We start from the raw sequence: 144,179 nt of genomic DNA, 5'->3' as shown, positions 1-144,179 counted from the left end.
GATGATGGGCTTGGTCACGACGCTAGTGATGAGGAGGAGGAGGATGATATCCAGAGTCAGCTCATACGCAACTTCTTCTCATGATGGTGAGTGACTGGGTATGGGTGTGGAAGCTTGTAGCATTGAGTGGCATGTGTTGCAATGTGTGTGTCCAACTGAATGAATGCAAATTGACTTTGATGTGTGTTCTGATGTGTCACTCGAGTGATGATGTCATGCCACACAGTTTGGCGGAGAGACTGTCTTTCAACTTTACGTGTGTTGAACATTGTTCATGTTTTGTAAATGTCCATGTGTGCGGCGAGAATTGTTTTATGTGACTTCTTGTGTGTCTGTCATTCACAGGGTTTTGCGCCTGTTGTCTGCTCGTGTCATCGTTGTCCTCCTGCTATTCCTCATGAGTATTTCAACGTGTGGTGAATCAGCGTTCCATGCACGGACATGTGGAAATGTCAGTTTGGGTAAGGATTGCAGCAAGGCTATTTGTTGGTGGTACGGGTTGGTAATGTGTGGGCCTGCTCCTGTGCATGTTGTGGTACCATGCATACATGTATTCTCACCATGGACCAAATCACATGTAGCAACACTCCCATTACATGATAGTCACCCTTCTTGACAGTCATCTGTAGTGGAGTGTGGCGTCTGATGAAGGCATCAATGTGTGTAAACCTTGCCTCTGAAACATTGCAGATGCTACGGGTGGACATAGTGTGGGACCTCACAACAACAGGCTCTATGGGGAATTGCATCCTCTCCGTGTGCAGCAGGATATGTTTGGGTCATCCCCTTAACTTGTGTGCCAGTTCATTGGGATTTACATCATCCGTGTTGTGAAGGTAGTGTCCAGCGTATGTCCCACATGTTCTGTCAACTGACCTGTGAGTCTGTTCATATGGCTGCATATCCCTTTGTGTGTGTATGTGGAATAAAGGTGTTCTGCACAATCCAAAGTGCCTCATCTCTGTCACTGCAGCTGTCTTGCCTGTTTGCATGCGTCATCTATGGCATAATTGTCAAAGATTGAGCATCTGTGTGTATGTGTCCTTCGGCAACATGCATGCAGTGCTTCATGGCTAATGATCTCTATTGTGCATGTAGTACCTGGTTGTGTATGTATTTCTGCAGGTTGCTCCCCACAACAGGACGTGAATGCCTGATGATGGTGGGTCTCCTGTGCGCAGCTCCGCATTATGTTGCCTGATCCTGTGGCTTTAATTTTTGGTGATTGTCCATACATTTTCTCGTAGTGACCCATGAGTAACCTGATACTCCTTCCTTTACATACACCTGTTGCACTGTGCCTTTCTGACCTCCTTGTCTTTGTGTGCTACTTTTTGCGTAATTTCTCACACCGTCCACCTGCTGCTGCCTCACCTGCGGCACCGTCCCACCTCGCCAAACAGACCTGGGACTCGCTCCCCGGGCACCTCAACATGACCCATGACCTCTACACCTTCATGATACTCTTCCAAATTGGTCTGTCTCAGCAGTATTGCAAGCCCCCCATCAGCAGCTTGAGGCCATCACGGGTGAGTATTGTGCTCCATGTCTGTATTTGGTGTTACATTGTGAACCATTTGTATCCATCCCAGTGTATGGATGGCTGGAGTTAGTTCCGCACTCATGCATACTTTGACATATGTGTACGTATGTTGTGGACTCATGCTAAATGACGGAATCATAACATTAAAAAAGTTGCATTTTTATTTTTGGCTCTGGGGCGTGATTTGTGCAAAGAAAAAGGTGCTTTTCAGGGACCATAAAATCCAAAGTTCACAGGGGGAGATGGGATCCTTCTCAATTGAAGTCATCGGAGTCCATGCCACAGTGTTTGGCATCATTGTTCAGACTGGGACCAGCAAGTCCATGTGGCAGATGATGTCAGTCAATGAGGTGATGCTGTCGCGCATGAAGGCCAGGTGCCAGGCCAGGTGACCTGGGAGATGTGGATGGGCGGCTGCCTCTCAGGGTCTTTTCCGTGGACGACCCACCTTCCTCGTGGGACCCTCATATGCAGGCCTTGACGATGCATGGGACGCTCCGTCGGACGAATTCTCCTCCTCCTCCCTCCCCGTGGCCGGTGCTGGTCTTCGTCTGGTGGCACAGGGAGGGTTGCCCATGTTGTCGGCGATCCGACGGAGTGAATGGCTAATGTCCCTTTGCACCACCCGGAGCTCAGCCAGTCTTGCCTCCATCCGTCCTTGGTGTTGTTGTTGACTGGCGTGTTGCTCGGCCTGCTGGTTTTTGATGTCTGTGAGGGTCACCACTACCTGGCTCAACTGCCTGGTGTCCCTCCGGTATGCGTCCATGATGTTGTGTATGTGTGACATACCGGTCCCTTCAGCTGGCTGGTCAGGTTCTCGCCTCTGCCGTCCTCCACTCCCACCACCCCTGCCCACACGAGCCTGGGCTGCCGTTGTGGGCACATTGGGTCTACGGGACCCCTGAGGGATGGCAGTGGCGGTGTTGTCTGCCTCCTCCTGGGTGCCCGTTGCACCTTGTTCCTCCTGGTCAGACAGGCTCAGTTGTTCAGTGTGGGCAGGGCTCCTTGGGGTCTCCTGGGATGTGGCAGTCATGGGGGTGATGGTTGGCACAGATGTCCCTGAAACAGATGCTGCAGGGGCTTGGACACCAGAGGGTCCAGGTCGGTCGGTGTCATCCGCGGAGTGTTGAGAGTTGTCGCTGCCGGTGGGGTCAGGTTCCTCCCGAGTCTGTGACTGTGATTCTTCACCCGCATTGTTGGGGGGATATTCATCACGTTGCCCTGTGTGTGAGAGACAGACAATGATAATGCTGTTTCATGCAACATCCATGTTTCATACACATTCAAGTTGGCACTGTTCCTCTAGGTAGTTGTATGTGCCTAGCATTCTCCTCAATGTTCACTTGTGGATGGGTATGTTGCGGGGGACAGATTGATATGTTCTCCTGAGTCTTTGACATGTCGAATTGCGGCTTGGGTGCTTCTTCGGCTATGTATTGGTCTTGTTGTGTTGCATGTCCATTGTGACAGTGGGTGAATCCATTGCCTGTCCTGATGGTGTTTGCTTGTGTAAGGGGTGTGTGTGACAGGGCCTGCTGGTGGGTGTAGTGTGATTTGGCACTGGGGCTCCTAGGTGATGTAGATGTCCCCCCATGGAGCATGCTGCCATGACAGTGAGTGGGAGTTCCTGTCCTAGATATCTGACCTTGTTGTCTTGGTGTTTGTGTTTGCACTGGTCACAGGAGGCCCTTATGCTGCCTACACCAGGGCCGAGTGTGCGCTATCTTGTCAGTACTTTCCCAATCCCTGTGCATTGCGCATGGTGCATGGGTATGTAGCTGGGACATATGGGATGAGGGCAATTGTGTCTGATTTGGAATTCAAACAAGCGTTTGGTGCATCCACCCTCCCTGCATACCGGACATCCATTCTTGGGTTGGTGCTTTGTGTAGCATGGGACATATCATGGCCTTGCTTTCTCAATGGGGCATACACATGTTATTGGCATTAGCGTTGTTTTTGACGGTGGTTTTGGCCGGTGATGGCTTGGGGGTAGTTGCGTGCATTTGGTGTAGTTGGAGTGTGGATGCCATTACCCCCCTGTTACGTAAGTTGTTTGTGTACTCACCAGGCTCTGGAAGTCCTTGGAGTCCATGTACTCCCACCGGCAGAAGCATGCCCATCATCTTCTCCTTGCAGGGATGGTAATGTACTGGTCTGCGGGGCGCCCCACCTCCTGTGATGTTGCACTGGGCGTAGTCCTCAGTCATTTTTCTCTTGACAGCCCTCCGCAGTTCGTACTGTGGTAAATATTTCGTTACCGGTACTATTTTTATGCGGTAAAGTCTATTGAGAATAACTCAGTAAAATGAGAGGCAGAATCCGTGGTATTAGAGGGTTTAAAAAGGCTTTATTCCTATACAAAGGAATACAATTCGAATTGTGGGCCTTCTATTCCATCACCACGAAAGTTCAGGAAGGAAGGAACATATATTATTGACAGGTAAGCAGTTTTATAGAAAATACATTACAATGAAACAGATGCAGGAGGCGTAACAGCAGATAAAAGGTGCATACGTAGCTAATAGAGGGCGTAATTTAATAAACGTCATCATACATGACGTCACAAGTGGGTGGATCCATAAGAGAATCCTGCAATGTCAGCAGAAATAGTTGGCAGAGATGCGCGCACAGCCGCATGACGTGTGATTGACGTGCAACTAGAGGGTGAAGGGGACTTGGCATTTAGCTCTACATGTGGAGACAGAAGTCTGGGGTTATGTCAACCTAATCCCAAATCATATCTAATATCCTATGTTTAAAGAACTGTGTTATCCAAAAAGAGAGGTCTCTTAGGATAGAATCTTATTCTATACTGACTATACTGACTATTAGTGCGTGTACAAGCGTCTAAGTGTCTACACTAGATGCGAGGGGGTAGGAATATTCCATGGTAACGGGGCTATGAATTACTTGCATGAGGGCAGCGAGGCCTGGCCCTGTGCACGGTAGCTGGAGGAATGTTTCCCTAAACTACTAGACAGGAATGCATCGGATGAGGAGCGAAGGAGATAATCTTGAAGGCGAAATACAGTTTTTGGCAGGCGACGGGCTAGATCAGGCACCGTTAGCCGCGCAGGGAGTAAGACAAAGTCATGGTCACAGATGCAGGCTCAGACTGGAGCTTTCAGAGGCAGAAGGCAGGAAAAGGCTTGATGACAGAATTCGGGCCTACTCGCCTGAATCTGTAAAATGTGGAAAGTGAACCACATAAAGTCGGTGGCCTTTCATACTTAGGAAAGGAATATCTGACCCATTCATGGTGGATCTGAAAGAGGACATGTTGGCGGTGGACGCACATATATTTGCGTCTTCAGAACTGGAGCAGGAGGGAACATACATGTACGTATAGCATGTACATGGAGCCGTTGGGGTCTACGATAGGGGACATAACTGATCACAAAATTCATATTTCCTCATTCCCTCCTTGTCCCCTTCGGACCCTTAGGAGATATCGATCTTCATTAATCCATCGATCTGTTCATATAGCATCATTTGTTCTTCTTTCTTCTTCCGGGATCTCGAACGAAAACTTGGATGTGGGATACACGAGGTGGCACACAGACCACAAATCGCTGGCCCACATTGTAGACATAAGCAGCAACTGAATAGTATGAGAAAGCCAATACCTAGGAAGGAGAGGATTCTCCATCCCCAGGCTGACAACACGCCCCAGAACCAACCGGACCAAGTCCAGGTGCCTGGACTCTGGTGTATCTGGCTTACAATCTTATGAAGGCGAGTTATGGCTTTATATACTGACGGCGAATTTTCTGGTATGAAAATGCAGCAACTTGATCCGATGACCCTACAAGCTCCGCCCCTATCGGCCAGGATGACGTCAAGGACAAGACGATTTTGAAGCACAACAATCCGCATAGCAGACTGCTCTTCTGTTAAATTGCCTAAGGCGGAAATAGTTTCATTCACTACTGCTTCAAGGGTTCTGGTTAATCTACGTATCAGTTTACTATTAGTGACTGTACCTATATAGGGAAAGAAACCTTTATTGAAATCTGTGTATTTTTCCCATGCTGTTTCAGTGTAATCGACAATTGGGAGATCTCTCTGCTGTCTATTGTGTACTAAATGGGTATTTCTATGATAGTCAGGAGGAGCTAGGAAAACAGGTGGCAGGAGGAATGCTATGTAGCAGGTACCATCCCAATCTAAAGGTAGACGTATATATGCGGTCTGGCCACATATAAAGTAGGAATGACGAGAAGCTCTAAATGTAGACTTGCCTTGATCACTGAATTTTATTACAGTGGTGCATTTACTATGGCCCATGTGTATGGAGCCATTCTTTCTTATACATAATTCCCCCTTTACTGGGAATACTGACATGGCGGGCAAGATTGGTGTAGCTTCAGATTCAACGTTCAGGATCATGAGGTTAAGTGTAAAATTACCTAATCCATATACTTCATTTTCTAGATCAGTTCCTGTTCTTCTGGGAAGTCCCTCCTTGTTAACTAAGTTCAGGTTTCCCCATACCCAGTTGTCTTGATAAACTGCGGAATTTGAATCTAGGGAATTAATCAAACTAAACCATGCTCCACAGGAGCCATTGTGTGTGAACGGATAGGGAAAGAGGGGCAAAACTCCCTTATAGTTCTGATAGGGAGGGAGTCGGCCACATATCCAACAATTTGTGGCATTGCTGGTTTGATGGGAATGATGTAACATACTAATGAAAGTGTTATTGCGCAGCGCAAATCTATAAGACAATTCATGTGGAGGTAATTCACTAAAAGAATGTTCTGCAGTTATATTATAAGCACGCTTAGGAATAGGGTAATACATGTGCAATAGGATGCTGACAATGATGATCAGAAGACTTAGAAAAAACAAAATTAATAATGTTACTGTACAGTGACTACGAAATGATTTACAATACGCATGCTTTTTGAGCAGCATTTGATTATTTCTTTCTCTATTCCGGTCCAGAGGATACCTGTCAGAGACAAATTCAACCGATTCACCTTGGAGAGGACTTAAACAATCAAATTGTCTGACTTACTGGACCTCAATTTTAGTTTATACAGTTCTGAGTTCGATTGTTCAACCAAAGGGAGCTTTGAGTCTGTCTGTGAGGGAATACAGGGTTGAGTCTCTACGCTGGATGGTAGTCCATAAAATTTCTTGATATGACTCGAGTGCAACCACCCTTTTCTTCCCTCGATTTTCACGGCTGTCCATGTGGTAAGTAGAACTAACTTTGGTGACTTCCACCTAGGATCCAGTTGGGTCTTCCGGTCAAAATTCCTGACCAACACCAAGTCCCCAGGAACCACGTCATGGGGTTTCACCTCAGTATTGTCGGGAAAAACTGCGGATACCTGTGAACGACAAGATTGTAGTGCAGACATCAAGGAAGCCAGGTAATCTGTCAGCATATTACAGTCAACATCAGTGATTTTGCGAGGTATAGGCGTCCCCCACATATTTGGTGGTCTACCGAAGATCACCTCATACGGGGATAGCCCTGTTCGAGAATGTGCTACCATTCTCATGTAAAAGAGCGCAACTGGTAAGGCTACTATCCAATCGACTCCTTTTTCTCTACATATTTTGGACAATCTAATTTTCAAAGTTTGATTATGGCGTTCTACGAGTCCTGCTGCCTCGGGATGTCGGACACAGTGAAACTTCCATTGATAGCCTAATAGAAGGGAAGCGTGTTTCATTAGTTCGGATGAGAACGGCTGGCCGTTATCTGAGTAGACAACACGTGGTAAACCGTACCGTGGGAAGAATTCTCGAACTAACTGTTTGGCAGTAGTCGGGGCAGTGTAATCTGAAACCGGGTATGCTTCTGTCCAACGGGAAAGAGCACAGACAACTACGAGAACATATTTGAATCCTCGACATCGTTCCATCTGGATATAATCCATCTGGAGGACTTCAAAAGCATGATCGGGAGTTTGGAATCCACCCTGTTCTACGGGGATGCTTTTACCTGGATTAAACTGACAACATATCATACAGGTACGAACTTTTTGTTTAGCTGCGGCTCGTAAATGTTTGTTGAACCAAATGTGTTGAATGCTGTCTAGCATTGCTTTTTCTCCTAGGTGCGCTGGACTATGTATTGTGTTAATGATGACTTGGACCATTGAGTCGGGAAGAAACCATATAGATTTTTCCTTCGTCATCCATCCTTGATCTGTTTGGATCCCTCCTAATTCAGTCCATTTCTTTATTTCTTCTGGTGTAGCATGTGTCTGTATGTCAATTACATCAAGGGCGGGATCCTTAACTGTCATGCAATGTGTTGGTGTCGGAACTATTGTCTTTGTCATGTCAGTTGTGTGAGTCTGATTCTGAGCAGTCTGTTTAGCTGTTCTGTCAGCTAGGTCATTACCCTGAGAAATGATATCGGTAACTTTTGTGTGGGCTTTGCATTTCATAATCGATATTGCAGTAGGTAGATGAATCGCGTCTAATAGGGCTTGAATGAGGGGTCCGTGTTGGATGTGGGCACCGTGAGAAGTTAAATAACCTCTCTCTCGCCACAGTACGCCGAAGTCATGGACGACTCCGAATGCATAACGTGAATCTGTGTATATGTTGACTTTTTTATTTGTGGCTTGAATACAGGCTTGTGTCAGAGCGGTGAGCTCTGCTGCTTGAGCTGACAAAGTGTTAATACAATTTGTTTCAATGACTTCAGTGTCTGTTGTGACTGCGTAAGCGGCCACTAACTCTCCTGTACTTGTTCTCATACATGACCCATCTACATATAATGTCAAGTCTGGATCTGTCAAAGGGATATCTGTCAAGTCTTGTCTGGGTTTCGTCGTGATAGTAATGACTTCGACACAATCATGTGCCAATGGATCTGTTCCGCCTACTGGTAACAGTGTGGCAGGATTTAACGTATTACAACGTCTGATTTCTATATGTGGCTGAAACAAGGTTAATTCATAACCGGTGAGTCTTGCTATAGTCAAGTGTTGTGTTTGTGTGCGGTTCAAGAGAACCTCTACTGCGTGTGGTACTTGTACTGTCAATTGATGTCCTAACACTATGGCATCGCTTTGTCTGATTGCTAAAGCTGTTGCTGCCACTGATTTCAGGCACGCTGGAAGTGCCTGCGCTACTGGATCTAATGTACTAGAGAAATAAGCACATGGCTTGTGTGATCCTGCTTGTTCCTGAGTGAGTACTGACAAAGCAGTACCTTCGCGTTCTGTAACAAAGAGTGTAAACTGTTTACTGTAACATGGTGTTGCTGGGACAGGTGCTTGACATAAAGCTTTCTTTAAGCTTTCAAAGGCATATGTATGTTCTGGAGTCCAAGGGAGGACAGTCGATGTGGCTGCCTCCTGTGTTGTCAACTGGATGAGTGGTTTTGCTAGAAATGCATATTGAGGGATCCACTGCCTACAGTATGAAGTGATATGAGAACAGTGGTCCCAGCATACAGAATCACTCAATACAAAACATTTAGACAACAATGTACCAAGAAACCTTATTAGAGGGGTTCAAATGCCTATTTAATCACATTGAACACAAATAATTTGTTATTACTGAGCTCCATAGTACAGACAATATTTGAATATCATAACAGTGCCCAGGAAAGAGGAGTAGGGGTAGGGAAGTGAGTGATAAAGTGTAGGATTTGGAAGGAAGTGAATACAAGAATTAGATGCATTAAGAACACAATCAAATTTGTCGGAAAAATTAACTCTCTGCCGCATTTATATTCCGATCAAATCATGATTCAAATATCGACAATTTTTGAAAAAGCCATATATATGAAGAAAAACACAGTACATCCTGAACTGGTGATAATATTGGCAAAGATGTTGTGTCGACGTTTCGACCCCTTAAGGTATGTAGGTACTCATTGCGACCTTACGGGATGGGGTCTTCATCAGGACTGGGGTGCATGTGGAAGGGGGGGGGGGGTTTTATAGTGGGCACCTAAAAAACAAAATTAAACGTGCGTAAGGCTATTTGATCTATAAAAAGGGAAAAATACCTAATTACATAGTTTAAAAAGAAGGTTACCCTATCTGTCAGAAGACAGGACTCTGAGACGTCAAAGGATCGTCAAAGGTAGAGGGTAGCAGACTCCTCGAGGGTAACGACAGAAGCGGGAAAGACGGAGGTATCCACCTAGAATGAATATGTGAGTTAGTGGATAAGGTGGAGATAAAATTCCAAAAAAGTCCGCTCCATGATTGAGCGCATAACTTACTGAGTCGCAGAAGAGCTTTTCTGTCGAGTTACATCAGGAGGCTCCTATTGATCGGCACTCCCGGAAAGAAATCCATTGTAAAGAAGGCAAATGGGGACTAGTCACCACTGGTTCACCATCAAGGAATTAATCTAACAAAGGGAAGGGAGGGAGGGAGAGGAATTACACAACCAGAAGTCAAACAGGACCTGCATTGATCACAAAACATAAATGAACGCCCTTAATGCGCGCGTTGCCATCAGAATCACGAAGGTATCGTGATCTCAGAAAAAAGACCCCGAGGGTTCTTAAGTGTGTTAAAGAATACCCAAATGGGGGCCGGTCACTGTGGGAGGTAGGACCGTGTCGATCAATGGAATAATCAAAAGTTAAAAAGAGCGGCTTGAGTCTAGGGTTGACACAGCATTACAGGAAAAAATTATACAGTTGTCAGGGAGTTAAATGGACAAACTGTACAAAGCATTGCCAAAGTCAGGTAAAGCGAAGCTACAGCGATGCTCTTACCCTGCTTCTCTGGTCCCGGATGGAGGATGAATGGGGAAGCGAGCCGAGTGATCGTAGGTTTACTTAAGACGCGAGATTGTCACGTGATCTCCGTTATTGTGCTGGCGCTAGATGCCGGTGACTTAGCGTAATGGAAAAAAGACTTTGGTTGGAAGGATTTCCGGGAGCGGTGGACGCAGTTCTGTGGTTGGCAGAATTCTCTACAAGGTAAAAGTTGTCCTAGTATGGTTCCAACAGAGATGAACTAAATGTATATATACATACGTTATAGCAGAAAATAATAAACGTTGTCCATAGGTAGTTTAAATATAACAGTCAATTGTCAAGTAAAGTTTATCATAAAGTCATATCACATAGAACAATAGTTCGTACAGATAGTAAATGAACTAAGTACTCATTAGTATTAGTTGACAACCAATGATTAAAAAAGGGGTGTTTAGTAAACGGTACAGGAAAAATGTTTTTACAAATCCATAAGATGGCCCAAGAAGTTAAATTCTAAGGACTGCTAGCTGGGCATAGCTACCATCAAGTTCATTTAATCCATTGATTACAGTGTCCATTTTAGTCATCCATTTAGATTCTCTTACATTTAGAATAGCTGAGAGATTGCCGCCTCTAGGGCCCACTTTTACCTTTTCTAACACCAACCATTTGAGATCATCAGGCTTGTGATTTTTTAGGACACAGTGTTCAACAAGGGGTGCACCCACTACATTACACCTAATACGGATGTGGTGTTGCAGAATGCGGGATTTGACTTTTTGTTGTGTCTGTCCAATGTAGAGAAGTCCACAGGGACACATGATGCCATAGATTACATGAGTAGAGTTGCAATTGGTAAACGAGCTCAAAGTGATCGAGTGTTCTTTGTAGCAGAAAATCTTAGTGATAACAGTAGATTCACAGGCCTTACAATGACCACACTTAAAATGCCCCATCACTGGTGGCAGGTTCCAAAGATCTTGGATGGTTGGCACTGCAGTGGTTTCAAGGAAAGACCGAACTACATAATCCTTCACACTTCTGGCTTTCTTGAAAGAATGCATAGGTGGGGTGTGTTGGTCGATGTCATCCGCTACCAATTTCCAGTGTTGGTTAATCACTTTCTTGATTGCGTTGCTACGTGTTGAAAATGTAGTAACACAAATCATTCTCTGCAAAGACGAGTCTTGTCTAACCTTGGGTGTTAGGAGAGTTTCTCTCGGGTTGTACCAAGCCCTCTTACGTGCTTTCTTGATCAACCTCCTCGGGTAACCCCTAGTGGTTAGTCGGTTACTGAGGTCTTCAGATTCTTTGAAATAGTCATCCTTTTTGGTACAGTTTCTGCGGATCCTCAAGAACTGACCAAAAGGTAGATTATCCCTTAAGCCACGTGGATGATGGCTGTTGTATCTTAGTAGGGAATTTCGTTCGGCAGGTTTGCGATACAGTGTTGTGTTGAGTTTGTTGTCCTCACTGTAAATCTTAATATCCAGGAAAGGAAGCTCATTGGCATCGGAGTGTATGGTGAACTGAATATTATCATTGCAATGATTAAGCCACTCATGAAAGTTCGTCAGATCCGCCGCATCCCCATTCCAAATCATGAGAATATCATCGATGTAACGTCTCCACAAATCAATCTTGTTAGAGAATGGATTGTTATTGAAGATGAACGACCGTTCAAAGTGATCCATATAGAGTATTGCTAAATCTGGAGCAAAGGCTGCTCCCATGGCTACGCCCTTGGTTTGGACGTAGTATTCTCCTTGGAAAACGAAGAAATTCTTATTCATAGCAATCGTCAAGAGTGAGATTATGAACTCAGTTGGTACTCTCATCGGGGTTGGTCGTGTGTCCAGAACTTCATTAATCACAGCCAAAGCAGGTATCTGTGGAATACTTGTGTAAAGGGACACGATGTCACAGGTCACCAATAGCTGGACGTTGGGATCAAAGGCTAATTGATCAACCAGGTTGATCGTCTGCATCGTATCCCTTAAGTAGGCTTCCGTGTTTTCCGCCAGTGGTTTCAGGAAAACATCCACATATTTGCATAAAGGTTCCAAGATGGAGCCACATCCTGACACGATAGGACGTCCAGGTGGTTTCTGGAGATCTTTATGTATTTTAGGCAAAGTGTATATGGTAGGTAAACGGGGATGTCTCTGGTTGAGGTAGTCAAACTCCAGTTTGCTCAGAATACCTTGCCCATAAGCTTCAGTAGTAACTTTTAGAATTTCCTCTGCTAGGTCATTAGTCGGGTCGGATCGTAGTTTGGAATAACTGACTCCATCTTGAAGCTGTCTCAAAATTTCATCTTTATATGTTGATGTATTCTGGATAACGATGGCTCCACCTTTGTCGGCGGCCTTTATGACAATATCTCTATTGTTCTTCAATTTGGTAAGAGCCGCCCTTTCCAATTTGGTAGTATTTGGGATGGTATATTTGCGAGTGGCTAGTAATTTCATGACATCAGTTAGTACCATGCTCTCGTACGCCAAGATTTTACTGGTCATTGCATTGGCGGGTGGAACAAAGGTGGAAGGGATCCTCAATCCTGTAACTGAGTGTGGTAAAGTAGACAGGGACTGTTTGAAGAAGTATCTTAAACGGATCTTTCTGAAAAAAGCATGCAGTTCGACCCTGATGTCAAAATCATTTGGATGGGCTGTGGGTATGAAAGAAAGCCCCTTGGATAGAATGCGTTCCTCGTCTTCAGACAGTGTGTACGATGAGATATTCACCAATGGGTTCTCCTTCTCTACCATCTGTATACTTTCCTCCTCGTTGATATTTCTCCGTGGTTCTCGGTCTGGAAGCGAACCTGCTTCCCTGCGGATGCTCTGCCCCTCTCCCAGTTCATAGTGTTGGATTGGCGGCCTCTCTGTGGTCCTCTCTGCCAGGTGCCTCGTCCCCTGGGGGGTCTCCATTGGCCTTCCTCTAAAAAAGAAGGAGGGTAGTAGCCTTGTGGAGGATACCAATTGTCGTGGTAGTTCTGGTCAGAGCTGGTGGATGGTTGCTCGTTGTCACTTCCAGAGCTGATGGAAGAATTTGAGAAGGTAGTAAAATTTCTTCTGCCTCGGTACGAGCCTCTACCCCTGCCTGTGAATCTCCCTTGGGTGTCTTGCTTGTAGTAATCCTCGTTAAGATAAGGGTTTACCCGAGGAGGTTGATCAAGAAAGCACGTAAGAGGGCTTGGTACAACCCGAGTGAAACTCTCCTAACACCCAAGGTTAGACAAGACTCGTCTTTGCAGAGAATGATTTGTGTTACTACATTTTCAACACGTAGCAACGCAATCAAGAAAGTGATTAACCAACACTGGAAATTGGTAGCGGATGACATCGACCAACACACCCCACCTATGCATTCTTTCAAGAAAGCCAGAAGTGTGAAGGATTATGTAGTTCGGTCTTTCCTTGAAACCACTGCAGTGCCAACCATCCAAGATCTTTGGAACCTGCCACCAGTGATGGGGCATTTTAAGTGTGGTCATTGTAAGGCCTGTGAATCTACTGTTATCACTAAGATTTTCTGCTACAAAGAACACTCGATCACTTTGAGCTCGTTTACCAATTGCAACTCTACTCATGTAATCTATGGCATCATGTGTCCCTGTGGACTTCTCTACATTGGACAGACACAACAAAAAGTCAAATCCCGCATTCTGCAACACCACAGCCGTATTAGGTGTAATGTAGTGGGTGCACCCCTTGTTGAACACTGTGTCCTAAAAAATCACAAGCCTGATGATCTCAAATGGTTGGTGTTAGAAAAGGTAAAAGTGGGCCCTAGAGGCGGCAATCTCTCAGCTATTCTAAATGTAAGAGAATCTAAATGGATGACTAAAATGGACACTGTAATCAATGGATTAAATGAACTTGATGGTAGCTATGCCCAGCTAGCAGTCCTTAGAATTTAACTTCTTGGGCCATCTTATGGATTTGTAAAAAAAAATTTCCTGTACCGTTTACTAAACACCCCTTTTTTAATCATTGGTTGTCAACTAATACTAATGAGTACTTAGTTCATTTACTATCTGTACGAACTATTGTTCTATGTGATATGACTTTATGATAAACTTTACTTGACAATTGACTGTTATATTTAAACTACCTATGGACAACGTTTATTATTTTCTGCTATAACGTATGTATATATACATTTAGTTCATCTCTGTTGGAACCATACTAGGACAACTTTTACCTTGTAGAGAATTCTGCCAACCACAGAACTGCGTCCACCGCTCCCGGAAATCCTTCCAACCAAAGTCTTTTTTCCATTACGCTAAGTCACCGGCATCTAGCGCCAGCACAATAACGGAGATCACGTGACAATCTCGCGTCTTAAGTAAACCTACGATCACTCGGCTCGCTTCCCCATTCATCCTCCATCCGGGACCAGAGAAGCAGGGTAAGAGCATCGCTGTAGCTTCGCTTTAACTGACTTTGGCAATGCTTTGTACAGTTTGTCCATTTAACTCCCTGACAACTGTATAATTTTTTCCTGTAATGCTGTGTCAACCCTAGACTCAAGCCGCTCTTTTTAACTTTTGATTATTCCATTGATCGACACGGTCCTACCTCCCACAGTGACCGGCCCCCATTTGGGTATTCTTTAACACACTTAAGAACCCTCGGGGTCTTTTTTCTGAGATCACGATACCTTCGTGATTCTGATGGCAACGCGCGCATTAAGGGCGTTCATTTATGTTTTGTGATCTATGCAGGTCCTGTTTGACTTCTGGTTGTGTAATTCCTCTCCCTCCCTCCCTTCCCTTTGTTAGATTAATTCCTTGATGGTGAACCAGTGGTGACTAGTCCCCATTTGCCTTCTTTACAAAGGATTTCTTTCCGGGAGTGCCGATCAATAGGAGCCTCCTGATGTAACTCGACAGAAAAGCTCTTCTGCGACTCAGTAAGTTATGCGCTCAATCATGGAGCGGACTTTTTTGGAATTTTATCTCCACCTTATCCACTAACTCACATATTCATTCTAGGTGGATACCTCCGTCTTTCCCGCTTCTGTCGTTACCCTCGAGGAGTCTGCTACCCTCTACCTTTGACGATCCTTTGACGTCTCAGAGTCCTGTCTTCTGACAGATAGGGTAACCTTCTTTTTAAACTATGTAATTAGGTATTTTTCCCTTTTTATAGATCAAATAGCCTTACGCACGTTTAATTTTGTTTTTTAGGTGCCCACTATAAAACCCCCCCCCCCTTCCACATGCACCCCAGTCCTGATGAAGACCCCATCCCGTAAGGTCGCAATGAGTACCTACATACCTTAAGGGGTCGAAACGTCGACACAACATCTTTGCCAATATTATCACCAGTTCAGGATGTACTGTGTTTTTCTTCATATATATGGCTTTTTCAAAAATTGTCGATATTTGAATCATGATTTGATCGGAATATAAATGCGGCAGAGAGTTAATTTTGCCGACAAATTTGATTGTGTTCTTAATGCATCTAATTCTTGTATTCACTTCCTTCCAAATCCTACACTTTATCACTCACTTCCCTACCCCTACTCCTCTTTCCTGGGCACTGTTATGATATTCAAATATTGTCTGTACTATGGAGCTCAGTAATAACAATTTATTTGTGTTCAATGTGATTAAATAGGCATTTGAACCCCTCTAATAAGGTTTCTTGGTACATTGTTGTCTAAATGTTTTGTATTGAGTGATTCTGTATGCTGGGACCACTGTTCTCATACTGCTCTATACCCAGGTCCCAGTGACTATATATGGGTTTACCCTCTATTTTGACTACAGTATGAAGTGAGGCCTATAAAAGCCCGCACCTCCTTTGGTGTCTTGGGTGCTGGCATGTTAGCAATTAACTGGATGCGGTCGGGTGTAAGCTGCCTTCCCTCCTTGGACAGCGAGTGCCCAAGGTAAACAACTCGCTGGACACAGAATTGCAGCTTAGAAGGGGACACCTTGTGCCCCTTGTCGGCCAGAAATTTCAAAACCGTCAGTGACGCTTTTTCACATTCATGTTCGCTTCGAGCGGTGATCAGCAGATCATCGACATATTGAAGCAAGGCAGTGTTAACTGGCATGTGTATACTGTCAAGTTCTCGTTTCATTGCTTGGCTATAGATGCTGGGGCTTTCTGTAAATCCTTGAGGTGCGCGTGTGAATTTAAAGCTTCGTCCATTTAAACTAAAACCGAACAAATATTGACTTTCTGGATCAATTGGGACACTAAAGAAAGCATTCTTGAGATCAATTACAGTGAAAAACGTTGCTTCTGAGTCAATAGCTGTGAGTAACGAGGAGATATCCGGGACCACAGGGTATTGTGGTACAATACATTTATTTAATTCGCGCAGATCAATAACTAATCGGTATACTGGCGGAGCTTTTGGATCCGTTCTTTTAAGAATCGGAATTATCGGGGAATTACATACATTGGAGTCAGTTTCCACAACCACTCCTTGGGTAATAAGCTCGTCAATGATTTGCAGTAAAGCCACTACAGCATCTGGTGGTAACTTGTATTGTCGCATTCGTGGTAGTACTATTCCTGTTTTCAGTGTGACTCGATATGGTGTAATGTTCATGCAACCAACATCAGTAGGGCCTTGTGCCCACAAATGTGTAGGTAAATTCTGCAGTCGGTGATCCATGTCTCTAGATACGTAGTGACCTTTAAAGTCACGTAAAAATAGTCGTACTCCTTCCGGAGAGCAACATATTATGGCTCCTAGAGCTTTCAATGTTTTTATACCTAACAAGTTTTCTGGACATGATTTAGTAAGCAATAAATCTGTAGTACGTGTTAATGGACCGACTGTAAGTGAAAGAGGTTGTGTTACGTCATTGATTATAGGTTTTCCTGAGAATCCAAGGGAAATATTTTGTGAGCCTGAGAGGGGTGCCCCTGGAACTTCACTGCGTCTTATAGTTGTTCTGCTTGCCCCTGTATCAAGTAAAAACTTTCTGTCTTCCCCTAATAGTTCACTATGTACATAAGGTCCCTCTTGGTCTACAGGAACCTCTATAAGGGGTAAGCCAACTTCCCTCTCTAGGCTATCTCATGAGTATCGCTGATAATCGGGATAATCTGTTTGTGCATACTGATACATTTGTTGTGTTGTTGCTTGAGTTGCAGCAATAGGCTGCACTTGTGGTGGTGCTACGATCTGTTGTGGAGCTGCCTGTTGCGGAGCTAATTATTGCGGAGCTAACCTAGGTTGTGCCTGCTGAGGCGTCTGTTGTTGATTCTGATCCTGTCTAGGTGGACGTGGTCTCTCATGCGTTCTACCTGTGGCAATATTATGTTTCAGGACTGGACAATCGTGTATATAATGACCTGGTTGTTTACAATAATTGCATGTCCCTTTTGCAGGACCTGCGGAATCACCCTTTTGATGACTATCGGCTGGAACTGACTGTGCAACAAGCATTTTCATTTTCGTATCTTTCATACGTCTTTGTTCGTGTTCTTGTTCTTCTCTAATTCTATTGTGGTGATATTGTAACATCTGTAGCATCTGTGATGGGGTATTACCTTGCCAGGTACTTTCGAATTTCAATACTCTATTCTTGACTTGTAGCAGAGAATTTTCAACTAATTTTGTCACAAACAGATGTGGATATGACTCACTACTGGCTTTTATGCCACTATTTATACTAAAACATTTTTCAAATCGGGAATAGAAATCACTAGTGTCTTCATCTGGTTTTTGTTTACAGGCTGAAATTGCACCCCAGTCTTCCTTTTTCGTAGTCAATAAACGTGGCAGTACCTGTATTAGTAATCCTGCTAATGCTGTAGTCTTATCCCCAAGCCCTGCTCCTGCAGCTCGGGCCTTTTCTTCGTTTTCTAATGCTGTCCAATCTATCTTTTTGTCTCCCACCTCCCATTCTTTTTCTTTGAGTTTCTCATAAACACCGGCGGGTAGTAGGACTTTTAATATTTTCATAATGTCGGGGTAGGTATACTCTCCCATGAGTAACATGTCTTTTATCTCACGGTGGAAACCTGCTGGGTCCTTGTCATGGCTGGGTACTACTTTCTTCATTTCTAATAATTCCAGTTTAGTTATAGGCGTGTACACAAACACGCGTGTGAAATTATCACCGGCACCTCTAATTGGGTGTACTTCGCGTAACGGGTTCTGTCTATCTATGTGATACATTTTTCTTCCCATGATGGGAACTGGAACGTGTTCTGGGCATACGAAATTTAAATATTGGTTTCGGGATTCTAGAATTTCCTTAATCAAATCAGTACCTGACCCTCTCCATATATTCGTGAGTAGTTCTGTCAATATGTCAGGTAAGGGTCCTGGATCGGAGTGTTGGGTTTTATATAATATAAGGAGGTGTTGAATCATGTATATACTAGCTAAACGCTGTTCATATGGGTCTAGATTCAGAAACGTGTGTGCAAGTACATCGTCATTGTATTCGCCGGGACTGTCAGCCCATTGTACTGCTGACCTGGCTAATTCTTGTTCGTCCATGGAATCGAGCACGTGGTATCCCCTTCGATCTCGGAGTAATTTATCAGCGGCTTGGAATAAGTGTTCAGGGGATTTTGTATTTAGCATAGGGTTTGGAAGATGTCTATTACATTCTGGACGTATTGGGCGTATTGGGTCGTTAAAACCTCTGGTATTATTATGGGATCTTCCTCTACCTACATAAGCTATCGTATCTACTTGCTCTGATTCTTGCTCCTCCTCCTCTCTGTTTAGGTCAGCGGCGTCTACCTCTAATCTTTCTTCGTGTATTCGTTCTACTTCTTTGCGGATCTTTCGGTACATAGCTACTATACATAACTGTTTATCATGTCTTCCGTCTGATATATTCTGGCCCCAAGTGACAAGTTTTTGCATTTCTTCCGGATTTACCCCAGGCCGGTCTTGATTTCTGATTACACAGTTTATGAGGAAACGTAACAGTTGTCCCTGTACCTCCGCTTTCTGGTATTCCATGGCTCTGCTAATACTTTGAGGACTTCGTCCTGACTGGACAAAGTGATATATATTTTCTAAATGTGTAGCCATTCCTGGTAGCTTCGTTAAATATATTGCAGCTCGTCTGATACGTAATGATGACAGCAGCATTTCGTCCCATTTACCGGGTACAGGATCATATCTACAATCTATTAGAAGTTCCTTAAGCATGTCGGGAGTTGCTAGTTTGGGCGTACGTTGGTGTGCTAATTCTCTAAGGGAAAATTTATTTCCTCTGGGTGGCGTAGAAAAAATGTCTGTTGTACCTCCTGTAGCACCGTCTGGGGTGCTGGACGTGAAAGGATTTGTTGAAGGTGAGACAGCAACCGTCGTTGCGGGAAAAGCTGTAGACACAGATGTGCTTGTCGGAATGTGTGTCGAAGCTTGTTGTTGTGGAGGTACAGACGAATGCTCTTGGCTATGAGCATCATCGGCAAGCGGTCTATGTGGTGCGGTATTAGCATACTCGGGAGCTGCGTCATCTAAATAGCGGGAAAGGAAAAGAAGCATCTTCTGCAGTTCTGGGATGCCCCTTGGGGTGCGCTTTTATCGGAAACAATGGGGGTGGCAAGTCTTTTGGTATTTCCAGAGTAGCCTTAGGTAACCCTTCGGCCAGAAGTGGATACATACCATTCATAAGGGCGTTTCTTTGTCTATCTATTTGTTCTGATTTTACTCGGGTACCTTCCTCAATTAACAGATTTTCTCGGACTTTATTTGAATTCTCCTTACTCTTATCTTCCTGTCTAAGTGCTTTTTCCGTACGTCTATACGATTCTTTACGCCATAATTCAATGGCATCTTTCTGTGACTGTCTGGCTTTCTTTTTCCATAATTCTTCTTCTACTCTCATGATGCAATCTGCATCCCAGGTCCCCGCTGCGGGCCATCTCTGACTCTCTGGTGATTCTTTGGTGTAGTCCACCCATAAATCAAGAAATAATACGGCATCTAGGCCATGCTTATGATACATAAAGTACCCTGGAGTGTCCCTCGGTGGGATGGGAACAGCTTCTTCGAGTACCCCTTTTCTAGTTTTGATCTGTCTTAGTTTCGAAAAGAGCGGCATTTTTAGACCTTATTACTAGAACACACTTTATACAAGAAAACACAAATAATGAACAGTCATTCACACCACAGTATATAGAACGTATTTAAAACATTTAACACTTAACAGTTTTACGAACAATGATAACTAATAGAAAACTAGTTACTGACATAATACTGACACTAGATAATACTTATTTATATGCAAAACATACTATATATACTGCTAAACAGTACAGATACACTGCTAAAACAGTGCAGACCGGATTTGTGTACCCAAACCCGTCTTGACCGGCACAGACTATGTGCACGTACAATGCCTCCCCGGTAATGGTACTCACCGGGTAGCTCGGAACGGAAGGCCTCGGAACGGAACTGAAACTGGACCGGACTGGATTCGACTCGACTGGACTCGGAACTTCGGAACCTGGCGGGTCTCTGTATACCTCGGATCTTGCTCTCTCAGCTAGGCTCTGGTCGGGATACTTCGCACTTCTCACCGCCTCGTCTGGGTGTTGATCGCAGCCTCAGTCGTCCCCGCTTGGCCGGAGGGAGATACAGGAAATCCTGCGGGTACGCGTTTTTGTCCGTTCAGCTGTGGCAGGAGACCGGGCCTGCAACGCACCGCCGGCGCGTGAGATGAGAAAGTGTCCCTATTCGGGCGCCAATTTATGTGGTAAATATTTCGTTACCGGTACTATTTTTTATGCGGTAAAGTCTATTAAGAATAACTCAGTAAAATGAGAGGCAGAATCCGTGGTATTAGAGGGTTTAAAAAGGCTTTATTCCTATACAAAGGAATACAATTCGAATTGTGGGCCTTCTATTCCATCACCACGAAAGTTCAGGAAGGAAGGAACATATATTATTGACAGGTAAGCAGTTTTATAGAAAATACATTACAATGAAACAGATGCAGGAGGCGTAACAGCAGATAAAAGGTGCATACGTAGCTAATAGAGGGCGTAATTTAATAAACGTCATCATACATGACGTCACAAGTGGGTGGATCCATAAGAGAATCCTGCAATGTCAGCAGAAATAGTTGGCAGAGATGCGCGCGCAGCCGCATGACGTGTGATTGACGTGCAACTAGAGGGTGAAGGGGACTTGGCATTTAGCTCTACATGTGGAGACAGAAGTCTGGGGTTATGTCAACCTAATCCCAAATCATATCTAATATCCTATGTTTAAAGAACTGTGTTATCCAAAAAGAGAGGTCTCTTAGGATAGAATCTTATTCTATACTGACTATACTGACTATTAGTGCGTGTACAAGCGTCTAAGTGTCTACACTAGATGCGAGGGGGTAGGAATATTCCATGGTAACGGGGCTATGAATTACTTGCATGAGGGCAGCGAGGCCTGGCCCTGTGCACGGTAGCTGGAGGAATGTTTACCTAAACTACTAGACAGGAATGCATCGGATGAGGAGCGAAGGAGATAATCTTGAAGGCGAAATACAGTTTTTGGCAGGCGACGGGCTGGATCGGGCACCGTTAGCCGCGCAGGGAGTAAGACAAAGTTCATGGTCACAGATGCAGGCTCAGACTGGAGCTTTCAGAGGCAGAAGGCAGGAAAAGGCTTGATGACAGAATTCGGGCCTACTCGCCTGAATCTGTAAAATGTGGAAAGTGAACCACATAAAGTCGGTGGCCTTTCATACTTAGGAAAGGAATATCTGACCCATTCATGGTGGATCTGAAAGAGGACATGTTGGCGGTGGACGCACATATATTTGCGTCTTCAGAACTGGAGCAGGAGGGAACATACATGTACGTATAGCATGTACATGGAGCCATTGGGGTCTACGATAGGGGACATAACTGATCACAAAATTCATATTTCCTCAGTACCACCTGGTTTGGCAATCGTTCCTGGTCCTTCTGATGGGTGCAACAGCATTCACCCTATCAACGATCCTCTGCCACAGGTGTGATTTTTCAGCTATGCTGGTCTGTCTGACCAATGTTCCAAACAGCTGTGGCTCGACTCTGATAACTTAATTGACAAGGATCTCCAGCTCCTCCCTTGTGAGCTTTGGATTCTTGTCTGTGGGCATGGTGTGGGGTGAGGGTGTGGATGGTTGTGGGTGTGTGGGTCTGAATGTGACGGTGTGGGTCTGAATGTGAAGAGGTGGTATGTGTGAAGGAGGTTGTGTGAAGCTGTGTAAGTTAAGGCAGATGGGTGCAGTTGTTTGTGTGTGCTGTCTATCTGCAGTGGGTCTGTTGCAAAGGCTCATGGTTTGTGTGTGTGGGCCCTTTTTATTGGTCAATTTGTGGGTGGGGCTCAGTTTGAATTTTTGGTGGGTGTGTTATAACAGGTGGTTGTGAGTTTGCCCCTCTGTTTGCCTGTTTGGTTGTGTCCAGGTCAGTCCTTTCCATTTTTTGTGCAGTGTAGACGTGTTTTGTGGTGTTGTGTGAGTCGAATAGACCCTCCTTGTGATGTTTTACAGTGTCAGTGGTTCAGTAAGGTACAGGGGTACGAGTCGTACAGGCACACACCCCCATGCGTAGTGTATGTACGGTGCGTACACCGGCATCGCTTATGTATGGTGCTCATACCGCCATTGCTATGTATGGTGCATACCCCGCCATTGCTAGGTATGGTGCATACACCGCCATTGCTAGGTTCGGTGCGTACCCCGCCATTGCTAGGTACGGTGCGTACACCGCCATCGCTTATGTACGGTGCGTACACCGCCATTGCTAGGAACGGTGCGTACCCCGCCATTGCTAGGTACAGTGTGTACACCGGCATCGCTTATGTGCAAAGCGTACCCAGCCATTGCTAGGTACGGTGCGTACTCCACCATTGCTAGGTACGGTGCATACCCCGCCATTGCTAGGTACGGTGTGTACACCGGCATCGTTTATGTGCGGTGCCTACCCTGCCATTGCTAGGTACGGTGCGTACCCCGCCATTGCTATGTACGGTGCGTACCCCACCATTGCTAGGTACGGAGCGTACCCCGCCATTGCTAGGTACGGTGCGTACCCTGCCATTGCTAGGTACGGTGCGTACACCGCCATTGCTAGGTACGGTGCGTATCCCGCCATTGCTAGGTACGGTGCGTACACCGCCATTGCTTATGTACGGTGCGTACCCTGCCATTGCTAGGCACGGTGCAAACTCCGCCATTACTAGGTACGGTGCGTACCCCACCATTGCTAGTTATGGTGCGTACACCGGCATCGCTTATGTGCGGTGCCTACCCCACCATTGCTAGGTACGGTGCGTACCCCGCCATTGCTAGGTATGGTGCGTACCCCGCCATTGCTAGGTACGGTGCGTACATTGCCATCGCTTATGTACGGTGCATACCCCACCATTGCTAGGTATGGTGTGTACCCCGCCATTGCTAGGTACAGTGCGTACACCGCCATTGCTAGGTACAGTGCGTACCCCGCCATTGCTAGGTACCGTGCATACACCGCCATCGCTTATGTAAGGTGTGTACCCCGCCATCGCTTATGTATGGTGCGTAGCCCGCCATTGCTAGGTACGGTGCGTACACCACCATCGCTTACGTGGACGTCATTCCCAGTGTACGAGATGGACGCTTTCCTTACAAATCGTAAATCGGTAAGCCGGTCCGGATCGTACTTGTACGTTCGGACACTATTTTTACAATTTGTATGGAAAAGTGTCCGGGTCCGTGTCGTACAATTTTTCCAGACTCTAATTCGTAAGGATGGGGCGGATTCGTATGTATTTTTCACATACGAATCGTACTTCATGGGTCGGACGGGACTCGTATGATTCGTATGGAAAAATTTGCAGATACGAGTCGTACGGGTGAATAAAATACAGGATCGGAATCGGCCCCCTTATGTTATCCGAAAGAATGGGAGAATAAATAACAGTATTATAGATCATGTTCTACTGTCAAGGTGATCTGCTGGCTTTGTTTTTAATTTCTACACCCACTCAATTTCGCTCATGTTACCTCTATGCGGTTCCTAATCATGTTTTATGTATTGTTTAAAGACTGTGGTCTAAATAAACATTGTTTTATCTCTCTCTCTCTCACTCAGTGACCATTTTCCCCTAAGCGTACAGTTATCGTTCAAACTGTTATTTAAACAAGGGCTCTGAGTCTTCTGGAGGATCAAGTGACTCTGACGCACAACCCGGCCCAAGCCGTACAGATAATCACCCGGGTCAGCCTTTATTAGATCGAGGAGGCAAGAGGAGGGGCAGAACATGGCATCACTATGCAGGGGAACGCCAAACCCGGAACAAATACTATCAGTGGGGACCCCAACCATATATTAGGCCAAGCTAATAGAGGGACAGAAAGTATCCCCATCTTTAATCTCTCCCAACACCTTTTATCTTCTTCTGAAATATCTCTATTAAGCATGGGATTATCCTTTGTTATAACTGAATGTACGAACTTCTTTAATCTTAAAACAGAGATGTATCAGTTTTTCCGCAAAATACGTCTTAAAATATTCTTCATGGGAAAAGACAATCTTCTACAAGATTCTATAGCAGGACTTAGACCACCCTCGACTTTTTATCCAAGCAATGGCATGATGCCACCAGAATTGTTGACCTTTGAGAAAATAATTCTGTCAGGGCTAGACAATTTGAAGAATAGCAAGCAATTTATCCCATACAATATCAGTCTGGATGAACGCAAATCTTTGCTGGCACTAAAAAATGACAATTCAATTGTACTGAAACCTGCAGATAAAGGGGGTGGGATTGTTGTTTAAAATAGAGAGGACTATGACATTGAAATAAGGAGGCAAATTGGAGAAGAAAAACATTACAAAAAACTGGAAATTAACCCACTTGCTATAATTAAAGAAGAGATATTAGAAAGAACGAGAGAGGGCCTGGAGCAAGGCTTTGTAAATAAAAAAGAATTTGAATATCTTAACACTGATTATCCAAGAACTCCAGTTTTGTATACCCTCCCGAAAATACACAAAAATACCACCAATCCCCCGGGACGTCCTATATTGTCCGGTTGTGGTTCAATTCTTGAGCCCATCGACAAATATATAGATTTCTTTATAAAAGATTACGTCCCTCTACAAGAGACCTATGTCAGAGACTCTATGCATATGATAAATCTATTGGAAGATAGACCATATGACATTACAAAAAATTGGCTAGCTACTCTGGATATCACTTCACTGTATACGAATATACCACAACAAGAGTGTATACAAGTGATTCAAGATTTACTAGATACAAGACCAAAACCTATCCAAGTTGCAACTTCCTTTATTGTTGCAATTTTACACATTGCATTGACATACAACTACTTTGTATCTGAAAGTAAATATTATAAACAGTGCTCCGGGACTAGTATGGGGGCAATTTTTGCCCCAAATCTAGCGAATATGTATATGGATTATCTAGAGCGAAAGTATGTCCTTAATGATACCAATATATACCATTCCAAGATCACCTGTTGGAAAAGGTATATAGATGAAATTTTTTTGATTTGGTCTGACACTATCTCTGAGTTTAATGATTTTGTTCTGTATTTAAATACAGCCCAACAACATTTGAAATTTACATCTACCATACATAAATCTAGTATTGCTTTCTTGGATTTAAGTATATTACATGAAGATGGGAAATTGTATACTTCATTACATAGAAAACCTACGGAACGTAACACGCTACTTGCCTACAACAGTCATCATTCACGGGCACTAAAAGAAGGCCTACCCTACGGACAGTTTTTGCGACTACGTCGCAATTGCACTAAAAAAGAAGACTACATGAGAGAGGCGAGTGTATTACGAGAAAAAGTGTTAACTCTCTCAACAGAGCTTGGTTCTGCCCTAGAGAAACACTACTTACTCCAAAAGAAAACTCTAAAGTAAATAAACTCATCTGTGTTACCACCTTTGGCATACATACGAATCAAATTCGTAAGTTAATCACAAAGAATTGGCATATTATTAAGAGCATAGATTCCAGTATTGATGTCCCGATGTTTGCCTTTAAAAGAGGCAAGAATATAAAAGACCATCTTATTAGATCATCTTTGGAAAATCCATTACAAACAACGAGATCGCTGCAGTCGGCTTGGGGATTACCAGTTTTAAAGGGGCACTATAAGTGTGGCAATTGTGTTGCTTGTGAATTTACGGCTAACACAAAAAAATTTGAACACGGCAATGTTGATCAGAAACTTGATTTTTTTGCAGACTGCAACACTAAGAATGTAGAATATTGTATATTGTGTCCTTGCGGACTACCTTACATTGGACAAACCCAACAAACAGTCAAAGCGCGGATTGGACAGCATCGCAGTAGGATTAAGAATTCGGTCCCTAATGCTCCCTTAGTCAACCATTTCCTAGAGAAAAATCATACAGCAGATGATATTCTCTGGAAAATGATAGATAAAGTGGTTGCTTCTATTAGAGGCGGAGATCTATCACAGACAGTTCAACGATTAGAATGCCGTTGGATTGAACGCACCAATTAAATCACACAAGGGTTGAATTCAGCTGAGGAATGGCGTGGGTTTGTCACTACCCTTACATGAATGAGGTTTCTAATATATTGGTAACCATTAATGCTAGACTAGGTGGTTCTATTCAATGTTCTATATTGATTGGCTAATCGTTATGTTTTATCTTGTTCTCATACATTTTGTAAATTTCTGAAAAATCTATTTTTTCGAGATTATCCTTTTCAGATATTATGTCGATTGACTGATCAATGCCTGATGAGATGTATTGTGTAATTAGAGTTTGTTGCTTAACTGAGTGTTCAGACAGAAGATTGGACACATGTATGTATATACCAATTGATACAGTAAACAATATGCCTATTCTGCGATAATGAATTGAAACATTGCCATATGTGGACCAATGTTATATATGCCGAATTTACACCAATATGGAAATGTATTGACTAGCTGTAGAAACAGTAGGTGGTTATTTGCTAAAGGTTTAACTAAATGATTTGTGTTCTAAGAAAATCCGCAATTCTTTGAAACAATGTTGTAGCGCATTTCCAATCGATTTTGCTCTGTATATAATAGGATTGATAACACCATTGGAAACTGTCTTTAAATTTCGTTCGTAGCTTACTTTATTTCTTTATTCCCCCGTTTTAAAGATAGGGCCGATTACGTGTTCTCTTAAATAATATCAATGTGTCACCGTATATCGAGAAGGAATATTTATATAATAAGTTACAAAGTTGTTGTAACTTTATTGACAATCACTCGCCCACATTTTTCTTGCTTGCATCTGACAGAAAATCGTTAAGTTGCTTAGCAATATATACGCTTTCTCCGGAATTTTTCCTTGTAAATGCGGCCTTCCGATTCGCTGCTCCGGGTCCAACCATCTTTAAATACTGACTTCCTTTCACCAATCACTGCGATTTTACCATACGGAGTGAAAGACGTTCCTCTGCTGTAGCGTAACGCGGAACATTTATACATTGTAACGGCTTCGAGAGAGGTAAGAATGTCTCCCTCTAACTTTTTATACTGTTTGTAAGAGACATATGGAAAACCTTTTCATAAGGCTTTCTTTTTAATTTTATTACAGTTTATCGGAACTCTCGAGGTCAGCGAGAGCTAATACGCGGCTCGCTTATTATTTTTGCTAAATCCCTTAGCCTTTCCGCTACCATATTGGTTTTACGCTTAAACATCACTGAGTATGATGCACGCATAAGATAAACAACGATTTGGCAGTTGTTTTTCCTGAGGCAACCATCACAGGGTAAGTGATGATTACTTACACTAGTAATACTGTGCATATTTATAATTTATCCTGATTATTGATGATAATCAAACTTTACATTCACAGCACCCGGCTGGGTACCCTGTGAGTTATTTCTTTCACATCAAACACGGTGACACTATTTTCACACGTTAGGCAGCATTACCACCGTTCAGGTATAAAGGCTTAATAATAGTCGCTTACTTCCGTCTTCTCTAAAAAGAACTCCATACTGATGGCATTATTTTTTTTATTTTTTTATTATTTTACTTTTAGGTGTCCCTATATTAGATTGTCCTGAAGAGACCCTCTATTTCAAATAGGGTCGAAACGCCGTTGACGAAAATAAGAGGCGAATCGTTATTCGACACTTACGATGTATAAGTGTTGATAATTATATTGTACTATTCTTTATGATCTCCTCTATATTGAATAATAATTGAAACCTGTCACTTATGTTGCACTTCAATGTCACTTGTTTAGTTTAGGTTTAATCACTTTTTTCACTGGGACTCCTTTCAGAATTGTTTATTAAAAACTGTCATTTTGTTTTGAATGTGTATTATGATATTGCTCAAAAAAACTTTTTTATTATAAATACAAAGAACAATGTTTTTTACCAAATTTCTAATGTGTATGGTCAACTTTTACTGCCATTGTGCTTTATATATTATATATCTGGTTATTAATCCACATGAGCCATTGTTTCCTTATAATAATTAGCACCCAGGCTCTATGCGAGTAGGGTTCCCTTGTTCTTTGATTAGACCTCATGAATTTGCAGCAGTTTTAAGATATTAGAGTTTCTCGTTGCTCAAATGGCTCAGATTTCTGATATTTATGTTTCCCTCGTCTTTTATTGGTTGATTTTGCTGGCGAGAAAAGTATCACTCATAGTGGTTCTAATGGCACTCATAATTACAAAGAAATTATGAAAATGTCACATAGAGCAATCTAAATCCTTGGCAGCTATTCTCTTGGATAATTTCTGCGTTTCCTGCCTCGTGCTTCATCTGCTCGGTGTTTCTCCCACCGGGACACCTGAGCAGTAAACCCCGAACCCTGCAGCGCACAAAGAACTTTACTTCCATTACAGTCCATTTAAGGAGCAAGTTGGTCAGAACACGAGCCCGAAGCACTTGCACACGCGGGGAGTGGGAGCCTGCGAGTGGAATGTGAATAGGAAAGCACTGCGCCACAGTGGGATGAGTGCAGTGTGCATCGTCGAAGGAAAAGTATTTTTGAGATGCGTCATTAATTTGTCAAATAATGAGTACCGGTGCCCAAAGCTCTGCTCGGAAGCCTTATTAAAAAAATGTTGACGGGCCGAGTACCAGGGCTCTCTAGAATTGAAACCACCCCAGGCCTCTTTAATATAGTACCTGACACCCTTAGCTCGTTTATTCCTCTTGCTGGTTCCTGCTGTCTCCATTTGTGACAGTACTCAAGTCTTTCTCATCCTCCTTTCCCCTTTGTGTGTTTAGGTCGAGCATTCGAGACCTCTTGTATAAACTTTAGTATATCCTTATTATATACTTATATGTGTATGTACTATGTGGGCTCTGGAGATCAGCTATAGGACTTGCCTGCTTCCGCTTAAAGACTTTTTTTTTCTGTACAACTGCCTCTATTTGTCTTGATAGAAAACGACCAGCAGAGGTCAGTAAAATACCAGAATCACTTTAGCATGCTCTAGATTCCAGTCCATAGAAATTGTCTTCCACGAGCACCCAAATATTTTTTTTCAAATCTTGTATTTTCAGTAATATGACCACAGAAGGCCCTGATTGTATATTTTGACTATACCATTTGCCGCTGAAAGGCAATATTTCTCTCCATGTGTTCCTATACCTGGTGTGTAACGCAGTTTGGTGCTTACTCTCCCTCCATTATAAAGGACAGTAGATGTTCAGCACCCAGGCTAATGTGTTGCATAGCTAAATACATATAGGTTCCCAAAGGCGAGACTGATTGCATTGAAAATGCTTGTTTGATTCGCCATAGCATTTAACATCACAATATTAGATAGTATAGTACAAGAGGTTAAGTGCAAAGTGGTAAGACATATATTTATGCCGCAGCCAAGTATACAGTACAGACATCATTTTTATCATATTATGCCCAAGTTTCTTCATAGACAAGTGCCAGCCAAGTATACAGTACAAACATAATTTATCATATTATGCCCCAGTTTCTTCATAGACAAGTGCTTCAAGATGTCAATTATAGTGTCTTATTTTAATTGCCTTCTGGGTGAAGACTGCCACAGCATTACAAACTTTAATATTACCTAGGCTACAGATGTTTTTGAAGGCAGGTCTATATAAAAATAACATCTCCTTTAAGAACAAAGGTCGTAAAAAACACTTCCAAGGCTCTCTATAAAAATTGCAGAACAAGATAAAATGTAGCGTTGTCTGATTTGATTTACCATCACAGGGGCACTTTGGCAAGTTTTGGCTCTACTTGCCCATTTTTGGAAAGGCTATTAAAAAATGAGCTAAACCCATTCGTAATCTTGTAAGGTAAAATCTGTGAGTTGTGTTTGTGACCTGTAATAGATAGTTTTGTGTCCCAGTCCAAAAGGTTCTCTCACAATATTCCTTTGTCAAGGGTGTCATGTTAGCATCTACTTCCCTCAACCAATTACATGAGTCCACCATAGTACTTTTTAATTCCTTTTTGTCATATTCAAGTATTTGGGAGGGATTTTCTAGATCAACATCCTCAACACATTCCTTTAAAAGATTTCTAATATATATCAACCACGGGATTTTACTCCCATGGTCAGGTACAATGCAGTCTCTAATTACATCTTATGTAAACTTTGCACCCTCTTTGCTCCATATCCCATACCAAGTATTTAAACTTATGGTGCCTATTAAATCTCTAATATACGGTGCCCCTAGTTCCATATGTGCAATATATGTGGGGGTGGAGTTTGGTACAACAAGCAGTCTTCGTAAAAAAATATTTCCTTGGGTTTGGAGGGTTACACAATTTGCCGCGCCCCAGAGTGCTGCTCCATAACAAGTTCCATTTAGGCATTTACTATTTATTTCCTTAGTTGGTTTATTACCAATTTTTTTCGAAAATGTAAAAATTGCCTCAGTCAACCTGATGAATTTTAAATTACATTGTTCAATCTGGGTTCTCCAATGTCCCTTTGCATTGTAAACTAGTCCCAGATATACAAATTAATTTGTTGCTTTGATTGGAATACTATTTACATGGTGATTCCGAGTTTTAGGTTTCCCTTGCCTGCACACCATGGTAAAAGTTTTGTTCAAATTTAGGGGCAGATTCCAATCCTGGAAAAAGGCTGTACGAATCGTTGTACGGAGCGTTTTCTCTGTACGACTCGTACCCGGTAAACTCTTCTTACAACCTAGGAAGTACGATTCGCACAGAAAGCCTTTTTCCGTACGAATCGTACAAAAGACCATACGGCAAAAAAAAAACAACGATTCTGATCTGGAACAGCTTGTACTCGACGTCCGGATGTATTTAAGCAGCGGTTTTGTCCCTACGGCACTACGTACGTCTCTTTGATTACGGGAGCGAAAAACAGCTGTGAAAGCAGAATCCTACAAACGGAGCCCCGGTACGAGACGTACACGCCATGAACCCCGTCTTACGTGTCATCCCGGTCCTCTTGGCCTACGACCTGGTGCACCGGACCCGACGCACACGCCGCAGAAGGTGAGAACAACACTCAGGGGCCAGGATGGGGGTGAGGGGCAGGAAACATACCCCATACCCAAAGCCAAACCTATAATATGGAGCCCATACATTACCACCAGGGTCTGGTCTCTTGGGGGGGCGTGTCCTTCAACCCCTGCGTACCGCATCAACGTGCCCGTAGGCACCAGTACAATAGTGATATGATGCGTACACATGCATTGAATGCGTGGGTACGGTGCATTCCACACATACCCCTATGGCACCATTAGAACTGTGATACGGACCGTACACACGCAATGAATGCATGGGTACAGTGCGTTTCACACGTACCTCTACGGCACCATTAGAACTGTGATACGGACCGTACACACGCAATGAATGCGTGGGGACGGTGCGTTGCACACGTACCTCTACGGCACCATTAGAACTGTGATATGGACCGTACACATGCAATGAATGCGTGGGGACGGTGGGTTGCACACGTCCCCCTTTACGGCACCAGTACATTTGGGATACGAGGTGTACACACGCCAGTAATGTGGGCTTACGGACTGGCCCTGCATGTTACCTTCATATTGGTGTGTGTGTGTAGGTCCAGGCCAGCAGTCTACTGCTCCAAGGGGGTGCGTGGGTGGGTGCAGAGGATTCCCAGCAGTGTCCAGACATATGAGGGATGGGTGCATATGACTACCAGCAGTGGCCTGTAATATGAGGGGTGGGTGCAGAGGACTCCCAGCAGTGGACAGACATATGAGGGGTGGGTGCAGAGGACTCCCAGCAGTGTCCAGACATATGAGGGGTGGGTGCATATGACTACAAGCAGTGGCCTGCAATATGAGGGGTGGGTGCAGAGGACTCCCAGCAGTGGACAGACATATGAGGGGTGGGTGCAAAGGACTCCCAGCAGTGTCCAGACATATGAGGGGTGGGAACATATGACTCCCAGCTTTGTCCAGACATATGAGGGGTGGGTGCATATGACTCCCAGCAGTGTCCAGACATATGAGGGGTGTGTGCAGAGGACTCCCAGCAGTGGACAGACATATGAGGGGTGGGTGCAGAGGACTCCGAGCAGTGGCCTGCAATATGAGGGGTGGGTGCAGAGGACTCCCAGCAGTGGACAGACATATGAGGGATGGGTGCAGAGGACTCCCAGCAGTGGACAGACATATGAGGGGTGGGTGCAGAGGACTCCCAGCAGTGTCCAGTCATATGAGGGGTGGGTGCATATGACTACCAGCATTGGCCTGCAATGTGAGGGGTGGGTGCAGAGGACTCCCAGCAGTGGACAGACATATGAGGGGTAGGTGCAGAGGACTCCCAGCAGTGTCCAGACATATGAGGGGTGAGTGCATATGACTCCCAGCAGTGTCCAGACATATGAGGGGTGGGTGCAGAGGACTCCCAGCAGTGTCCAGACATATGAGGGGTGGGTGCAGAGGACTCCCAGCAATGTCCAGACATATGAGGGGTGGGTGCATATGACTACCAGCAGTGGCCTGCAATATGAGGGGTGGGTGCAGAGGACTCCCAGCAGTGGACAGACATATGAGGGGTGGGTGCATATGACTACCAGCAGTGGACAGACATATGAGGGGTGGGTGCAGAGGACTACCAGCAGCGGACAGACATGTGAGGGGTGGGTGCCGAGGACTCCCAGCAGTGGCCTGCAATATGAGGGGTGGGTGCAGAGGACTCCCAGCAGTGGACAGACATATGAGGGGTGGGTGCAGAGGACTCCCAGCATTGTCCAGACATATGAGGGGTGGGTGCATATGACTACCAGCAGTGGACAGACATACGAGGGGTGGGTGCAGAGGACTCCCAGCAGTGGACAGACATATGAGGGGTGGGTGCATCTGACTACCAGCATTGGACAGACATATGAGGGGTGGGTGCATATGACTACCAGCAGTGTCCAGACATATGAGGGGTGGGTGCAGAGGACTCCCAGCAGTGGACAGACATATGAGGGGTGGGTGCATATGACTACCAGCAGTGACCTGCAATATGAGGGGTGGGTGTAGAGGACTCCCAGCAGTGGACAGACATATAAGGGGTGGGTGCAGAGGACTCCCAGCAGTGGCCTGCAATATGAGGGGTGGGTGCAGAGGACTCCCAGCAGTGGACAGACATATGAGGGGTGGGTGCAGAGGACTCCCAGCACTAGACAGACATATGAGGGGTGGGTACAGAGGACTCCCAGCAGTGGACAGACATATGGGGGGTGTACATCATTATCAGATGACCACACCTACATGGTGGTATGGACGCATCCCTAACTTTGGACTATGATGATAGTGCTATTACAACACATCACTGACAGCAGTGTCCCACTCCCATAACGATGGATGTCTTTCACACACTGCATGACACACCACATGTGGGTGTGAGGACATATAACACATGCATACCCACCCATGGCGGATGCAGCACAATACGCACCCTGATTTCATGCCACCAGACTGTATAGTCATGTAACTGCATACAAAACAAAGGGGAACACACACGGTCACGCACATCCCAGGAGTGATAGGAATGTTCAGGTGCTGGTCCAACCACCAAGATGTTGTCTCTCATGGAAGGAATAGGGTTGAATTCCACTTGATACAATGCCCACAATTGTGAGTCAGGTGCCCAAATACCCTGCATAACAAGTACCATTTGTGTGGTAGGCCGTGATTACACACATGCATATTGCTGAAAAGGGGCAATTTGTCCCTGAAGGCATTCCTACATACCCAAAACACAAGTACAGTGACTAGCAAGGATGGCACAGATGATTCAGCAGGAGACATCGGTGAACAGGCATGGCCATTGTTGAAGTGATCCGTCACCAACAAAGGAAATGTTGACACAGGTGAGCACAAAAATTGTGCAACTGTTTGCAGGGAAGATGTCATGTGCCACAGAAGAAGGAACATTCCTTGGGACAATGTCTCCAAACAAAATGAACACACACTACCAATGATTCTTTGCAGAGACATTGTGATGGCACACAGATACCATGGTCCACCTCATGACCATCTTACAAAAACATTTCTCAGAACCCTAACACATTACCAGAACACCAACTCCAGGAGCCTCATCACCAGCATCAAGTACCTGAAATGCAATAGTTTTGAAAGTAAAACAAAAGGCTTTATTCAGCACAAAAACAAAAAACACAAATAGACTATTTACAAAGGACAGTCCATTTCTCAAGTCCAATGGGGGACGTAGGAGACCACGTCCACCCCTACCTTGCCTGCACAACGGAACCTCAAGGTTTGTCGACCGAGGGGGGCATCATCTGTGGCAGTACCAGGCACCGCAGGGACAGGAGGGGGATGGGTAGGTGTGTTGGGTGCAGGGGTGGACGTCTCCACCACAGGGGGTGGGGCAGCACCAAAGGTGGAGGTGAGCTTGGTGCTGCACACTGCTGCTAGGACGTCCATCCTAACCCCTGCACCTGAAGATTCCCCAGGGCCAACGGAGGGTGTGGTGGGCGAGAGATGGGGTGCAGCGCTCTTGAGGGAGGGGGTGGGCATGGTGAGGAACTCAACTCCCATGCACGGGGACTTCCTCGCCCGCTTGTGGGGTGGTGGCTCAGTGGAGGCGAGGTCCAGCTCACCCATAAAGATCTTCTTGGGTGAGAGTTTGGCAGGGGAGGCAAGGGGAGTGGTTTTGGAGGAACAGGGTTGTGAGGACTGCGGACTGCGACTGTGGCTGCGTGTATGTCGTCTGCCCCCAGACCCTGTGGGTGTGCCTACATCCCCCTGAGTGTGCGTGCCAGGAGGTGTGCGCTTTGCCTTACTTGGGGGTGTGCTGGCTGTGTCTGGTGGAGTGCGTGCCCGTGACTGTCTGGGTGTGCGTTGGGCAGGCATGGGAAAGGGCAGTGTGGATGGGTCCGGGGTAGGGGGGGGACAGAGCGCTTCAGGAGAGTAACTGCTGCCTTCAGGGAAGAGTCCAGGGACCACAGAATCCTGCGTTGGTCAGACATCGTTGCTGACATGCCCTCCATGAACGACACCATCTGTGTGAGCAGTTTAGTGTGTCCATGGAGGACATTCAGCACCGATGCCTGCCCAACCTGCAACTGCCACAATATGTCCACAGACTCTTCACTGAGGGCAGCAGGGGTGACAGGGGCAGGGGGTGGGGTGCCTGGGCCGAAGGAGATGTGGTGGGCCTCTGCACGAACAGAAGGGACGGGAGCAACTGGGAGGGCGGAGATGGTAACAGAGGAGGCGGGGACAGATGTGGGGATGCTGTCAGGTGGTGTTGCAGCTTCCGCCTCCTCAGGGAAGTCAGCGTCGGACCCGTCGGCGTCGTAGCTGCTCTCGCCTCCAGACAGGTCCTCCGACTCACTCCCCTTGCCCTCCGTGCCACTGGCTCCTTCTGACTCCACAGCACTGGTGGCACTGTCGCTGGGTCCCTCCTCCAGGTCCATGCAGGTGTCTCCCTTGGTTGCGGATGATGATGCTGAGGGCAAGGAGAAGAAACCGAAACGCATCAGTCACATGTATACATCTGACACATGAGCACATAAACAATTGGTCACAGTGCATATCAGGCAATGCATCATGAGTAACAGCTAGATTACTCCGCACATATGTAAGCCCTGTACTGCCCAGTTGGTATACCCACTATGCCACTTGGACACCAGATAAAAAAGAACACACCAGGCCACAACTTGAATGAGAAATACACTGAGAAGCTAGTGTCTGTGAACTGGTGAGCACAGCAATACAATGAAGTCATGCCACCTCTTGTTTACCCTGAAAGAAACAGTAGTGGTGCACCCAAGGTAAACTAACACACCTCAATACTCAAGCTGTCACCACACTCAGAGACCTGTAAGTACTTTGGAACACAAAACAAAAAAATGTTGGTACCTTGGGACTCACAATACTTTACACAATCGACATGTTTTGAATGTGGCAATTCGCCATTTCGTGAAAAGAACACTCATGTGCCTGCATGAAATATGTCTCACAGGCAGTGCACACAAAACTACATTTACACTGTCATTGAAGAAGCTGGCACCTTTTCTAAGAAGCCACTGTTAGAAATAAATGGTGTTGCAGAAAGTACATATACATGGGCCCACGGAGGTCTTGATGTCTTGAGACTCGTTAGTTTGTATCACCAACAACAAAGGAGTCTCACAAAATCAAGACCACTGTGGGAACATTTATATGGAGAATCTGCAACACCATTTAATTCTAACAGTGGCTTCTTTGAAAAGGTGCCAGCATGTTCCATGAAAGTGGAAATGTCGTTTGGTGTGCACTTCCTTGGGAGACTTTTTTCATGCAGGCACATCAATGTTCTTAACACAAATCATCAAATTACCACATTTAAAACATGAAGAACTATTGACAAGTGCTGTGAGTGCCAAGGTACAATTTTTTTAGAGTAACAACTTGAATTATGTCAGTTGTCACATGGCCATCTGTCACCTGATTACACAGTTGGCTACACATGCGACCTACTGCCTGTCATCTGGAGTGGCACACATGTCCACACCCAGGACAATGCATAAGCTAATGGGCCTGCAATTGGGTTGTAAAAAAGCATAGCTGTACTGTGGGGACACCCTCATGGCAAGCCAGAATGTACACACAGATATCAGCACACAAAGTCCAAACTGTGTTGCATCTGAACCACACACAGGTGCCAAAAATGTATGAGCAGGAATCATGTTTTGAAAAAACTGACACAAGCTGCAAAGCACGAACATTAAGCACTGGCCAGCATCACAGGGGCACTGCACGGTCATTCTTTGTACAGCCAATTCTCACACACAGGTCAGACCTGGCAAGGAAAAATCAGGGTTGCCCACGTAGGCCTCTCCCGCACACCCCCCATACCTGAGTGAATGTGATTGATACAGATCAAGAAGTGACACCTTATTCAGGGTTACAAAAACTGTGCAGCAAAAATTGCTACATTTACACACCATCACCTCGTGGGGCTGGCAACACATTTGTGTGATAAACAACTATCAACAGATTGTTGTGAATAGCCACATAGGCACTGCCCAGTGTGAGTATGCACAAGCAAAATGGCATATCCCTGTACAGTCGACACATGTAGCACACATTTTAAAAATATAAACTAGGCCAGGGAACAATGCCACAGAGGCAGAGCTATGCTGAACCCACAGAGAATGTGCACAGTGTTGGATGACACACATGATTAGGAGGCCAGGGTGTCTCAGGGGACTGTAGTGGGCACACTGCTCTGTGTTCCTGGAATGAGCTGACAGTACCATGATCAACCGTCATGGCACTATGCATATCTCCCACTCATGCACATCGTGTCTGAGGCCACAACATTGGTCATGCATGGTGCAAGGGTGTTCAGTTGAAACCTCACACTCCTATGTTGAGAATTATCATCAGTGCCAACAAATATGGACCCCCAACATAGTGAACAGGTCATGGCACAGGCAAGGTACCAACACAAGTCACAGACCACCCTCCCACATGATGCAGAAAGCAATGTGCACTTTGATTTTCTGGCAGCCTAGATGACCATGTGCAAATGTGATTACACACAGACCAGGGGACACATGTCAAGGAGGGGAAGGGATGAAAAAGAGCACCAGGTGACATTGGGGAACAGAAAATGCACTGCACATATAAACTCTGGGACTGTATCCAGGCTGCAGAGCACTTCCACAAGCTGCTGACACATAACACAACAAACAGCCATGTACCTACCCCCTCCTTGCTGCAGTCTCTCCTGTAACTGCCTATCGAGGTCAGGGAAGACCACCGCCAGGACACGGCCCATGTGGGGGGTCAGGCGTCAGCGGCCGCCGTGGGGGCGAGGAGGGTCGAGCCCCAGCTGGACCCTGGCGATCCTCCGGGTCCAGCACCGGATGTCCTGCCACCTTTTGCGGACCTGTGGCAGCTGCCGACTACGCTCCCCCGCAGATCTCACGGCCCTGACGATGTTGTTCCAGATCACCCCCTTCTCGTAGGCAGTTACCTGTCAGGATGACAAAGTGACACAACATCAATACACCTGCTCCATGTCCCAGAGACACACATTTGAACATCTTTGAAATGTTGAACAGGGCATAGGATGCTGACAGGAATTGCTTCATTCACAATAAGAAATTGGCCTGTGTGCAAGCCCCAATGCACTACATGGCATTGAAAGTCAACAGGTGGCATGAGGCGTGCGACACACTCACTGATCATGCCACACACTGTGCAGCACATGCAACAGCAGGCTGATGGCCAGCACGTGCCAAGCAGTCACATGTCCCACTCCATTGACGCACCCTCAGCAGACTAGACAGACACACCCAGGCACAGATCACTCGCCTGTCATTGACAACAGCGGATACAACCCTCACTCTGCACATGTGCCATTTGCCACTGGGGTGTGACAGGTGTCGTGCTAGCTCTGCAAGTCAGACACACAGCGCGTCTTACTTCTCACATCAGATGGGTAGACCTGTTGCCTCCTCCATGCAGCTGTGGTGCAGCACTTTACATAGACACTCACCCAAATGACAAGGAACATTCACACACATTAATGTTCATGAGGTCGTACACATCATTTGGACACTCTCACCACAGGTCCACTCAACTCATACACATCTGTGGGTACAGTCACCTGTCACACCGGGGGGGGACCACTGAATCACCTCAGGACAATAGGAAAAAAAGCCACCATGGATTTGCCAGGCTGAATGTGTCATGCACTATGCAGTGAAAGTCACAGTAAGTACTATGCAAGTGAGGAGTGCACACGGGACACACTCTAAACAACATTGCATGTCTGTCCCACCTGGACACAATATTGACAGTCACACAACAGGTGCATAGGCAAAGGTTGTGGAGTCAGCACTCACCTGCTCCCCTGGTCTCCCATACAGCTTGGTGTACTGTGGGAGGAGGCAGTCCATCAATGCCTCATTCTCCTCATTGGTGAATGGCTGGCCCCTCTCCACAGTACGTGACATGGTCCAGGAGAAGTAGAGACAGCAGCAGTGTGGTCTACTCTAAAGTTGTGCAGGCAAGTGCCCTCTCAGGGGTTCTGGCTGCCTTATATCTGTCTTGTTGAGGGGTATTCATTTTGAGGAGTACATAGTGATTGCTCAGAATCATTGGCATCATACGTTTACTCCAATCCCTTTAAACATACACCAATGACACACATTCGCATTTTGACCATCATGTCAAGTAAACAACCACTTTACAACATTGTATTTTGTGGCCAACTGACTGTTCCAGGACACCTGATGTACACATTTCAACTGAAAACTCTGTATCCATGACAACCAGCATGCATTTAGGGCCTAATACTTGTCCCTTATGTGTCCCCTATGTAATTTTGAAATCCACACACAGGTACGGTGCGTTTCACACGTACCCCTACGACAATAATTGTACGGTGCGTTTCAAACGTACATGTACGCACTAGTTGAACTGTGCTTCTCAAACATACATGTACGCACTAGTTGAACGGTGCATTTCACACGTACCCCTACGGCAATAATTGAACGGTGCTTTTCAAACATACATGTACGCACTAGTTGAACGGTTAATTTCACATGTACATGTACGCACTAGTTGAACAGTGCTTTTCAAACGTACCCCTAGGGCAAAGGTTGAACGGTGCTTTTCAATCTTACATGTACGCACTAGTTGAACGGTGCATTTCACACGTACATGTACGCACTAGTTGAACGGTGCTTTTCAAACGTACATGTACGCACTAGTTGAACGGTGCTTCTCAAACATACATGTACGCACTAGTTGAATGGTGCTTTTCAAACGCACCCCTACGGCAATAGTTGAATGGTGATTTTCAAACGTACATGTACGCACTAGTTGAACGGTGCATTTCACACGCACGCACTAGTTGAACGGTGCGTTTCACACGTACATGTACGCACTAGTTGAACGGTGCTTTTCAATCATACATGTACGCACTAGTTCAACTGTGCTTCTCAAACGTACATGTACGCACTAGTTGAACGGTGCGTTTCACACGTACCCCTACGGCAATAGTTTAACTGTGCTTTTCAAACGTACATGTACGCACTAGTTGAATGGTGCATTTCACACGTACATGTACGCACTAGTTGAACGGTGCATTTCACACGTACATCTACGCACTAGTTGAACGGTGCTTTTCAAACGTACATGTATGCACTAGTTAAACGCTGCTTCTCAAACGTACATGTACGCACTTGTTGAACGGTGCGTTTCACACGTACCCCTACCGCAATAGTTGAACGGTGCTTTTCAAACGTACATTTACGCACTAGTTGAACGGTGCGTTTCACACGTACATGTACGCACTAGTTGAACGGTGCATTTCACACGTACCCCTACGGCAATAGTTGAACGGTGCTTTTCAAACATTCATGTATGCACTAGTTGAACGGTGCATTTCACACTTACATGTACGCACTAGTTGAACGGTGCGTTTCACACGTACCCCTACGGCAATAGTTGTACAGTGCATTTCACACGCTTACAATGGTAATACAGATGTACACATGCCAGGAATGGAGGGCTACGAGTCGCACAAGGATGTCCATCAAGTACTTGTCATTGCATACTTACATGTGCAGGCCCTAGGTGTGGCAGACAGTGATATTGCCGCATTAACGTCATTTGTCGCGCGATCACGTCATTTGTCGCGCGATCACGTCTTTCTTCTCGCGATCATGCACCGCGCGAGTATGAGAAGATTGAGATCTAGAACATGTCATTCTACATCGCGAGCCAGAGGATGAGGACGCGGGCACGTCTAATCGAACGCGAACAGGAGAAAGAGACCCCGAACACGTCATGTCCAACGCGACAGGGACAAAGAAGAGAATGCGATCATGTAGTTTTCGACATGCCGGCGGAAGTAATGTGAAGCTCGAGAACTCAACAACGTAAAATTTTCAATTTGGAGAGGAATATCGGCTCTAGCAGCATGAAACCATCTGCAAATGCTGATTTTGGATGAAAAGAACTCCTTACATTGACATTTGGCTTTCTTTTTTTGTGCAAGTAGTCATTTTTTTAAAAGGTGGAGAGAGGGAGGAAGTGACACAGAATCTCCAACTTCCTGTTCCTGTCCAGCAGGCTCCTCCCAGTGCTTTGTCCATCTCCTGCTCATTCTGCCTTTGGATTTGGAGCTGGTAAGATCACTCTTTTTGTCTGCTGCATCATTGCAATTGGATTTGAGGATTTTTGGAATAGGATATTTTACAAGTAAGTGGTTGTTGTGTTTGTTTGATTGTGGGCATTGCAGTTGTTGTAACTACAATTTATTTTTGATAATTAATTATCATCATTCCTTTTTTTTTTTTTTTTATTTTGTTGGTAGTAGTAGTAGGCCCGAGCTAGCCATGGGCATGGCCTCATGGGTGTGTGTGTGCATGATGAAGCAACTGTTCCTTTTGTTGTTTTTTGAATGTATTTCATTTTCAAGCACATATAGGGCATGGATGGCATTGGATTGAGTTGGGGAAGTGTGTTTTTGGGGTGGCCTTTGTGATGTTGTTGGGCCTGGCCATGTGGCTGGTGGCCATTTTGAAGCCTAGGCCTGCAAGCTTGCCTGGCCTTGTCTGCCAACAGGCCTGCTTTTTCATCCACTAGGATCAGAGCAGGTAGCCACAGCTTTATTAATCAAGTGTTTTCTGTGTGATCTGTTGAATTTAGACATCATTTAGGGCATGGATGGCATTGGATTGAGTTGGGGAAGTGTGTTTTTTGGGGTGGCCTTTGTGATGTTGTTGGGCCTGGCCATGTGGCTGGTGGCCATTTTGAGGCCTAGGCCTGCAAGCTTGCCTGGCCATGTCTGCCAACAGGCCTGCTTTTTCATCCACTAGGATCAGAGCAGGTAGCCACAGCTTTATTAATCAACTGTTTTCTGTGTGATCTGTTGAATTTAGACATCATTTAGGGCATGGATGGCATTGGATTGAGTTGGGGAAGTGTGTTTTTTGGGGGTGGCCTTTGTGATGTTGTTGGGCCTGGCCATGTGGCTGGTGGCCATTTTGAAGCCTAGGCCTGCAAGCTTGCCTGGCCTTGTCTGCCAACAGGCCTGCTTTTTCATCCACTAGGATCAGAGCAGGTAGCCACAGCTTTATTAATCAAGTGTTTTCTGTGTGATCTGTTGAATTTAGACATCATTTAGGGCATGGATGGCATTGGATTGAGTTGGGGAAGTGTGTTTTTTGGGGGTGGCCTTTGTGATGTTGTTGGGCCTGGCCATGTGGCTGGTGGCCATTTTGAGGCCTAGGCCTGCAAGCTTGCCTGGCCTTGTCTGCCAACAGGCCTGCTTTTTCATCCACTAGGATCAGAGCAGGTAGCCACAGCTTTATTAATCAAGTGTTTTCTGTGTGATCTGTTGAATTTAGACATCATTTAGGGCATGGATGGCATTGGATTGAGTTGGGGAAGTGTGTTTTTTGGGGGTGGCCTCTGTGATGTTGTTGGGCCTGGCCATGTGGCTGGTGGCCATTTTGAAGCCTAGGTCTGCAAGCTTGCCTGGCCTTGTCTGCCAACAGGCCTGCTTTTTCATCCACTAGGATCAGAGCAGGTAGCCACAGCTTTATTAATCAAGTGTTTTCTGTGTGATCTGTTGAATGTAGACTTCATTTAGGGCATGGATGGCATTGGATTGAGTTGGGGAAGTGTGTTTTTTGGGGGTGGCCTTTGTGATGTTGTTGGGCCTGGCCATGTGGCTGGTGGCCATTTTGAAGCCTAGGCCTGCAAGCTTGCCTGGCCTTGTCTGCCAACAGGCCTGCTTTTTCATCCACTAGGATCAGAGCAGGTAGCCACAGCTTTATTAATCAAGTGTTTTCTGTGTGATCTGTTGAATTTAGACATCATATAGGGCATGGATGGCATTGGATTGAGTTGGGGAAGTGTGTTTTTGGGGTGGCCTTTGTGATGTTGTTGGGCCTGGCCATGTGGCTGGTGGCCATTTTGAAGCCTAGGCCTGCAAGCTTGCCTGGCCTTGTCTGCCAACAGGCCTGCTTTTTCATCCACTAGGATCAGAGCAGGTAGCCACAGCTTTATTAATCAAGTGTTTTCTGTGTGATCTGTTGAATTTAGACATCATATAGGGCATGGATGGCATTGGATTGAGTTGGGGAAGTGTGTTTTTGGGGTGGCCTTTGTGATGTTGTTGGGCCTGGCCATGTGGCTGGTGGCCATTTTGAAGCCTAGGCCTGCAAGCTTGCCTGGCCTTGTCTGCCAACAGGCCTGCTTTTTCATCCACTAGGATCAGAGCAGGTAGCCACAGCTTTATTAATCAAGTGTTTTCTGTGTGATCTGTTGAATTTAGACATCATTTAGGGCATGGATGGCATTGGATTGAGTTGGGGAAGTGTGTTTTTTGGGGGTGGCCTTTGTGATGTTGTTGGGCCTGGCCATGTGGCTGGTGGCCATTTTGAGGCCTAGGCCTGCAAGCTTGCCTGGCCTTGTCTGCCAACAGGCCTGCTTTTTCATCCACTAGGATCAGAGCAGGTAGCCAGAGCTTTATTAATCAAGTGTTTTCTGTGTGATCTGTTGAATTAGACATCATTTAGGGCATGGATGGCATTGGATTGAGTTGGGGAAGTGTGTTTTTTGGGGTGGCCTTTCTGATGTTGGTTGTCTTAAAGACATGCATTTGTTGTATGTGTCTGGTGTGTTGGTGTGCAATGCATGCACCCTGCAGACCTTTGTGGGGCCTGTGAATGTTCGTATTTCCATATTGTTGCATTAAAAAGGCAGAGCAGTGTGCTTTAGCATGCATCCTTTACCTGGCTTTCATAGGCCTTTTGTCAGGTCCTGGTGTTTCCGAGGCCCCCGGCTTGTTTGTGATTTGTGAGTGTCCATGTGGGTGGTGGCCTTTTTTGGTGTTTGGACTGTGAGTTATTAGTGTCCTCCTTTTGCCATAGGCCTGCTTGGTTTTCCTATTGGCTGTTTGGCTTACTGCTTCCATCCATCCTCCCCCTTTGCCAGCAGCAGCTCCATGGATGCTGAGATGCTCAAATAATTTAATGGTCCACCCCACTTTCATTACATTTTTATTTTGGTGGTTATTATTAACTTTCCTATCCTTCCTGAGAGTGTAGTGTGCGGCTGTACACAGTAGTATAACATAGCTCTAGTTAAAAGAAAAGTCATAAATGGCTAGACTATCTTTTGTTTGCACTAGTACAGTACTAAGTAACAGAACCACAACAACAAATGCAACATTTCACTGATGTTCTTCTCCTGTCTTATTTGCTTTTAGGTGCACAAAAGACAGAGTAGGAGGTGTCATCAGCATCATCCGGCTACCTGTTGTACTGCCAGCCAGACAGAAGTCCTGCTGCGCATCACGTCCACGTGTGACCAGAACTTGTTGTGCATCTGCATCCTGCCTGACGTCTGAAGAAGATGGCCCCAAAGAAAGGTACCAGGTCCAGTACCAAGAAAGTTGCCGGTGAGAAGAAGGAACAGAAAAAGGAAGTGCCATTAACCACGACTGGTGGTGTGCCGGCCAATGGTTTTTTTGGCACCAAAGCGTTGTCCAGGAACCAAGCTGGGAGCAGCACAGCAGTCCAACCCCACCAACCTAGGCCCAAGGGCTTTAGTGTCGCAGAGGTAGCCAGTCTACTAACGAGCAGCGATGTTGAAGAAATGTCATTACCGCAAAGTAGTACACAATCAAGTTCAACGCAGGCGCTGCTCAAGTTCAACGCAGGCGCAAACTCAGCAGATCAGTGTGCAGCCGCCGCAACAAGAACAGCAGCAGCCACCGCAACAAGAACAGAAGCAGCCACCGCAACAAGAACAGAAGCAGCCACCGCAACAAGAACAGAAGCAGCCGCCGCAACAAGAACAGAAGCAGCCGCTGCATCAAGAACAGCAGCAGCCGCCGCAACAAGAACAGCAGCAGCCGCCGCAACAAGAACAGCAGCAGCCGCCGCAACAAGAACAGCAGCAGCTGCCGCAACAGCCCACCATAGTAGTTGTTGCTCCTGACGTAGGGACATTTCAGGAAATCGAGCTTCCTGCAGACAAAGTGGAGCAAAGTCAAACCACTGTTTCAGAAGATCTATTGTCTTCCAGACCACCAGCAAGGAAAAGGAGGCTTAGTCCATCATCTTCTTCTTCAAGCCCCGCTTCTGATGATCGTGATGACACTTGGGTCCCACCAGCTCAGTCTGAGAGTGATATACGCCACAAGACAATGCTTCTGAAAAGGAAGGTCCCAGAAAAACTTAGAGTTATGGAGGTAGATGTAGAAGAGGGGGGTGATGATGTTGATGAAGACGAGCCAGTCATCACGCACATTACTCCCGCCCCAAAGGGATTGGAGACCGACATTCTCACCCTATCCAGAAAGGCTGCTACTGAGCGGGATGTAGCACGGATCTCACCAACACAGGTTACACCACCACTACCTCCAGCTGCCATATTTTCCAAGGCCCGGCAGGGACCTACATCCTGCTCAACCATCTCAGTAGGAAGTGGTAGTAAAAGTCACAGTGTAGGTGGACAGGGTCACATATTTTCAAGCACCCCCTCAAGTTCATCTGGTGTTGAAAGTGGCACATCCAGCAGTGCCAGAAAGTTCTCCTCCCCAGTTTGGGACTTCTTTTCTGTTAGCGCCAAGGAGGAGAACGTTGCTATATGCTCAATTTGTCGGCAAGGTGTTCGGCGTGGTAAGCTTGGTTCAAACTATGGTACCGGAGGACAAGCAAGTCATCTCAGAATACACCACACTATCGTGTGGGAGGATCACCTACTTAAGTTAAAAGAAAGTAGAAAAACTAAACCCATTGAAGTTGCTCAGGATTCAGAATCAGGGAACGATATTATTGTGGTGGCAGGTGAAGAACAGGGAGGCATTTCTAGCCCTGTCTCCAGTAGTGCAGTCACTGCATTGGTAATGCCCACATCCTCCTCAGTAACATCAGAGTGGCACCGCAGTAAGAGCCATACTCAGAGTGTGGGTGAGACACCAAGGCGACCGGCGAGTACCTCAATGAGACAATCTTTGTCGTTGAGCCTTAGTGGGTTAATGAAAACAGCACCACTAAGGAAAGTAAGCCAGCCTACCATTGAGAGCATGTTTAGGTTGGAGGGGCAGTTCCAACGCAACCACCCAACGGCACGATTGTACAATGCGAAGCTGGCTAAAATGTTAGCGCTGGACCTTCTTCCTTTTTCATTTGTGGAAGGGGTGGGTTTCCTTGAATTTGTGTATGCCATCTGCCCGAAATGAAAAGTTCCCAGCCAGTCCTATTTCGCAAGAATTGCTGTTCCGGCACTACATCATGATGTGCTGGAATTGGTTGGACAAGCTTTGGAGAAGAGTGCTGTGCACAATATACACCTGACAACAGACATGTGGAGCAGTTGCCAAGCCACAGATTACATGTGCATCACTGCACACTGGATCTCTTTTGTGGGGGTTAGAGATAAACTATCTGCACGAGGTGTTGTTGACACAGCTGCGATTTTTGAAGGTACTCGGAAACATGCAACTGTAGCCATGTTCGCCATGGAGAAATCTCATACGGCTGAAAACATTTTAGAAGAGTTTCGCACCAAGGTTTTGGAATGGCTGCGGCCCAGAGGGCTTGGTATTGGTTTTGTTGCCACAGACAATGGCAGTAATGTACTTAAGGCCATGGAACTTGGTTCCTATTTCAGGGTTCCGTGTTTGGCACACTGCATAAACATAATAGTGCAAGACTTTCTGAAAAAAGAACCCATAGTCAGCAATTTACTGGCCATCTGCCGAAGAATATGCACTCATTTCAGCCATTCTTTTAAAGCTCGGAAGCAGCTGAGGATCATCCAACGTGAATTTAGGATGCCAGTCAAGGCACTCATCCAGGAGGTGGCAACACGTTGGAACTCAACGTATTACATGCTTGATCGTCTGTACGAACAGCACAGGTCCCTCCATGAATATGTCTGGTACAGAAGCAGTGATGCTAGTGTTAAAGGCATGACCCTTCAGAGGGAGCAATGGACCCTAATTAAATGCCTGACTGAGATGCTGTCTCCTTTTGAGGTCTTCACACGTGAAGTCAGCAAGGAGGACTGTACAATGGGCCAGCTATCCCATTGTTGCAAATGCTAGAGCATGAGCTGAATAATGTGTCTGAATCTTACAAAGGTGTAGAGGACAGAAGGCAAGCCCATGACTTGGTGGAGAGCTTATCCAGGCACTTAACTGAAAATGTAAGGATACAAAATAAAATTTTGTCACAAGAACATTACATTTGTGCCACAATTCTGGATCCACGTGCAAAATTAGGACTATTCCTTGCTTTTCCCGACAATGATGTTGCCCGCTACAAAAGTTGTATAGCTGAAGCAGCCATTAAGTTTGAAAACGAAGGGCTGCTAATTAAAAGCCCACCACATCAACCCACAACAAGTATTGATACTGAAGCAGGCCATGCAGAATCAAGTGCAACTTCGTCGGCTGAGGGCAGTGCGGTTGGCTCACAATCACAACACTCACCATCTCTATCGACTACAGAAACAAAAACTGGATCATTAGGCTGAGTACAATCATCATCATTACAGGATTGGTATGTAAAGATGGGCTATTGTAAGCACAGTGCTGATGCACAGAAAAAACAGCACAAAAGCTTACCATCAGCAACCCTGAACATTGAGCGGATGGTCCAGGCCTATCTGGACGACCCAACAGAGGTGTACGTTGATCAAAACCCATTGCAGTATTGGTATAGGAAAAGGTCTGAATGGCCACAGCTCAGCAGGCTGGTGATAAGCTATCTGGCTTGCCCTGTCGCAAGTGTCTCTTCCGAACGTGTTTTCAGTGCTGCTGGTTCCATTGTAACATTGAGAAGGACCAGTCTATCTCCAAAAAACGTGGAGAGGTTAACAATGATCAAAATGAATCAGCACTTCATACCACCGAATTACACAATGCGTGAATCAACAGAGGAAGATGAGGACAGCGGCTCAGGTGACGGAAGTATTGTGTCAGATGATTACCTACTACTGGAAGAACCCCCAGAGTTTGAGGACGAGCTATACTTCAATGACAATTAGGCTCGCACTTACTGTCTTCCTCCCTTTTTTCCCCCTCTGTTTATGTGTCTGTCGTTCCGGTTATAAACTTGTGAATCGCAACAAATCCATTATCACCGTCTTCTACTCTTCTAATTTATTATACAAGTTTCAGGTGTCTGCCATTTGACAGTACAGTCCTCCGAATCCAGCTCCTCCGCTCGATCATACTGAATCTCCTGCTCCATTCCATTTCCCTCATAAATGATGATTGGATGATGGTAACAACAAATGCAAACTTTCCTCGTCCTTCCAAAACAAGTGGACCATGAATCAGATGACTACTATAGCTATCCTCCTTTCAGAGCCGAGAGAGACTGGCCATTAACTGAAAATAAGATGGAACAGGTAATGATTGATGCCATGCATTGGACGCAGAGTCGCAGACTGAATGATTTAGATTTTGTTGTGTTTGTTGCGCATGAATTTATGTAATTGTGCACTGCCACTAATCAACTTTCTACAGAACACACTAATTTTCGCCTTCTTGCAAATAAGAAATGTGTACTTCTGCTGCATCTTGGTGATACATTGCTTTTAATTCAATACAGGAAGGGGACTCAATCAATCTGCGCAATGCAAATAACTGTGACACAACAGCACCGTCCATGATGATGATGGCAAAATAGACGGCCCGTTAACAAGATGAGATGGAACAGGTAATGATTGATGCCATGCATTGGCCACAGAATCGCAGACTGAATGATGTAGATTTTGTTGTGTTTGTTGCGCATGAATTTATGTAATTGTGCACTGCCACTAATCAACTTTCTACAGAACACACTAATTTTCCCCTTCTTGCAAATAAGAAATGTGTACTTCTCCTGCATCTTGGTGATACATTGCTTTTAATTCAATACAGGAAGGGGACTCACTCAATCTGCGCAATGCAAATGACTGTGACACAACAGCACCGTCCAGGATGATGATGGCGAAATAGACGGCCCGTTAACAAGATGAGATGGAACAGGTAATGATTGATGCCATGCATTGGCCGCAGAATCGCAGACTGAATGATGTAGATTTTGTTGTGTTTGTTGCGCATGAATTTATGTAATTGTGCACTGCCACTAATCAACTTTCTACAGAACACACTAATTTTCCCCTTCTTGCAAATAAGAAATGTGTACTTCTCCTGCATCTTGGTGATACATTGCTTTTAATTCAATACAGGAAGGGGACTCACTCAATCTGCGCAATGCAAATGACTGTGACACAACAGCACCGTCCATGATGAGGATGGCGAAATAGACGGCCCGTTAACAAGATGAGATGGAACAGGTAATGATTGATGCCATGCATTGGCCGCAGAATCGCAGACTGAATGATGTAGATTTTGTTGTGTTTGTTGCGCATGAATTTCTGTAATTGTGCACTGCCACTAATCAACTTTCTACAGAACACACTAATTTTCCCCTTCTTGCAAATAAGAAATGTGTACTTCTCCTGCATCTTGGTGATACATTGCTTTTAATTCAATACAGGAAGGGGACTCACTCAATCTGCGCAATGCAAATGACTGTGACACAACAGCACCGTCCATCATGATGATGGCGAAAGAGATGGCCCGTTAACTTAAGATGAGAAGGAACAGGTAATGAATGATGACAATTAATGGCATGGATTGGACACCTGACTCTGAGCTATTGGTCTTTGTATTTGTGTTGTTTGTTTGTTGTGCACAAAGTGATCTCAAAGTGTACTAGTAGTAATCTATCTTTCTGTACACAATAAAGAATGACTCAAGTCAGTAATATTTATATTTCTACTCTTGTTGTGTCATAACAATTATACTTATACTGCAGGCCGATCTTCAGTCAGTCAGTAAAAGTATCAGAGATGATGATGAAGTCAGGAGGATGTTTCAGGAGTGGCATAAAACGGAAAAGCCTAAAGGTAAACACGTCAACAACAACCACAGCAGACCCAAATGTCTGTGTAGAAGTTGAATAGAGTGTAGCGGTGGGATGCATTGATTTTACTAACTTAAACTGTAAAATGCTATGTTTGGAATGGATAATGTGCTTTGCGTTTGTCCAACTCTTTGAGAGAAAAAAAAAGGACTCTAAAGTGTTAACGTAGGATGTGCACTGTGGCCCTGCTCTCTCCTGTTACTGTTGAAGGTCAATGTTGGAAACAGACTAGAGTAGAGATGATGCATATGCATACATGCCACCTCGGAAAGTGTTCTTGTTGCACTACACCATCACTTGTGCATTTGTTTTCACTTTCTTTCTCAATATCCCCTTTGGTTTTCCATCTAAAATTACAGGCCGGGCCTTGCCCAAAATTTTGTAAAACATTACAATGCATATTAATTACCTTACCAATCAATCACCTTTTTTTTTCCAGCCGGGCAGTGGCGAGTGGCGAGGCGACACACCCAAGATTGATGGACGAGAGGAGCAAGAGGAATGCCGAAAAATCCAGTCCACATTTTTGACCAGGATAAGACAGTAACAGTATCCACTTTTAACTTCTTTTAAATAATTTGATTAATATCTTGTATACAATCTTTACAACAGTGTGTTCTTGGAGTTGTTATTATCAATCATCATTAGGTTTGCTCTGTGTTTACGATTCTTCCCTACCAATATTTAAAATTTCTATTTGCTATCTGTTAAAGTATCAAGTCCGGAACAACAGAACAAGAACTAGAAGTGTATGTAATCCGGGTCTCTCATCATCATGCATGCATTGCCTTTTTATCCCTTAACGTATGGATATGGTAGTCTTCAATGATTGTCGTTTGTTTGTCTATGTATGCATACTGTTTTTCTATGTCAAACCTTTCCCACAAACCCCCTTCCCATCCATTCAACAAACCCTAACCCTCTTCCCCCGGGCTGTGTGACTTATTGTCGAGGTGTAACTAAATTAAATGTACACCAATACTTAATCACACACTTGCTGGGGCGGATGTGGTGAAAGCAACACTACTTCAATTTCAAGGCAGAGCGATGATCTTCTTCTGCTTGGCCACCAATGAGTAGGATATTTCAGAGGTTATTTTATTTAACAAAGGAACATATACCTCAGCATGAATTGCCGGCATTGATTGGATTTGTTTGTTGTCATTCCTCATATACAGCACTAACTGTTAGACTGTAGGCATAGTCAAGTGACTCGACACAACTATAGTTTGTAACTCTGTCTAGTAGGCTATCCTCCTAACCACCATTCAGTTTTTTTGTCAAATATTTGAGCATATTATTGTTGCTCGGTAAGTTCTGTACTGTACTTCATTCAACTACTCCTCTAACAGTCTCTCAAAGGCGATTGACTGTCTCCTTTTCTTTTTTTGGAAATGCTGCCGCCCTGCCAGTGTCTACTACTACTACTATACTACCACCACCACCACCCCAATCATGGCATGTATGAAAAAGGAAACCATCTTCACCATGCAGCCAGTGCTGTGCCACAGCTGGACATAAACATCAAGCACCGGTAAGAGAGAAGTTTGGGGGAGACAGAATTAATAATGGACATGTTGTCAATGATTTCATTTTCACACACCACTCCAAAGAATGCATAGACTAGAGGACAGACTGAAAGTACTAGAAGGACCAGTCAATGAGTGAGGTGTGTCGCATCTATCTGTTTGTGTCTTATACAGTCAGCAAATTATTGAAATCAAACACAGGCTATGGGCGGCCATGCACCAGCAAGGAAACAGTGTGATGTAAATTAGTTACCCCACCTACAAAACATTAACAACATTGCATGTAACATAGAAAAATATATTTAATTTACCCTAACAAAAATAAACTAAACCCACAAAAGCTGACCCATCCCCCTCCCTAATCCCAACCAATGTCCATAGAAGTCCGTAACACCCAAACAAGTTCCCACCCACCCACCCAAACAAGAATTAAAAAAGGGGCAGAACAGGATGACAGGGACTAAGTGGTGGGGCGGGACTGAAGGAGGACACGCATCTGGCGCATCTCGTCCTCTAAACGGGCGACGCGGCGTCTAAGGCCACGGCAGTTGCAGCCACAGTGGGGGGGGCACCGGAGATGGCACGGTGGCAGCGGGCAGCCGCCAGACGGTGGCGCCGTACCGCTGGAGGGCGGTGGCTGGGGCCCGGGGCACTGGAAGAGGCTTGAACAAATGCTGCCGCAGTCTCCTCCTCCTCATCGGCTAGGACCACCAGCCGCCGGTATTCCCGCTGGATTGCCTCCAGCTTCCGGCACCGTGCCTTGGCGGCCAACTCCTTCCGGTTGAGTTTCGGAGTAGCTGTGTATCAAAAAGAAAAAAACATGACAATTGTAAAATATACTCTTAGAAAAACAGTAGGACAAGGTAATTATTTATACACATAGTGGCATGGTAGAGTAGCACTATAAAATAAAGCACAGTAGTACATAACATTTTAAATGTCGCCCGTCCTTCTTCCTTCCACCTGTCTTTCACTTTTTAGTTGAACAGTGCACCAGGTGCTCTTCTCCATAAAACTTTCAAAGCTTAGTTGAAATCAGATAGATGAGGCCATTGGTTACTCAATACTCCGGCTCCTAGTCCTATGCTAAATAAAGGGAATTCTAGTCTTCTAGTTCACTCTTCAAACGTCCCCAACAACTCATACTTACTTTCGACATCGGATAGCGGGCGTACTTTGTCCGCCTGCCATCCTCATGCTAAAAAGGGTGGGGGTCCCGTGGGGACAATTAATTAGGATGATGCGCCCGGCACAGTGGTGGGCGCATCCTATTTTTTTTTTTACATTCTGGTTGGCTTTGCTGAAAGCAATGCTAAAATGTTGTGCTGCTTTTCGAAGCACAACATGACGGGCCCCGCACGGAGCCTGTCACGTTTTGCTTTGAAAGGCGGGGGGTACCATAGCATAGGTAGGTACCCTCCATGGGGGCCCCCAAGCATACTCTGCAATGTCTGCATGCCTTTCCGTGGTGGACGGCAATGCCGCCACGCAAAAGCATTCCAAAATGCAGATTATATGGCTGGCGGTGTGTTCAGAGAGACACCACCGCCATATTGAACCCTTTTCCGCCTGGTCGACATGTGGGGGGTCTGAATATTTTCTACAGGGATGGCGGGAGGTTTGCCCCTACGGTGTCGGCAGTGAATTCCAGCCGGCCCGGCGGGGGCAATACGCCCACCATCCTAATGGGGCCCTAAGTCACAACTGTACAGTATACATATACATACAGTACACCCTTGCAGTGAGTGTACTGTCAAGTTCAACAATAGTTAAGGATTATGAATCTAACTTACCACCGCCCGCCACTGGTGCTGCCACTCCCCCTACTGCTCCGTTGCTATCTGCAGCAACTGCCGCATCCTCGCCCTCCGCGTCGCCTTCGCTGGCACCGGCAATGGTGGTCGGTAGTGCGCCTAGAAAACATTACACATTTATTAGGCGTCATATACACCTCCCCCTATTGATCAGTAGCAAGGTTGAAAAATGAGTTAATACTAACATACATCACTAGTACAAATCAGGTAGTAGTAGAGTAGACACTAATAGTTATATATGATCATTGTAGCCTTTGCTTAATTAGCCCTAGCCATGCTACCATTTTACCTTTGTGGCTTTTATTTTTGCACATCTGACGTTACCTTTACCTTGCAGCTTCTTAAGACACCTTTGAGCCCACATGACCTGCCTCACACTGCTACTGTCTAGTCTACGCGCTGCGTACAAGCAGTCCACAAACATTAACAAGCCACTTTTTTAGGAAGTACTGGTGTACTACTGTTACTGTTAGTCCATATTGCTTATCCATAGATGCTACACTTTTTGGCACGGCTGAGAAATGCTTGCAAGCTACAATATACTAACGCACACCATTTCTTTTTTCGCATTACAGACGCAAGATTCCCTTCTACGAACCAGAGCTTCTGAATGATGCAACAACTACCAGTACTAGGTTCTTCTAAGGTGAGGGGTCCCTTCACTCACATCTTCTTTTATAAATTTATATAAACTAAATTGCTATGGGATGGTGGTGCTGCCTTCCACCACTGTTCAGTTATCATGATTTAATTCCCAACTGTATAAGTGTAACAATGTATATTGTTTTAATGTTATTGATTTTCCGGTTGGTGCTGCTAAGAAAACAGTGTACAGACCTTCTCAAATTGAAATAAACATTTTGAACTTACATAGAATTGGTGGTATTTGGTGTGGACTAACTTACACGAGTGAGCAAATTAAAGTAAGGGTGTGCATGTGAATTGCTTCCACGACTGAGAGGTTGGGTGTGTTATGTTCTGGGTTGTCTACTTGTTGGGTATCTTGGGGGGAGGGTTCCGAGACCTAATAGTTATGACAAGACAGTACTATAGTCAAGCAGTGGAATTGTGGTGGGTGCGGAATTTCTGATTGAGGTGTGCAAGGAAGGTCCAACCTACCATCACCAACATCCTATTTTCTGGTGCAAATGTATGTGCAAGATCCCTACAACAGTATTATGTCCTATAAGGTATCATATCAAAATAGTAATAAATCTGGTAGGGCTGTTGTTGCTGTGAATTTTCAAAGCCTCAAGATCAATAAGAGTAAAAGTAGTACAAGACGACGACCCAACGGATTGGACTCAATGGCTCGAGCTACTGGTGAATATGAGTTTTATATTACAACCTTTCACAAAGAGTGGCACTGGCCAACTGGGCAAGACTAGCTACTACAGTACAGACAGACTGATAGTATGTAGTAGTAGTAGTAGTACCCAGAGTCATCATAGCGGATGCAGGGATAAGATTTTTGAAACCGTACAGATCGAAGGATAATTGGTGGTAAAAAAATAGCATTTGGAAACCAACAATAGTTCAGGAAAAATATGGGGCAGTAAAAGTTATGGAATAAGAAATATTATTAAAAACAAGAAGACTTACTGGGGCCAGCAGAGGAGCCCTCGGCGGTGTCCTCCTGGTGGTATTGTTCCTGTCCCGCCGACTGCCCAGTCCCTGTCGGTCTGCCCCTGGGTGCTGATGAACAGGAAAGATATAAGAAAGAGACAAACATTGATGGATGGTGTCAAACAAATCCAATATTTTTCAACAACGGTCAAAAAACACTTATGTAAACAACAATTGCAATAACTACATTGACCGATCTCATCTGGTCAACATGTAATATCGGGGGATTCGCAGTTCGACTACTTAAGTTACTATTTATCAACAGTAAACCAGTCTTCCATTCTGATTCCAGAAAACTAAGTTACAACTAAGCCTAAGTACAACGTACCACCCAACCTAGCCCACCTATTCCAGGCATGCCAATTGTACATTAAGTATGCATTTCCACTGTATTCCTCAACAATGCGTATGGTCAAATCATGGAGGACACATGAACATGACTACATTTTTTGTATACACCAAATTTTGGTTTGATTGATGCTGATCTGCTACTGCTAAGTAACTGCTAAGCCTACCACCACTCATTGAACAAACTAGAAAAGGTTCTAAAGACTGCCGTACTAGCAGCACATCACGTAACTGAGTGAGGGGGCATCACACATACCACTAACATGCGTGATGCACCGGCGAACAGCCCTACCCTTGGACATGGTTCTGGGGACGGGGCGGGAAAGAAAAGGTAAAATAAATAAAGGAGTAAAGGAAATAAATAGCAGGCAATAGAAAGAGGAAAAAGTACCTAAAAAACAAAAAAAAAATAGACAAAAACCAAAAATATAGAAGCAGGAAAATAGTTAGAGAAATAATAAGTAATAAAGATCCAAAAAAAGTGGCTATAAACAAAGGATTGAAAGGATTTTGGGAGGATTGAAAATCAGGCCCCAGAACCATGCAATAGAGTGAAAAACAAGATGGCCGCGCCCATTGCGACCACGTGCGCAAGTTCGTGCGATATTTTCCCCCCGAGCAAGCAAAAAGCAACGCGATCAAGTAAAAGCGGTCGCGAACAGGAAATTTCGACCGCGAACGGGCGCGAACATGCATTGCACGACCCAGAACAGGAAGTAAGCATCGTGAGAGGGCGGGACAAGTGAAAACAAGATGGCCGCGCCCTTGAGCAACCGCATGGGTAAGTTGGCGACCCGCGATCACGCAAAAAATACCGCGAACAGGCGGGAAAAAAACTTCCGCGTCTTCGCGATATTTCCGGCGTGTTTGCGGAGATTTTTAGCATTTTCGCGATAATTTGCAAAAGTTAATTTCGCAAATTCCGCCCACCCCTAGCTATGTTCATTGACATTGATGTTGCCCGACTCTCAATCTTCATTCTTCCAAGCAATGTTTTGCAGGGCACCGCCTGGACCAAGACCAATGCCAGACTTGGGTGACATGAGGGAACGTGCCTGCATCCGCTGTTACAGATTCGCTCGCCAGTTTATTGAGGACTTGAAAAACAAGCTGGCACCACACCTCCAACCGCGACACAGGTATCCTACTGCGCTGACCCCCAAGATGAAGGCGATGGCAGCCCTACATTTTTTTGCCACAGGTACGTTTCAATTGACCATAGCTGATGTTGGTGGGATGTCACAGACAATGTTCAGCGGTGTCCTGCATGATGTTTTGGCAGCCATGTTTGAGCACCTTGATGAATTCATCAAATTTCCTACTCCTGAGGAGTTGACAGATGTCAAGGGTGATTTCTATGCCCTGGGAGGGATGCCCCATGTAATTGGGTCCATTGATGGGACACATGTGGCTTTGGTACCACCACAGGCACAGGAGCATGCCTATCGCAATAGAAAACATTACCACTCGATAAATGCCCTTGTGGTGTGTTTTGCTAACATGCTGATTTCCCATGTCTGTGCACGTTTTCCAGGATCAGCACACGATGCCTACATCATGAGGCGTAGCAGGGTGCCACAAATGATGCTGCGGCTGCATAACGAACGAGCATGTTTCATTGATGGGTATTCTCTGTTTGTCCTGTGTTTTGTGGTATCTTTGTTTCTTACGGCATCTCCTGACTCACTTATTTACATGATGTTTCCATGTAGGGGACTCTGGTTATCCCAACATGCCATGGCTGCTGACACCTCTCGCAACCCAAGAACAGCTGCAGATCACCGGTACAACAATGCACACGGGCAGACCAGGCGAGTGATTGAGAGGACGTTTGGACTCCTGAAGAGCCGATTCCGGTGCCTTGACAAAACAGGCGGGTCCCTCCTATATGCACCGGAGATGGTCTGCCAAATCTTCCTCGTATGCTGCATGCTGCACAACATGGCAGTTCAGAACGTAGTGCCACTCATCCTGGATCCGGATGAGCAGGAACATCCACCCGTGGAGGATCAAGGGCTTGGTCACGAGGCTAGTGATGAGGGGGAGGAGGATGATATCCGGAGTCAGCTCATACGCAACTTCTTCTCATAATGGTGAGTCACTGGGTATGAGTGTGCAAGCTTGTAGCATTGAGCGGCATGTGTTGCAATGTGTGTGTCCAGCTGACTTAATGGAAGGTGACTTTGATGTGTGTTCAGATGTGTCACTCGAGTGATGATGTCATGCCACACAGTTTAGCGGAGAGACTTTCTTTGAAATTTGCATGTGTGCAACATTATTCATGTTTCGTAAATGTCCATGTGTGCGGCGAGAATTGTCTCAGGTGACTTCTTGTGTGTCTGTCATTCCCAGGTTTTTGCGCCTGTTGTCTGCTCGTGTCATCGTTGTCCTCCTGCTATTCCTGAGGATTGCAACGTGTGCTGAATCAGTGTTCCATGCACAGACATATGGAAATGTCAGTTTGGGTACGGATTGCATCAATGCTTTTTGGTGTTGGTACGGGTTGTGAATGTGTGGGCCTGCTTCTGTGCATGTTGTGGTACCATGCATACATGTCTTCTCACCATGGAGCATATAACATGTAGCATCACTCCCATGACATGTAAGTCACCCTTCTTGACAGTCATCTGTAGTGGAGTGTGGCGTCTGATGAAGGCATCAATGTGTGTAAACCTTGCCTCTGAAACATTGCGGATGCTACGGGTGGACATAGTGTGGGACATCACAACAACAGGCTCTATGGGGAATTGCAGCCTCTCCGTGTGCAGCAGAATGTGTTTGGCTCATCCCCTTAACTTGTGTGCCAGTTATTTGGGATTTACATCACCCGTGTTGTGAAGGGGGGGTCCAGCGTATGTCCCACATGTTATGTCAACTGATCTGTGAGTCTGTTCATATGGATGCATTTCCCTTTGTGTGTGTTTGTGGAATAAATGTGTTCAGCACAATCCAAAGTGCCTCATCTCTGTCAGTGCAGCTCTCTTGCCAGTTTGCATGCGTCATCTATGGCATAATTGTCAAAGATTGAGCATATGAGTGTATGTGTACTTCGGCAACATGCATGTAGTTCTTCATGGCTGATAATATCTATTGTGCATGAAGTACCTGGTTGTGTATGTATTTCTGCAGGTTGCTCCACACAACAGGTCAACGCCTGCTGATGGTGTGTCTCCTGTGCGCAGCTCCGCATTTTGTTGCCTGGTCCTGTGGCCTTAATTTCTGGTGATTGTTCATACATTTTCTCGGAGTGACCCATGAGTAACCTGAGACTCCTTCCTTTACATACACCTGTTGCACTGGGCCTTTCTGACCTCCTTGTCTTTGTGTGCTACTTTTTGCCTAATTTCTCACCCCTTCCGCCCGCTGCTCCCTCACCTGCGGCACCGCTCCACCGAGTGCCCAGATTCTGCTACCCACACGCCTCCAAAATGCTCCTCCCTTCCCCCTCCACCCATTCTAAATGCAGCCAGCAGTTTTTCTGTGCCACTGTTGCACCAACGCCGTGCCAAAGGCAGGACCGTCTGCGCCTGCAACGTGCACAGTGCACGACCCTCTGGTCTTTGCATGACCCACATCACACAACAGGCTCATGCTGCAGCCACCCTCCAAGCAATGTCCTCCAGACAATCAACCGCCTGCTATCAGGCAACCCCTAAGCACACACACGACACCTTCGCATGCTGAGTGTGCAACTCCAACTGCCTACACAGCGCTGCCCAGCCTACCAGACCCTGTCAGAACAACCAGGTCATGTGCCTCCAACTCCACACCCGCTCCGTCCACCAGCACGCCATTGGACACTGTTACCTCCTCAACACAACAGCATCACACATCACCTTCATGAGAGTAACCTGGACAAAAGCATCCTCAGCACACAACTTCTTCATTGCCATCTCAGACAGATACAAGAAGATCCCCCGCAGGAACGGCACCAACAATCCCGGAGGATGAATTGCAATTTATTCCCAAGTATACCCTCAGAGTCACAAATCCGGTTTAGCACCAACCCCCTGGCAACCCTCAGAGTAACACTCATCTACAGATCTCCAGGCCTACATCCACAATTCCGCTAAGCCATCAACACGTACATCTGCACGCACGCCCGCACCTCCACAGGCTACATGTGGCTGGGGGCCAGTAACTTCTTGCTGGAGGAGAACCACACCACCATCCGTCATTGGTCCATCAACATTTGCATCCACGTCTCCGACAAGCAACACACTGCCCCACACCCCGCTACCGATCCTCCAAAGATGCTTGATGTAAGTCACCACAGACAAGCTGTGTGGGACACTCAAAACAACACCACCGCCACACCCTGCAACCTCACACACTGGATCATCAACTGATCCAACAATCTTGCCACATTGACGGACTTTCCTGTGAATCACAACAACAGTTAAGCCACCTGGAACAAGGCAGACCTACTGGCCTCATACAGATCTAGCCGGACTCTTGTGCAAACCTTGCAACACAAAGAACCATCAGTTACCTTACAGCCCTGGAAAATGCCACACACAGCCATCACCATATCATCAGCAAGGACAAGTGGAGATCCTTTAGTTAGGGCCGAGTTACCAAACCACACGACATCAAGGTGCTCATCAGCATTGTGAGTGAACTGACAGCAGATCTCCATCCAAAAGACACCCCACCCTTGCAAGGCAGATCACATCCCTTGCAACTTTCTACCACTGCAAGCTCATGGCCATACACGACAGCCTTGGCACACAGAGGCAGACAGCACTATTATCCGCAGGACAAACCCCACTCAGGTTCTGGACTCCCGTCAGCAGCAAATACACCACGTGGCTCATGTGCACCATCCACTCTGGCTCTCCATCAGGCCCCTTCCCACACAACATCTCAACCACATCATTTCCCATCCTTGAAGCCCACGTCCAGCGCATCATGAATGTCTCATTTGAGTTAGCCACATTCCATGGAAGCTGGAGGCATGCGGAGACCCAGGCCCTTGTTAAACAACGGACGGCAGTCCCGCAGGATCTCCTGGGACATCACCCTGCTTCCCTACCCAGCAAATGTAATCAGGAAGACACTCAATGAGCAAGTGACAAACTTCCTCCATGCAAACAGCTCCAGGCAACCGGCACCAGACCATCTTCCACAGTAATCACACCACTGCAACCGTCATCATTGCGAACACCAATGACAACTTTGCCCTGCTCAACAATGGTGAGCCCACCCCCTTTGACCTCTCAACGGCATTCTACACCATGTGCTACCACACTGTCAGCTCAAACATCTCCAACACTGGTATCCAGAAGAGGGCCCAGGAATAAATCAACAAGTAGCTCACCAGCAAGGCCCAGGGAGTTGGCCTCCACCCTGCAGCATGTAGTACACTGGGGTCATCTGGCCCATGCCCCAGGGCTCTTCTCTCAGTGTGACGATATTCAATGTCTCCATGTCCCCCCTCTCCACCATCACATGCGCACACGACCTCATCATCATCTCGTATGACATTGATACCCAGCTGCTCCTCAAACTCACCAAAGACCCAGCCATTGCCAGATCCAAACTTCAAGAAGGCATGAGATCCGCTGACAAATGGCTGAACATCAGCCACCTGAGGCTGGACTTGGACAGACTGAGGTCATCATATGAGGATTGTCCCCTTACGGCTGGGTCAACTCCTTGTATCCCACTGGTCTGGGCACCGCACCAGCACCCAGTGGCCACGCACGCAAGCTGGTGTTCATCATGGACCCATCGCTCACAATTACCATGCAACACACCACCATCTGTACCTCATGCTGCAACACCGTCCACATGCTGCAAATGATCCACAGATAGATCCACTCCAAGGCAAGACAGGCCGTCCCCCAGGTCCACGACACCAGCCGGCTCAACTACAGCACCGACCTCTACGGAGAACAACAGCAAAACTGCAGGAGAACTTGTCCACATCCAGGGTGCATCCGCACACCTCATCTTCACCGCCCCAGCCACATCACCGTCCACCTGAGATAGCTACAATGGCTCACTGTATGTTGCAGGATCACCTTCAGACTCCTCAACCACACTCAGGAGGCAGTCCACAACCCCAGACACAAAACCAACCTTGGACGTCTGTCATCCAACAGCCCACCTTGCCCTGGCCACCATTCATCACATCCACATAAAAACTGCATGCAGGAGATAGTTCTCCCACCTCGCCAAACAGACCTGGGACTCCCTCCCCGGGCACATCAACATGACCCATGACCTCTACACCTTCTTGATACTCTTCCAAATTGGTCTGTCTGAGCAGTATTGCAAGCCCCCCCCCCTAAGCAGCTTGAGGCCATCACGGGTGAGTATTGGGCTCCATGTCTGTATTTGGTGATACATTGTGACCCATGTGTGTCCTCGACCGGACTCAGATCCAAGTGTATGGATGGCTGGAGTTAGTTCCACACTCAGGCATACTTTGACATATCCCCAAACGTATGTTGTGGACTCATGCTAAATGACTGTAACATAAAATTTCAAGTATTCATTTTTTAATTATAGCGCAGATTTGTGCACAGAAATAGGTGTAATGCAGGGACCATAGAATCCAAAGTTCACAGGGGGAAATGGGATCCTTGCCATTTGAAGTCACTAGAGTCCAGACCACAGTGTTGGGCATCATTGGTCAGACTGTGACCGGCAAGTCCATGTGGCAGATGATGTCAGTCAATGATGTGATGCTGTCGCACATGAAGGCCAGGTGCCAGGCCGGGTGACCTGGGAGATGTGGATGGGCCGCTGCCTCTCACGGTCTTTTCCGTGGACGACCCACCTTCCAAGGGCGACCCTCAGATGCAGGCCTTGACGATGCTTGGGACGCTCCGTTGGACGAATCCTCCTCCTCCTCCCTCCCTGTGGCTGGTGGTGGTCTTCGCCTGGTGGCACAGGGAGGGTTGCCCATGTTGTCGGCAATCCGACGGAGTGAATGGCTTATGTCCCTTTGCACCACCAGGAGCTCAACCAGTCTTGCCTTCATCCGTCCTTGGTGTTCTTGTTGACTGGCGTGTTGCTCGGCCTGCTGGTTCTTCATCTCTGTGAAGGTCACCACTACCTGGCTGAACTCCCTGGTGTCACGCTGGTATGCATCCATGATGTTGTGTATGTGTGACATACCGGTCTCTTCAGCTGGCTGGTCAGGTTCTCACCTCCGCCTGCCTCCACTCCCACCACCCCTACCCACACGAGCCTGGCCTGCCGTTGTGGTCACATCGGGCCTATGGGACCCCTGAGGGATGGCAGTGGCGGTGTTGTCTGCCTCCTCCTGGGTGCCTGCCGCATCTTGTCCCTCCTGGTCAGACTGGCTCAGTTGTTCACTGTGGGCAGGGCTCCTCGGTGTCTTCTGGGATGTGGCAGGAATGTGGGTGGTGGTTGGCACAGATGTTCCTGAACCAGGTTCTGCAGGGGCTTGGACACCAGAGGGTCCAGGTTAGTCGGGGTCATCCGCAGAGTGTTGAGAGGCGTCGCTGCCGGTCGGATCAGGTTCCTCCTGAGCCTGGGACTGTGATTCTTCACCCCCATTGTTGGGGGGAGATTCATCACGTTGCTCTGTGTGTGAGAGACAGACAATGTTAATGCTGTTTCATGCAACAGGCATGTTTCATACACATTTAAGTTGGCACTGTTCCTCCAGGTAGTTGTATGTGCTTAGCATTCTCCTCAATGTTCACTTGTGGATTAGTATGTTGCGGGGGACAGATTGATATGTTCTCCTGAGTCTTTGACATGTATATTTTTGCCTTGGATGCTTCTTCGGCTATGTATTGGTCTTGTTGTGTTACATGTCCATTGTGACAGTGGGTAAATACATTGCCTGTCCCAGGGGTGTCTGCTTGTGAAGGGGTGTGTGTGGCAGGGCCTGCTGGTGTGTGTGGTGTGATTTGGCCCTGGGGCTCCCAGGTGATGTAGCTGTCCCCCCATGGAGCATGCTGCCATGACAGTGAGTGTGAGTTCCTGTCCTAGATATCTGACCTTGTTGTCTTGGTGTTTGTGTTTGCACTGGTCACAGGAGGGCCTTGTGCTGCCTACACCCGGGCCGAGTGTGAGCTATCTTGTCAGTACTTTCCCAATCCCTGTGCATGGTGCATGGTGCATGGGTATGTACCTGGGCCATATAGGATGAGGGCAATTGTGCCTGATTTGGAGTAGGGGTGGGTGGAATTTGCGAAATTAACTTTCGCAAATTATCACGCAAATGCTGAAAATCTCCGCAAACACGCCGGAAATATCGTGAAGACGTGGAAGTTTTTTCCCGCCTGTTCGCGGTATTTTTGCGTGATCGCGGGTCGCCACCTTACCCATGCGGTTGCTCACGGGCGTGGCCATCTTGTTTTCACTTGTCCCGCCCTCTCGCGATGCTCACTTCCTGTTCCGGGTCGCGCAATGCATGGTCGCGCCCGTTCGCGGTCGATATTTCCTGTTCGTGACCGCTTTTACTTGATCGCGTTGCTTTTTGCTTGCTCGGGGAGAAAATATCGTGCGAACTTGCACACGTGGTCGCAATGGGCGCGGCCATCTTGTCTTTCATCCCCAGAACCATGTCCAAGGGTAGGGCTGTTCACCGGCACAGCCAGAGCCGCGACCGCCTTCCTTGCGGAAGGCGGCGCCCACAAGGGGTGCAGGCACGGGCCTTATTTGGGGAGGTGGAGTTGGCTGCACTAATTTTCTTTGTGCAGCGCCACCTCCCCTCAACCCTGGCAGCAGGTGGCAGGCCTGGGTCCGGGTACGGCCTCCGGGAGCGTCGGCAGCTGTGGGGGAAGGTGCGCCGGGCAGTGTCACGCTTCTCTGGTGTCCGGCGCACGCTGACGCACCGGTGGTCCGACATCTTGGACCGTGAGCAGGACCTGCTGGACCTGCTGGGAGTGGAGGTCCCGGGGCTTGGTGAGTACCTATTTAATTATTACTACTTTGTGTCTGTTCTTCTGCTCTGTGCTATATATTGTGAATATCTTTTTTTTTCTTCCAACCAGCTAGAATGTTGCTGCTTACATTCCAGGTTAATTACGTTTAAAAGTCTGTGATTTGTTTTGACACAGGTGCTCTTCTGTGCTACTACTAATCTTACTTGTTTGCAGCTTTGCGTTTGCGCTTGCTTAGCGTGATTCTTTACGAGTTTATTTTAGAGAAATTAAGTTACGTAATGCTACAGTGACTCTAGTCTACTCCTTACTTTGTCCTGTCACTAATAGATAGGGGTGGATTGATACTTAGGTTTAGGTACTTTGTATGAGCTTCTAATTTGTTAGTGGTATGCGTGATGCCCCCTCACTCAGTTACGTGACGTGCTGCTAGTACAGCAGTCTTTATTAGAACCTTTTCTAGTTTGTTCAATGAGTGGTGGTTGGCTTAGCAGTTACTTAGCACTAGCAGATCAGCATCAATCAATCAAACCCAAATTTGGTGTATACAAAAATTGTAGTCATGTTCATGTGTCCTCCATGATTTGACCATATGTATTGTTGAGGAATACAGTGGAAATGCATACTTAATGTACAATTGGCATGCCTGGAATAGGTGGGCTAGGTTGGGTGGTACGTTGTAATTAGGCTTAGTTGTAACTTAGTATTCTGGAATCAGAATGGAAGACTGGATTACTGTTGATAAATAGTAACTTACGTAGTCAAACTGCGAACCCCCCAATATTACTTGTTGACCAGATGAGATCGGTCAATTTAGTTATTGCAATTGTTGTTTACATAAGTGTTTTTTGACCGTTGTTGAAAAATATTGTATTTGTTTGACACCATCCATCAATGTTTGTATCTTTCCTGTTCATCAGCACCCAGGGGCAGACCGACAGGGACTGGGCAGTCGGCGGGACACTCAGAAGAACACCACCAGGAGGACACCACTGAGGGCTCCTCTGCTGGCCCCAGTAAGTCTTCTTGTTTTTAATAATATTTCTTATTCCATAACTTTTACTGCCCCATATTTTTCCCGAACTATTGTTTGTTTCCAAATGCTATTTTTTTACCACCAATTATCCTTCAATCTGTACGGTTTCAAAAATCTTATCCCTGCCTCCGCTATGATGACTCTGAGTACTACTACTACTACATACTATCAGTCTGTCTGTACTGTAGTAGCTAGTCTTGCCCAGTTGGCCAGTGCCACTTTTTGTGAAAGGTTGTAATATAAAACTCATATTCACCAGCAGCTCGAGCCATTGAGTCCAATCCGTTGGGTCGTCGTCTTCTACTACTTTTCCTCTTATTGATCTTGAGGCTTTGAAAATTCACAGCAACAGCAGCCCTACCAGATTTACTACTATTTTGATATGATACCCTATAGGACATACTACTGTTGTAGGGATCTTGCACATACACAGACATTTGCACCAGAAAATAGGATGTTGGTGATGGTAGGTTGGACCTTCCTTGCACACCTCAATCAGAAATTCCGCACCCACCACAATTCCACTGCTTGACTATAGTACTGTCTTGTCATAACTATTAGGTCTCGGAACCCTCCCCCCAAGATACCCAACAAGTAGACAACCCAGAACATAACACACCCAACCTCTCAGTCGTGGAAGCAATTCACATGCACACCCTTACTTTAATTTGCTCACTCGTGTAAGTTAGTCCACACCAAATACCACCAAGTCTATGTAAGTTCAAAATGTTTATTTCCATTTGAGAAGGTCTGTACACTGTTTTCTTATCAATGCAGCACCAACCGGAAAATCAATAACATTAAAACAATATACATTGTTACACTTATACAGTTGGGAATTAAATCAGGATAACTGAACAGTGGTGGAAGGCAGCCCCGCCATCCCCTAGGAATTTAGTTTATATAAATTTATAAATGAAGATGTCAGTGAAGGGACCCCTTACCTTAGAAGAACCTAGTACTGGTAGATGTTGCATCATTCAGAAGCTCTGGTTCGTAGTAGGGAATCTTGCGTCTAATGCGAAAAATGAAATGGTGTGCGTTAGTATATTGCAACTTGCAAGCATTTCTCAGCCGTGCCAAAAAGTGTAGCATTTATGGATAAGCAATATGGACTAACAGTAACAGCAGTACACCAGTACTTCCTAAAAAAGTGGCTTGTTAATGTTTGTTGACCGCTTGTACGCAGCGCGTAGACTAGACAGTAGCAGTGTGAGGCAGGTCATGTGGGCTCAAAGGTGTCTTAAGAAGCTGCAAGGTAACGCCACATGTGCAAAAATAAAAGACACAAAGGTAAAATGGTAGCATAGCTAGGGCTAATTAAGCAAAGGCTACAATGATCATATATAACTATTAGTGTCTACTCTACTACTACCTGATTTGTACTAGTGATGTATGTTAGTATTAACTCATTTTTCAACCTGGCTACTGATCAATAGGGGGGAGGTGTATATGACACCTAATAAATGTGTAATGTTTTCTAGGCGCACTACCGACCACCATTGCCGGGGCCAGCGAACAAGGCGACGCGGAGGGCCAGCACGCGGCAGTTGCTGGCGATACCGATGATGGAGCGGTAGGGGGAGTGGCAGCACCAGTGGCAGGCGGTGGTAAGTTAGATTCATAATCCTTAACTATTGTTGAACTTGACAGTACACTCACTGCAAGGGTGTACTGTATGTATATGTATACTGTACAGTTGTGACTTAGGGCCCTATTAGGATGGTGGGCGTATTGCCCCCGCCGGGCCGGCTGGAATTCACTGCCGACACCGCAGGGGCAAACCGCCCGCCATCCCTGTCAAAAATATTCAGACCCCTCACATGTCGACCAGGCGGAAAAGGGTTCAATATGCCGGTGGTGTCTCTCTGAACACACCGCCAGCCATATAATCTGCATTTTGGAATGACTTTGCGTGGCGGCATTGCCGTCCCCCACGGAAAGGCATGCAGACATTGCAGAGTATGCTTGGGTGCCCCCATGGAGGGTACCTACCTATGCTATGGTACCCCTCCGCCTTTCAAAGCAAAACGTGACAGGCTCCGTGCGGGGCCCATCATGTTGTGTTTGGAAAAGCAGCACAACATTTTAGCATTGCTTTCAGCAAAGCCAACCAAAATGTAAAAAAAAAACAGGATGCGCCCGCCACTGTGCCGGGCGCATCATCCTAATTAATTGTCCCCACGGGACCCCCACCCTTTTTAGCATGAGGTTGGCGGGCGGACAAAGTCCGCCCGCTATCCGATGTCGTAAGTAAGTATGAGTTGTTGGGGACGTTTGAAGAGTGAACTAGAAGACTAGAATTCCCTTTAATTGGCATAGGAGCGGGAGTATTGAGTAACCAATGGCCTCATCTATCTGATTTCAACTCCGCTTTGAAAGTTTTATGGAGAAGAGCACCTGGTGCACTGTTCAACTAAAAAGTGAAAGATGGGTGGAAGGAAGAAGGACGGGCGACATTTAAAATGTTATGTACTACTGTGCTTTATTTTATAGTGCTACTCTACCATGCCACTATGTGTATAAAAAACTACCTTGTCCTACTGTTTTTCTAAGAGTATATTTTACAATTGTCTTGTGTTTTTCCTTTTTGATACACAGCTACTCTGAAACAAAATCGGAAGGAGTTGGCCGCCAAGGTACGGCGCCGGAAGCTGGAGGCAATCCAGTGAGAATACCGGCGGCTGGTGGTCTTAGCCGAGGAGGAGGAGGAGACTGTGGCTGCAATTGTTGAAGCCTCCTCCAGTGGCCCGGGCCCGGGCCCCAGCCACCGCCCTCCAGCGGTACGGCGCCACCGTCTGGCGGCTGCCCACCGCCACCGTGCCATCTCCGGTGCCCCCACCACTGTGGCTGCAACTGCCGCACCCTTAGACACCGCGTCGCCCGTTTAGAGGGCGAGATGCGCCAGATGCGTGTCCTCCTTGAGTCCCGCCCCACCACTTAGTCCCTGTCATCCTGTTCTGCCGATTTTTTAATTCTTGTTTGGGTGGGAACTTGTTTGGGCGTTACAGACTTCTATGGACATTGGTTGGGGTTAGGGAGGGGGGTGGGTCAGCTTTTGTGGGTTTAGTTTATTTTTGTTAGGGTAAACTAAATATATTTTTCTATGTTACATGCAGTGTTGTTAATGTTTTGTAGGTGGGGTAACTGTTTTACATCACACTGTTTCCTTGCTGGTGCATGGCCGCCCATAGCCTGTGTTTGATTTCAATAATTGGCTGACTGTATAAGACACAAACAGATAGATGCGACACACCTCACTCATTGACTGGTCATTCTAGTACTTTCAGTCTGTCCTCTAGTCTATGCATTCTTTGTACTGGTGTGTGAAAATGAAATCATTGACAACATGTCCATTATTAATTCTGCCTCCCCCAAACTTCTCTCTTACCGGTGCTTGATGTTTATGTCCAACTGTGGCACAGCACTGGCTGCATGGTGAAGATGGTTTCCTTTTTCATACATGCCATGATTGGGGTGGTGGTGGTGGTAGCATAGTAGTAGTAGTAGACACTGGCAGGGCGGCAGCATTTGCAAATAAAGAAAAGGAGACAGTCAATCACCTTTGAGAGACTGTTAGAGGAGTAGTTGAATGAAGTACAGTACAGAACTTACCGAGCAACAATAATATTCTCAAATATTTGACAAAAAAACAGAATGGTGGTTAGGAGAGCCTACTAGACAGAGTTACAAACTATAGTTGTGTCGAGTCACTTGACTAGGCCTACAGCCTAACAGTTAGTGCTGTATATGAGGAATGACAACAAACAAATCCAATCAATGCCGGCAATTCATGCTGAGGTATATGTTCCTTTGTTAAAAAAATAACCTCTGAAATATCCTACTCATGGGTGGCCAAGCAGAAGAAGATCATCGCTCTGCCTTGAAATTGAAGTAGTGTTGCTTTCACCACATCCGCCCCAGCAAGTGTGTGATTAAGTATTGGTGTACATTTAATTTAGTTACACCTCAACAATAAGTCACACAGCCCGGGGAAAGAGGGTTAGGGTTTGTTGAATGGATGGGAAGGGGGTTTTTGGGAAAGGTTTGACATAGAAAAACAGTATGCATACATAGACAAACAAACGACAATCATTGAAGACTACCATATCCATATGTTAAGGGAGAAAAAGGCAATGCATGCATGATGATGAGACCCGGATTACATACACTTCTAGTTCTTGTTCTGTTGTTCCGGCCTTAATACTTTTACAGATAGCAAATAGAAATTTTAAATATTGGTAGGGAAGAATCGTAAACACAGAGCAAACCTAATGATGATAATAACAACTCCAAGAACACACTGTTGTAAAGATTGTATACAAAATATTAATCAAATTATTTAAAAGAAGATTAAAATGGATACTGTTACTGTGTTATCCTGGTAAAAAATGTGGACTGGATTTGCATCTCGGCATTCCTCTTGCTCCTCTCGTCCATCAATCTTGGGTGTGTCGCCTCGCCACTTACCACTGCCCGGCTGGAAATTTTTTTTTGAGTTATTGGTAAGGTAAGAATGCATTGTAATGTTTTCCAAAGTATAGGGCAAGGCCCGGCCTGTAATTGTAGATGGGAAAACCAAAGGGGACATTGAGAAACAAAGTTGAAACAAATGCACAAGTTATGGTGTAGTGCAACAAGAACACTTTCCAAGGTGGCATGTATGCATCATCTCTACTCTAGTCTGTTTCCAGCATTGACCTTCAACAGTAACAGGAGAGAGCAGGCCCACAGTGCTTAGCAGTAGCACATCCTACGTTAACACTTTAGAGTCCTTTTTTTTTCTCTCAAAGAGTTGGACAAACGCAAAGCACATTATCCATTCCAAACATAGCATTTTACAGTTTAAGTTAGTAAAATCAATGCACTGCAGTCATCCCACCGCTACACTCTATTCAACTTCTACACAGACATTTGGGTCTGCTGTGGTTGTTGTTGACGTGTTTACCTTTAGGCTTTTCCATTTTATGCCACTCATGAAACGTCCTCCTGACTTCATCATCATCTCTGATACTTTTACTGACTGACTGTGAAGATCGGCCTGCAGTATAAGTAAAATTTTTATGACACAACAAGAGTAGAAATAAAAATATTACTGACTTGAGTCATTCTTTATTGTGTACAGAAAGATAGATTACTAGTACACTTTGACATCACTTTGTGCACAACAAACAAACAACGGAAACACAAAGACCAATCGCTCAGAGTCAGGTGTCCAATGCATGCCATTAATTGTCATCATTACCTGTTCCTTCTCATCTTAAGTTAACGGTCCGTCTATTTCGCCATCATCTTGATGGACGCTGCTGTTGTGTCAATCATACTCATTGCGCAGATTGAGTGAGTCCCCTTCCTGTATTGAATTAAAAGCAATGTATCACCAAGCTGCAGGAGAAGTACAAATTTCTTATTTGCAAGAAGGGGAAATTTGAATTCACCTTGAGTTAAGTTTAGTGTGTTCTGTAGAAAGTTGATTAGTGGCAGTGCACAATTAAATAAATTCATGCACAACAAACACAACAAAATCTAAATCATTCAGTCTGCGACTCTACGTCCAATGCATGGCATCACTCATTACCTGTTCCTTCTCATCTTAAGTTAACGGGCCGTCTTTTCCGCCATCATCATCATGGACGGTGCTGTTGTGTCAATCATACTCATTGCGCAGATTGAGTGAGTCCCCTTCCTGTATTGAATTAAAAGCAATGTATCACCAAGCTGCAGGAGGAGTACAAATTTCTAATTTGCAAGAAGGGGAAAATTGAATTCACCTTGAGTTAAGTTTAGTGTGTTCTGTAGAAAGTTGATTAGTGGCAGTGCACAATTACATAAATTCATGCACAACAAACACAACAAAATCTAAATCATTCAGTCTGCGACTCTGCGTCCAATGCATGGCATCAATCATTACCTGTTCCATCTTATTTTCAGTTAATGGCCAGTCTCTCTCGGCTCTGAAAGGAGGATAGCTATAGTAGTCATGTGATTCATGCTTCTTTTGGAAGGACTAGGAAAGTTTGAATTTGTTGTTACCATCATCCAATCATCATTCATGAGGGAAATGGAATTGAGCAGGAGATTCAGTATGATGTAGCGGAGGAGCTGGATTCGGAGGACTGTACTGTCAAATAGCAGACACCTGAAACTTGTATATTAAATTAGAAGAGTAGAAGACGGTGGTAATGGATTTGTTGTGATTCACAAGTTTATAACCGGAACGACATACACATAAACAAAGGGGGAAAAAAGGGAGGAAGACAGTAAGTGCAAGCCTAATTGTCAGGGAAGTATAGCTCGTCCTCAAACTCTGGGGGTTCAGCCAGTAGTAGGTAATCATCTGACACAATACTTCCGTCACCTGAGCCGCTGTCCTCATCTTCCTCCGATGATTCATGTATTGTGTAATTCGGTGGTATGAAGTACTGATTCATTTTGATCATTGTTAACCTCTCCACTTTTTTTGGAGATAGACTGGTCCTTCTCAATGTTACAATGGAACCAGCAGCACTGAAAAAACATTTGGAAGAGACACTTGCGACAGGGCAAGCCAGATAGCTTATCGCCAGCCTGCTGAGCTGTGCCCATTCAGACCTTTTCCTATACCAATACTGCAATGGGTTTTGTTCAACGTACACCTCTGTTGGGTCGTCCAGATAGGCCTGGACCATCCGCTCAATGTTCAGGGTTGCTGCTGGTAAGCTTTTGTGCTGTTTTTTCTGTGCATCAGCACTGTGCTTACAAAGGCCCATCTTTACATACCAATCCTGTAATGATAATGATTGTACTCGGCCTAATGATCCAGTTATTGTTTCTGTAGTCGATAGTGATGGTGAGTGTTGTGGTTGTGAGCCAAACGCACTGCCCTCAGCCGACGAAGTTGCACTTGATTCTGCATGGCCTGCTTCAGTACTTGTTGTGGGTTGATCTTGCGGGCTTTTAATTAGCAGCCCTTTGTTTTCCAACTTACTGGCTGCTTCAGCTATACAACTTTTGTAGCGGGCAACATCAATGTCGGAAAAAGCAAGGAATGTCTTCAGTAGTCCAAAGTTTGCACGTGGATCCAGAATTGTGGCACAAATGTAATGTTCTTGTGACAACATTTTATTTTATATCCATACATTTTCAGCTAAGCGCCGGGATAAGCTCTCCACCAAGTCATGGGCTTGCCTTCTGTCCTCTACACCTTTGCATGATTCAGACACATTATTCAGCTCATGCTCTAGCATTAGCAATAATGGGATAGCTTGGCCCATTGTACAGTCCTCCTTGCTGACTTCACGTGTGAAGACCTCAAAAGGAGACAGCATCTCAGTCAGGCATTTAATTAGGGTCCATTGATCCCTCTCAAGGTTCATGCCTTTAACACTAGCATCCCTGCTTCTGTACCAGACATATTCATGGAGTGACCTGTGCTGTTCGTACAGACGATCAAGCATGTAATACGTTGAGTTCCAACGTGTTGCCACCTCCTGTATGAGTGCCTTGACTGGCATCCTAAGTTCACGTTGGATGATCCTCAGCTGCTTCCGAGCTTTAAAAGAATGGCTGAAATGAGTGCATATTCTTCGGCAGATGGCCAGTAAATTGCTGACTATGGGTTCTTTTTTCAGAAAGTCTTGAACTATAATGTTTATGCAGTGCGCCAAACACGGAACCCTGAAATAGGATCCAAGTTCCATGGCCTTAAGTACATTACTGCCATTGTCTGTGGCAACAAAACCAATACCAAGCCCTCTGGGCCGCAGCCATTCCAAAACCTTTCTGCGAAACTCGTGTAAAATGTTTTCAGCCGTATGAGATTTCTCCATTGCGAACATGGCTACAGTTGCATGTTTCCGAGTACCTTCAAAAATCGCAGCTGTGTCAACAACACCTCGTGCAGATTGTTTCTCTCTAACCCCCACAAAAGAGATCCAGTGTGCAGTGATGCACATGTAATCTGTGGCTTGGCAACTGCTCCACATGTCTGTTGTCAGGTGGATATTGTGCACAGCACTCTGCTGCAAAGCTTGTCCAACCAATTCCAGCACATCATGATGTAGTGCTGGAACAGCAATTCTTGCGAAATAGGACCGGCTGGGAACTATCCATTTCGGGCAGATGGCAGACACAAATTCAAGGAAACCCACCCCTTTCACAAATGAAAAAGGAAGAAGGTCCAGCGCTAACATTTTAGACAGCTTCGCATTGTACAATCGTGCCGTTGGGTGGTTGCGTTGGAACTGCCCCTCCAACCTAAACATGCTCTCAATGGTAGGCTGGCTTACTTTCCTTAGTGGTGCTGTTTTCATTAACCCACTAAGGCTCAACGACACAGATTGTCTCATTGAGGTACTCGCCGGTCGCCTTGGTGTCTCACCCAGACTCTGAGTATCGCTCTCACTGCGGTGCCACTCTGATGTTACTGAGGAGGATGTGGGCATTACCACTGCACTACTGGGGACAGGGCTAAAAATGCCTCCCTCTTCTTCACCTGCCACCGCAATAATATCGCTCTCTGATTCATCCTGACCAACTTCAATGGGTTGAGTTTTTCTACTTTCTTTTAACATAAGTAGGTGATCATCCCACACGATAGTGTGGTGTATTCTTAGATGACTTGCTTGTCCTCCGGTACCATAGTTTGTACCAAGCATACCACGCCGAACACCTTGCCGACAAATTGAGCATATAGCAATGTTCTCCTCCTTGGCGCTAACAGAAAAGAAGTCCCAAACTGGGGAGTTGAACTTTTTGGCACTGCTGGATGTGCCACTTCCAACACCAGATGAACTGGAGGGGGTGCTTGAAATGTCACCCTGTGCACCTAGACTGTGACTTTTACTACCACTACCTACTGAGATGGTTGAGCTGGATGTAGGTCCCTGCCGGGCCTTGGAAAATATGGCAGCTGGAGGTAGTGGTGGTGTAACCTGTGTTGGTGATATCCGTGCTACATCCCGCTCAGTAGCAGCCTTTCTGGATAGGGTGAGAATGTTGGTCTCCAATCTCTTTGGGGCGGGAGTAATGTGCGTGATGATTGGCTTGTCTTCATCAACATCATCACCCCCCTCTTCTACATCTACCTCCATAACTCTAAGTTTTTCTGGGACCTTCCTTTTCAGAAGCATTGCCTTGTGGCGTATATCACTCTCAGACTGAGCTGATTGGAGCCAAGTAGCATCACGATCATCAGAAGCGGGCTTGAAGAAGAAGATGATGGACTAAGCCTCCTTTTCCTTGCTGGTGGTCTGGAAGACAATAGATCTTCTAAAACAGTGGTTTCACTTTGTTCCACTTTGTCTGCAGGAAACTCGATTTCCTGAAATGCCCCTACGTCAGGAGCAACAACTACTATGGTGGGCTGCGGCGGCCGCTGCTGTTCTTGTTGCGGCGGCCGCTGCTGATCTTTTTGTGGCGGCCGCCTGCTGTTCTTGTTGCGGCGGCCGCTGCTGTTCTTGTTGCGGCGGCTGCTGCTGTTCTTGTTGCGGCGGCTGCTGCTGTTCTTGTTGCGGCGGCTGCTGCTGTTCTTGTTGCGGCTGCACACTGATCTGCTGAGTTTGCGCCTGCGTTGAACTTGCTTGTGTACTACTTTGCGGTAATGACATTTCTTCAACATCGCTGCTCGTTAGTAGACTGGCTACCTCTGCGACACTAAAGCCCTTGTGCCTAGGTTGGTGTAGTTGGACCGCTGTGCTGCTCCCAGCTTGGTTCCCAGACAACGCTGCTGCAGGCGTAACATTTTGGGTGCCAAAAAAAACATTGGCCGGCACACCACCAGTCGTGGTTAATGGCACTTCCTTTTTCTGTTCCTTCTTCTCACCGGCAACTTTCTTGGTACTGGACCTGGTACCTTTCTTTGGGGCCATCTTCTTCAGAAATCAGGCAGGATGCAGATGCACAACAAGTTCTGGTCACACGTGGACGTGATACGCAGCAGGACTTCTGTCTGGCTGGCAGAACAACGGGTAGCCGGGTGATGTTGATGACACCTCCTACTCTGTCTTTTGTGCACATAAAAGCAAATAAGCCAGGAGAAGAACATCAGTGAAATGTTGCATTTGTTGTTGTGGTTCAGTTACTTAGTACTGTACTAGTGCAAACAAAAGATAGTCTAGCCATTTATGACTTTTTTTTTTGTGTACTAGGGCTATGTTATACTACTGTGTACAGCCACACACTACACTCTCAGTAAGGATAGGAAAGTTAATAATAACCACCAAAATACAAATGTAATGGAAGTGGGGTGGACCCTATTTGCCATTAAATTATTTGAGCATCTCAGCATCCATGGAGCTGCTGCTGGCAAAGGGGGTGGATGGATGGAGGCAGTAAGCCAAATAGCCAATAGGAAAACCATGCAGGCCTATGGCAAAAGCAGGACACTAATAACTCACAGTCCAAACACCAAAAAAGGCCACCACCCACATGGACACTCACAAATCACAAACAAGCCGGGGGCCTGGAGAACAGAACACCAGGAGCTGACAAAAGGCCTATAAAAGCCAGGTAAAGGATGCATGCTAAAGCACACTGCGCTGCCTTTTTAATGCAACAAAATGTAAATACGAACATTCACAGGCTCCAAAAAGGTCTGCGGGGTGCATGCATTGCACACCAACAACACACCAGTGACCAGACACATACAACAAAAGCATGTCTTTAAGACAACCAACATCAGAAAGGCCACCTCCAAAAAGCACACTTCCCCAACTCAATCGAATGCCATCCATGCTCTAAATGAAGTCTAAATTCAACGGCCCACACAGAAAACACTAGATTAATAAAGCTGTGGCTACCTGCTCTGATCCTAGTGGATGAAAGCAGGCCTTTTGGCGGACAAGGCCAGGCAAGCTTGCAGGCCTAGGCTTCAAAATGGCCACCAGCCACATGGCCAGGCCCAACAACATCAGAAAGGCCACCCCCAAAAAGCACACTTCCCCAACTCAATCCAATGCCATCCATGCCCTAAATGAAGTCTAAATTCAACAGACCACACAGAAAACACTAGATTAATAAAGCTGTGGCTACCTGCTCTGATCCTAGTGGATGAAAGCAGGCCTGTTGGCGGACAAGGCCAGGCAAGCTTGCAGGCCTAGCCTTCAAAATCGCCACCAGCCACATGGCCAGGCCCAACAACATCAGAAAGGCCACCCCCAAAAATCACACTTCCCCAACTCAATCCAATGCCATCCATGCCCTAAATGAAGTCTAAATTCAACGGACCACACAGAAAACACTAGATTAATAAAGCTGTGGCTACCTGCTCTGATCCTAGTGGATGAAAGCAGGCCTGTTGGCGGACAAGGCCAGGCAAGCTTGCAGGCCTAGGCTTCAAAATGGCCACCAGCCACATGGCCAGGCCCAACAACATCAGAAAGGTCACCCCCAAAAAGCACACTTCCCCAACTCAATCCAATGCCATCCATGCCCTAAATGAAGTCTAAATTCAACAGACCACACAGAAAACACTAAATTAATAAAGCTGTGGCTACCTGCTCTGATCCTAGTGGATGAAAGCAGGCCTGTTGGCGGACAAGGCCAGGCAAGCTTGCAGGCCTAGGCTTCAAAATGGCCACCAGCCACATGGCCAGGCCCAACAACATCAGAAAGGCCACCCCCACAAAGTACACTTCCCAACTCAATCCAATGCCATCCATGCCTTAAATGAAGTCTAAATTCAACAGACCACACAGAAAACACTAGATTAATAAAGCTGTGGCTACCTGCTCTGATCCTAGTGGATGAAAAAGCAGGCCTGTTGGCAGACAAGGCCAGGCAAGCTTGCAGGCCTAGGCTTCAAAATGGCCACCAGCCACATGGCCAGGCCCAACAACATCAGAATGGCCACCCCAAAAAACACACTTCCCCAATTCAATCCAATGCCATCCATGCGATAAATGATGTCTAAATTCAACAGACCACACAGAAAACACTAGATTAATAAAGCTATGGCTACCTGCTCTCATCCTAGTGGATGAAAAAGCAGGCCTGTTGGCAGACAAGGCCAGGCAAGCTTGCAGGCCTAGGCTTCAAAATGGCCACCAGCCACATGGCCAGGCCCAACAACATCAGAAAGGCCACCCCAAAAAACACACTTCCCCAACTCAATCCAATGCCATCCATGCCCTAAATGATGTCTAAATACAACAGACCACACAGAAAACACTTGATTAATAAAGATGTGGCTACCTGCTCTGATCATAGTGGATGAAAAAGCAGGCCTGTTGGCGGACAAGGCCAGGCACGCTTGCAGGCCTAGGCTTCAAAATGGCCACCAGCCACATGGCCAGGCCCAACAACATCAGAAAGGCCATCCCAAAAAACACACTTCCCCAACTCAATCCAATGCCATCCATGCCCTAAATGAAGTCTAAATTCGGAGGATTGACCGCGGGGATGGTTTAATTCAGCCTGCACCTTGGCCTTAAAGGAACTGAAATTAGCTCTATCTGTAACACCAAGAGATAAGGGTTTGGTCGTAGACTTAAGAGCTAGATATAAAGAAACCCTTAAACATAGGAAATCGGAACTCCAGCAGGAGGCATGGGATAATTTGACCATGGCTGCTGAATTGAATGATTGTACCCTGTTCTGGAAAACTGTTAATTCCTCATTCCTCAAAGACGATAAAATCCCAGAATTAACTTCCAATGTTATGTAGGAAGAGTGGGTTTCTCATTTTCTAAAATCTTTGATTCAGATAGTGCATTTAGGGATTTAGGGGACAGGTGGACACATACGCCACTGAATATTACCGTCCAAGAGGTTTTAGATAGCATAAGGGTCAGCAAAGGGGGAAAAGCACAGGGCCCAGACGGGGTACCAATTGATGTTTACAAATTGGTTCCTGAAATATGGGGGCCTCTGTTAACTAATATTTTTAATGCAGCTGTCCGTAATGAGGTGCCCCCCACCTGGGAAGAATCCATTCTAATCCCAATTTTTAAGAAAGGAAATCGTGGGGATGTTAAGAACTATCGCCCAATTTCCTTGTTGGATTCTTCCGTAAAAGTAATGAGTCGAGTCCTCTTAGTGAGGCTGGAAGAATGGGTGGAGGAAAATGGTATTCTAGCTTAGAGCCAGTTTGGGTTCAGGAAGGGTCGTGGCACGATTGAGCAGTGTCTAAATTTAGACCTACTCATTGGTAAATATACCTTGGCAAAGCCCGGCACTATTTACCTCTGCTTTGCAGATTTAAGTAGTGCCTTCGACCTGGTGGACCATGGTATTCTTTGGGCAAAGCTAATCGAAATGGGGGCTCCCGAGGGCATTGATGTCTTTTTAGCTCGTCTTTATACCAAACTACGAGCATGTGTCCGCTACGGACCTAAAGGGGAATGCACAACTATGTTCAAGATTGGGCGTGGAATTCGTCAGGGATGCGTGTTGGCCCCACTGCTTTTTACACTTTTTATTAATGAGATTGATTCTTTTCTCAAATCTCTGGCAGTGGATGCTCCCAAAATTAACAATGATCATGTCCCTGTGTTACTTTACGCGGACGACGTGGTTTTAATTTCACGCACCCTAAACGGCCTTCAACAGTTGATGGATGGCTTTCTGCAATTCATTAAAAGCAGAAAGTTAGTGTTAAATAAATCCAAAACTTATGTCATGGAATGTGGGCGCAGGTACGGGAAGAAACAGTTTTCATTTTTAGTAGAGGGACAAAAGGTCCAGGCTGTTGATAACTTTTCGTACCTAGGGGTCACTTTTTCAAATAAAAATGCTTGGGCCAACGAACATAAAAATGTCCGGGCTAAGATGGCAAGGAGTGCTCACGGAATTTTTACAATGGCTACAAAATTGGGAGATAGGCGGGTCAATGACATGCTGAAAATGTATCAGTCTCGTTGTGTATCAATCGCCTTGTAAGGAGCTGGCATCTGGGGCTACGCCCCGGCCGGGTCTCTTCAGGTTGAAGAGAATGTATTCCTGAAGAGACTTTTGTGCCTGCCAAGCTCTGTTTCTAACGCTTTAGTGCACAACGAATTGGGTATTTATCATCTTGCCGATTTGATTCTCCTTAGGCCATTGATCCTATGGCGTTCCATTTGGTAAAAGGAAGAGACCTCTTTGTGCAGAGCTAATATTTCTGATTGTCTTTCTTTGGACCATTATTTAAAGATCCCATGGTTAAAGTATATTGAGGATAATTTTCGGGAGATCTTTAACATTAACATCATTGTGGATCAATATGGGGCTACTGAGCTGTCCAAAATCGATCTTAGGCAGTGTTTCTTACAACAGCTTTCCATGAAAAGGCATCAAAAAAGCTCTGCCCTCTCATCCTATGTTTTTTATTACGATGTAAATGAATTGGTGGGTTTCCAGCCGTATCTGTCACAAGTAAACTGGAAGGCACATCGGTTTGTGCTGACTAGGCTTAGAATGGGAGTAGTCCACAACCTTGTTGCCTTCCCTTCTCTGCACCTACATCCCGCTGGCCCCTGTCCATGTAACAACACTTCCTCCCAAAGCACTGTGCATTTTCTTCTGCTTTGTCGACTGTATAAGTATCTGCAAATTGCATATTTGAAACCTCTGTTTACCAAATTTGGAGTAAGGTCAATTCGTGACTGCATGAGTTTGCTTTTTAATTTACGTCACCCTGATGTGTGTTTTTATATGGCTACCTTTCTTCTTAAATCAATTAATGTAAGGAAAAGTATGCTTTTTTAACTGTTTTAAATTGATGTATTTCTTGTTTTTGACTGCTGTTTTATATTGTTTTCCTTTTAATGCAGTGCTTTTATGAACTTGTTTTTTGTTCGAATAAAGCCTTATGAAATGAAGTCTAAATTCAACAGAGCACACAGAAAACACTAGATTAATAAAGCTGTGGCTACATGCTCTGATCCTAGTGGATGAAAGCAGTCCTGTTGGCGGACAAGGCCAGGCAAGCTTGCAAGCCTAGGCTTCAAAATGGCCACCAGCCACATGGCCAGGCCCAACAACATAAGAAAGGCCACCCCCAAAAAGTACACTTCCCCAACTCAATCCAATGCCATCCATGCCCTAAATGAAGTCTAAATTCAACAGACCACACAGAAAACACTAAATTAATAAAGCTGTGGCTACCTGCTCTGATCCTAGTGGAGGAAAGCAGGCCTGTTGGCGGATAAGGCCAGGCAAGCTTGCAGGCCTAGGCTTCAAAATGGCCACCAGCCACATGGCCAGGCCCAACAACATCAGAAAGGTCACCCCCAAAAAGCACACTTCCCAACTCAATCCAATGCCATCCATGCCCTAAATGAAGTCTAAATTCATCAGACCACACAGAAAACACTAGGTTAATAAAGCTGTGGCTACCTGCTCTGATCCTAGTGGATGAAAAAGCAGGCCTGTTGGCAGACAAGGCCAGTCAAGCTTGCAGGCCTAGGCTTCAAAATGGCCACCAGCCACATGGCCAGGCCCAACAACATCAGAAAGGCCATCCCAAAAAACACACTTCCCCAACTCAATCCAATGCCATCCATGCCCTAAATGATGTCTAAATTCAACAGACCACACAGAAAACACTAGATTAATAAAGCTGTGGCTACCTGCTCTGATCCTAGTGGATGAAAAAGCAGGCCTGTTGGCAGACAAGGCCAGGCAAGCTTGCAGGCCTAGGCTTCAAAATGGCCACCAGCCACATGGCCAGGCCCAACAACATCAGAAAGGCCACCCCAAAAAACACACTTCCCTAACTCAATCCAATGCCATCCATGCCCTAAATGATGTCTAAATTTAACAGACCACACAGAAAACACTTGATTAATAAAGCTGTGGCTACGTGCTCTGATCCTAGTGGATGAAAAAGCAGGCCTGTTGGCAGACAAGGCCAGGCAAGCTTGCAGGCCTAGGCTTCAAAATGGCCACCAGCACATGGCCAGGCACAACAACATCAGAAAGGCCACCCCCAAAAAACACACTTCCCCAACTCAATCCAATGCCATCCATGCCCTAAATGTGCTTAAATACATTCAAAAAACACCAAAAGGAACAGTTGCTTCATAATGCACACACCCATGAGGCCATGCCCATGGCTAGCTCGGGCCTACTATTACTACCCACAAACATTTTTAAAAAAAAGGAATGATGTTAATTATCAAAAATAAATTGTAGTTACCAGTACAACAACTGCAATGCTCACAATCAAACAGACACAACAACCACTTACTTGTAAAATATCCTATTACAAAAATCCTCAAATCCAATTGCAATGATGCAGCAGACAAAAAGAGTGATCTTTCCAGCTCCAAATCCAAAGGCAGAATGAGCAGGAGATGGACAAAGCACTGGGAGGAGCCTGCTGGACAGGAACAGGAAATTGGAGATTCTGTGTCACCTCCCTCTCTCCACCTTTTTAAAAAAGGACTCCTTGCACAAAAAAGGACAGCCAAATGTCAATGTAAAGAGTTGTTTTCATCCAAAATCAGCATTTGCAGAAGGTTTCATGCTGCTAGAGCTGATATTCCTCTCCAAATTGAAAATTTTACATGTTCGAGTTCTCGAGCTTCACATTACTTCCGCCGGTGTGTCGAAAATGACATGATCGCATTCTCTTCGTCCCTGTCGCGTTGGATATAACGTGTTCGGGGTCTCTTTCTCCTGTTCGCGTTCGATTAGACGTGCCCGCGTCATCACCCTCTCGCTCGCGATGTAGAATGACGTGTTCGAGATCTCAATCTTCTCATACTCGCGCGGTGCATGATCGCGAGAAGAATGACGTGTTTGCGCAACAAATGACGTCATCGCGCGACAATGCAAGCACAAACTGTTGCGAGACAGCGCAAAATGGCTACCAATAATCCAATATCTCGTGGAGAACGTGACCGGGTCGGGAAAACTGGTCAGCGAACGCGGGGATTCAGGTAAGGCGTTCGCGCGAACGCAAGAATGTATTTTTTTACAGCGCGAGCAAGAAACAAATTATCGCTAAGCTGCGGAATGCGGAAATTTAGACATTTTTGCGCTTTCCGCGGAACGCGAAAATGTCAAATTATCGCAATTTCCACGAACGGAACGGAATTTTGGCCCAGGCCTAATTTGGAGTTCAACAATGTGTTTTGTGCCACCCACCCGCCCAGCATACCGGACATCCATTCTTGGGTTAGTGCTTCGTGTAGCATGGGACATAGCATGGCCTTGCTTTCTCAATGGCGCATACACATGTGATTTGCATTAGCGTTGTTTTTGACTGTGGTTCTGGCCGGTGAGGGCTTGGGGGTAATTGCGTGCATTTGGTGTAGTTGGGGTGTGGATGCCATTACCCCCATGTTACATAAGTTGTTTGTGTACTCACCAGGCTCTGCAACTCCTTGAAGTCCATGTACTCCCACCGGTGGAAGCAGGGACATCACCTTCTCCTCGCAGGGATGGAAATGTACTGGTCTGCGGGACCCACCACCTCCAGTGATGTTGCTCTGGGCGTAGTCATCATTCATTGTGTGCTTGACCGCCCTCCGCAGATCGTACCACCTGGCTTGGCATTCAGTCCTGGTCCTTCTGATGGGTGCAACAGCATTCACCCTATCGACGATCCTCTGCCACAGGCGTGATTTTTCGGCTATGGTGGTCTGTCTGACCAATGTTCCAAACAGCTGTGGCTCGACTCTGATGACTTCATTGACAAGGATCTCCAGCTCCTCCCTTGTGAACTTTGGATTCTTGTCTGTGGGCATGGTGTGGGGTGAGGATGTGGATGGTTGTGGGTATGTGGGTCTGAATGTGACGGTGTGGGTCTGAATGTGAAGAGGGGGTATGTGTGAAGGAGGTTGTGTGAAGGTGTATATGTTAAGGTGGATAGGTGCAGTTGTTGGGGTGTGCTCTCTAGCTTCAGTGAGTCTGTTGCAAAGGCTCATGGTTTGTGTGTGTGGGCCCTTTTTATTGGTCCATTTGTGGGTGGGCCTCAGTTTGAATTTTTGGTGGGTGTGTTATAAGTAGGGGTGGGCGGAATTAGCGAAATTAACTTTCGCAAATTATCGCGAAAATGTTTAAAATTATCGCAAACAAGCGGAAATATCGCGAAGATGCGGAAGTTTTTTTCCGGCATGTTCGCGAGATTTTCTGCATGGTTGCGGGTCGCCAACTTACCCATGTGGTTGCTTGCGGGCGTGGCCATCTTGTTTTGAGTTGTCTCGCGGTGCATGATCGCGAGAAGAAAGACATGATCGCGCGACGCATGACGTCACTGCGGGCGCGAACTGTCGTGAGATAGCGGAAATGGCTAAAAACAATACAACATCTCATGGAGAACGCGACCGGATCAAGAAAACTTGTCGGCAAGCAACAAATTATCGCCAAGCTGCGGAAACCGGAATTTTTGACATTTTTGCGCTCTCCGCGGAATGCGAAAATGTCAAATTATCCCAATTTCCGCGAACGGAACGAAATTTTCGCCCAGGCCTAGTTATAAGGGGTGGTTGTGAGTTTGCCCCTCTGTTTGCCTGTTTGGATGTGTCCAGGTCAGTCATTTCCACTTTTTGTGCACTGTAGACATGTTTTGTGGTGCGTACACCGCCATTGTGTATGTATGGTGCGTACACCGACATTGCTATATACAGTGCGTACACCGCCATTGCTATGTACGGTGCGTACTACAACATTGGTGCGTACAACAACATTGGTGCGTACAACAACATTGCCTATGTACGGTGCGTACACCTACATTGCATATGTACAAGTCATTCCCCATGTACGGGACGTTTTCCGTACAATTCGTAAATCGGAAAGCCGGTCCGGATTGTACTTGTACGGTCGGACTGTATTTTTAGGCTTCGTACGGAAAAGTGTCCGGGTCCATCTCGTACAACTTTTCCCGATCTGATTCATACAGATAGGGCAGGTCCGTATGTATTTTTCACATACGAATCGTACTTCATGGGTCGGACGGGACTTGTACGATTCGTATGGAAAAATTTACGGATATGAGTCGTATGGGAAAAAAAAATACAGGATCGGAATCGACTCCTTAGTGTTAAGTTCTTATCATGTATGAATTCGGCAAATGTTTCTATCAGGGTCTGTAGTCCGTTCGCAGTTCATGATAAAAGAACTGCGTCGTCCGTATGGAGTAAAATTGGAACGGAGCGTTTACCTACTCTTGGGGTATCAGCATTTAAATTTTGTAGCTCTGCATCCACTCCATTTACATATAAGAAAATAGAAGGGGGTCAAGGGTACAACCCTGTCTAATTTCCCTCCTATCCCATAACACACTCTAGAACTCAAACGGCTATACAATTGTGAAAGATAATTCACAATGTCATTTGGAGCACCCATGTTGATCAACGTTTGCCATAGTATTGAGTGATTTACTAAATCAAAGGCACTTGTGAGGTCAACGAAACAAAGGTGTAAGGTACACTTTTTTGTTATTGTATGTTTGGAAATGAGAAGGTGCAAATTAATGCACTGTTCTATTGTCCCTATCGCCCTTCTGAAACCGTATTGTGTTTCAGTAAGGATGTTATTCTCCCATGCCCACAATTCCAGTCTCTCCAGCAGTATACTGCCCATTACTTTAGATGTTGTATTGAGAAGGGAGATTGGGCGATAGCCTTTAGGGTCTTTCCTATTGCCCTTTTTGAAGATCGGGACAATTATACTTTCCGTCCATGTTCTTGGAATCAAACCTTCAGCAATAGTGTTAAACACATTTGGTAACAATGGGCCCCACAAACCCACATTAAGTTTAAAAATATCTATGGGGACACCATTAACACTATGTGATTTTCCATTTGCACTTTTTTCTAAGGCCAATGTGATTTGATTTAGAGTAATGGGGTCCAAATTTAAAGTATCAACATTTATAAAAATGTTATTATCTATTTCAGGAATATATATTGGATCACTATGTACTGCCAAGGCAGGGATTTCACCATCTGAATTAAAAACCTTCATAAAATGGCTAATCCACTCCTGGGGTTGAACTAGACTTTCAATTTTTACGGCGCAACTTTCTTTAAAATAGGGATGGTTTATCGTTTTCCAAAAAAGGAAGGAGTCCCTAGTATTAGCTGCCTGTGTAAGCTTCTCCCATGCTTCACTTTGGATCTCCCTCTTTCTTCTTGCCACTCTCTGTTTATATATCATTCTCCGATTTCTGATCCCTTCATTATCTTTTAGTGTAATTTTCAAAGCATTCTTTAATAGATGGTTTGCCTCCGTGCATTCCGAGTCAAACCAGCTAACTATCTTTTTCTTTTTGTTCTTTATTTTAATTTTTAGACCCTGGGAAATTGCTGCAGTTATTTTACAGAAAGCCCCCATGATGTCTTCATTTATTGAATCCCCCTTTTTACATAATTCAATGTCATTTTTACAATCAGTCAACAGTCTCTTTACAAAATCAACCTGATTTATCCCGGACCATCTGATTGAAATGACATTTTCTCCCTGGGTTTTTATGCTTGGTGCTAAGCACTGTCCTACACAGGGGATATTATTTAATCTGACAGTTAGGACAAGTGGGTTATGGCCGCTTAGACAGCTTTTTTTCACCTCCATTTTTACTATCTGATTCTGACCATGAGCCGAGATTAATATGTGATCGATTATGAAGCAATGGCCTTGCCCTTCAAAAGTTGGTAACTCCATTTGTCCCTCATGTAGCGTCTGATCCACTACTTCTAAATTATATTTATAAAAGGCCCAGTTAAGTGATTCTCCATACGTATTTTATCTGAACTCATTCTCATATCCACAGTACTTTCCATCGAGAATATCACATTTCCTACTATTGAAATCTCCAACCCAGATCAAAAAATAATCACCCTTGGTCTGTTTTAAAAACAGGTCAAGCTCCTTCTCAAGGGATAAAATTACTTGATTTCTGTTACTGTCGAAGACATTATTATAAAAATTAATTATCACAAAACACTGATGATCAATGGTATTTAACCACAGAAACAGAAAATATGGTGAGTCAGTATGAACTTGCTTCAATGCCAGTGGGCATGTAACCGAAAGTAAAACCGCTAGGCCTCCCTTTGCCCTTCCACTTCGTGATGGGCTTGCTTGTATATCAATTCTTGAAAAACCATCAACTAAAAAGGGTTCTGTGTGCCGTGTCTCTTGTATTCAAATAATTTGACACTTGTTCAAAGATTCAGGCCATACCTTAGCATCCAGTTTTGAGATAATGCCTGCCATGTTCCACGAAACTATAATCAAATTGTAGGCCTGCAAATTTAGTGTTGACAATAAGCCTTTATCACCAAGGGAAGAGTTTTGTTTAGAACGTGGATCGGTACCCTGGTGCAGTCAATCTATGTCACTGCATCGTCTGAGAGCTGAAAATCTATTAGACAAGGACAGAAGTCTATACCTATCAGCTGTCAATGGGCCATTGTCATACTCTTTTGGGTTTTTTGTAAAAGGTCTACAGAAATATCCAAGCGGTACCCCGTTAATATCTCTTTTTCTATTATTTACTGTCATTTCTCCATCATTAGGTATTTCTTCAAGAAAGAATTCAACCATTGCCTGATGTCGAAAAGAGACAACCACACAGTCTCCCTCACCATTTTTCTGGGATCTCCCTACCCAGGGTACTCTTCTCACCATGATAATGTTCCTTGCCAGAATATTTAGTTTAAGGTGAGAATGTTTCATAAACCATTGCAAGACCTTGTTCTTCAAGTCTACCCACCCTCATTAACACCATCCTCTAATACTGGAACATCTCTAAGGATAATAGTGTAGGGTGTAGCCTCAGGTGGTAAAAGAAGTGAACCTCTGTGATTATGTCTAGACTCAGTCCTTTCCATTGTTTTATCCTGATTTCTAATTGTAGAACGTGTAAGACTTGTTGTTTTTGTCACGTTTCGGGATGATGGTGTAGACTGCAGGTCCCTTTTTGTAATTTCCTTGACTATATTCTCTACAATTTTTTCCCTATTTTTTTCATTGAACCTAGATACAGGTTTCACTGGTTTCACTGGGCCACATGTAGTCTTATTACTAGCACTATCTCTTGTTTTATCCTTTCCCACTGTGTCTGATGGTTTTTAATCAGATGGTACTTTCTTGTGAGATGATAGATCTGTAATGACATTCAGAATCTGAGCTACATCATCCTTAATTTTCCCTATTTCCTTTAGGAGATTTTATTCAACCATTTCAATCTTCCCAAGTAGATTTTTGGAAACTAAGTCCAGTTTAGTTGAACAATCATTGGTAGTGTTGGCCTTTTGCCCTCCATTGTGTTTAAGGAGCATTTGCTGCGGTTGTTTAGTTGAATCATCACCTTTCCCTTTCACTAGCCGTTTACTTTTGGCTACTGGTGGAATAGAACTACTTATGTCTTCTGATAAAGCCAGTATTTGTAATGGGTCAGATGATCCAAAAGGTGCCCCACGTGTACTACGCACTAGGGCTGTTACTCTTTTCACTTGGGCGTTGTTGGTCAAATCTGCTTCTGGTGCAGGCTCAGATGGAGCCAGTGTAGTCTCATCTATCACAGTAGTTAATGCATTCTTGGTAGACACTAAACGTTCTTCCACATTTTCAATTTCACTACTAATTAAGCCCATTGCCTTGTTAAGGTAGTTGTTTATAGGAGCACTCAATCTGACGGTTTTGTTCTTACTACTGGCGACAACACCCGCAAGTTTACGTTTCCCCATGTCTTGTTATGTATTATTAAACATTGCAAGATGACACCACCTTTCCCCTGCATGAAATGGGGGTATATTGAACAAGGAATCATTTACAGTCTCAGTCTCTTACCTTAGTTATCAGTGTTTCACAGCAGATTTCAGGGACGTGGCTCAGCCTAGCCTCTTCCGGCCACAGACGGGCACAGACGGGCCTGCCCTTGGCCCGGGCGCTGCCCGGGCACGCCCGCGGACATGCCCGTGGGCATCCCGCGCTGTGGTAGTGCAGGAGCGCCTTTAAAGCGTTAGATGAATGTGGCCCGCCCCTTACCAGGAGCCACGTCGCGCTAGTGGACCGAGTCCCACCCCAGCGATGCCGGCGTTGTTTGGCGGCCTGGAGGTTTAGCCCACGTTCGTTGGCAGCACCAAAAGTGAGTGCTGCAGTCTGCCCCAACTCAGCTCTACAGAGGAGCGTCCCGTGCTGCGGGAGTGCAGGTGTGCCTTAACAGCGTTAGATGAATGTGGCCCGCCCCTTTCCAGGAGGCGCGTCGCGCTAGGGGACCGAGTCCCACCCCAATGATGCCGGTGTTGTTTGGCGTTGTTTGGCGGCCTGGAGGTTTAGCCCACGATCGTTGGCAGAACCAAAGGTGAGTGCTGCAGTCTGCCCCAACTCAGCTCCACAGAGGTGTGTGTGTTAGTCTTTGGGGATGCTTCACCTGCACATATTGACTACTTGTTTATAATTTTATTGTTGTTCTGTGCACCCCACTCTCAAAACTCACATTTTCTTGTGTGTACCTTACTTCACATGAGAATTCTGGTCATACATGCACTTCGTTTCATAGCAGATATTGACTACTTGTTCATAATTTGATTGTTGTTCTACTGTCCACCCCGCTTTCAAAATGCACATTTTCTTGTGTGCGTATTAATCTTTGTGGGTGCTTCATGTGAATTCTGGTCATACGAACACCCTCTGCTCTTGTGTGCATATTGACTTCATGTCCCTAATTTCATTTTCATTACACACACGTCCACCTCGGGTCTTACAAGATGTGCACTCTCTTGTGTGCACATGATTTCTCAAGGATTGCTTCAGGTGTCCAGCTGATACGTTCACACTACACTCATGTGCGCACCTTCTTTCAATATATCCCTCACCTTTCTGTCCTGTCACCAGCCCCTGCCTACTGTCTTACTAACATGAAGCAGAGAAAGTTTTTCACTGTTTTGAAATATGTTTGATTGTATTTATCTAAAAATCATTTCCTGATTGCCATTGTATTGCCTCAAATTGAAAAGCAAAATGCTTTTTTCCACACACGTTTTAGCTGCTAGTTCCCGACAATATACACCCCAGTGGACCTGCCCAATCCAGGCCCTGCCCATTCAGACTACCAAGGTCCCATTTAACGCCCACACCATCACCAAGCAGGGTCAAGCCCACACCTCTCTCAAGGCCCCTCAAACCACCAAAGTGTGCACTCCTCTGGAGCACCAACAAAACAGCAAAAATGAGTAAACATTGCCAAGAGTGGCACTTGCAAACCAAAGCACACACGTACCCATGGTCTAAGGAGGGAACATTTGACCCCAACATAATTAAGCATATCAAAACACACATAATTTCCAAACACAAAGTACATAAGAGGGAAAGGAGGGAGGCAACCCTTCACCTCTGGACTCTGTTAGAAGAAAGAGCAATAAAGGACCCCGCAGACCAGCCCACTGTTGAGGCTTCAGTACCTCCCCCCATACAGCACCATGTGCTTGGTTACCCCTGCAACACTAGCCTTGGGGTACTGTAATTACCCCACAGTGGAAGCAGAGGAGCCACCCACAAAAAGGTTATTGTGCACAAATTGAGTTGCCACAGACATAGGGGGACCCCAATCACCCTCATCCCTAGCTCAACCACATAGCCCAGGCCTACCCAGTCCAAGGAAACCCCACTTAGGAAACCAACACGCAGTGCACCACAGTGGAGTCAACCTCAGCCCCTCCAGGGTCAGATGAGGCATGGTGGCTACCTGGGTGGTTCTTAGCCATCTTAGATAGTGATCCTGCAAGCTCAGGCAATAAAGGAAGCTCTGGCTCCTTGGGGTCAGAAGGCAGAGATGAAGGGGCATAAGAGTGACATAAGAAGAGACAACCAGTGGGGGAACCACAGTGAGGTATCAGACAAAGATAGACAAATCCAAATGTTGGGACATAGCTAGGAGATTTTGGGAGGAGAGGAGAACAACCTGTGCTGCGGAAGAGGAAGAGAGAAGTGAGGCCTTGCGCAGAGATTGAAGGATGCAGGAATTGGACAACAAGAGGCTACATGCCAGCCTAGGATTACCGCAGAGTGAACTACCACCCTTGTCCAAATCCTTGAGACAAAGGGCAGACAAGACGATAGGAAGACAAGGACATTGGATGGTCACTGAACCCAGATGCTCCAAAAATATATACCAATAGCACAGAGACATAGCTCCTCCCCAGAAACAGCAACCAATGACACCACAAAGGCACTTGGGAAGAGTAACCACACCCCAAATAAGATAATTGCACTGAGAGGAAGCAAATTTTACATGGAAACTTTTTGTAGTTTGCTAGCCCAATGGACAAAGGGAGAGGGCGAGTACGCTAGGCCCTGGCCTCGAGAAGGGTCATTTGAGCCAGAAGACATGACCATGGCAGAGGATTGCAATTGTCATGAGGGGGTAAATCCATTTTGGATCTTCCTCTACAGGCAGCAATGTCTTCGGAAGTGGGAAAAATACGCCATGGACAGCTTCACTACCCCTTTGGCAGCATGGCAATTCCCCTTTCTCCAAAGAGGGGCCCCAGGGATTGTTCATGTCCCTTGGGGCCAGATGGACAAGGAAGGGCTCAGGACTATGCTTTCATCCTTATTAGAAGGTGCAGGGAAGTGGCTAACCTGCTTTCAAAAGAACACAGCAGGTATCACACTTGCTATATGGAGCATCAAAAGTCTACTAAGTAGCCTGAAGGTGACCAGATTAACTCCGTGTTCACCCTAGCCCACATACCAGCAATAACTCTGACCAATACCCAACACAATGGGGCAGTTTTTAACACATATAGACATCAGATCTGGACAGCCCTGAGAAATGTTTTCCCTTACTGCAAGGAAATAGGGGACTGATGGCAAAGACTTTTAAGCCAAATGAAGGGATACATGACTACATCAGAAGAAAGAAGGAAAGATGGGGTCACAAAGCAGAAAAGCCATGGGTTCATGTAGGCCCACAGCTCACCTTTTTCTTCAATATCCTTAAAAAGGGACTGTCCACCAAAGTACAAAATGGGCGAGACATCATAGTTTTGTGGGACAAAACCATGACCAGAGATACAGGCCCATATTATACATTATCACAAGATGAAAATAGAAAAAGGCAAAGACAGACAGGAACAAGTACACAGTGACACAGCCAAGTTGGTATAGCAGAAAATAAAAAGGCAATGTTGGAGGGAGCAGTTGTAGCCACATACACAGATGACAGCGATCCCCATGGGAAGACACACACAGAACTTTCAGGGACTCCAAACAAATGATCACAGGGCAAGAGGAAGTTCCAATAAAAGAGGAACGGGAGGTCCAATGTAAAACAATAGCAAATGTTTCTACTACTGTAAGAGATACCTTGTAGGAGATTGCAGGGCCATAATGTACCACAAGCAACAGTGATCCAGATAGGAGGCAAGGAACACATGCAACACCCAGCCACAGCCCAATAGCAACCCACAACACCCTCAGATGGGGAACAGTTATGCCCCCCATTGGTCTCCACACCAAAGAGGGCATCAAGGAACCCCCTACTCACCACAAAAAACAGATGGACAGGCCACACCTATGGCAGTATCAGCAAACAGCAGGGAACCCATCCTAAACATTAGCAAAGGGCCCAGGGTTCCCTGCTGCACAAGGAGGAGCAATAGTATGGGGAGGGAGCTCTCTGTTCCAGCCAAGAAGACGTACTGGGTCCAATGAAGTAGCCCAGGATATTTTGTGTGTCCTGCATTGTCAGTTACTCACAGGTTGGATAAGGAACCCACTGTGATGGTGGAAATCAATGACATACTTTACACCATCCTATTGGACATTGGGGCCACAAGATATTGCTTCAAGGAAGGGAATGTTCCACTATCACGGAACACCATGGACACGCAGGGATGTTCTGGGACTGAGAAAAGGGATCCTTTCACTGAGATACTTGACTTGGAGCTAGGTGGACACCAACTTCAAGGTAAACTACTGTAGCATCCTTCATCCCTTACCAACTTTCTGGGGAGATATCTAATGGCCAAGCTAAACATGACCATCCACTTTTCAGAAGATGGAACCATAGTTTGCTCAACTAATGGGATCTCACCCATGCGACTTATGACCCTAAGACCCAACTCTGTTAAAGGGTACACAGTCCAGGCCTCACCAAAAGACCAGGCTGCATTCTCCAAGGCAGTCATGATCCTCATCGACAACTCCCCAGTGCTATTAGGGAGACATGTATAGCTGCCCAAGGAATTCTTGTGCCATACAAAATGGCAGCAAGAGCGGGAGCCCCAGGAGGAGGAACTAGTGAGAGTTGAGTCAATGGAGATCAGACCCACTTCCGGGGTCTTAAGGGCCTCTGATGACAATCAAGTCACTTGGAAATGCGTCATTTTCTTCGACCCAGGTCTCCACGTACGGGACATATCAGATGAACAACTGTTCGCTGACTACCCAGAAGCCTTAAAATAGTCTTTGAAGATCCCATAGATTTCAGAGTCAAGCTGCTGGTCAGGGCCACAGCGCCTGTCACCATGGCAACATCCCTCAGGGAGCAAGAGTCCACACAGGTACCCCCACAGCTAAGGCCAACTAGTCCACATGACATGGGACTCATCAACACTGCCAAGCCAGCTAGGATCCCACTCAGGGAAGGAGCACTGCCCTGAGAGAAACAGTACCCACTGTCCCGGAAGGCAGAAGAAGGCATAGCCCCACAATACAGGCCCTCATCAATCAGGGAGTACTTTGTGTGGGGGAGTCATCCTATAAAACCCCTTTACACATTGTGAAGAAGGCAGAGGGGGGACTTGGTACTAATACAGGACCAACCCCCCTAAATAATATAATGGTTCCATAGCTCCCTGTGGTACCAGAACCCACCATCATGCAGACCAACATCACAACCGACTGTCTACTTCTCAGTCATGGATGTTAAAAATACATTCTTCAGCATTTTGTTTCATCCTCACAGCAGGTACCTAACAGCAGTCACATTTAGAAGAGCTCAACTGCTCTTTCAGAGGTTACCTAAAGGGTACTGTGAGTCACCAAGTATCTGTAATAGGATTCTGAGATGTGACCGGTCCAATTTCCAAGGTAACTGCACCCTGTTACAATATGATGAGGATATTCTGATATGCAGCCCTACTGAACTGAAATGCAGACAAGACACTATAGCCCTGCTCACTACATTAGCTGAGAGAGGCTACAAAGTGGACACAGAGAAAGTACAATGTGTACTACAGGAGGTCATCTATTTGGGTCAGCTGATCTCACCCTTAGGAAGACAGGTCATACCCATGCTAATACACACCATGAAAGCAATGACACCACCCCAAACAAAGAAGGCGACGCAAAAATTCATTCGGCTTTGCAACTATGTCAGGCAATGGGTGTTCTAATACAGCACCCTTGTATCCTCCTTGCTGGCCACAGGTAAGAATGTTCAGTCATGTGGTAACCACATGCCATGTAACTCTGTCACCCGATTAAAAGAAGAAATCACAAACACACCCTGTCTGCCGCATCCTTCATGGTGGACAAAAACACCTACATTTTCATCGGGGCGCCCCTCACACTGCACACTGAACATGCCGTGTTCACGATCAGACAGAGAGGGAAAGGCATCCTGACTACCCAACAACTCTCATGATATGAGTTTATGCTGTCCAGACCAGTGCTCAACATAGTAGAGTGCCATTTCATCAACCCAGCACCCTTCATTTTCCATGAAGTAGAAGGACAGAAAGTCCATGACTGCCTGGTGCAGGTATCAGAGAAGCCTGCTAGTGCAGAAGAAAACCCGATCCCCAATATTAAAGTCATATTCATAGATAATTCATCTATCATAGATCAAGAAACCGATGTTAGGCACACAGGGGCAGCAGTGGTCACAGGAGATATTCAGACATCCTCAGATTCCCTGTAAATCACAGTACAGCTGACATTGCCCCTGCTCCTCTTTTCACAAGCAGCCATATTGGTGGAACTCATTGAAGCCCTCACACAAGGCACAGGGGACATCATCATGGTATATTCTGACTATGTTACAACTACCGTACATTCCAGTAGTAATACATGGATGAGAAGGGGCTTCCTCAAATCTTATTGCACACCAGTACTGCACAGGGATCTGTTAGAGCTCCTCATCAACACATTAACACTGTCAAATGAGTAGCGGTCATCAAATGGACCACACGTACAGGAGGGCAGGACCTTATCTCCTGAGCAACGCACTCACGGACAGGGACGCAAAGGAGGTGGCCCATGGAGCCACTGGAGAAATCCACAAGTTCCCAGTACAGGAGGATGAGAAGCAACCTCCAGAAAACTCTCCCCACCATACACCAAGACATCTAGATTATATCTCAGGGAAATACACGAAGCAACTCTTCCATATGAGTGAGAACTCTGAGAATCTAGGGATGCACACAGACTCCCCCCCAATCTTATCTACAGGGAAATATTTACAGGTAGATGTGTCATCCCCAAAGCCTCCTCCACACCTCCATGATCCAGTTCCACCTCTCAACACAACCATAACGAGAGCATGCCCACCCACCTACAGCTAGACTGGTTTATTGCCTACGTGGCAGACATGATCTCTATATACCTATATGAGTGCATAGTATGCCAGTTGCACTCACCTAAACCCACAATGAAGGTCATAGACTCATCTATTCCGAGAACCTCTGGACCATTCCAGACACTACACATAGATTTCATTTACATGAGCTACAGGTGTGCCATTTATCGATATATAGTAGTAGTAGTCTGCCCCTTCTCTAGGTGGATAGACGCGGGCCCCTGCGCAAACTGCATCCCTAAATGAAATGTTCAAAAAAATCTGTACCCTGATGGGCATAACCCACAAGCTGGTCTCAGCATGCCACTCCCAAAGTTACAGCATAGTGGAATGCCTCAGTGGCCTTGCTAAAACAAGCTCAGCAAACTGTGCGCCACCGTGGGTAAGAAATGGCTACATTTGCTTGCCCCTTGGCCTGTTCGCTCTAAGGAACAACCCAAGCAGTGACCACCACCTGACCCCCAGCTAACCACTGTTAGAACAATTCAGACACCAATGCCTCAGAGCAGAACCAAACTAAGTGCAGAGTACAACTTCTAGGCCTTAGGTAATGAAATGTATATATATATATCTCTCTAAACTGACCAAACTTGCAGACTCCTCTCTAAACAGGTACCCCAAAGGAAGCTGTGCGCACCTCCGTGGACCTACCCTACACCATTCTGCAGCCCTGCGACCAAGTCCTGACCTGCAACTTTCATCGTCAGTGGAAAGACAGCAAGATTGAAGGGCCCTTCAAAGTAGTCTTTTCAACTCCAACAGCTGTCAAGGTGAAAGGGAAAGGGTTATGGTACCACTTGTGTGATATTCGCTTGAACCCATTACTACCACCACCACCACCACCACTAAAGGAGTTACCATCACAGACTTTTCCAATATGAACTTTGAACACTTTGGGGACAGAAGCACCATTAGGGCTTTCCCCAGACTTTGCAATTACTTTGCAGATAGGAGTGGCCATAGGGCTTTCCCGGGACTTTATATCGCCTCTTTCATATCCCGACTAAAGATTTTCACCTGTGTATTCTCTTTTGCCCTATGTGCTTTGATGTTTTTTCAGCTATGTGTCACCATACAGGAACAGGTCAAGTTTCAGCCAAAGTCACCAGTTAAAGTGGTCCAGCGAGAGTCCCGCGATGTAACCCATTTCACATCCAACTTTACCACACACAATGACAGCATCCCACATGCATTGCATAGCGCACTATTGCACAACACTTTGCATCAGCACATGACCTCAGTGGGGAACCAAGCATCTACCAACTCATGCTTTGTTGCATATTGATACCCTGTGCGGAAGCTTCAGATAGACTATACCTGTCCCAGGAGGTACCGCTCAACAAAACCTTGTGCCTCATGCACTTGTACCTATGTCGAATAAAAGCTAAACTCCAGCCCAACGCTATAGCTCCACAGGAAGTCACAGTGAACCTAACCAAGTCCGATATAATTCCTGAAATCCTTTACATCCTGACAAAACAGTCCAAGTTAGACAAACGAAAGAAAAAAAAAGAGCAGACACAGTATTGGAACACAGGGCTTACAACCAGCCACCACAAGAGTGGAAGTGAAAGAGAACAGTTTTGAGCAACCAAATTCCTGAGCCATTCTTGGATAGGTAAAGGTTTATTTTTGGGGGATGAGAAGTAGTAGTTCAGTCTTGTTAGGGTTCAGCTTAAGGTTGTTGGTGTTAAGGCAAGTTTGTATCTAAATTAGTGTGGCATTTAGGTGCCACATGTTGCAGTAGAGTTGTGTGTCTTCAGCACGTAGGTGATATTTGACCCCTGCTTCGTTCAAAATAACTGTGAGGGTTTCCATGAAGAGAGTAAATTGGTTATGGACAGAGTATTGAGCCTTGGGGTACACCTTGTGGGCCTGGTGCAGGCTTTGAGAGAGAACTGTTGATTTTATTTTGTTGAGAGCGATTTCGAAGATAGGACATAAACCATCTCCGGACTGTGTCATTGATGCTGGTGCAGATGGAAGATTTACTTTATCAAATGCAGCCGAGTAGAATTAGGAGCCAGAAGTCGCCTTCATCTAAGGATCTGTCAATGTCATTATTGTGTAGTTTCCACCAATCAGTAGGAAATGCGCATTTGTGGACAACATACATTTAGAATTGTGCCACAATGATTCCATGGACCCCTATAGGATATGTTATCCATTGGACCAGCTAGCTCGCAATGCCACTGTTAGCCCCCATAAACCTGAACAGGGAGTGAACAGTTCGGCCAATCACTGAACATGACAACTCAGGAACCGTGGTGACAGACTTTAAACTTTTGCTCAGTCACTCCTGTTTCTTTCGCTCAGAAAAATATACAAAGACTATACGGAGGGCAGTTTTCAATATTTATTGAACCATAGTGATTCATGTATATAATATATGAGCTGAGATGATTAATAGACAGAAGCAGATTAACATTAAAATGAGTGTCAACACAGTGAATAAAATAAAGAGTTCCAGCATCTTGTTGCGACAAGTTATATATGCATACAAATAAAAGATTATAACAATCGAGCATGCCCCTAGAATGCTAACCCTATGTGTCTAGGATGTGAATGTATGGTCTGCCAAGAAACTCCGGGTGATCTAACCCCTTTACCTGGTGGGTAAGACTGTATGACCCTGTCTTGGTCACAAACTGGACACCCATCACAGAGATGTCTGTCAGTTGCTAGGCAAATGCTTCAGCATGCAGGGACCCCTCGAGATCTGCAGAAGTGTCTCCACTGATTATGTTAGGAAACAAAAGGCTATATATAAAAATGGCATCTTGCCTTGGGCCGAGATTGCCATTGGGCAACCGTTGTTTGTGTTTTACAGATAGCTATGTCGCTATATGGATGAAATAATAAAAACAATCGTATTACGCACCTGAGAGGCCTTCAACTAAATGCCAAGGCAGTGTTTTAGTATTCTCAGTAAGTATTCTTAGTCAGAGAGGTCGATGTTTCTGCGAAACCAGTCCAAGCGTCACAAATGCAAAATGTATGTCAAACGTTAATGTGGCAAAGAGAAGGCAACTTTGGAAAAAAGGATTTATGTATATGCAAAAATGATGATAATTCCTACTGGGCCTCACTTGAGCATATGACATCATTTGATATATTGAGCATAAACATTTCTGTGCTACAGCCTTTTCTAAATCCTGATTGGAATGTGTTGTGGAAGTTGAATTCCTCTATGTGTGGGTTGAGTTGTAGTATGAAACATTTCCCCAAAGTTTTGGCTAGGAAATGGATGTTTGTGATAGGTCTGAGGTTATTGAGGTCATTGGGGCCAGCTTCTGGTTTTTTGAGAATGGGTGTGAAGTGGCCTAGTTGGAGGGAGTCAGGAACGCTGCCTGAAGAGAGAGAGACATTGATGATTACAGTCCAAAATGGGTAGATGATATGGTTGAGGTTCTATACTTGGGTTGAGGGTGGGGGATCTGCATTGTGTGATGTGGGTATCAAGTTTGCAATTATTTTGACGACTTCTCCTTCTGTCATGGGTTTGAAGTCTATTCACTTAGCATTGTTTTTCAGTTGTAGGGGATCATTATCGCCTTTAGTTTTTCTGTGTCACTCAAGTCTTTAGTTATGTCTTGGGGGTAGTTTCCGCGTAGACCTGTTTGTCAGAGGAGCAGGCAGGCTGGCATGTCATATTTGTGCCTTGGATAAAGAGATCATTCCACTTTTATAAACTGGTCAGAGAGGAAGTTGGCTATTTCTTTACAGGGTTCATACTTGGCTGTTTATTCATGCTGAGAGGTGAGGGTAGTTTGTTGTTTAAATATGTTGAGGTGCTAAGTTGGTTGCAAAAGAAAGTGACTTTTTATTTTAAAATAAAAATATTTTGATTGACATTTATTTTTTACCACACACAGTAAAATAGCAATCCAAAAACCTCAACCTCGCCCGCCCCCTCCGTCTGGCCCCACACATTAATGTACAAACAAAAATCAATCACATATAAATATGTTTGTAACAAAACAAATTGCTTTTCAATTCGTATTGTTAGAAAAAATGACATCCATTTGATAAGGGGACAAGATTGTTCATCAAATAAAATACCCCACATGTATCTAAAGTGACACAAAAAAATAGAGTATTGTAACAATCGTTCTGGTAACTAACTGAACAAACCACATTGTTGACCCTGGTAAATCCTCAAAGTGACAAGAGCATTTACAAATGAGAACAGGCCTGCAACACCCAAAATATTCCTTTTTTTATATGGCCAATTGATTAACCCACTTAGTTAAATGGCCCCAGATTCTCAGTCCTTTTTGCCGGGCTTTAGGGCCCTTTTTTGTGTAAATCACCTTTTCCAGGTTATACACTTTTAAAAGTCGAGCCAACTATTGCTGAAAATGGGGAAGGTTAGCATGGAACCAGGCTGAGGCGACACAAAGCCTAAAAACAGCCATGGAAATACAGAACTAATCGCCCCCAGCTCCCCCCCTGTCGGAGCCGACACTATCTTGGATTCCCCGCAATATCAAAGAAGGGGTTAGGGTTAAATTCAGGAATGGTTTATCTCTAAAAAGTTATTAATTTCATCAATCATAAGAGAATGAGAGCCGCAAGTAGCAAACATATGAACAATATCTGCCCAATACAGAACACACCGTTGACAGGGTGTTCCTTTACTTTCCTTCCATTTAGCGATCCTGTATGGGGTATAATATAAAAAAAAGGAAATCTTATAAAACTGGGCTTGTAAGTTTGTGGACATTCAATCAATCAATCAATCAAAGCATTTGTATAGCGCACTACTCACCCGGAGGGTCTCAAGGCGCTAGGGGAGGGGGTCCGCTACTGCTCGAACAGCCAGGTCTTGAGCTGCTTCCTGAAGGCGAGGTGGTCCTGGGTAAGGCGGAGGTGGGTCGGGAGGGAGTTCCAGGTCTTGGCGGCGAGGTAGGAGAAGGACCTTCCTCCTGTGGTGGCTCTTCGGATGCGGGGGACGGCGGCGAGGGCGTGGCTGGTGGATCGAAGCTGGCGTTTGGGAGCGTAGAAGTTGAGGCGGCTGTTGAGGTATCCTGGGCCTTGGTTGTGTAGGGCTTTGTGTGCGTGGGTGAGGAGACGGAAGGTGATTCTCTTGTTGACCCGGAGCCAGTGCAGGTCTCTCAGGTGTCCGGAGATGAGGTTGCGGCGGGGGATGTCCAGGATGAGACGTGCAGAGGCGTTCTGGATCCGCTGGAGTCTCTTCTGGAGTTTGGCGGTGGTTCCGGCGTAGAGGGAGTTGCCGTAGTCCAGACGGCTGGTGACGAGGGCCTGGGTGACCGTTTTCCTGGTCTCGGTGGGGATCCACCGGAAGATCTTACGTAGCATGCGCAGGATGTTGAAGCATGCCGAGGAGACGGCGTTGATTTGTCTGGTCATGGAGAGGGAGGCGTCCAGGATGAAGCCCAGGTTGCGAGCATGGTCTGTTGGTTTGGGTGCGTTGCCTAGGACGGGGGGCCACCAGGAGTCGTCCCAGGCGGAGGGTGAGGAACCCAGGATGAGGACTTCCGTCTTGTCCGAGTTCAGTTTCAGGCGGCTGTTCTTCATCCATTCGGCTACCTCTTTCATCCCTTCGTGTAGGTTGGCTCTGGCGGTGTCGGGGTCGTTGGTGAGGGAGAGGATCAGCATTAACACGTATTGTGCCAATGAGAAGGCCTGGTAAAAAGCCCCAGTCCGATATGCCTAGTTTAATTTGCAACTTTTCAGAGTAGTTTTTCTAAATCATCTTTCATTAAATTATTAAAAAGATTATATATAGTATCAATTAGGGGAAGTTTTAGATCTGTCAACTCCTCTATAACATACATTTTTTTTGACCTGCTAGCCCGCCCCCTTAACATTCTAAAATATTCCTAATTTGGAGGTACTTGAAAAATTCCTTGTGAGTAAGATAAAAGTCTATTCTGGGGTTATTAAATGAGATAAGACCTGAAGATGAATAAAAGGCCCCTAGTTTATTGATCCCAGAATTGATCCAAGTGATCATATAGGAGTCTCCAAAGATCTCTGGTAAGTTCTCATTACCCTGAAGGAGGGTATAAAAGTTCATTCTGCCTATACCCAACAATCGGAGTACTGATGTCCAAACCTTAAAGGCACAATGAGGGATCTCAAAATGCACCCTTTTAAAGTACATGAAATCAATCTGCTGCCATAGACAACCCCATGCTTCTCTACCAATTAGTAGTTGAGGCGGAGGGGGAGGATCCAGCGCTTTACTGTAAAAGAACGACCCAGTGTAGTAGGGTGGTAGCCCAGTAGTATAACTTAAGGTTAGGAAGAGTCCCCCCGGTCGCTAGGGAGTGACAACATTATTACGGATCTTCTTGGCTGCAAGAAAGCCCATTAAAATTGTGAAAAAAGGCCATTGAATAGCTTCAAACACCGATTAGAATGTTCTAGTGGTATGGCTCAAATTAGATACAACATTTTACAGAAAAATATCATATTGACTACATTACATCTACCCACCGAGGATAGATGTAAATTGTTCAGCCTACTAGGTTCTTTTTTGGTCTTAACTGCCAGGGGAGTTACATTTTCATTAATGATCTCATCTGTATTAGCCGTTATGGTAACACCCAAAATACACTGCGATTTTAACCACTCTATAATCTGCCAGGGATGCATTCTTGTTGATAATCATTTGTGTCTTGTCTTCATTTAAGGAGTATCCAAGATAACACAGAAGTTTTGAGCCTCTTCCTCAACTGCCTTAATAGTTGGTACGTGAGAAAGATGGCATCTGAGGAACTTGCTGCTCTGCTCACCGCTACTCCCATGTCTCGGTACTGCAGAGCTCAATTACGTGGACAGAGCATTGCAGCTTGGTTTCAGCGTCCTGAACCCTCTTTGGCCAAGTAGAAGGTGGTGTGGCTTCTGCCCATTGAATTAACTTGTCAGATCTCTGCCACCGCTGTGTGGTTGCTACGGCTGTTTGCTTGTAGCAGATCCCAGCCCTTTCCCACAAGGTCATGACGAGCCACGGTCAAAAGAACCTTAAGATATGTGCTGCGGTTCCACTGGTCACAGCAGGAACATCTTCTGTGGCGCCACCCAAATCCAATAAGGAAATTAAACTCTGAGAGGGCCCCAGAAAGGGGAAGAGGGAGACCTGGGGGAAGAAAATCTCTCAGCGGACGACACACGGCACAGCTGGAAGGTGGGTATTTGCAGCCCTCTATTGCTAGTTGGTTTGCACCCTCCCTTGCGGTGGGTCCTCAAAAAGATGCACCTGTGGATGCGCTTGTTGGAAGTGCAATGGAATAATTGCTCCAGCAACGAACAAAAGGTAAATCCAGAGTCTCTACCACCCCAGGTACTGGTTGTTTCACTGTTTCAAGCCTATGAGTGAGGTGCACGATGGCCCTAAAATTGCTACCAAAACCACACCTGACGATCTCCTGGCCCAAGACACTATTCAGGCAGTGGAGAGTGGCAAATGATCATCTGCGCTAAAAATCCTGTTACCCCTGCAGTTAATACCAGGTGCCTCCCCATGGATCGTCAGCAAGGAGGGGCTATCTCTCCTGAGATGCCTGGGGAGACATTTTTCTCGCTAACAGACGGATCTGATTCCTCTAACCAGGGTGATATTTCTTCAAGCGTCGATGAGGTGTCCAATACAAGCAGTAGTATTTCAACTGCAGACCTGTTATTGGCACAATTAAAGAAATCTATCAAAGAAAAAAAGGGGGATAATGAGGAGGAATAGCGGGAAATTGCAATGGGATTATTCTGCCACATAGCTTGCATATCCTGATGGAGATGAACTTGTAAAAGGGCATGAGCTGGGGTGCTATACCTGGTGAGTCCAGGGAACCATCCCTCGCCTCCATATTGTATTCTCTAAAACAATTGCAGGAGGAAACTCAGAATGAAAGCTGTCGGGCAGGTCCAAAAAGTTGCAGGTGGGGATATGGAAACTGAACAAAACCTGTACGGAGATTGCAGATCGATTAACAATGGTAAAGGGCCGGGTGGAGAGGCTTGAGATCGAGGTCAGTTCTCTGATAACTGGAAGCACATCCCAAGGGGCCCTCATGCCCGATGTCATGTCAAAGCTAAAAGATCAAAAGGATAGACAACGGAGGAACAATCTGTGGTTTCGGATTCTGGAAGGAGTGGAGGGGGACAACAATAGACTATTTAAGGTGAACCTCTTAAAAGGCACTTTCCCTGATCAGACTAAATGGGACTGGGATTTGGAAATACAGCGCACTTACCATTTCCCCGTAATGATGAGGAAGCTCCCAACGAATGAAGCTGAGAGGCCCAGAGTAATACTAGTGAATTTTGGTAATGTTTTGCTTAGGCAATTTATTTATGATGAAGCTCACCCAAATGCTAAAAAAGTCCATGAGGGGGTGTCTTTTTTTGTCAAACTCGACTTTGCACATGCAACCGTTGAGCAAAGATGGGGCCTTCGGCAATTGTTTGCAACCTTTCAGAATGCTGGCTCTAAGCTTTATTTACAGAACCCTGGAGAACTAAAAGTCCGTATTATTGGGCACACTAACAGCTTTATCTGTGGAATTCAAGCCCAAGATTTTGTAAAGGAGCTTAACCCGGGGATGTGCAGTAACAGTCTACAGAAGTGAAGTATCCCCAAGTACGGGTGTTTTGACTAGGGATATATACGGTGACAGTAACATTGAAATTGGTCTGTGGTAGTCGGAATGAATTCACTTTTTTTTCACTTGTGGCCTGATTGTTTGGTTGTTGTGGGGTGGGGGTGGTGGGCTGGGTTTCGGGGGGTGGCGGCAACCTCACATAGTGAATGGTTTTTGGCCAGGGGACAATTTTTTTGTTACAGTGTTTTCTTCCAATTGACAGGTTTAGAGACCTGTTTAAAAGACACAGGAGTGGTATGGACAGATGGGGAACTTGGCTATCCTGATGCTGGGAACCGGGAATTACGGATTGCTAGGCTGAATATCTGTGGGCTAAATGACGCCAGGAAAAGGCAAGGAGTTTCTCAAGGGCTACAAATGCTATATGAGGACATTATTTGTCTACAAGAAACACACATAGAGGAAGCACGTAAGGATTTATTAAGACATTTAGGTGCCGATTACGATCCGGTAGAAAAAATCCCCGTGCGACTCGTATCCGGTCTTTTTACCATACGAATCGTACAAGTTCCGTACGAACTGCCAATCACGATTCGCACGGCAAAAAGTCCATACGAACCGCATTTGGAATCATTCCCCACACGTCCTCGGGTCGGAAAATGTGTCCGACACGTCCTCGGACGATTTACCGTACAAACGTGAAAAGTCAAGTCCGACCGAGGAATCACGATCCCACCCGTGCGTCCGAACTCTCAACCGTATGGTAAAAACACCGTCCGCACCGAACTCCCATTGCAACCATGGAGATATGTGCCCGCATACGTGCCAAACACTCCCCCCAGCACCCATACGTTCGAGTCGTACTCCCCGTTCAATGTACACCCCCCCCCTGGATGTACACCCGTGTACGTGTCGAACCCCCACCCGTGTATGTACACCCCAGTACGTTCGAGTCGCACCCCCACCCCTGTACGTGTCGTACCACCGTGTACCCCCACCCCAGTACGTTCGAGTCGTACCCCCACCCCTGTACGTGTCGTTCCACCGTGTACCCACACCCCAGTACGTTCGAGTCGTACCCCCACCCCTGTACGTGTCGTACCACCGTGTACCCACACCCCAGTATGTTCGAGTCGTACCCCCACCCCTGTACGTGTCATACCACCGTGTACCTACACCCCAGTACGTTCGAGTCGTACCCCCACCCCTGTACGTGTCGTACCACCGTGTACCCCCACCCCAGTACGTTCGAGTCGTACCCCCACCCCTGTACGTGTCGTACCACCGTGTACCCACACCCCAGTACGTGTCGTACCACCGTGTACCCACACCCCAGTACGTTCGAGTCGTACCCCCACCCCTGTACGTGTCGTACCACCGTGTACCCACACCCCAGTACGTTCGAGTCGTACCCCCACCCCTGTACGTGTCGTACCACCATGTACCTACACCCCAGTACGTTCGAGTCGTACCCCCACCACTGTACGTGTCGTACCACCGTGTACCCCCACTCCAGTACGTTCGAGTCGTACCCCCACCCCTGTACGTGTCGTACCACCGTGTACCCACACCCCAGTACGTGTCGTACCACCATGTACCCACACCCCAGTACGTTCGAGTCGTACCCCCACCCCTGTACGTGTCGTACCACCGTGTACCCACACCCCAGTACGTTCGAGTTGTACCCCCACCCCTGTACGTGTCGTACCACCGTGTACCTACACCCCAGTATGTTCGAGTCGTACCCCCACCCTTGTACGTGTCGTACCACCGTGTACCCCCACCCCAGTACGTTCGAGTCGTACCCCCACCCCTGTACGTGTCGTACCACCGTGTACCCACACCCCAGTACGTGTCGTACCACCATGTACCCACACCCCAGTACGTTCGAGTCGTACCCCCACCCCTGTACGTGTCGTACCACCGTGTACCCACACCCCAGTATGTTCGAGTCGTACCCCCACCCCTGTACGTGTTGTTCCAGCGTGTACCTACACCCCAGTACGTTCGAGTCGTACCCCCACCCCTGTACGTGTTGTACCACTGTGTACCCCCACCCCAGTACGTTCGAGTCGTACCCCCACCCCTGTACGTGTCGTACCACCATGTACCCACACCCCAGTACGTGTCGTACCACCGTGTACCCACACCCCAGTACGTTCGAGTCGTACCCCCACCCCTGTACGTGTCGTACCACCGTGTACCCACACCCCAGTACGTTCGAGTCGTACCCCCACCCCTGTACGTGTCGTACCACCGTGTACCTACACCCCAGTACGTTCGAGTCGTACCCCACCCCTGTACGTGTTGTACCACCGTGTACCCCCACCCCAGTACGTTCGAGTCGTACCCCCACCCCTGTACGTGTCGTACCACCGTGTACCCACACCCCAGTACGTGTCATACCACCGTGTACCCACACCCCAGTACGTTCGAGTCGTACCCCCACCCCTGTACATGTCGTACCACCGTGTACCCACACCCCAGTACGTTTGAGTCGTACCCCCACCCCTGTACGTGTCGTACCACCGTGTACCCCCACCCCAGTACGTTCGAGTCGTACCCCCACCCCTGTACGTGTCGTACCACCGTGTACCCACACCCCAGTACGTGTCGTACTACCGTGTACCCACACCCCAGTACGTTCGAGTCGTACCCCCACCCCTGTACGTGTCGTACCACCGTGTACCTACACCCCAGTACGTTCGAGTCGTACCCCCACCCCTGTACGTGTCGTACCACCGTCAATGTACACCCCAGTACGTTCCGGTCCTACCCCCAACACAACCTCCTAAGTACGGAGCGCACCCCAGGCCCCAACATCACAACGGCATGTACGAGTCGTACCAACCCACACACAAGGACAGCACCGTACAACCAAATGGCCCATGTACACACCGTACACACGCTCAAAACGCACGTACACAACCAGGCCAAAACAAAATAACACAAGAATACACTATACGAATGGCACAAAGCCACTAAACATGGCCAACAAACACTACAAAAACACCTTCACTGACCTGCAACTGCCAAAGACAAACAGAGGCCCAAAACACCACCACTACTTATAACACACCCACCCAAACTTCAAACACAGCCACACCCACCCATGGACCAATAAAAAGGGCCCACACACACAAACCATGAGCCTTTGCAACAGACTCACTGCTGCCAGATACCACAGAACCATACTACAAGCTTCACCACACCTTAAACTTGCACACCTTCACACAACCACCTTCACAAACACACCCTCATCACATTCACACACACACACCCACAACCATCCACACACCCCCCCAACATCCACACCCCCCCCAACATCCACACCCACACCCCTCACCATGCCCACTACCAAGAATCCAAAGTTCAGTAACTGAGAGTTGGAGGTCCTTGTTGATGAAATCCTCAGAGTCGAGCCACAGCTCTTTGGAACATTGGTCAGAAACACCAGCATGGCAGCAAAAACAGCCATGTGGCAGACCATCGTCGATGCTGTGAATGCTGTTGCGGACACCAGAAGGACCAGGCAGGAATGCCAGAGCAGGTGGTACGATCTGCGGAGGAGGGTCCGAGCCAAGAGGCAGGAGTAACACGACCAGGCCAACGCCACAGGAGGAGGGCCCTCCCGCAGACCCGTACACTACCAGCCCTGGGAGGAGAGGGTGATGGCCATACTGCCGGTGGAGGCAGTCGAAGGATTAGAGGGACTCCGAGACCCGGGTGAGTACACAACAACGCACCTCACATGGGGGGAACGGCATCCACAACCAAAATCACTAACAGGCACGCAACCACCACAAGCCATCGCATGACTCAACCACACTCCATGAGCACGCACATGCCACTGCTGCCACCATGCCCCATGCACCCAGCTGGACAATGTCAAGTCACAGGCCACAGAAGACACCAACACATGACACGGTAACCCGGATGGCGGGAGGCTGGGCCACAAAAATCACTAAGTGCAACTCAGAAGCAGACAACAATGCCCTCTGCCCATATGGCCTAGGTCACAGCCAGACAAACAGTGTGTCCCAACACAGGAATGACTTGCCAGCAAATGGCGGACGCCTTGCATCAACACATGGGGGTGAAGGCACTGTTTTGCACATGACAGCAGCTAATGAACAGCCAACATTGTGAAAGAGTGGCAGCACACACCACCACAGCAGCAGCGCACAGACACACATCACACCCAATGGGTGCCTGGAGATCAGAAACAAACTCACATCAACAAGCCAAGGGCCACTCAAAGATCTGCTAACAGTGTGTGCCCAGGAAGCTGGGCTGAGGTGACAGAGGGTGACACACAGAGGGAGGGAGAGGGGGACAGAGAGGGAGGGAGACGGACAGAGGGAGGAGGCTGACACACAGAGGGAGGGAGAGGGGGACAGAGAGGGAGGGAGAGGGGGACAGAGAGGGAGGGAGAGGGGGACAGAGAGGGAGGGAGATGGACAGAGGGAAGAGGCTGACACACGGAGGGAGGGAGAGGGGGACACATAGGGAGGGAGAGGGGGACAGAGAGGGAGGGAGAGGGGGACAGAGAGGGAGGGAGACGGACAGAGGGAGGAGGCTGACACACGGAGGGAGGGAGAGGGGGACACAGAGGGAGGGAGAGGGGGACAGAGAGGGAGGGAGAGGGGGACAGAGAGGGAGGGAGACGGACAGAGGGAGGAGGCTGACACACGGAGGGAGGGATAGGGGGACAGAGAGGGAGCGAGACACAGGGAGAGCAAATCAGCCGTGTGGCGTGTGCGAATGTCTGCTCGTCAGCAGGTAGACTGCGTGCATGTAGACAAGGGTGGCCAGTCCCAGAACCCCCCCTCTTCACCATGGCAAAACACAGGGCCATGTCACAACCTGTTCACGAGCACAACGACAGCTACCTGGATCATATAAGTGTGTGGATCCACTCCATGTGCACATGTACAGTGCTACACGGAAGGCGCCAATGCATGGCTCGCCACACCTGCCCACTCCACTGCTGACTGCAGTCACACTTGACGCAGCAAGTAAGACCGTGCCACACATAGTGAAAAGGGCCAAAGTGGTGCACAAGGGACACACCTATGCACAAGTGCACTGTGAGTGTGTTGGACCCGGCCTCGTGGCGTGGTCCTGACTTCCCGGGGGTTGGGCCCGTTCCCCGCCCTAGCCCCCACGAGCTACCCGTTCGGGCCGCACGAGGTCACCTACACCTCGGGGCTCCGCCATTTTGCCGCCTACCACGTGACCCTGCACACCAGTCCTCATGACTCCGCTCAACCCGGCCTCGGCCCCAGCAAGGCCCAGACATTGAGGCACCAAGAACTGGCCAGGGGGTATCACGTGAACACCTCATCGCCCTGGCAGAGGGCGGTATCGATGGGACCCCCAACCACCCCCACACACCTAGGTGCGATCGGCCTCCATCTCTCCTGGGCCGGGCGCCTCTCCTGCTGGGCGTCTGGTCACTCCCAACCCGGCCTCTCCGCCCCCCGGGCGCAAGGGTCCGGACATCAAAGGGCCCCAGACCTATATCTGGGGCGACCCCGCCACAGACCGGCAGTTGTATCCCGGAGTCGAGAGCCCTGCTGATTGAATCGCGGCCGACCCTACGGAGAAGAAACCCTTGCTTGAAACCACCACGAGCCCTGCAGACTGCGTCGCGGCTCTTTCTTGCTGAAACCTTGGAGTCCCCCGGAACATCGGGGCCCTGCTGACGCTGTCGCGGCCCAACCTCGCTGAAACCTCCCTCGGAGCCCTGCTGACGACATCGCGGCTCGAGCTGAGCAGAAACCATCTTGAGAGTCCCGCTGACCTGGTCGCGGCTCCCCACGAACTGAACGCCAGAGCCCTGCTGACGCCGTCGCGGCTCGACCCCTCCGAGACCCGGAGGTCCTCCAGCTTGAGGATAAGAACTAGGCCCCAGGTACCCTCGTACCAAACCCCTACCAAAGACTGTCCCGCTACCTCTTCCCTCCTAAAACGAGACACTGAGACTTTTTGCGGATCCCTTGATCCCCCTTTTCTGTACATATTGATCCCGTAACCTTTTAAGTGCTGATAAAGAATTGCTCATCTTGAGACAACCTCCTTGAGTCCGGTGTGGTGGTGTTACTGTGCTAGTACATATTAGAAGAAGGATCTCCCAGGAGGCTTCTCTGCAGCGCTCGGCTACTTCGTACAGTGTGGGGGCCCCCCCTGAGTGGTCTTGCCGACTCCTCGGGGTCCGCCTTCCAACAGAGTGGAATGCAAGACAGATCCCAATTCCAAGAGGAAAAGTGCCAACTTTGACACTGATGAAACATGGATGTTGCATGGACCAAAATTAACATTGTCTCTCTCACACACAGGTCAACGTCGTGGTTCACCCCCCAACACTGGGGGGGAAGACTCACAGGACCCGGATCTGCAGGAGCCCGATCCCACCGGCAGCGACCACTCTCACCACTCTGTGGACAACCCCGACCGACCTGGCCCCTCTGGTGTCCAACCACCTGCAGCACCTGCGTCAGGTACAACTGTGCCAACCACCACCCCCACTCCTGCCACATCCCAGGAGACACCCAGGATCCCTGCCCCAACACCACAATGCAGCCAGGCTCGCCAGGAGGGACACGGTGTCCCGGGCACCCAGGAGGAGGCAGGCGACAACGCCAATGCCACCCCTCAGGGGTCCCGGAGACCCGATGTGCCCACAAGGGCAGGCCAGGTGCAAGTGGGCAGGGGTGGTGGGAGTGGAGGACGGCGGAGGCGCGAGCCTGACCAGTTGGCTGGGGATCCGGTATTTTCCCATGTCCGTAACATCCTGGACTCATACCGGCAGGACACCACGGGCATGGCCCAGGTTATGTCCGTCCTCGAGGGGATCAAGGCCCAGCAGGCCCAGCAACATGCGGAGCTACATGCCTGTCTACTGCAACACCAACGGAGGATGGAGGACAGACAGGCTGAGCAAGTGACGGCGTTCCAGGGGATTCACGCTACACTTCGTCGGATGGCCGACATCATGGCCGGCCCTCCCTGTGCCAGAAGGCGGAGAACATCACCACCCACAGGGAGGGATCAGGAGGAGGAGGAGGAAACATCCGATGGAGCATCCCAGATGTCGTCACGGCCTGCTGCTGAGGGTCCCCGCAGGAGGCCGGGTCGTCCACGGAAAGGACCGTGAGGGTCGGCGCTACATCACCATCTCCCAGGACACCTGGCCTGGCACCTGGCCCACTGGAGCAACAGCATCACAGCATCAAGAGACATTCTCTGCCACATGGCCCTGCTGGTCACTGGCTGACCAATGTTGACAAAGACTGTGGCATGGACTCTGAGGATTTCCAATGGCAAGGACACCAACTCCCCTACTGAACTTTGGATTCCGAAATCCCGGAAAGCCCCTCACTTTGTCCCCCCCCCCCCAATAATAAATCACACTATGAAGAGTAGATGCCTGCTGGTAGCATTATTACCTAACATGTGTCTTGTAAAGTCTAAACATGCCTGAGTCATCTTTTGTCTTCAACCATCCACACTCTGGGGCCTGAGTCTGGCACAGGACACATGGGTCACAGTGTATTAGGCAAGACAGACATGGAGCACCATACACACCCGTGATGGGCCCAACCAGCTGAGGGGGTTGCCGAACAGCCGTGCTGACACACACATTGAGTACTGCAACAGTCATGCGCAGAGGTCAGGGATCCAGTCCAGTGTCCTGGGGGGCACCCAGGTATGTGTAGACAGGTGGCAGAACCATGTCCTGCAAGCTTGAGTCCGGTGGATGCAGAGAATGGGGGCCTGGCCAACGTTGGATGCATGGGGATGGCACATGTCACAATACCCACACACTCATGGACATCATGCCCAATACACAGTCTCAGCCCACACACACAGCTTGCATCTTGCTACTCGACACATTGACACATAGCCACAATCAGGGAATACCATGCCAGACATGCTGGATGCACCGTGGCAACACACCAGCATTGACTGAGAAGAGGCACCTTGGAGGCATAGGGACACCTTTATTAGTCATGTATTCGGGATTGCAGAGGCAACTCGAAGTACACATGAACACGTCATGTGGAGTAACATGTGGGTCCAACACTGGCACCCCCCTTCTGCAGCACAAATGCGTGTTCGCCATGGAACTGGCACACAAGCGTTGGCTAACAGCTAAACACCCACAGCTGCACACGGAGAGCCTGCCATACACCATAGATCCGCTGATGTGGAAGTCCCACACCATGTCAAGCCAATGCTAACCGTATGTGGCCGAGGGCAGTGTCACACACATTGATGCCATCATCACAATCCCCTATCCCATCACTGATGACTGTTAACCAGGCAGACCATCTATTCAGGTGTACACAGCTGCATGTCGTGTCCCATGGGGATGCGACATGGCTGCAGAGGAACCAAACATCGACAGGGACAGTGTGCATACATCGTGAACAACTGCCACACCCAATACACCCCAGATGCATCCCTTACCCCATGGAGACTTCTAAACGTGTCCGTGCCTGTAACGCTGAGTCAGCCCACGATGTCATGTCCATGAGGAATAGCAGTGCCACAACAATGCAAGCAGCAGACGGCATGCGCAAGTACCTGGGGAAGAGAGACACACAAGAAGTCAGCCACAAAAAGCACAGCCACTTGCATGTGCATTTACTCGACACATGTATGGATGACAACATGCTAGGTCACAATTATGACTGGGGAAATACAACCATCACTGCCACCATCACTCCAGTGACACACCCACACACACCTCTGACTCACGTGCCATACATGCAGGTGGAGACACACATCACAACACATGCCACACGGGGAGCAATGCGTGCACACTCAGACACTGGTACTCACCACTAAGCAAAGAAGTCGCGTATGAGCCGAGTCCGGATGTCCTCTTGCGGCTCCACATCCTCCACATCACTAGCCCCATTGCCAAGCCCTTCGTCCTCCACGGGTGGATGGTCCTCGTCATGTTGATCCAGGATGAGTGGCACAGCTCTTTCAACTGCCATGTTGTGCAGCATGCAGCAGACCATGAAGATCTTGCAGACCTTCGCCGGGGCATATGGGAGTGCGCCGCCGGTCTTGTGTAGGCACCTGAATCGGCTCATCAGCATGCCAAACGTCCTCTCTATCACTCGCCTTGTCCGGCCATGGGCGGTATTGTAGCGGAGCTGGGCCGGCGTGATGGGGTTGCGGAGAGGTGTCAGCAGCCAAGGCATGTTGGGATAGCCAGCGTCCCCTACATGGGAAGCACATGGACATCGTTAGAAGTGGTGAAGCGGTCGTGCTGGTAGGCTATACAGAATACAGGACAGACAGACTGTACCCACCAACAACACATGCCCGTTCGTTGCGCAGCTGCATCATCATTTCAGGCATCCAGCTACGCCTCATGATGTAGGATCGTGTGCTGATCCTGGAAAACGAGCACAGACATGTGAAATCACCATGTTGGACTGACACACCACAAGGGCATTGATGGAGTGGTAGTGCTTTCGATTGCGGTACGCCACCTCCCGTGCGTGTGGTGGTACCAAAGCTACATGTGTCCCATCTATGGACCCAATGACATGGGGCATCCCTCCCAGGGCATAGAATCCACGCTTGACCGCAGTCATCTGTTCAGGGGTTGGGAACTTGATGAAGTCATCCAGGTGAATCAACATGGCCTCTAAGAAATCATGCAGCACACGGCAGAACATGCTCTGGGACATGCCACCAACATTAGCTATGGTATATTGAAAGGTACCCGTGGCAAGAAAATGTAGGGCAGCCATTACCTTCAGCTGGGGTGTCAGTGCCGTAGGATACCTGTGCTGCGGTTGCAGGTGTGGTGCCAGTCTTGCCGTCAACTCCAGAATCAACGGTTGGGTGAAGCGGTAGAGCCGGATGCTGTCATTCTCCTGCATGGCAGCCAAGTCCGGAATTGGTCGGGCAAGAGGCGGCGCTCTGCAGTAATTTGGAAGTGACAAGGAAGAGTGAGTGCAGTACGACAACAAATCATGTGTACTGAGCACATGTTAATCTGTCAATACACACATGCTACATAGGGAGTCAGGTATGTGCTACATGGCCAGGACACGTATGGATGCAAGGTGACACTCCTACCAAGACCCAGCTACACACGGAGATTGAGAACCTCTCCATGCCACGCCATGGGAATAGCTGTGTCCCAGTGCAAGTGAACAGCCAGACGCAAGACAGGAGTGACATACGCCCACACATCAGCAGCAGTAGGATGCCGATTGCAGAGACTGGTAGCGGAACACTGGAGCCACAGGTCACATGACATTACACTAGGACAGCCCACACACCTTGCCATGAAGGTGCACATGTCCTGACTCACCACACATTCCTTGTGAGGATGCTGACATGTCCTTGTCACGCTACTCCGTGTCCCATGCATACATGTGCACCTCACATCCGATACCACATGTGGCATGGTGTGCGGAACAGTGTGCAATGACAATCTACACACAGACACATGTTGGTTGCTGCAACGGCTGCAGCTTTTGAGGGTGCTCCAACATCAACCTGATGGGAAGCCCCCACACATACATGACATAGTCACATTGTGCACCGTGGGTAGTGACAAGTCAGGTGTCATAACCCCTGTACCGGGCATCAGGGGACACTTCCGTGTGTTGGTGTCCGTGCCATGCCAGTGACGCTCACCCCAAGTGTGCAGTACGACATGCACACATGTCAAAGGAGTCAAGGGCATGCCTGGCAAACATAGCACCATCACACAGTACATCTGTACACATCTCATCATACATCTGGTGCCTTCTCGACTCAGGAGTAATGTTCCACATCACAGGCCGTCACACCTGTGCCCCACACATGTAGTAATGCACAGACGATGCCTTGATGTCAATTAATGGACAAGTATGTCCATTCATGGACAAGTATGTCCATCCATGGACAAGTATGTCCGCCCTATCCCTACCTGTGTGCCGCCTGTCACCACTGTGATGTGTGAAAACCGCTGCACTGCTGCGAAGAGGGCCTGTGTACGTTCCCATATCACTATGGGAGTGCTGCCGTATGTGTACCCATCGTGATGGCGAGCGTACAGGCATGTGTACGGGCCGTACCACTACGAGTACGCATACGCGAGGACACCCATAGTGGTACGGGCCGTACACACGCCTGTACGCTCCCTATCACTATGGGTGTCCTCGCGTATGCGTACTCGTAGTGGTACGGGCCGTACACACGCCTGTACGCTCCCTATCACTATGGGTGTCCTCGCGTATGCGTACTCGTAGTGGTACGGGCTGTACACACGCCTGTACGCTCCCTATCACTACGAGTACGCATACGCGAGGACACCCATAGTGATAGGGAGCGTACAGGCATGTGTACGGCCCGTACCACTATGGGTGTCCTCGCGTATGCGTACTCGTAGTGGTACGGGCCGTACACACGCCTGTACGCTCCCTATCACTACGAGTACGCATACGCGAGGACACCCATCGTGATGGCGAGCGTACAGGCGTGTGTACGGCCCGTACCACTACGAGTACGCATACGCGAGGACACCCATAGTGGTACGGCCCGTACACACGCCTGTACGCTCCCTATCACTATGGGTGTCCTCGCGTATGCGTACTCGTAGTGATAGAGAGCGTACAGGCGTGTGTACGGCCCGTACCACTACGAGTACGCATACGCGAGGACATCCATAGTGATAGTGAACGTAGGCACGCGTGTACGGGCCGTTGCAATGCATTTGGGGTGCCCTAGGGCCCAGGAACGCACCGTACCTGTGTGTGAAGCTCCAAATTACATAGGGGACACATAAGGGACAAGTATTAAGGCCTACATGCATGCTGGTTGTCATGGAGACCAAGTTCAAAATTCGAATTTCTTCTGGAAGGTGCACAGCAGAAGTCAGTTGGAATTAATCTACTTTGTTGCAATGTGTTTGTGGAGCTGACATCATGCAGGAGAATGAAACCGATAGAGTACACACAGACTGCTAGGTTTGAAGGGATTGGTGGAAACATAGGATGCAAATGTGAGTGACCAATCACTCTGTACTCCTGTGCTTGAGACAGGGCAGAAAGGCACATATAAGGCAGCCAGGTCCAATGAGGGAGTACTTGCCTGCACATCTTTGAATTCGTCGACCCAGCTGCTGCTACTGATTCCCTGGAACCATGTCAAGGGCTGTGGAGAGGACACAGCCATTCACCCTGGAGGAGAACATGGCATTGCTGGATGTGATCCTCCCACAGTACCCCATGCTGTATGGGCGACCAGGGTATCAGGTGAGTGCATAGGCCACTGGCACAGACTGTCCCTATGTTGTGACTGTGACTTCTGGCATTGTGTCCTGGTGTGACACACATGCCATGTACTGTAGGGGGGTCCCGGGGGGGATGCCTGATGTCTCCCAGCCAGAGCATGCTGTGGTGCATGGCTGCTCTCCTCACTTGCATTGTGTTTACTGTGACATTCACTGCATGTGGCATTACACATTGTGCCTGTCTAATCCTCCAGGGTATGGGGCTACTACAGTCCTCCTGTGATTCTGTGGTTACCCCAGTGTGACAGGTGACTGTGCCTACAGATGTGTGTTTGTCCACTGTACCTATGCTGAGAGTGTCCACATGATGTGTTCGTCCCCTGGACATCTGTGTGTGTAAGTCCAATGTCATTTGTGTGGGTGCATATGTGTAGTGGACCACCCCAGATGCATGAGGCCTGGGTATGCCCTGCACATCTCATGTGAGCAGGGAGCAGTGCTGTGTGTCTGACGTGCAGAGACAGCCCCACACCTGTGAGCCCCCCCGATCTAGTGGCACATGTGCAGTGAGGTTTGTATCTGCATTTGGCAATGGCAGGTGAATGTCCTGTACCTGTGTGTGTCTGTGTACTCTGCTGAGGTGGCGTCAGTGGCCTGTGGCATGTGACTGCTTTGAGGTGCTGGCCAGACACAGGAGGTGTGTGTGCAGAGTCCTCCCAGCAGTGCCCTGAGACAGGAGGGGTGGGTGCAGAGTCCTCCCAGCAGTGCCCTGAGACAGGAGGGGTGGGTGCAGAGTCCTCCCAGCAGTGCCCTGAGACAGGAGGGGTGGATGCAGAGTCCTCCCAGCAGTGCCCTGAGACAGGAGGGGTGTGTGCCTATCACTACCAGCAGTGCCCTGAGACAGGAGGGGTGGGTGTGGAGTCCTCCCAGCAGTGCCCTGAGACAGGAGGGGTGGGTGCAGAGTCCTCCCAGCAGTGCCCTGAGACAGGAGGGGTGGGTGTGATGCACAGTGTGAGCCTTGAACATTGATTGTGACATTGCCATCATTCCACCTGTGTACCCACAATGGCACGTACTGCTTTTTCCCTCACCAGAGGATCATGTCCCTATGACAAAGGTGGAATGCGTTGGCTGCATGACATGCCTTGTTGTAACCAGCTAATTTGTTCTCATATGTCTCTCTGTGACATGTGGCTGGTGTATTGATGTGGTGTCACTTGTTCTTCCTCACAGGTAGGCGCCACTGCCAAGGAGCAGATCTGGCTGACCGCCGTCAGTGCCGTGAGGGGTGTGGTTGGTCGGAGGCGGAGCCTGTCCCAGGTGAGGAAACGCTGGCAGGATATCCGGTGCTGGACGCGGAGGATTGCACGGGTCCTGCTGGGGGACTCACCTGAGAGCCGCAAGGACCGCGGGCGCCGCCGTCTGAGCCACCTCCACAGGCGTGTGCTGCCGGTGGTCTTTCCAGACTTGGAGAGGCGCTTACAGGAGATGCAGCAGCCGGAAGGGGGTAGGTACATGTGTGTTTGTTGTGTGTCACCGGCATTTGTAAGGGCACAGTAGCATGAATTCACTGCCAGGGTTTAAAGGTGCTGTGCAGATCCAGTTTGCCCCAGTATAGCGCTGCGCTCCTGCCACCCTTCCCCTCCTTGCAATGTGTTCCCTGGTCTGTGTGTAGTCACTCCTTCACAAGGTAATGTAGGCTGGCGCTTTGTCCACGAGAACTATGCCTGTAGCATCATGTGTGGGGGTGGTGTGTAACAGGTTTTGGGACCTTGCCTGTGCCCTGTCCAGTTCACTGCATGTGGGTTCCATGTCAGTTGGCACTGATGCTGAGTCCAGACATGGGAGTTAGTCTCTCAAGTGTCATGCCTTACAGCGCGCATGTCCTATGTAGTGGCCTGTGACATGATGTGCATGAGTGTGCGATACGCATAGTGCAGGGATGGTGGCGTGTGTTGCAGTCATTACCATTCAGGAGCATGGAGTTGCGTGGCCACTACTGTCCCCTGGGGCACCTTTTCCTCAGTGTTGTATGTGTCATCACAAAACGTGGACACTCTCAGTGTCTACAGCGTAGGTTGTGCTCTGTGCCATTGTCCCCTGGCACCATGTATAAACACGTGAAATTTAGTACAGGTGTCCACTGTGCAGCCTGACCTGAATGTTCTTCTTCATACTCACAGTTGCCAGTGCCTGTGTGTCTTGTTATACTCATCTGAGGATGGGCACTGGTACCTCATTATTTGTACAGGCGCACCTTGGGTGTTTGGCGTCCAATCTTGCATTTTGCCTGCCCCTGTGTTTATCACCCAGACTATGAGATGTCGGTGCCACCTGTGTCTCAACAATTTGCCTCGTGTAGGGGGTGGTTGGGGCGGGCAAAGCCTATATGTCAAATCCTGATTTCTACTTGCTGGGTCTGGGCAGTGTGTGATGTTTGTCTGGACACACACGCAAGGTGCAGTGACCCAGTCATGTTGGGCATGTTTTCAGCATTACCTATGCAGCATGTGTCTCAAGTTCATGGATATGGTCCCTGGTCATCCCTATTTTCGCCAACGCTGTGTGGTGCAGATGCAGTGCTGGATTGTCCCCAGGGCCTGGGTGCTATGTCAGACTCCGTTTCCTGTCTTTTGCTATTGTCTCATGCTCTCCATGGTATTTCAGTGGCATGGTGGCTCAACCAACTGTGTGTTTCATGTCCTACATCGGTACCTTGTTTAGTAGATGTTAGGGATCTTCCTTTTCAGGCTATGCAATGTAACCTATGTAGATTGGACTCATGTGACAGATGTGTACAGGTGTCTGATTAATTTCTGTCTCTCCACCCTGCCCACAGCATCGTCGGGGGACACAGAGGGAGACATGGACACAGACCAGGCGGAGGGACCGAGCACCAGTGCCAGCCGTGACATCGGGGCTGGCACATCGAGTAGGACAGAGGCGGAGGAGAGTGCGGCCGAGGACCTGTCGACTGGCACGTCAGAATACGAAGCTGACAGGTCCGAGGAGGATGTCTCCGAGTGGGCGGAGGCTGCACCAGCAGCTGACAGCGGAACAACACCTCGCACCGCCCCCTCAGTTCCCATCAGCCGCCTCCCACTTGCTCGTGTCCCTTCCCAGCGTGCCCGGTCACCGCATGTCTCCTTCATGCCAGGCACCGCATCCCCTGCCCCTGTCTCCACTGCTGCCGCCAATGCCGAGTCTGTGGACATCCAGCAGCAGCTGCAGGTTGGTCAGGCTGCGATCCTTAATGTCCTCCATGCCCACGGCCAAACCCTCAACAACATCGAGGCATACTTGGAGGGCATTCATTCATCGCAGGCTGACCAACGCAACTTGCTGAGGTCCATAGACTCCACACTGACTGCAGCAGTGGGTCTCCTGCAGCGCGACCTCCCACCACCTACCCCTGCCCCATCCACACTTCCCACTCCCATGCCTGTCCCACGTACACCCAGACATCGGCATGCACCCACATCAACAGACACAGGCACCACACCAGCAGGGAAGGTCCACCGCACTCCTCCTGACACGCACACACAGGGTGAGGTAGGCACACCCACTGGGTCGGGGGGCAAATGTGTGACACGCAGCCAGAGTGGGAGTCCGCATTCCACCCAGTCCACTCCCTCCAAATCCCCTCCCCTCAGCTCTCCTGGCCACATCTCCCCCAAGGACTCCTTCATGGCCGCTCTGTCCCTGAGCCCCACAGTGACACCACCACGCAAGCGGTCAAGGAAGTCCTCGGTCAGGGTGGTTGATTCTCCCCCCCTGTCTACACCCTCCCCCGGCGGCGCTGCGACCCATCCCTCTGACCCCCCCCCTCCTTGGGGCCTGTGGTTCCTTCGGGTGCAGGGGACTCCCTGGAGGACCTTGCAAAGGTGTGTAGTGCCATCCTGGCCTCCGCCTTTGGCCCTGCCCCACCCCCTGTGGTGGAGTCCTCCATCCCTGCACCCACAACGCCTCCCCTTTGCCCTGATGTCCCTGCGGTGCCTGGTGCTTCCCCCCCATGATGCCCTCACCCCTGTGGAAGACGAAGGCATGTAACTGTGCAGGCAAGGTAGGGGACACGCATCCCACTGTGTCCCCCATCCAGCTGAGACTCATTGACTGCCCTATGGGCTTTGTGAATATTGAACTGCCTGCGATCCACGGACATTGTGCTCATGCTGAATAAAGCTTCATTTTTTTTTCATTATAACACTACTGCTATGCTGGTATTGGTGTTGGTGGGGCTGCTACATGGTTGTGGGTGGTGTTTATGTGTTGGGTGTGTGGGATATGTAGTAGTGTGCTGCTCATTGGGGGGACCCTGGGATCTGTGTGCCATCACAAGGTGTTAACTAACTTTCTTTGTTCATGTAAGCAGTTACTGCATGGTGCAATTGTCCCAGGGTGTATTCCTTCCTCTGTGTACCCTGATATCTTCCCTGCAGGCTGTTCCCAATATTTAGCGCAGAGCTGTGTCTACATGAGCTGTGTGTGTGACGGAGCCCTTCTACTTTGGCCATGCATGCAGGGCCATGTCTCCACCTGCAACATTCGTGGCATCCTTGGTGATCACTGTACTTGTGTATGGAGTCTGTTGACATGAGTTCATGGGGACATGTTCCCCTGTAGGCAGTATGCATGTGTGTACTTCCAGCCTCACACACATTTGTTACACCCCTCCTGTCTCAGGGCACTGCTGGGGGGACTCCACACCCACCCCTCCTGTCTCAGGGCACTGCTGGTAGTGATAGGCACACACCCCTCCTGTCTCAGGGCACTGCTGGGAGGACTCTGCACCCACCCCTCCTGTCTCAGGGCACTGCTGGTAGTGATAGGCACACACCCCTCCTGTCTCAGGGCACTGCTGGGAGGACTCCACACCCACCCCTCCTGTCTCAGGGCACTGCTGGGAGTGATAGGCACACACCCCTCCTGTCTCAGGGCACTGCTGGGAGGACTCCACACCCACCCCTCCTGTCTCAGGGCACTGCTGGTAGTGATAGGCACACACCCCTCCTGTCTCAGGGCACTGCTGGGAGGACTCTGCACCCACCCCTCCTGTCTCAGGGCACTGCTGGTAGTGATAGGCACACACCCCTCCTGTCTCAGGGCACTGCTGGGAGGAATCTGCACCCACCCCTCCTGTCTCAGGGCACTGCTGGTAGTGATAGGCACACACCCCTCCTGTCTCAGGGCACTGCTGGGAGGACCCTGCACACACACCTCCTATTTCTGGATATGTACGCTTGGAACATACACGGTGGGGGTACGCTCCATGCATTCGAGGTGAGGGTACGAGTCGTACTTACACTGTTGGGGTGGGGGTACGCTCCATGCATACGCGGGTGAGGGTACGAGTCGTACTTACACTGGTGGGGTGGGGGTACGGTCCGTACGTCCGCGGGTGAGGGTACGAGTCGTACTTACACTGGTGGGGTGGGGGTAGGCTCCATGCATACGGGGGTGGGGGTACGTGTCGTACTTACACTGGTGGGGGTAGGGGTACGGTCCGTACGTCCGCGGGTGTGGGTATGAGTCGTACTTACACTGTTGGGGTGGGGGTACGCTCCATGCATACGGGGTGAGGGTACGAGTCGTACTTACACTGTTGGGGTGGGGGTACGCTCCATGCATACGCGGGTGAGGGTACGAGTCGTACTTACACTGGTGGGGTGGGGGTACGGTCCGTACGTCCACAGGTGAGGGTACGAGTCGTACTTACACTGGTGGGGTGGGGGTAGGCTCCATGCATATGGGGGTGGGGGTACGTGTCGTACTTACACTGGTGGGGGTGGGGGTACGGTCCGTACGTCCGCGGGTGTGGGTACGAGTCGTACTTACACTGTTGGGGGTGGGGGTACGCTCCATGCATACGGGGTGAGGGTACGAGTCGTACTTACACTGTTGGGGTGGGGGTACGCTCCATGCATACGCGGGCGAGGGTACGAGTCGTACTTACACTGTTGGGGTGGGGGTACGCTCCATGCATACGCGGGTGAGGGTACGAGTCGTACTTACACTGGTGGGGTGGGGGTACGGTCCGTACGTCCGCGGGTGAGGGTACGAGTCGTACTTACACTGTTGGGGTGGGGGTACGCTCCATGCATACGGGGTGAGGGTACGAGTCGTACTTACACTGTTGGGGTGGGGGTACGCTCCATACGTATGCGGGTGGGGGTAGGGTCCTTACATATCCGTCCCCACGCTATGTGATGCTTGTGCGGGCCGTACCCAGGCCTTTGCCACGTGGGTACGATCCGTCCCGCCATTGTTGGGGTGACGTGGGTGTGGGCGTGGTACGTCTCGTACCCACGCTCTTCAGGCGTGGGTACGGGACGTACCGGTCTGGTTGTGTTGCCGGTTCGCGTGGTGACGGACTTCCGTTGTGGCGGTCGCTGGCTTAGCTGGACACGCCCCCACCCCCTCGTAGTGACCAGGGCATGGGTGTCAGGTATGTCCTGGGCATGTGTGGTGTGTGACTTTGGTGGGGGTTTTGTGGCCTGCCCTGGTCCTGCCACCCCCACCCCACCCCACTTTCCCCCCTCCCTTAGTTAGTCTGACCTTCTGCGGCGTCTGCGTCGGAACCTGTAGAGGAGGTCGACTGCTATGAGGGCCGGGATGACACGTAGGTTCGGGTCCATGTCTGTCCGTCGCGTACGGGTCCTCCTTGTTCGCGTCATCCTGTGTGTCCGTCGCGTACTGGTCCTCCTTGATCGCGTCGTCCTGTCTGTCCGTCGCGTACTGGTACTCCTTGATCGCGTCGTCCTGTCGCGTACTGGTCCTCCTTGTTCGCGTCGTCCTGTCTGTCCGTCGCGTACTGGTGGTCCTTGTTCGCGTCGTCCTGATTTCCCGGCAGTTTTTGGCAGCCGGAAAATATTCACCGTGCGGGATGACATCGGTGCGAATCGTAATTCCTGGTTCGTGATGAATGGCTGGCTGCGAGCGTCCCGACGTCAGGTCGGCGCTTTCCCGGATCGCATTTGTAGGTTTATTTTGTTCGGTCGGGCTTTTTTACGATTCGTACGGAAATGGTGTTCCCGTGCGAATCGTAATTCCTTGTTTGTAAATTTTGACGACCGGGTACGCGTCGGACGGAGAATATGCTCCGTCCGACGGTTCGTACCCGGTTTTTGCCAGATCGTGATCGGCACCTTGGACTAGAGATTCATCTGGGGGAAATCACAAGGTGTACACACCCTGCAGGCTTGCAATTCTACCCGGTCATAACTCAATACAATTCAATCAAATACAGGTGGTCCTGCATATGAGATGGGTTATTACAGGATGCCTATCTTTCCTTGGTAGCCCTTTCACTTTATGTTCAGTGTTAGGCAGTACAGTAGATGACCCCAAGGTACCTGACTGGTTATCCAATGAGTTAGCGCACTGGTCCTTGCCAATTATAATGTGTAGGGATTTAAATATTAATTTACTTGGCAATTGAGTCATGAATTTAAATCTGAGATATACATGGAGAAAAACAAAAGAATTTCAATCTTTAGAGAATTTATGTTGGGCACATGGGCCTAGGGATATTTGGTCTGGTTTAAAATCGATGAAACACGGGTTCACTTTTTATTCTGTCCCACACCACTCTCATGCCAGACTAGATAACTTTTTTTCTATCCTCCCCTTTAATACAGGAACGCTGGATTGAACGTTACCCCCGGTTTTTGTCAGACCATAATCCTCTAATCTTTGAGATCCATGGAGAGGGGTTTACATAAAAGACTTCACCCTGGAGTTTTGAATTGGCACTGTTGCACAATGATGAATACCAGGAACATATGAAAGAGTTGATCCCTGAGATTCTGAGAAGGAACGTGGGTAGTGCCCCTAGGAGTTGTGTGTGACACCTTGAAAGCTTGTATTTGGGGGAAACTATTCAGTTTTATCTAAAGCGGGAAATAATGAGAACCATACTTTCCAGGACCGTCACAATAACCTGGCCCGGGCAGAAGAAAGTTAGTAGCAGCAACGCAGCAGGGGACCGAGGTGGAGGAGGATCAAATGGCAGTGGTGACTGCCAAGGCAGCGATTGAGGAAATTCTTGCAAAAATATCAGCAGTCAAATTAGTCGCTCACAGGGAAAAAGTCTATGAGTGCAGTGAAAAAATAGGACATCATTTAGCAATCAGAACCAGACAGTAATTCATATAAAATGAAGTTTGCGTAATGACAGACTCAGTACACGGATTGATATCAGATTCAAACAAGATAAGGGTTGCTTTCAGAATTACTATCAAGTATTATATTCTGAGGTACCAGCGACGGAGGCCCAATCTACTTTTAAATATCTTGATTCTACCCCGATGAAGCAACTGACTGAGTAAGAGCAAAAACTACTTGACGGGCCCCTGTCCTAGGAAGAGATCCTTTTCAGCTATGTCTAGTTTACCTGATAGGGAGGCTGCCGGTACAGATTCTATACCCACCAAATTGTAAAACATATTCTCGGATCAACACAAGGACTTCATCACAACTCTTTTTGAGCAAATTTTCAAAGGTGTAGTTCCCCCGAGGGCATGGTCCTTGACTAAAATTATCTTTTTCCCTAAGAAGAGCAAACTGATTCAAGATCTTGTTTCCTATCGCCCGATCACTTTAATTAAACTCTAAGCCACTCGTTTATCCCAAGTGAGCCAAAAGATACTTTCCAAAGGGCTGCACGGATATATCCCTGGGATAGGCACAATACACCTTATTAGAATGGTTATTTCTCTTCTTGATGCTGCTCAGGTGTCAGGTGACACTATGGCTATGATCATGCTTGATGCTGAAAAAGCATTCAATAGGGTCTCCTGGCACTTTCTCTGGGCTTCCATGCAGAGAATGGGGGAATGGGGATAGGGTCAGACTTCACCCTGGCAGTCAAAGCACTCTATGTTGAACCGCCTGCTAATGTATATATTAACGGGGAAATGACTGAACAACTTTGGATTTCGAGAGGGACACTGCAAGGTTGTCCTCACTCTCCTTTGTTATTTGTGGTGTATATTGATCCCCTTCATAAGGAGACTGGTAAGGAACAAAACTATTCCTCCAGTCCATATGCAAGGTTACAATGCTAAAATCTTGGCCATTGCCGACAATATCACTCTGGTCACCCCCATACTGGAATTGTTTATTAGGAAAGTTACTTTTTCCCTTGTAGGAGAGCAGTTTGGATCTTAGAAGTGAGAGGTGTGCCAGTAATGGGTTCTGTCTCCATAGCCTTTCAGTCTGTCTTCGTTGCCTTCTCTTTTTGATAAGGTCTAAGCTGAACCAGGATCTAAATTAGATTTTTCTAGAACGTTTTAGTTTGAGAGGAGCCACTTGGTCCAGAACATCAGTCATTGCAGAGCTAAAGTGGGCGGTGAGGTCATCTATGGTGTGAAGGAGAGCTTCCAATTGTAATTGGGCACTGATCCTGGATCCCATCTCTGTTAGTGGGATTCCTTTGATGTTCCTTGCCCGGTGTGTGGTTTTGTTGGAAGGGGCTAGGTAGAGTATAAGGTGAGCTTTGAGATTGAACAGTATTAGATGGTGGTCGGACCAGTCAATGGACATGATGAATCACAGGAAGAAATGCTCACTTCAAGTAATTGTTGCATCTAGAATAGAACCTTTATTGTGGGTCTGTGCATTGCAGAGTTGCTTGAAGTCATTGATTTTAGGAAGGTCTGTTAGGGTTACAGACTGCAGCAACTTCTGTATTATTCCAGTGCAGGTTGACGGCACCTAGGAACAAGTCATTGGTGTTAGTTAGGGAGAACAATGTAATTATGTTGGTTAGTTCTTCGGCAAAGAGTGTGCAATCCCCAGGAGGGTGATATATGGTGTAGGAGTGGAGCCTTTATTTGTGAGTCCGACTCCGAGGTATTCAAAGGTCAGGTAGGTCGTGGTCTCTAGAGTGTTAAGCTGGATTTCTTTTTAGTGGATGATGAGATAAGGTGCCCACCCCTATTTGCTCTAATCTATCCTGTCTGATGGTGGAATAGCCAGGTGGTATAAGCAAGTCTAGAATTGCTTTTGAGTGTTCGTTGAGCTGGTTTCTATTAGGAATGCAATGCCAATGTAGTCCACGGTTATAGTTTATTTTGTTTAAATGGCATGTTTCACTGCTGACCTGCAGATAAGGAGCATTCAGATTAGGAGTCTAGGACTATTTTTCAATGTGTGTAGTGTCCGGATAGTGGTGTATTAAGTGGGTGGCCTGGGCGATAGGTTAGCTTGAGGGATTCAATTTGTGTCCAACATCACTGGGATTCTGGAAAGAGTCAGTGCTCCTGAGCCAGCAAACCATGAGAGTGCCAACTCCGATGTGTCTCTTCCCGTCCACTTCCAGCTTTCTGGATGCTATGTACCGCTTTGTTCGCCATAAGTTGGCAGGGTGTGCTCAGACGTTGAGTCCCTTGCTCACTTTGCCACTGGATTCAAGCAAGCCTGGCTGAAGACGGCTGAAATGCCAGTAACCGGTCCTAGGAAGCTTGTTTCCTGTCCAGGGAAGGCATGGCTTGGCAGTACGGGCTGGACTGTTCCCATGAGGCACAGGGTCAGACTGATTTGCATATGGCCATGTCTGAACTGGGGTGGCAGAGTGAGCGAAAGAACGGTGATGGATCAAACCCAGATCTGTTGACTGGGTGTGAGTGTTTGATTGGTTCTGATGCTCCGTCCATCACCACCCCCTTTTGTACCACTTTGTTCGCCATAAGTTGGCAGGGTATGCTCAGACGTTGAGTCCCTTGCTCACTTTGCCACCGGATTCAAGCAAGCCTGGCTGAAGATGGCTGAAATGCCAGAAACCGGTCCTAGGAAGCTTGTTTCCGGTCCAGGGAAGGCATGGCTTGGCAGTTCGGGCTGGACTGTTCCCATGAGGCACAGGGTCAGACTGATTGGCATATGGCCATGTCTGAACTGGGGTGGCAGAGTGGGCTAAAGAACGGTGATGGATCAAACCCAGATCTGTTGACTGGGTGTGAGTGTTTGATTGGTTCTGATGCTCCGTCCATCACCACCCCCTTTTGTACCGCTTTGTTTGCCATAAGTTGGCAGGGTATGCTCAGACGTTGAGTCCCTTGCTCACTTTGCCACTGGATTCAAGCAAGCCTGGCTGAAGAGGGCTGAAATGCCAGAAACCGGTCCTAGGAAGCTTGTTTCCTGTCCAGGGAAGGCATGGCTTGACAGTTCGGGCTGGACTGTTCCCATGAGGCACAGGGTCAGACTGATTTGCATATGGCCATGTCTGAACTGGGATGGCAGAGTGGGCGAAAGAACGGTGATGGATCAAACCCAGATCTGTTGACTGGGTGTGAGTGTTTGATTGGTTCTGATGCTCCGTCCATCACCACCCCCTTTTGTGCCGCTTTGTTCGCCATAAGTTGACAGGGTATGTTCAGACGTTGAGTCCCTTGCTCACTTTGCCACTGGATTCAATCAAGCCTGGCTGAAGACGGCTGAAATGCCAGAAACCGGTCCTAGGAAGCTTGTTTCCGGTCCAGGGAAGGCATGGCTTGGCAGTTCGGGCTGGACTGTTCCCATGAGGCACAGGGTCAGACTGATTTGCATATGGCCATGTCTGAACTGGGGTGGCAGAGTGGGCTAAAGAACGGTGATGGATCAAACCCAGATCTGTTGACTGGGTGTGAGTGTTTGATTGGTTCTGATGCTCCGTCCATCACCACCCCCTTTTGTACCGCTTTGTTTGCCATAAGTTGGCAAGGTACGCTCAGACGTTGAGTCCCTTGCTCACTTTGCCACTGTATTCAAGCAAGCCTGGCTGAAGACAGCTGAAATGCCAGAAACCGGTCCTAGGAAGCTTGTTTCCGGTCCAGGGAAGGCATGGCTTGGCAGTTCGGGCTGGACTCTTCCCATGAGGCACAGGGTCAGACTGATTTGCATATGGCCATGTCTGAACTGGGGTGGCAGAGTGGGCTAAAGAACGGTGATGGATCAAACCCAGATCTGTTGACTGGGTGTGAGTGTTTGATTGGTTCTGATGCTCCGTCCATCACCACCCCCTTTTGTACCGCTTTGTTCGCCATAAGTTGGCAGGGTATGCTCAGACGTTGAGTCCCTTGCTCACTTTGCCACTGGATTCAAGCAAGCCTGGCTGAAGATGGCTGAAATGCCAGAAACCGGTCCTAGGAACCTTGTTTCCGGTCCAGGGAAGGCATGGCTTGGCAGTTCGGGCTGGACTGTTCCCATGAGGCACAGGGTCAGACTGATTTGCATATGGCCATGTCTGAACTGGGGTGGCAGAGTGGGCTAAAGAACGGTGATGGATCAAACCCAGATCTGTTGACTGGGTGTGAGTGTTTGATTGGTTCTGATGCTCCGTCCATCACCATCCCCTTTTGTACATGCCTGCCACTAGAGGCAGTCAGAAATCGTCGATGCTTGGGTCTCACAGTGTCTATAGATAAAAGAACATTTAAAAAGAATTGCTGGCCCACACTCAGGAGACCGGTGCCACCAATGTGACCCAAGACATACGGCTGTATCGTGCACCAAGTTCTCATGGGCATCAGGCGGCATTGGATGCCAAGTTCTCGGGGTAGCAAATGTCAGTGTAGTAAGTGACAACTCTGACAACTGTATGATTCAAAGTATTTTATTCCTCTGAGGGAGAGCGGCAGACGCAAGATCGTCAAGCCGAAGGACCAACAGTGAGTGACCAATGGTAATCCGCCGAACGTTCAGGTCTTGGCATTCTCTCCAAGTGCTCAGTAACAACCTTGTGCGATGGGAAGGATGCCAACACGACACATCTTCCCTTTTTATACACAGAATAAGAAATTGAGTAAAACACAAAAGTTACAGTGCTAACCAAAACATAAGCAGGTGCAATACAGAATGAAACAATAAAACAAAGGGCTAAAAAAAATTACAATTTAAGTACAAGAATGTAATAATTAATCAACAATGTAATCATTGTCTTTCCAGAAGCGTAACTTTGGCACCTCCTTCTTTCACTGAAGCTCTCCGTGTATGCAGCAGCAAAGGTGTCTCACCCTCGCCCCTGGCCACACTCTCCCCTTGAACCTCTTCCGAGGGTGTATCAACAACTTGCACTAAGGGTCTGTCCTCCCAATTGGTCTCCGTACTTACATCTTCACCAACATTTTTGTCCCAAATCCATGAACCTGAAGAGTGACCACAGCCCCTCTCCCATGACAAGATTTTGCTGCATTTGACAAGCATGCTGAAATGCCAAACCTTTTAAAAAAAGGGGTTTAACCCAATTAACCCTCTGGCATCTGGGTAAATAAACAGAATTATATAAAGATAGTAATGCCTCGGGATGAATACAATGTACAATAGGATGAAGGGATAGTTCAATTATCCCTTCCTAAAAGTCTTATTCTTTTTGAAAAATCTATACTACATTTAAATCAAAAGTCAAAAGCAATCCAACAAAGAGTATATACTAATTTGTGTAAAGCAGATTTTTTCGTATTTATTATACACTTTACATAGTTTGTATAATTATCTATTCATCTTTTTTAGTATGTCTTTTTGATATACATATATACAAACATTTATATCACAAACACTTTATGCATAATATTTACATTTTACACCTTTCTCCTTGCCCTACTAATCAATAAGGATGCTCCCAATAATATTCACACAAGCATTCCTTTATACCAAAGATCACTCTTCTAAAGAAACTCAGAGGTCTATTACTTCAACCTCAACCTTATTGAGTATTCATTACTTATTTGACCATATTTCAAATTCATACAAGTGTCTTCAATTTAAATGTCGACGGGTTTCAGCCTCAATATTCTCAGGCCTCTTCAGACTAGGGCAGTTGAATGTTTTTTCAAAATTCAACCAATTCTCAGCGGTTTCTATCAGACTGTAAGGATTCCTCTTTCTTTTGTCCTATATCTCGAAGTGTGGTGCGGGGCGGTACATTTCTTCCACCACAGCATCTTTATAACTTTTCTTTCCGGAATTCTTTAGGGCCAATTCTCATTAACTTCACTCTCCACTTCTGTTTGTAAAATCTCCAATCAGTGTCTCAATTCGTCCTCAATACCACTCTCTCCACTTGTATAACGGGCAAATTCCTTTTGACATCACCACTTCTGTATCTCTACTATCCGAACTCGTCTCACTCCGTCGTTAAGCCGCGTACTCTACACAAGAGCCAAACCTTGGCATCATCTAATTCAGCAGAACATGCAAAGACTTTCCTTTTAGGTTCAGAAAAATGGCTGCTTCCTTTCCTCACCAACCTGCTAGACTTGACTCGTACCCACTCACCTTCGCCCAAGGTTACTACTTTGGTGTTCCTCTTTTCGTCAAAGTATTCTCTGTACATGTTGTGGGTTTTTCTAGATTGGTTTTGACAATTTGTGGTGACCATTTGCATTGCAATTCTTGAGACATCCATGCCAAATTGTCCCTAGTGAAGGGATCCCCACCCCTCAGAAGCTTGAAAGGGCTGTACCCAGTTACAGTGGGAGTGATGCAATATGCCCATTCCAGTTTACTGAGTTCTTTTGCTCTCACTTCTTACCAGCACAAATGGCAGCTTGGATGCTGACCATAATGACCCTGTTAAATCTCTCGACCACTCCATTACAAGCAGGGTGATACACATGGGTCTTCCTCCCTTTGATGTAATTTCTTTTAAGGAAACAAGTACATTTTTTGGCCACAAATTGTAATTCATTATCAATCAAAAGAGTTTTGGGGATGCCCTCTCTCAAGAAAACAGTTTCAAGAAATTGAACAATTTTAGTAGTATCAGAAGTTCACTGATCTTCAATTCAGGCCATTTTTAATACATGTCAAATAACACAAAGATGAATTTGGGTACCCCCAACCCATCTAATACAGGACCCAAGATATCAGTAGCCAAATCCTCCCACGGACCTGAAGGTAAAGTTTGCTACCCAAGGGTGGTCTTAACATTACCAGGGATTTATCAGAATTGCAGCAATGCTTACAGGTTCTGACAAATATTCCCATGGCCATGTCAATACCAGGACACCAATACGAACCCTCAAGTCTATGTTTGGACTTAACAATACCTTGGTGTCCCTCATGTGTTCGTTTTAGATTCTCTCCCGTAAGCACAGTGGTGGAAGGATCCTGTTATTCCTTGGAAGGAATCCGGAACATATATTTCATCTCTAAGCTCCCTAAAACTCTTGCATTCATTCTCAATAGTCTTCTTGTCAGGCCAACCTTGCAACGTGTATTCTATAAACTTACACAAAGTACTGTCTTCCCTGTAACCAGTTTCCCAATCTGTTGTTGTAATGTTCCCCATATTGTGTTCAGCACTTGCTACACTGTAGTCCTCCTATTCACAAACATCCTTGCCATCACTTTGTAAGGGTGACCTGCTGAGATCGTCAGCTGCCCTATTTTTCTTTCCCGGGATGTAATCAACATTGTATGCGTAATCCAGTAAGCAGAGAGACATTCTAGCAATGCGGTGGTGGCGATGCTAGAACCTTCAGCTGTTAACACATCCATTAATGGCTTATGATCAGAACATATGGTGAACTCCTTACCCCACACAAACTGTCTGAACTTGGATGTGGCCCATACACATGCCAACATCTCTCATTTTATCACGAAATATTTTTTCTCAGGAGGGGTTAGGGACCTGAAAGCAAAAGAAATGATGCCCTTCACTCCATCACTGGCTATCTGGGAGGGGAACGCACCAAGTCCCTCACCACTGGCATCTGTGGTATTCAACATCCTAGCTTTATGGTCAAATCCTTGCAGAGGTAAGTTTAGAATATTCAAATTGCCTTTGACATTCCTAGCTCCATTCAAACTCTTGCCTAGTATGTGGGAGTTAGCCTTTTCTTCTGTCTATTGTGGGCATTTCAATGCAAATCTACTGGGTGTACCTTAACCTGTATAATTAATACTGAAGTGGTTCAACTATGTGTGCCCAAATATTTTCGCTCACCCCTCCTTTGCCATTCTTAACTGGTCCTGGGGAACCACAAATGAAAAGGCCTGAGAGGAAAGACTATTTTATGAACTATTTAACAGCAATTGAAGAGGAGAATTCGTAAGAATTTACTACCTCACGTAAAAAGAACACTTTACTATATAGTCTGGGTCCGGAAGGTAAATGCATTTACCTCCAAATGGAAAAGAAGACCAGATCTGCAGACGAAGGGGATGTTTTTGTGAATGCACTGCATGACTTGGATCACTACTACTTACCCACAGTTTGCGTAGATATTGACAGGTTCAATTTTTTTCCAGAGGAAGCAAGGGAAGTCTGAGCTAGTTGAAGACTATGTTTCTGCTTTGAATAAGCTAGTGATTACACGTAAATTTAGTAATTTACAATATGAACTAATTAGAGACCTGGTCATCATGCACACTAATACACTAATGTACAAGAAAGACTTTGATCTCTGGCCTGGAGCTTCTTAGAAAAGCTCCTCTACTCCAGAGCAATCAATATAGTGATAGGCGACAAACTTGTCTTTTTCCCCTTTAAAACTCTATCGGGTCAGATAACTAGTTATACACTTTTTTTCCTGCCATGTGAGAGCGCATATAGCAATTAACCCATTGCAGAACACCCATACACACCACATTCCCTCCAACTTTGTCATAAAGAAAGGTAAAAGCCCTCAGCTCCATCAAAAAACATGGTCACCACCATAATATATGGGTCAATTTGGGCTGTGGCTGCATGCAGTGTTTGCAAGCTATCAGCTGCATATTTACCCAGTATAAAGCCACATAGGTCTGGAAATGCCAGACCATTACCATAGGGATCAATCTCGCAGCTAGAACCTTCATTAATATTTCTCTGCCCGTATTTACTAGGGAGAGTGGTCTGTAGGAGTCTCATAAATGGGGTTTTAGTCATGTAATGATGTTCCAGGCCTGTGGACAAATTTAGTGAGCTCTCAACTACTTCTGATCAACCATCTCAGTACATGAATTTTTAGACATCACTGAACGCGCATGCTCCCTGTTACGCCCTTTTGAGATACTAAGGGGCATATTATCAAGGATGGCGTAAAAATTATCGCTGGTTTAGCGGCAGAAAACTGCCGCTAAAGTGGCGATAATGGGCTTGATAATGCAGAGAATGCCAATAGAAGCCCATTTTCACACCAAACATGGACCTCTATTGAAATTCTCTGCGGCATATTATCAAGCCCATTATCGCCGCTTTAGCGGCAGATTTATGCTGCTAAACCGGCGATAATTTTTAACGCTGTCCTTGATACTATGCCCCTAATACTTATGCTGTTTGCTGGCAGCATTTACTTTTAGACAACATAGGGAGCGCCTAGCTCTGTGACTTCCCTCTCACACTCCTGTGCTACATAGACTGTGAAAACCTAACACTAAATCACTGACATTCAGCGCCCCTCAATGTAACACATGCTATGATCACAGCAATACAGTTTGAACACCCTTGACACTATGATTAACCACGAACTACACTAAGTGGAATCAAATATTGCCAATAATCTGCTGTACATCATACTTCTTTTCTTCCTCCCATTTCTTTTTATCTCTCATCTCCTTCCTCGTCCCCCTCTCTCGGTTCCTGACAATGTTGTCTACACTACACATGGATGGCTTTTCTGCCTTACTTGGATTCGTGACAGGCTCATTTTACCTGCAACTGTAAGTATGCAAGCGTGGCTGGCCGCAATACTCTAATATATATTATCTGAAAATTGATTTATGTATATTTATGTTTTCCTTTAATATTGTGGCCTACTGAACTTCGTTTGTGCCTTATGACCACTGAATGCTCTCACATACCTGATTGGGACTTAACAATTTATGTATGATGGCCAATGCTATTGTACTTAAAACCTCCTACATGATTCTTTTATATCAATATCCTAATACATACACCCTTTCTGCATTGGATCGAATAATTAAATGCTCTTCATAGTGAATATCTGTGCTGATGTTCCAAACTTTTCAAACTTTAGGTTGGGTACTACTCTGCTCTTTACTTGTTGCTTATTTGACCCTCTCTGCGTTCCCTACACTTGGTGAACTTGGACAACATTGATCAAAATACGGTCTACTGCTGTGTGCTTACTTACTTTAACCATTCCTTCTTTCTCTATGCTTTTGTTTTTGTCCTTTTTCTTCCTTCCTCTTCCCTTCTCACAATTCATAATGTACATGATTACCATTATCAGCCTTGAGAAAACCTAAGGCCTGCGCACCGGAAGGGGCAAAACACGCATTTTCTGTCTTCTCTTTGTGCTACCAATTTTAGACGAATAATCTGAAGTAGAGGCAAAAATACAAAATCCGTGATAAACTTGGATTTTTACCAGTCCATCAGGGAATATTACTAAGTTGAAAGATTGTCATTGTTTGTGACATTACATGGCGCAGGTGTGAGAAGTTGGCCTGGTATATGCTGTTCACTAATTATAGTGGGCACCCTGTACCAGTCCAAACAAATCCTTATTGGTTATAGGTTAAAGACAACCTTTATTGAAAGCTATCCTAGTGGTAGCTATTGAGAGCAGCCTTCAGGCTAAGTCTTGAAGGAATGTAAAGCAGCTTGTTTTACCAGTCTATAATCTCTTGAGTGCCTAAATGAAAGACAACCACACCATGTATATGTATATATATAAAATATATGTATTTATTACTAAACACACCTGCCTAGTCTCTTTATAAGACTAGAGGTCAAAACACATACATTACACTTCAAATATGACAGTAAAATAGCACAAATACACGTCAGGCCCTAGGGGCGAGCCAAACCATATTCTAAAATAGTTGTATAAGAACCACAACTTGACTAGACACAAGGCCTAGAGCCTGTAGAATCACTGAGACCCCAAGGAACCACCCAAGGTAGAGACTCAGAGGACCCAAGGGGGCCGTTGGCAGTGTGAGAACACAGCCGCGAGCTCCCGTTAGCTTCTATGGGGGTGGTTGCGGTTAGATTTTTAAAGATTAGGGACACTTAGAATTGAGTCAGGACCAAACCCTTGGGGACAGGAAGTTCTAGGGCCATCACCCACGGGAGCACCGGAGTACTCGAGTTACCTCACCCCGAGAAGACGGGTGCATAGGTGTCAAATGGTGTCGGGTCGCGTCGTCGATTTAAATGGGAGCTGGCAAAGAAGTGCTACTGCCGGGAAGTTACGAATTGTCTGAAGAGATCCAAGCCGGAATAGAAGATGAGAAGAACCTGAAAGCAGAGGGGACAGAGTCTGGTTCACTAGCTAGTCACCAGGAAGGCGATAGGCAGATGCCCACATATGTCGGGTGATTTCAGGTGAAGGAGGTGAAGCTTGACTCTTCAGCCACGAGGACCAGGAGGCGTCAAGGATGACCAGGAGCTGGATTCAAGCTGCCCCATAAAGGATGTCGAGTGCGGAAGCATCAGTGCCCAGATTACACACAACAAGCCTTGGCAACAGCAACCCACGCAGAAAGGAGAAAGATGCTTCGGTGCACACCAGCAAGGTCTGAAGGACTCACCACTTGGTTGGAAGTCAGGGCACATCTGGAGCAACCAGAAAAGCCCAAGGAAAATCAAAGTTACCCTCTCAGGGACCCACCAGTTGACGGACCATTGATCGCAAAGGGGCCTCAAGAGGAAACACAAAATGGCGGCCCACAGATCACTCGGGTTGACTAGGCTGACAATCTTCAGTAGACGTTCTGCTAGAGGTACGGGCTACAAGTATCTCCAAGCACAACTTCAGGAGATGTCGAGAAGTCAATGCACTTGCAAAAGTGCACGGTGACCAGGAGTTCCGTTTCTACACCACTCACTAGGGCTGCGGGTCTCAGCTTTGCTGGGGATTCGGGTCGGCATCTGAGATGTCTGGAAATCCTCTTCCTGGGCTGCAAATACTTCGGAGTCCGGCGGGAGCTTTCGAAATGCAGATGGCAAAATGCTTCGTTGGTGCCTGCCAAGCAGGGGAGTCACTCCTTGACCCAAGGGAGATTTCTTCAGTCCTCTAGTCTTTAGTAGAGCGTTGAAGTTCCAGGATTCAGCTTCAGAGTTTCATCCAGGGATATCTAAAGTTCTGGTTACAGAGGTTCCTTACTTATACCTAAGGAAGGGGTTGGACTAGCTCTGGGGACCCACCTGTGGAAGGGTTTGGAAAGAGGGGTGGCTACACCCATTTCCTTTGTCCAGTTTCACGCCAGAGCAGGGGCTGTACAGGGGTACCAAATGTGCCCCCAGTGCAGGACTTCAAAGAAGCACTCAGAAAGTGCTCCCAACCAGCCCAAATACACATAAGCCTGTCTGGGAGGTGGTTACACCTCCCTGTGACAGGAAACCTATTGTCCAAGCCTCCCCTGTTTCGGTTAGCAGCAGGAGGTCAGACCCCTGTCGGTGGCTGCAGCATCCATTTTGTGATGCCAGGGCTCTATTAGATTTCTACCGGCTATACCTGTCCTGCCATGTCTCTCCCTCTAGAAGGGTGGGATCATATCCTCACATCAAGAACAGATGTGGGGGTATGATTCCAAGGTGTTTGACACCAAACACGACATGTTTCCGTGCAGCCAGTCCAAAGTTCGCATTCACCGTTTAAGATATAATGCACTTAAGAGTATATGGTCAGGCTGCACCACTGACAACCCCGGAGAAGAGATTCCGAAAGCTGCAGAGGGGCTCCACTCATGCTTGGGCACCCTCTCACATATAACCAAGCACTCTGCCTTCAGGATTGTTAAGGCCTGCCAAAGGAGTGACTGATAGGTTTGTATGTGCAGTGATAAGTGAGGTATAGTGAACCTATACCTCAGTAAGGGCTGCATGCACCACCTTACCCAGGCTGCAGTAGCAGACCTATAGTGTCATTTTGGGTGGCTTTCCAGGGGTGGCATAATACATGCTTCCGCCCCTGGTAGGTCTCTGGGGTACCTGTGCCCTGGGTACATAGTATACCATATACTATGGACTCACAAGGGTACCTCAGGATCCAATCTGTGGTGTACCTAAAGTACATGCAATCAATTTAGAGAGGAAGCAGTGAGGCTGGGGCCATGAATAGCAGGGTCACAGGCAGACTAAAGTCGAAAAACAGTGAAACACCAGCAAAAAGTGGGGGTAGATACTACTCTCCCACAGCAGGAGCCTGCTTCAAATCTACAAGGCAACTTTTTGGCCTAATGCTGCCTTGTAAATATCATTCCCTTTAACACAATTTTCTGCATTAAAGAGGCATGCAATGGGTGTTGCTGGGACGTTTGCAGCAACATCCATTGCTTTTTGACACAACCTCAGATTTGCGAGGAGTCGTAAATCTGAGGCAGTGCCAAAAATGTTCGCCTTCCCAGGGGAGGCGTAAGAGAGGCACAACGAGGAAAAATATCTTCAGTTCTCCTTGTTTTTCCTTTTTCTATGTGTCTTGCTTTTTGCAGCACAAATAGAAAGGCGAAAAAGCCTCTTGTGATTTTTTTTGTGCAGGGAGGTTTCCCTTCCTACACAAAAATAATCATACTAGCAATGCACGCACCCATGCACGATGGTGCAAAGGTGACTGTGTTGGCGCACAACAGTCCATTGTGCACCAGCGCAGGAGAAAAGGACAGGAATGCGCTGTATCTGATAGATTCAGAGCATTCCTTCCTTTTTCTTCTGCCATAGGGCAGCGAAGCAGGGAGGCATGTAGCCCTGCCCTATAACAAAACATCATAAATGAAGCCCTCAGTTTTCATCTCTGTCCTTTATTCAAGCCAAGCTTCCCCCGAAGGCCACATTGTCTACCACAGTAGAGGTCCCACCAGTAGGTGGTTTCTTTGGACAGAGAGAGTCCCCCTGCTTGTGACCTAACTGGGAGCACTCAAAGTAGTGGAGTTGGAAATGGGGCCTCCTGGACCACCGCCAACTAGAACCACCCATCAGTTTCACAGATGGGGAAAGGGAACCCTTTCCTTCCCCCTTTCTCTTGGACTTGTCTTAGTCATCTTTAACCTCCCCCGCACTCTGGTTGGGAGAACCAGACCCTTCTTGGGGTCACTCCCAGTTACCTTCTTTGGCATTCTGGTGCTAACTCAGACATCTGCCTTGTCAGTAATCTTCCAGGGGTCAGTCAGCCTACTGTCAGCTAAGTGCTGGCGCAACTCTGCAAAATAAACACTGAGCATGCGTTCTCTCATGATTAGATGGTTCAACCCATTGTTATCATTTACATTGCTGCCCGCACCCAACCATTCAGTGCCTTGCTGGAGTAATCCACAGCGTCTACCCAGGATTGGTTAGGGAGCTTCTGGCTGTCCCTGGACCTTTGGAGGTACTTTTCAGGGATCAGCCCAAACTGTGCAATAAAAGTAGCTTTCATTTGAGTGTATCTAGAGTGAGATGTGGGTACTACCTCACGAAAGGCATGTATTTCCACAAAACATATTTTTTCCACAAACCATCCCCTAATGCTCTTCTGGGATCTTGTGAACCCTCTGGGCTACCTCATAGGTAGGACATCTTTTCTCTATTATCCCTCCCACCACATAGCTGGGCACCAAATCCTTGGGAATGCAACCTACTTCAGACACTGTGGGTATGCTGTCACCATCACTGCTGGACTCTGCCTGGCCTTGACATCCAGCTCCTTAAGAGTCTTAAGACTCAGTTCATGGGCCAGTAACAATTTATTTTCCTCTAAGGCCCTTTCACCCTTCTTCTCTTCTGCCTCCATTTTTAACTTTGCCATTTGCATCTTAAATTCCCTCTCGTCCCACCTCTCTGCCAGTTCCTGCACCATGCCCAAGCAAGGGGCTTCATTCTTTAGGTCAAATCACCCCATTCCACTGTGAGTAGCTCCTCAGAATGTTCTTCCTCAGGCCCATTCCATCTCATCATCCTCTCCTGAGCACAGCCCCACCTGAAACCAAATAGACTGTGTTCTGTCTTCAAACAAAGAACTTATCACCTCCACATTGTCAATGCCGCCAGCTTGGAGCCAAGGCAGTGGAGTCAGGAAATTCCATGCACTCAAAGACCCTTTCTCGGAGCTTCTCCTACCTTCCAGAGGAAGGGCACCTGGGAAAAACTAGGATCTTTAGACGCAATCTTCAGATCACTCCTGGACCTTGAGAAGGACTCTCAGAGCATGGTCTGATGCTGTGACCTGCTGCGCACTGTGCAAGACTGCTCTGCTGTACCTGGAAGGACTACTTTTCTGTAGCCAGCCTTGTACCCTCGGAGGCCAGCCCTGCTGTTGAGCCCTGCATCTTCACTTGAACCCAGGACTACCAGAGTGACTCCAAGGTTTGATGTCCTCCAGTTCAGAGCCAAAGGAGCACAAAAGGCTGCCACCATCTTGAACCTGCACGTGGACCCTACCTGATTGAGTCCTGAACCCCCAAATGGTGTCCCACCAGCCCTGGACCATTGGTTGTGGTGCTAAAGCTGCCCTGATGGGTAAAACCCAAAACTGAGCATTCAAATGTTCCTTTGGCAAAAACTGCCTCGAGAACCAGGAGAAGACCAGGACCAAGCTATTTGCACATCTGCCCAAGGTGCATCGGCAGTTGCATTGACATTGTTGATTCTCCCACTAAGTTCTTCTCTGCAGCAGCAAACCCTGTTCTTCGGTCCTTCACCAAAGGGATATCTGAGCCCTTGGATCTGTCTTTGGGTACAGCACTCTCCCTCGTCCAGATGGAGATTTTCAATTTTCAAAAAATAAGACAGAGTACAATTGTAGAAATCTTCACTGCAGCTTTCACCCAAGGCCCCTGATGACAAAGCTCCCTCTTTGGACAACCCCTTCAGCCTTGTCTCAAATAACGTTTCCTTCTCAATGCTAACTCACTTGTGTGACTGGGTCTGAAGAACCAGAACCTTTTGGGCCTGGCGGCGCAGGGTACGCCCAAAGTCTCCGGAGTTCACCTGCTTCGCTACACAGAGACACGGGACACTCTGTCGGCGTTAGAAGATCAGATTTATTTAGCTGCAGCTAGTACAGTTATCCTAGAAGTACACAGAGTAGGTTCTCAGGAGACTGCCACTTCACTCTCTGGCGCACAGCGTTAAATACTATACAAGGTTCAGTCATATTGACTAGGGGTGGGCGGAATTTGCGTAATTGCGTTACGCAAATCTCCGCGAAACGGTAAAAAATCTCCGCGAACACGCGGAAATTCCGCGAACACGCGGAATTGCTTGTTCGCGATGCTTTTTTCCTGTTCACAATTGCTGTTTGCGAGCTCGGGGAGAAATATCTCGCGAACACGCATTTTGAGAACGCGAACAAGCAAAAATTTCGCGAAATCGCGGAAAGCAGACTTTTGAGTAATTTCGCGTTCTCCGCGGAACGCGAAATTACGCGAATTCCGCAAATTCCGCGAGCGGAACGGAATTTACCGCCCAGGCCTAATATTGACCCAAAACCCTCCCAGAACATACAAGAAAGAACCAATAAGGAAAGTTAGAAAACAGGATGGAACCAATGGGAAAAGTTGGAAAACAAAAGTGTCAGATGACTCGAAGAGACCTCTCCTCCAACTATGTTTGTCACCCCTCCCTCAAGCTAATTCATTAACAGATTCATAACTAACTTGCAGGTGGCGAGATACGTTTGTGTGTGCTGGTGGACAGTTGTGAAACGAGAGAATGCTAGCAGGAGACAGTGAAGGCCAGTCAATAAGATAAGGTCAGGAAAGAATAGTGTGAATCAACAGATAGTTGAGACAGGGATTAGAAAAGCCAGACAGGGATTAGTGTACTCGGCTAGTTCTAACACCGGCTTTTCAAATAGAGGCAGAAGGCGTATTTCGACACCAGGCTACAGAAAAAGCAGAATAGACTACTCAGGTCGTGACTTACACTCCTACCGTGACCCTGCAACCGGGACAGAATACTACACAAGGGAGAAGAGTCTTAAATGTTCTTTGGTCTAGGTCCTAAATTATATCGTTCCTTCCCCGGAACATTCTGGTCTTGGAACAATGTTCGTGGTTTAGTCGTATCCAAGCGACGATGTGGTGGAATAGCTTCCTGTAAAATGTCGTCGTCCTCTTTCTCAGACAGTGTCCCACTCAGGTGTGCATCGCTGAAGGGTACGAATCGTGGAACTCTTTCACTTTCACAGTCACCAACGCCTCTGCGTACCAATTGATCGTATGGCAAAGGCAAAGGCACTTTCTTACAATGCAGGCCGTGAATCCAATTTTTCTTTCCTTCGACTTTAACTGCTGTACTCGTGGTGAGAAGGACCATTCGAGGCTCCCGCCATCTGGGTTACAAATTGCTGGTCTTCTGGAAATTCTTCACACATACCCAGTCACCTGGTCGGATGGAGTGACCTGGGTCTGTGGAAGCCTTCGGCAGAGCACTCTGAACCTGTTGATGAAGAACACGCAATTTAGTCGTAAGGTCATGCAGATAGTCAATCAACATTGGACATGGCAAGTCTGAGTATTTCTTAGGACGAGGGATTCCCCATACGTTAGCCGGACGGCCAAACACCACCTCGTATGGGCTAAGTCCCAAACAAGAGTGTACTGCAGTTCTGGTGGATAGCAGAGCTATCGGCAAAGCATCGGGCCAATTGAGTCCTATACTTGCTTGAACCTTTGCTAACTTTAACTTCAAGGTTCCGTTGTAACATTCTACTAAACCCGCTGACTGTGGTTGATTTGCCGCGTGGAACTTTTGCTTGATACCAAGACCTGCACAAACTTTCTGCATGACTTGGCCAACAAATTCGCTTCCATTGTCACTCCGGACAATGAGCAGCAAACCAAACCTGGGGAAGAATTCTTTTAGAATAATTTTAGCTGTGGATAGGGCTGTGTTATCCTTTAGAGGGTATGCTTCTATCCATCTCGAAAAGGTGCATACTACCACCAGAACATATTTGAGGTTGTTGCACCGCTCCATATGAATGTAATCGATTTGCAACACCTCAAATGGATACGTCGGAGGAGCAAAGTGACCCGCTGGAGTTGGGGTTCCCTTTCCCGGGTTGTACATTAAACAAACAATACAGTGCTTCACTACATTGTCTGCACATTTTGGGATACTTTCATTCTGCCACACTGGAGCCAGAAGTTTACAAATACCTTTTGCACTTAAATGGGCTGGACCATGTGCCATAGTAACCCCTAGGAGAACATAGGCATCTGGTAACAGCCAACGGTGATGTTCAGATAATTCCACCCAACAACCCATCTCATCTAACATTCCCTTACTTTCTTTCCACTTGCTTATCTCCCTCTCTGAAGCCTCTTTCTGAATCGCTTTTACACTTTCCACTGTATACTCATACATGCCTCTCTCTCTGACCCAATTCGCAGGTCCTGCCACATACATTCGACTTATGAATCTCTCGCTGTCTTCTTTGCTATTTCGTCTGCAAACGCATTTCCCCGACCAACATCATCCGTAATCTTTTTGTGTGCACTACATTTTACTATCGCTATTTGGGTGGGTAAGGCAAGTGATTCGAGGAGATCAGTCACCAACTGACCATGTTGTATGTTGGTGCCATGTGAAGTGAGGAAACCCCTTTCCTTCCAGAGACGCCCAAAGTTGAACGCTACACCAAAAGCGTATTGGCTGTCAGTGTATATGTTCACTCTTTTCCCTTTCGATAATACACAAGCTCTTGTTAATGCTATCAATTCTGCTGCTTGCGCTGAATTATGTCTAATGCGTGCAGTTTCCACAATCGTATGTAAAGTAGTTACAGCATAGGCTGAAACTGTATCTCCATTAGGCATTTTAAAACAAGAACCGTCTACCCATAGGGTTCCATCCGGATTCTCTAGTGGTGTGTCTCTTAGGTCAATTCTTCCCTTTGTCTCTTCCTCAGTGCGGAAGAAACAATCATGCTGATCCTCAACACTTTCCTCATTTGGAAGGGGCAACAGAGTAGCTGGGTTTAGGGTATTACATTGTTTGATGTGTATGTGACTAGCCAATAGCGTCAGCTCGTAACCAGTTAGACGAGCCCTCCTGAGATGCCGTGTTTTTGTTCTGTTTAGTAAAGTATCGCACCATGACAATGAGAGTGTTATCCAACACCACTCCAGCAGACTGCCGAATGGAAGTTGCTGCTGCTACTGTCGCTTTGAGACAACTGGGCAATGCTTTAGCTACGGGATCTAACGTAGCCGAAAAATAGGCGCATGGCCGCTGTTTGTCTCCAAATTGCTGCGCTAAAACTGACAATGCACAACCTTCTCTCTCATGCACATAAAGCGTAAAAGGCTTAGTGTAATCTGGAGTGCCTAGTACAGGAGCAGAACACAGAGCGGTACGCAAGTCAGTGAAACTCTTTTGGCACTCATCAGTCCATGGAAGGGGGTGAGGCGTATCTTTTAAAGTGAGTGCCAACAAAGGTTTGGCAATTAGAGAGAAGTTAGGGATCCACTGTCTACAATAAGAAGTAATACCCAGAAAGGCACGTACCTCCCTTTGTGTGGATGGTACAGACATTTGCGTAATCGCCTGAATTCGTTCTGGTGTCAATCGTCGTCCCTCCTTTGATAGGAGATGACCCAAATAGATAACCTCTCGACAAACATATTGTAGTTTGGAAGGTGAAACCTTGTGATTCAGTTTAAACAAGTAACGTAACAAGGCAATAGTGACATCTTTGCAGGTATCTTTTGAATCGGCGGCGACTAACAAGTCATCCATATACTGGATAAGAGCAGCACCAGACGGCAAATAAAAAGTATCAAGATGACATTTTAAAGCTTGGCTGTAAATAGAGGGACTTTCACAATAGCCTTGGGGTGCGCGCTTAAACCGGAAGCTTCGGCCTCCAAGAGAGAAACCAAAAATGTCCCTACTCTCTTCTGCAATGGGAATACTGAAGAAGGCATTCTTTAGATCGATAACAGAAAAACAAGTCGCTGTGGAAGGTAGCATTGTCAACAAAGCAGTGATATCTGGAACAGCAGGAAAATGTCGGATCACAATTTTATTTACTTCTCGCAGATCAATTACGAAACGGTACACAGGAGGCTGAGAAGGATCAGTGCGTTTAAGAACAGGAAGAATAGGACTATTGCATGTATTACCTCTTGTTTCTTCAACCACACCCTTCTGAATCAAGTCATAAATGATTCCCAAAAGCGCTTTCTCACCTTCAACAGAAATTATATATTGTGGGAT

This window comes from Triturus cristatus, chromosome 10 (genome assembly GCF_964204655.1).
Source record: "Triturus cristatus chromosome 10, aTriCri1.1, whole genome shotgun sequence".
NCBI lineage: Eukaryota > Metazoa > Chordata > Amphibia > Caudata > Salamandridae > Triturus > Triturus cristatus.
The sequence above is the reverse complement of the archived record's forward strand: the minus strand, read 5'-3'. Positions refer to the sequence as shown.